This window comes from Lemur catta, chromosome 1 (genome assembly GCF_020740605.2).
Source record: "Lemur catta isolate mLemCat1 chromosome 1, mLemCat1.pri, whole genome shotgun sequence".
Taxonomy (NCBI): Eukaryota; Metazoa; Chordata; class Mammalia; order Primates; family Lemuridae; genus Lemur; species Lemur catta.
In genome coordinates this window covers 109,170,775-109,274,361 of record NC_059128.1, presented here as the reverse complement: position 1 = coordinate 109,274,361, position 103,587 = coordinate 109,170,775, and the positions used below count along the sequence as shown (strand labels likewise).

Below are 103,587 nucleotides of genomic sequence, written 5' to 3'. Positions count from 1 at the left end.
CTGACTGCCAGCTGAGTTGTATTTAACTCAGGCTAGTTCTGAGCCCCGGGTCTGGTGATGCAGAACCCTGCAGTTTTCTTACTTGTTGATGTTCTTATTGTTACAATTTAATTCTAAAAACGTGGCTTGCATTGCATATAACTCACACACAGAAAGCAGTAAAAAACAACAAATTAGAAAGGATTGTTTTGTTTAAATAAAACACCGTGGCCCCAGGCGGGAAATTTTTTTTTTCTAGTGTGGCCATCAATGTGTTAAATTAAATCTGCTGTGGTTTTGTCTTTTGACCGTGGAGCGGGATGGGAAGCAGCAACTTTAGGTGGTGTATGAGGCTCTTATAGCCACTATAACAAATGACCAAAAACTCAGTGTCTTAAAACAACATACATTTATTACAGCTTTAAAGGTCAGAAGTCAAAAATGGGTGGGCAGGGCTGGCTGGCTCCTCCTGCAGGCTCTAAAGGGAGACTGTTTCCTTGATTTTTTTTTTTTTTTTTTTTGAGACAGAGTCTGGCTCTGTTGCCCAGGATAGAGTGCCGTGGCATCAGCCTAGCTCACAGCAACCTCAAACTCCTGGGTTCAAGCCATCCTCCTGCCTCAGCCTCCCGAGTAGCTGAGACTACAGGCATGCGCCACCATGCCCGGCTAATTTTTTCTATGTATTTTTAGTTGTCCAGCTAATTTCTTTCTATTTTTTAGTAGAGATGGGGGTCTCACTCTTGCTCAGGCTGGTCTTAAACTCCCGACCTCAAGCAATCCTCCTTCCTCAGGCTCCCAGAGTGCTAGGATTAAAGGCATGAACCACCGCACCCAGCCAACAATGAGTATTTTCTAATTAAAATTCCAAGCTTCTTTTCTTAAATAAAAAATATCTCACATCCACAGTTTAAAGGGAGAGCACATCCCCATTTCACAGATTTGGAAACTGAGGCTCAAAGGGGCAAAGTCAGTTGCCTGATGTTGCCCAGCAGCTTGGCAGCAGCAAAGCCACGACTCGGACCCCAGCCAGGTGGGTCCCGTCCATCCTCAAATGCCTGGCAGCAGGTGTGGGGGGTGTCAAGGACCCAGCCCCTCCTTAGGGACACTGGAAATCCCCACTAGTTGCGCGGCATCACGAGAGTGGTCGCAGGGAGGCTCCAGTCGCTCGACTCCCCGTAGTCAGTGAGGTCCTCCGCAGCCACCTGCACGCAGTACCTGGCCCGCGGCCGCACAGCCCTGAGGGTGAAGGACGTGGCTTCAATGGGCCCCACCTGAAGGCACAGAGAGAGTTGGGTCACTAGATCGAGTCGTTTGGGACGCGCCACTGTGCGCAGAACCACACAGGCGCGCCCTCAGTCCTCCCTGCCCCGGGCTCTGCCGCAGGCCTCTGGTCACAACCACCCACCCCAAACAGCACGCCAGGCCCTTCCGGGTCCCAGCTCTCCGGATTTCAGTGCTTGGCCCCAAAGCCACCTCTTTCAGGAGTCCTTCCTACACCCCACCAGCCCCTGTGTGTGTCTCACCCGTCTACAGGACGCCGCCATCCTTCCCAACAATGCTGCTCCTCCAGGGGCCCAAACCAGGACCTCTGGGATGGGATTTGATGCCTGTCTTCCCCCTGGCCCCACTGTATTAATCATGGAGGGTTTTTTTTTGGTTTTTTGTGTTTTTTTTTTTTTTTTTTGAGACAGTGTCTCACTCTGACCCTCTCTCTCCACGTTATAAGGCTGGAATGCAGTGGCCTCATCACAGCTCACTGCAACCTCCAATTTCCGGGCTCAAGCGATCCTCCTGCCTCAGCCTCCTGAAGAGCTGGCAGATACCCAGGAGCGGAATTGTTGGGCCGCCTTTATGTCACGCACCGGGAATCCCAAGCCCCGCGCGAGATCCCCGCACACCGCCAGCCTTTGCATGAGCCATTCGCTCCGCCGGGGACCCCCCTCCCCGGCTGCCCCACCCTCACCTGACGGAAGCGGGCGGCCCCGTGCCGCTTGTAGCGGATCCGGTATTTGAGCGAGAAGATCTCCGGGAAGGGCCAGGACCGGGGAGGCTCCCACTGCACCTGCAGCTGCTGCCCGGGGAGGGGGTTCAGGCGCACGCCTTCCGGAGGGTCAGGCTTGACTGACGGACAAGCAGGAGACAGGGTCAGGGGATGGCAGGTGCATTCATTCATTCATTCATTCACCCAGCAGATACTTATTCATGGTCTGCTGCACGCCAGGTGCGGTCCCAGACAGAGAGGACACAGCAGTGTCGTAGACTGATCCGCTCCCGTCCTCGTGGAATTCACGATCCCTCAGAAAGAAGGCAGGAAACATTTGACCCATGACAAATCCATGGGTCATCCCAGAGGAGGGAAGAAAGCGAAAGAGTGTGAGGGTGGGAGTGGTTTGCAATGTTCTTTTGAGACATAATTCACGACTCATAAAACTCACCATTTTAAAGTTGCACATTCACGAAGTTGTGCAACCATCATGACTGAGTAATTCCAGAACATTCCATCACCTCAAAAATTAACCCCATCCCCATCAGCAGTCACTCCCCAGTCCCTGGCACCCACAAATTCACTTTCGGTCTCCGTGGATCTGCCTGTTCTGGACATTTCATATAAACGGGGTCTCACACTGTGTGTCCTTCTGTGTCTCTCACTGAGCACGACGTCCTCAAGGTCCCTCTACGCTGTAGCCTGTGTCAGAGCCTCGTCCCTTTTCATGGCTGTGTAATATTCCACGTGTGGAAGGACCACGTTATGTTTATCCACTCACCAGTGGATGGACACTTGGGTTTTTCCCACCTTTTGGCTGTTGTAAATAGCTGCTATGGACCTGGGTGCACAACCTTTGTGTGGATGTGCGTTTTCATTTCTCCTGTGCATACACCCACAAGTGCCATCGCTGAGTTATATGGCAACTCCATGCTCAACTCGTTGAGGGATTGCCAGACTGTTTTACTAACCACCAGTAATGTATGAGGGTTTGCCATTTTAAACAATGTACTAAGAGAGGCCTTACTGAGGAGGTGACACCTGGGCAGAGACCTAAAGGAGGTGAAGGAAGATGTGGGGACGTCTGCGGGAAGGTGTTCCAGGCAAAGGGAACAGCCTGTGCAAAGGCCCTGGGGCAGGACCGTGCCTGGCATGTTGGAGGCACAGCGAGGAGGCCCGTGTGGCTGGAGCAGAGTGAGGAGGAGGACAGGAGGAGGAGGAGAGGAGGAGGAGGGGAGGGCGGGGAAAGGACGGGGCAGGTCGTGCGGGGCCTGGTGAGCCCCAGGGAGGACTTGGCTTTGACCCTGAGGAAGGTGGGAGTCAAGGAGTGCTGTGGGCAGAGGGAGGGGCCTGACTCAGGGTGCTCACTGGCGCCCTCTGGTGGCCACTTCGGGTAGGACAGACCATGGGAAGTGAGGGCAGGAGGACCAGGGAGGAGGGGATTGGGATGGTTCCACAGAGGCAGAGGAGTGGGAAGAAGGTGTCACATGTTTGACACACTGCAAAGGTGGCACCGCAGGACTGGGTGACAGGTGGGAGGCAGGGGTTGGTGAGGGAGGCAGGGGAACAGCAGGAACCAGGTGGCAGCCCCCCGCTCCCCCCACTCACTGATGTGCTCGGCCACGAAGGGCAGGAAGCTGCTGCTGGCACCCCAGGGGTGGACGGCTGTGACATTGAGCACATAGGGCACCATGGAGAACAGCTGGATGTCCGGGATGGCGCAGTTGGTGGCCTCGGGTGTCGGCTGGAGGCAGGGCCGGCTCTCTCCCTGGGCAGCCACGCCAAGCCTGGACACGGGGTGCACAAGCTGAGGACCGTGGGGAGCACCTCTGGCCCCAGCATCTCCTGTCTCTGGACCCTAAGTGACAGGCGGGCGGGGGGGGGGGGCGGGGCAGCCCTGTAGGGGCGTCCTGCAGCTGGCAGCTGTGCCACTCCAACATCACGGTGCCCTCAATGACCCAGGGTCGGGGGCCACAGACCACAAGGAGAAGCTGGGGTCCTGGATCCTAAAGGTTCTGGGACGCCAACATTCCCACATTAGAAGCCCGACACTCCAGAGCCCTACGGATTCCCACGTAGACCCTGGAACCTGGTATCATCAGATTCTCTTGACGTCTTAGACCCCAAGACATCAGACTTTGCAACATCAAGACTCTAGCTCAGCATCATCCTATAGAATTTTCCAAAAGCTCCTCAACGTGCTGTGTTCAGTGTTGTCCCCTGTAGCAGCTACAAACCACATGTCACTTCTGGGAAACTGGGCAGTCCACTGAGTGTGACTTTTTGATTTATCTGATATAAATGTATACATGACTAGCTGGGAGGCCAAGGCAGGCGGATGGTTTGAGCTCAGGAGTTTGAGACCAGCCTCAGCAAGGGTGAGACCCCATCTCTACTAAAAAAATAGAAAGAAATTAGCTGGACAATTAAAATATATATATATATATATATAATTAGCCAGGCATGGTGGCACATGCCTATAGTCCAAGCTACTCAGGAGGCTGAGGCAGGAGGATTGCTCGAGCCCAGGAGTTTGAGGTTGCTGTGAGCTAGGCTAACGCCACGGCACTCTAGCCCAGGCAACAGAGTGAGACTCTGTCTCCAAAATAAAAAACTAAATGACTAAATGTATACATGAAAGGAAAAGTTTTCTGGGATCAGAAAATGTGGGAAAAAGTTGTTTGGAACAACTTGAGGGTGTGATTCTACTCATCCAACCGCAACTTTAAATCTAAACCCATATTAAATGTAAATCTAAACTCAGCTCAAATATTCCTGACAAAAACCAAGTATCTGAATGGAAATATGCTGTATATATAAAATACACACAGAATGTCAAAGACGGTACCAAGAAAAGAATGTAAAATGATCTCATTCATTTTTAAAAATGACCATGAGTTGAAACAATAATACTTTGGGTGTGCATATTACCTGGTATGAAATTAATTTATATTATAATTAACATGTAACATATAATTTATCATTTATTTATTTTTAGAGATGGGGGTCTTGCTATGTTGCCCAGGCTGATCTGGAACTCTTAGGCTCCAGCAATCCTTCCCACTCTGGCCTCCTAAGTAACTGAGATTTCAGGTTACATAAAGTTATTCATTTAAATATATTAATTAATTATAAAGCCATAAACATGAATTTAAATTACATTAAATCATCTTAAGTGACACTTAGAATATTTAGATATGATTTAAATAAAACATTAAAATTAATCTCACCCATGTCTTTGTGTCCCTTTCACATGGCTACTGGAAATCTTTAAACCACACGTGTGGCCTGCAGTATGTGTGTGACGTGCAATATGTCATGTTAGGAGGTATATTTCTATTGGACAGGCTGTTCTAGAATCTCAAAGCTTTGGGGTTCGGGTTTTTGGGGCCAGAGTTCTGGACTTTCCAGGAAGCCCAGGGTCCCCACGGTCCCTTCCCCACTCTCTGACCTGTAGGTGGCAATGAAGGGCACGGGCCTGGTGGTGTTGGGAGCTGGCTGCAGGGTCCAGGAGCAGTCCACCGCTAGCGGGTATCGGGAGGCTCGACACTGCACCCTGGGCAGAGTGGGAGTGGCTGGGGGCCACCGGAGGAAGAGAGATAGGAGTGTGAGCTTCCGATTCATGCCCAGATCATTACCCTACCCCAGATCGGCCCTTGCCACATCCCCAGCTGGCACCAGGCACACAGCGGGCACCTGGGGAAGGGATGAATTAACACATGATCCAAAGGCATCAGCTTCATCTCTCACATCCAGACAATGCACCAAGCTGGGAACTATCAGCCCATTTTCCAGGTGGGGAAACTGAGGTTTAAGGAGCCACAGAGGGGAAGCTGGGTAGGAAGGAGAGGGTTACCGCATCCCCTCTTTGTAACAATTTTGTCATGAAGCACATGGACGTGTTCTCCATTCCAAAATGAATGAACGAACTGGGCACAAACTCTGATCTGTATCTACACAGGGCTGTAGATAGCTCCAGGCTGTGGCTGCCGCTTCCTGGCTCTTGCCTCGGGGAGGCGTTCTTCCTCCCTGTGCCTTGGTTTCCCTATCTGTACAACGGGAGGGCAACCCCGTTCCCCCCAGTGGGCACACAGGAAATGTGTGATTCCCACCCCAGCCGAAAATGATCCAAGGCAGAAGGTCAAATTCCTGTCCCCTAATCCCATCCCTCTGTCTGGGTGCCCCAACCCCCCTGGGGGTCCCACATACCTTCCCTTCCACGGCAGGGCGGGCACCTGGCCCAGAGGGCGAGGGCCAGGAGAAGCCCCAGGGTCATGGCTGTGGCCGGCTGGGCTTCCAGGAGCTGGGGTGGGGACAGCACTTGGAGACTGAGGCAGGAGGCAGGGACTTGGGGCCCGCCCAGGGGGAAGCCCAGCCTGGGATCCAGGCCCCCCCTTCCCCTCGGGTCTGACTCACTGGCCGGGTTCCTGGGACCTGAGAGATGAGCAAGGCGGCAGCCCCCGGCCCCCTGTCCCGGCCACCTCGGCGTGGAAGGTCGCGGAAGGTCTCGGGTGGGGGCGGGGAGAGGAGGCTGGGAAAGGGAGAAGTGGGGACCTCTGGCCTTTCCCAGCACGCGGGGCTGGTCGGCAGCCCTTCCTTCCTTCCGGCTGCAGCCGTGGGGGAAACCCCAGAACCCCGGGGAGCGCAACAGGGACACAGGACAAGACGGAGGCTGAGACGGGAAATGAGAGACAAAGACAGAGAGAGAGAGACAGGGACCCAGCGACACGGAGCCGCAGACTGAGGAGAGACTCGCTGACCACTGAGATGGGCACAGACCGACCCCTCCGTCCCTTGCCACAGATGCAGGGACGCAGCTGCCACCGGGGGTAACCGGGACTTCAGGGACCCGCTAGCTCCTACTGGGCACAGCGCCTGCCCTGACACCCAAGGAAACCCCCCGGGGATTCCTGGCCACATTCCTGTGTCCCCTCCAGGAACTGGAAAGCGCCCAGAAGCCTGTGGGGATTTCGGGGGGACTTGCCGGGGGGCGGGGGATGCTGGGGGCAGGGGGCTCCCACCAGGGCTAGGTTTGGGGTTCGGAGGTGAATTCCCAGTTCAGGCACAAGCTCAGATCTTGTCGTTCTTTTAACATTTGGATATTTTGTTCATTGTGGACATTATTTTGCACCCGTTTTGCCTTTGTTTAAAATACAGCGTTCAGATGGGATTTATCCTCATGACTGGGTCTGTGGCTGGGGCCGTGGGGGGGTGAGTGCTCCCTGCTCCAGGCCACCCCCTCCCGTCCTCGCAGCAGGAGCCCAGCAATCAGGCGATGACGCACCTGTCCTGTGCACGGTATGCTTTTATTCCTGGGGTGGCGTCTGGTGACCGGGTGTTGGTGGGGGGGACAGAGGGACTCACAGGGACTCACAGGTTCTCCAGTCGTTGGGGAGGGACAGGCAGGCCCTGGGGCTCAGCGTGCAAGGACTGGGTGGGGCAGTCGGGAAGGGACCCAGGCTGGTTTCCCAGTGCACAAGCCGGGCACCCCGCGGGGCCAGGGACGCTGGTCCGAGAGGGGCCTGCAGGGGGCTGGGGCTCCGCGTGGGGGTAGCCAGGGTGGCCGCCGGCCCCCTCAGCGGCCCTGAGCCTGGAGCCGCTGCATCTGCACGATCTGGCTGAGGATGCGCTGCACGTCTTCATCCATCTGGCCCTGGGGCCCGGCAGCAGAGAGAGACCCTGGTGCACCTGCCCCGGGTTCCCCCGTCGGCCCCACCCCACTCCCACGGACCAGGGCAGCCACCAGACAGGTTCCAGTAGGACCAGCAGGGGAAACTGAGGTCCCCAGAGCAGTCGTGGCACGCCCAAAGCCAGGCGGGCACCGGGAGACAGACCTGGGAGTCGATGACTCACCTGAATGGCGTAGAGGAGGTGGCTCCTATACAAAGCCACCACGGCACTGTGGTCCCTGGCAGACTCCTGGGGGGATGGGGGAAGGGCACTTAGAAAAGCAAGACCCGCCCCCATCAAAACTCACCAAAATGCCCCCTTTGAACCCAAGCCTATTTTTTTTTTTTTTTTGAGATAGGGTCTCGCTCTGTCACCCAGGCTGGAGTGCAGTGGCATCATCATAGCTCACTGCAGCCTCCAACTCCTGGGCTCAAGTGATCCTCCTGCCTCCACCTCCCGAGTAGCTGGGACTACAGTTGTGTGCCAATGCACCTGCATAATTTTTCTACTTTTTGTAGAAATGGGGTCTCACTACATTGCCCAGGCTGGTGTCAAACTCTTGGCCTCTTGAGGATCCTCCCACCTCGGCCTCCCAAAGTGCTAGGATTACAGGCGTGAGCCACTGCGCCCGGCCTGGGGCCTGCATTTTGATGCACCAAGATGACAGCCAATTGCTAAAATATAGGAGTATTTTCCGGCCATGGCTTGAATGTATACCCACACACACATCCTGCCTGCCCCAGTGCCTCTCCTGGGCTCCCCGCCCTGTGCTGTGCTGGTTGGCAAAGATTTTGACACCCCTACCGTGATGCTGCCTGTCCCCTGCCCCAACCTCACCTCCAGTTGCTGCTGCAAGGCCTTCACCTGGTCCCGCAGGGCCTCCACCTCGGGGGTGGCCAGGGCAGCTCTCTGCTCCTTCAGAGCCTCCTTAAGACTGAAGACTTCTTTGGAGAGTTCTGTGATCTGGGGGTGGGGACACAGTCAGCGACCAGCATGGGCCCAGCGCTGGGGCCTGGGGACCTCCCCAGGGCAGCCCCAAACTCCGGCCCGAGGGCCACGTCCGGCCCACCCCCTCTTCTCCCACGGCCCCCTAGCTAAGGATGGCTTCCACATTTTTAAAGGGTTGCAGAGAGGGCAGGGGAAATGTCAAAAGAAGAATTGGATTTTGTGGTGCATGAAAATTATATCCAATTCACATTTCTGTGTTTATAAATAAAGTTTTATTGGTACACGGCCATGTCTATTCATTCACACGCTGTCTCGTGGCTGCTTTCATGCCACCCTGGCAGAGTGGGGTAGTCGCCCCAGAGACCAGCTGCCCCGTGGAGTAGAAAATATCAACTCTCTGGCCCTTTGCAGAAAATGACCCTGCCACATCCTCTCTTGGGGTCTCCCACCTGTCAGTGGAGGCTGACCGGACAGCTGGACTAGAAGCCACCTGGCCAGCTGGGCTCAGGTTGACACCCTGGGTTTGAGTCCCTCCTTTACTCCTCTCTCAAAGGTGACTGTGGGAGGATGATCTAACTCCTCTGAGCCTCAGTCTCCCCATCAGTAAAATGGGGAGAATCACAATTCTTGCTTCAGTGGGTTGCTGGCATCCTGCACTGAGATTGAGTTTAGACTGTGTGGCAAACAGTAGGCACTTAATAAATGCTGGATCTTATTATTACTATAGATCAGAGGTTCTCAACCACCAGGGGCCATTCACCCCCCCCCCCCCCGCCAGGGGATACTGGCTGACGTCTGGGGACATCTGTGGTTGTCACACTGGGGGTGGTCCTGGCATGGGGTGGGTGGAGGCAGGGACGCTACTCAGCACCTGCAGGCACAGGACGGCCCCGCCCCAAGGAGTGATCTGGCCCCAATGTTCACAGTGCAGAGGGGAGGCAGCACACTATACATAAACCCTAATCCTAATGGCAATTTTGCCTTCGTTTTACAAAGCAGGAATCTGAGGCTCAGAGAGGTGGAGCAACTTGTCCAAAGTCACACAGTGAGTTGGGGCTGGGCGATTCTTTATGCTGAAGTGCCTGGGGCTCTGGGGGTCACGTCTCCTGTTCAGCGACATGCTGTGTGACTTTAAGCCACTCACTTCACCTCTTGGAGCCTCAGTTTGCTCATCTGGGAAATGGAGATAAAAATGTTTTCTGGCTTTTAGAGTTAGGGGGAGATTAAAAGCGATAATGTATGAAAAATACTCGACCCAACGACTGGAGGCTGCAGGTATCATCATCGTCATCGTCATCATCATCATTATTTAAGAACAGAACTTGGGCACGTGGGTTTGAACCCTGGCTGAACTATTGCAAGGCTGTGTGACCTTGGGAAAATAGCTTCACTTCTCTGTGCCTAAGTTTCCTCAAATGGGGATAATAAAAGCACCTGTCTTATGGGAACTGGATGTGAGGGTTAAATGCCGTAAGCCCGTGTTAAACGTCCATGTGTCTGACTCGACAGAAGCCACAGCTAAGTCTCCTTCCTACTCTATGCCTCAGTCTCCCATCTGGAAAATGGGCTGATTTTTCCAAGACCTTTTCAGCGGGGACATTCTTAGAATCCCTCAAACCTCCGCTGAGCAGGGGCCCCCCGACTGGGCATGGGAGAAGGGGAGCCCACCTTCTTGTCCTTCTCCTTGGCCTTGTCCAGGGCCTCCTGGGCACGGCTCTGGGCCTGGCGTGCTCGCTCGGCCTCGGCACGTAGTCCGCGTAGCTGCTGCTCTGCCGTGGCCAGCTGGGCTTCTGCTGCATGGCGCTCGCTCTTCATGAACAACGCCTCCCGCTGCACCTGCAGGCCAAGCCCATGTGTGGCTCTCAGACATTTGGAACCCAGGGTTCTTCTGATCCCGTGACTTTGGCCTAAGGACATTCCAGCCCACGTTGATCCCCTTGGTCCTGTAAACATTCTGACCCTGCCATGCACTTCTGGCCTACTAGCTGTGTAGCCTTAGACAAGTGACTCAACCTCTCTGTGTCTCTGTTCCTTTATATGCCAAACAAGAACAACAGCCCCACCTCACAAGGATAAAATGATCAAATACAGAGCATATCCTTAGAACACTGCCTGGCACAGGTAAGCGTTCTATTTGAGTTGGCGCTATGATTACTATACTGGTGTACCTCATTTCGTTGCACTTTGCAGATACTGCACTTGGTACAAATTGAAGGTTTGTGGCAACCCCGCATCAGGCAAGTCTATCACCGTCATTTTTCCAACACCGTGTGCTCACTCTGTCGGCATTTTTTAGCAATAGGCTTTTTTTTTCTTTTCTTTTCTTTTTTATCTTTCTTTCTTTCTTTTTTTTTTTTTTTTTTTGAGACAGAGTCTCACTCTGTTCCCCAGGCTACAGTGCCGTGGCGTCAGCCTAGCTCACAGCAGCCTCAAACTCCTGGGCTCAAGCGATCCTACTGCCTCAGCCTCCCAAGCAGCTGGGACTACAGGCATGCGCCACCATGGCCAGCTAATTTTTTCTATATATTTTTAGTTATCTGGCTAATTTCTTTCTATTTTTTAGTAGAGATGGGGTCTCGCTCTTGGTCAGGCTGGTCTCAAACTCCTCACCTTGAGTGATCCTCCCACCTCGGCCTCCCAGAGTGCTAGGATTAGAGGCATGAGCCACCACACCCGGCCACAATAAGGCATTTTTAAATTAGGCTATATACTTTTTTTAGACATAATGCTATGCATACTTAAGAGATCATGGTATAGTGTAAACATAATTTTCATATGAACTGAAAACCAAAAAGTTCATGTGACTCACTTTATTGTGATATATGCGTTATCGTAGTGGTCTAGAACTGAGCCTGCAATATCCCTGGGGTGTGTTTGTAATGACTTAGTATTATCAGCAATGTTCTCTTCTCTGCCAGTAGAGTGAAGGTTTGTAGATCTCATACAACACAAAATAAAAAGTTGATGACTACATTTTCACAAAAATACCAATATTGGAGGAAAGTTTATTTGTGACATTTGATAGTTGTGGGGGATTGGCCTTGAAATGATAGCTCCAGGGAAAACAGGGAAGAACCAGATCTTCCAGTTAGAAAGGACTGGCTACATAGTAGCAATTTTTTAAAAAAATTCAGATATATAAAATTTACCCTACAAAGAAGTTATCACAGTTAGGGAAAAAACATGAAGATGGGAATGATTTAGTGGAACTGTGAACTCTAGAAGTAGACTGAGGACTTAAAGGGCTTAAAAGAGTGTGTCTTGGCTGGGCGCAGTGGCTCATGCCTGTAATCCTAACATTCTGGGAGGCTGAGGCAGGAGGATCGCTTGAGCTCAGGAGTCTGACACCAGCCTGAGCAAGAGCGAGACCCCATCTCTACCAAAATAGAAAAATTAGCCGGGTATGGTGGCGCATGCCTGTAGTCCCAGCTACTCGGGAGGCTGAGACAGAAGGATTGCTTGAGCCCAGGAGTTGGTGGCTGCAGTGAGCTACGGTAATGACACCACTGCAATCCAGCCTTGGTGACAGAGACCCTGTCTCAAAAAAAAAAAAAAAAAAAAGATCATGTCCTTGGAAACACAATAATTCTGCTACCATTTACCAATCACTTGTACCAGTACCTGTCCTAAGTAGTTTATAGAAATAAACCCATTTAAACCTTACACAAGGAGTAGGAACTATTATCATCTCCCTTGTACAGATGAGGAAACAGTGGCACAGAAAGGAAAATTCTTTCCTCACAACAATGAATGAACGTAGCTTATTATTCCCATATTTGTTAAACAGCTGCCAGTTTGCTTGTTTTTTAAGAAAAGAGATGGAGTCAAAAGGTCCACCATCAGAGACAAAAAAAAAATTCTCTGGATTAAAAAAAAAACAAAATAAAACCCAAAACATCAGAGTCCACTGGGTTGAAAATAATGAGATTTAAAAAATCCCTGCTCATAACACCTTTCAGAATGGTCAAAGGGTCAAACATGATCACAAGAGCACTTTTATGACAAGGTTAAACCACTCAGCTAGAAAAAAACAAAACCAAAAACCTGCAGGGTCAAAATGACCCCAAGAGAAAATGAACATTAGGTGAAAGTATCAGGGCAAAACAAAACGAAACAAAAAACCAATTCACTGCTTACAAAACAGTTGTGATCACTGACCCCTACCTCACACCATAGACATAAATTACAGAGGAATCGTAGACATCATTGTGAAACTAAAGCAATAAAGATGCTAGAAGAAAACCTAGGAGAACATCTTCACAAGCTTGAGATAGACAAAGGTTTTTATAAACAGATCCCAAAAAGAAGTTGGCCATTTAAAAAAATGATAGTGTCAAAATGGCCAAAGAGCGTTAAAAAAGCAGAAACAAGTTGAAACACCCAGGTCAAGACAGCTGTGGGGTCAAATGTCCACGTGGAAACACTGGCAGAGTCAAACATCTGTTCCACGCAAACCGTTGGGGTCAAAACATCCCACAGCGGCAGGGTCAAAACAGGCCACCACGTGGCCACTGGGTGAGCCGTGGGCGGGCTGGGCATGCTCACCTGGAAGACCTCGGCGCTGGTCCTCTCGTGCCGCCGTCCCAGCTCTTCCAGCTGCCCCTCCAGCCGGGCCACATCAGCCTGCAGTGCGCCCACTGTACGCTCGTGCTCCGAGAGGGCCACGCTGCCCGCGCGCTCGCGCTCCAGCTCCGCCCGCAGCCGCGCGGCCTCCTTGCCTGTGGCCACCACCTCCTGCTCCAGACTGGCCGCCCGGCCCCGCAGCTCTAGGGCCTCCTCCTGCAGCCGGTGGTGCTCGGAAGCCGGCACCGCAGACTGGCGTAGGGCCTCGGAAGCCTCCCGCAGCTCTGCCAGCCCCCGCCGGGCCTCCTCGCAGGCTGCGGCCAGCTCAGCCACCCGGGCCTCCGCCGCGTCCCGTGCGCGGCCCAGCTCGGCGGCGGCGGCCCGCTGCTGCTCCCCCGCGGCTGTGGCCGTCGCCAGCTGTTCCCGCAGCGCCTCCAGCTCCCGGCGCTGCTCCAGCCGCACCTCCTCCCGCTGGGCCAGCTCTGCCCGCAGGCCCCGGGCCTCCTCCTCGGCCAGCAGCCGGCCAGCCCGGGCCTCGTCCAGCCAGGCTGTGGCCGCCTCCAGCTCCCGCAGGCGGGAGTCCCGGGCTCGGAGGTCCTCCCGGGCCTGCTCCAGGGCCGCCCGCAGCTGGGCCGTGTCGCTGCCGCCGCCACCGCCGCCTCCACTGATCCTGCTGCCCTCAGCCTCACGCACCCGCTCCCGCAGCCGGCCCGCCTCGGCCTCCGCAGCCTCGCACTTCCCACGGGCTGCCTCCAGCTCCATGGCTGCCTCTCGCTCCCGCTGCCGGAGGGCCTCCTCTAAGCCTCGAATCCTGGTCTCCAGCTCCGCTTGCAGCTTTTCCGAGGCCTCGGCAGCACCAGGGTGCAAGATAGGGCCAGTGGGGACTCCCGGGGCTGTGGCCTCTAACCCCGCGGCCCCCACATCTGTGGCGTCTACTCCCATGGCCTCCGCATCTGTGGCCTCAGAGCCTGTGGCCTCCATGTTTGTGGTCTCTGTGCCTGTGAGCTCTGTCTCCCCAGGACCCACGCCATTGGTCTGCATTTCTGATTTTCCTGCTTTTGTATTCATGGCCTCCACTCCTGTGGCATCTGAACCAGTGGCCTCAGCTCCCGTGGTCTTAGTTTCAGTGTTTTCTTTCCCTCCCACAGCCTTCATTTTGATGCCCTCAGCCCCCATGGATTTGGTTTCTGTGGCCTCGGTTCCCGTGGATGCAGCTTCCAAAGTCCTGGCTTCTGTAGTTTCGACTCCCGCGGCCTCCTCATCTGTGGTCTCGGTTCCATTAAGTTCGGTTTCTGGAGTGGCAGTGCCATTGAGCTCCGTGTCTGTTGGCCCATTTTCAGTGGGCTTGGTTCCTGCACCCTCGCCCTCCCCACAAGCTGCCTCCTCTTCCCCAGAGACCTCCCGTGTCTGCAGCTGCCTCAGTGCACGCAGGGCATCAGTGTGCTGCCTGCGCAGCTGGTCAAACTCAGCCCGGAGAGAGTCGTAGAGGGCCAGAGGGATGACCTCGGCGGGCCCAGCCACCTCCATCTGCGTCTCGTCCTTCTCAAACTCCTCCAGGATCTGGGCAGGGGAGCCAGGCAGGCAGGGGTTGAAGTGGCCACAGGGGCACAGGGCAGCCTCACCACCTTCCCTGCCCACCCCAACCCTGGGGAACAAGCCCTCAGCTCCTTGGATCTGTCGCCGGCCTCATTTTCCCCACCTGGACCTTTTCCATCAGTTCCCGGTTCTGCCTGGTGAGTGCAGCCACCTGCTCTTGCAGTGAGGCCAAGCGCTCCTGGGCTGACGGGCTTAGCCGCCTGGACAGCAGTGCCTCGGCCCCTGGAGAGGGGCGCAGAGTCAGGACCCAGGGTCCCAGCCACAGGGGACAGGAGCTGGGGGTCTGGAGTTGTGGGTCAGGTCCCCCAGGGCAGGCTCGGGCAGGTGAGTGCAAACCTCCCTCCCGGCTTCAAATCCTCCCACACCTGTAGGTCAAAGCTCTGTCTCCCAGGGCCCCGGGGACAAGGTGTATGGAGGTGCAGGGGGCATGGACAGGGCTGGCAGCTCACCTGGGAAGTCGGGCAGCTCGCCCTCCTCATCTTGCAGGGTGGACACGTCGTAGCTGGTATTCTCCCGCTCGTTCTGGGGGTGGGAGCACAGCCGGCTTGGGGTCCTGCCCCCCTACCCTGTGTGTCCCCCGCTCAAGACTCCAGAGTGGACTAGGCTGTTCCCAAGTATGAGTAGCTGTGTTTGGCCCACACATATTTACTAAGTGCCTATATGTCCCTTGCCCATTTTTTAACCGGGTTATTTGGTTTTTTGGCTACACTGATTTATATGACTTACTCACATACTTTGGATATTAACCCCGTATCAGACATAGGGTGTTCCTGCATCCCCCAGCTTCCTGGGACATGGGCAGTGGACACTTCCGTCCTGGCTGGGGGAGCCCGGGGCAGGTGTGGTCACGTGCTTGTGCGTGTGCCTGTCTGCATGAGTGGGCATCCACGCTATCCCTTCTGCACCCAAACAGCTTGCCGTAGGTGTGTTTGTGATTACATGTGTGGGTGTAGTTTTGTGGGTGTGCGTGCTGTGAGTGTTCTTGTGACTGTGTGATTACATGCTTGTGTTTTATTTTATTATTATTATTATTATTATTTTTGTTTTGAGACAGAGTCTCACTCTCTGTTGCCCAGGCTACAGCGCCATGGCATCAGCCTAGCTCACAGCAACCTCAAACTCCTGGACTCAAGGGATCCTCCTGCCTCAGCCTCCCGGGTAGCTGGGACTACAGGCATGAGCCACCATGCCTGGCTCATTTTTTCTATATATATTTTTAGCTGTCCAAATCATTTCTTTCTATTTTTAGTAGAGACGGGGGTCTCGCTCTTGCTCAGGCTGGTCTCGAACTCCTGAGCTCAAACAATCCGCCCACCTCGGCTCCCCAGAGTGCTAGGATTACAGGACTGAGCCACCGCGCCCAGCCTTATTTTATTATTATTTTGAGACAGTGTCTCACTTTGTCACCTAGGCTGGAGTGCAGTGGCATCATCATAGCTCACAGCAACCTCAAACTCCTGGGCTCAAGTGATCCTCCTGCCTCAGCCTCCCGAGTAGCTGGGATTACAGGTACCACCACCATGCCCAGCTGGTTTTTCTATTTTTAGCAGAGACAGGGTCTCACTCTTGCTCAGGCTGGTCTTGAACTCCTGACTTCCAGTGATCCTCCCGCCTCGGCCTCTCAGAGTGCTAGGATCACAGGCATGAGAGTGTCCATGGTAGTCTGAATGTGTCTGTGCATATGTGTGTGCACGAGTATGGTTGTCCATATCTATATGTGCTTCTGTATTTGTGTGTTTTGGGATCTATCTGTGGTGTGTGCATGCATGTGTGGTGTGTCGTCTGTGGAGTGACTGAATGAGGAAGCCTTGTCCGATGTGTGTGTACACACGAGTGTATGATGCACGCATGAGCGTGAGAGGGTGTATTCACGGGTGGCTTCTTGTGTGTCCATAAACTGTGCGTTTGTGGGTGCGCTTGCTGGTGTCCATGCAAGATTGTGTGTCTATGAGCATGCATGTACACATGTGTTTGGAGAAGTGTCCCATATGTGCACATGTGTGTTTGTGGGTGTGCGTCTGTGTGTGACTGTGGGTTTGTGCGTGCGCGTGTGTACGAGGCCATGTGTGCTCTGGTGTGGCTGTCATGCCACCTCGGCCCTGCTCCCCACCTCCAGCAGTGACAGGCGGCTCTGCAGACTCTCCACCTCGCGCCCCAAACTCTCTTTCTCCTCTTGCTTCTCCGCGAGCAGCTGCTGCAGCTCCTGCACCTGGGGGCAGGTGGTGGCAGCTCAGCCAGCTCCCAGGGGACACCCTGGGCCCTGGAGGCTGGCCCCGCCCCTGCTTCCCGCCTACCTGCCTCTCCAGGCTGTGCAGGGAGCTGGCTTCTGCCTCTGGTGGCTGACAGGGACAGAGGGGACAAGGGGTTGGACCTGGGCGAGGGCCCCCAGCCCTACCACCTGCTTCGCAGCGTCTATTCCACCCCAGATATCCCTCCTGCCCACCCACGCATGCCACATGCATTCATTGAGCACCACTGTGTGCCAGACACCATTCTGCCTGCCCACTCATTACTAAGTATTGAGTGCCTACTGTGTGCCAGCCATTGCTCTGACTGTTCACTCAGTATTTATCAAGCACCTACTGTGTGTGAGACACCATTCTGCCTGCTCACTCATTGCTATTTATTGAGCACCACTGTGTGCCAGACACAATTCTGCCTGCTCACTCCTTACTGAGTACTTATTGAGCGCCTGCTTTATGCCAGACACCATTCTATCCACTCATTCACTCAACAGGTCTTTGCAGAATGTTGACTTTGTGGCAGACCCTGTTTTAGGCCACTCATTCATTCATCCATCCATCCATTCATTCACTCATTCATTTGACTATTCCTTTATTCAGTAAATATTTACCAGGCATCTACTGGGGGCCAGACACCCACCACCATGTCTGTCCTCGAGGCTCACAGTCAAATGGGGGGACATGAATTGTTGGGGGCAGAGTGAGGAAGAGGAGGGAGGGAGGAGGGGTGGTAGGAGAGGAAGGGGGAGCCCTCCCCACTCCCAGGCTGGGCCCCAGGCCTGTCTCTGCTGCCTCCAAACCTCCTGCTTTCTCCGTTCCTTGTGCTGTTCCAGGCCCCGGATCTTCTGCAGGAGGCGGCCCCTCTCCTGCCGCAGCCTCACGATCTCTTCGTAGGCATCTCGGTCATCCTGTCCCCCGCCCCGCCCACCACCTTTAGCAGAGGCCCAGGGCTGCCCTCTGGGGGGCTCTCCTCCCCCACCCCCCAAGGCTGGGGCATCTCTCACTGGCACAGGGATGCTGGCAGGGGGCTGGGGCGCCTTCCGCTTCTTGGGAGCCCCTCGCTTTTCATGGCTGGACACAGAGTTCTAGCGGGGATGAGGAGTAGGGACAGAGTGAAGGGGGCCTGTGGGAGCCACGCCAGCTCCCCATCCACCCAAATAAGCAGGCCGGCCCCCCTGACTTCCGGTGAGGCCTGAGCGATTCCCTGCCGCCCTCTGGTCCTTCATGCCTGAGAGTCCAGGCCGTTTGCTTTTCTCTGCCCCTCGTGCTGCACTTCCCACAGCTAGACAAGATCATCTACAAGTTTGCTGTTTCCTTCCCTGTGGCGCTGAGATGCTATCAAACTGGGAGAGGGCAAGAGACCAGACCTGCCCCTTCCCTGAGGACCCCAGCCCGTGATTTGGCCCCATCACTCGCCGCCCCAGTTTCTCACCCACTCTGGGAGTTACGCTGTGCATGCTGCCGCCACTTAGTGACAGCGTACCCTGAATATCATTCTCTTCAAACAGAGTTTCCCAGGTGTAACTCTGGGACAGGGTACCTCTTTCTTCTCTCCTCCCAGAGCTCAGGGCAAGGGGGAAGTAGGTGCGTGCAGGGAGGGGAGGACTCACCCACCACACAGGGACCTGTACCTGAGATGATGCTTCGCCAGAGTCATCCTCTGGGAGGGCAGGGGACAGAGGGAAGCAGAGTCAGGCACTCTATCCCCAGCCCTGGGAAGGGCATTAATGCACCCAGGGGATGGGCAGGGGGCTCCCGTTCCTCAAGAAACAGGACTTTCAAAGGAGAAACCCACCACTTTGGCAGAACGCTGCAAGGAGGGGCCTTGAAACTCTCCGAGGGAGAGAACCAAGGCACCTCCATGGTGGGGCAGGCGGGGGTGCCAATTCTTAGGAAAGGCAAAGATCTAAGAATAAGGTTGGCCCAGAAAAGCAGGGCGGACCCCCCAACTGCTCTAGCTGCCCTGGCCCTCCTTGAAACTGTCCTGCGTTTCAGGAGCCCTGGAACCTCCTAGAATGCAGCAAATGGGGGGACCTTGAAACTATTCATGCTAAGGAAAGAAAGGGGTGACAAGAAACTGCCTAGAAGGAGATGCGGGGGGCGCACAGTGCTTGAAATGGCTTCCAGGCGGGGCTTGCGTACCGCTGGGTGGGGAGGGGCGCTGGGTCGCCTCCTGCAGGAGGTGAAGGATGAGTTTGTCCCCTGCCAGGGCGCCGTAGTGAGCCGCGTCCTGTCCTAGTGCGTCAGTGATGCCTGGCTGGGCCCCACCCTGGAGCAGCACCTCCACAGTTTCGGGGCTGGCCCCCTCACAGGCCAGCATCAGGGCCGTCCTGCCAGGGGAGGGGCTACTGAGGAGGTGAGAACATCCCCCCAAACCCCCACATCCTCCCCAACACCCACGCCAGGCTGGGGAGAGAAAGACAACTAGATGCCCCCACTCAGAGAGGTTAAGAGACTTGCCCAAGGTCACACAGCACACAGTGGACTAGCTGAGAGGGGAGACGCATACCTGCCTTGCAGGTCCTGGTCATTCACGGCAGCCCCCTGCTGCAGGAGGAGGCGGCACAGATCTGTGTGACACATCTGAGCTGCTATAATGAGGGGCGTTGCACCTGACTGGTAGGGAGGCGGAGGGATGAGATGGCATGAGAAGCTGACCCCCAGGGAGATAGGGAAGCCTAGACGATCACCCTTGAGCTGTGCCCCAACCTTTCTCACGCTTTACAAAGGTTGCTTGGAATGCTGCCACTTGGTGGCAGCGTACCTCAAGTGTAGTATCTTTCCCAAAAGTATCCCAGAAGCTCACCCGATCGCGGGGGTTCAGATGTGCCTTGAAGGAGCAGAGCATCTCTGAGCAGGACAGACAGCCACCAGCCGCTGGAAGGGAGAAAAGGAGGAAGAGCAGGGATAAGGATGGTCCATTGTGGTTCCCTCCTAAAGTGGAAGTTTTCACTAATTCTCATGTATTTCCTCTTTTTTTGATTCAACTGGCATTTATAGCGCACCTACTGTGTGTAAGAGTGGATGCAAGGAGGCTCACCAAGAGGCTGCTCAGCTGAGACAAGAGCACAGCCCCTGGAATCCCCAGGTTTGAATCCCAGCATGTTAAGGTACAGTCTGATTAAGTACAAGGATCCATTTTTCAGTCAACAAACTCTATCTTAATACCTGCTGTGTGCCTGAGGGATTATGGGGTTTTGTTTGCCGCTGTATCTACTGCACTTAGAACAGCACCTGATACATAGTAGGTGCTCAACAAGTGTTCATGGAATACAAAAACCAACGAGCTTCCGTAGTGTGACCAGAGGCATCGCTGCCACTAGGTGGCAGTGTACCCCAACTGCAGGGGATTTTTTTTTTTTTTTTTTTTTTTTGAGACAGAGTCTCACTCTGTTGCGTGGCGTCAGCCTAGCCCACAGCAACCTCAAACTCCTGGGCTCGAGCGATCCTCCTGCCTCAGCCTCCCGAGTAGCTGGGACTACAGGCATGCGCCACCATGCCCGGCTAATTTTTTCTATATGTATTTTTAGTTGGCCAGATAATTTCTTTCTATTTTTAGTAGAGACGGGGGTCTCGCTCAGGCTGGTCTCGAACTCCTGACCTCGAGCGATCCACCCGCCTCGGCCTCCCAGAGGGCTAGGATTACAGGCGTGAGCCACCGCGCCCGGCCTAGGGGATTTTTACTCAGTGCCGAAAACCCCAAAGCAAACCCAATTTTTATAGTGTTTCCAAAAGAACTGCTGTTTCTGGAGGGGGAAGGAGTGCGGGTTGGATGGTTACGAAGGTGCTGGCTGCCTGGACCTTTGCCCTTCCTGACAGCCCCTCGGAGTTCCTCAAACGGAATGAGCCTCCGGGCACCTGCCCTCGTGCCCGGAAAGGCATGGAGTTCAAATAGGCTGTGGTTTGGGGTCCTGGATCCCCTACAACTTACTGCTGTGGGCAAGTGACAGAGCCTCAGGTAGCCTCATCTGTCCAATGGGCTGACAGTCTGAGGCTCAAAGGATGTCTGGGATTCACGAGGCGCCCCCGTGCCTGCCACACAGTAGGTCAGGCAGGAAGGCTCATAGCAGGTCTGCAGGGTCCTGGGTGGAATAGTCCCCAGGCCCGGCACCCTCTGGACCACAGTGGGCAGGGAAGGGCTGCACCCACCTACCTGCATGGTGCAGGGCGGTCCACCCACTGCTGTCCACGACGTCCACCACGCAGGAGGCCTGGGGAGGGGGCAAGGCATTTGAGGCAGAGCCATCCCTCCTCCTAGCCTGATTTCTCTAGGACCCCCTCCCCTCCCCCTGCACTCTGCCTCCTCTTCCCCCTGCCCACCTGCCCGCCCTGTGGAGCCCACCTCCTCACAGACCCCCAAGTGACTCTCTTTGCTTTCATGAGAGTTGGTGAGAAAGAGGGAGTAGCTGGGAGCTTGAGGAGTAGCTGGGAGCTCTGAGAGTGGCCGTGGCTAGGAAAGTTCCTATGGTTTGGGGAAAAAAGGCAGCTCAGGAAATATCCGGTATTGGGAGTATACCTTAGGTGGGAGAAGTTTCTGGAATGCTCAGAGAGTATCTGGTGATCCAGGGAGTAACTGGGGCTCTGGAGTAAGAGGGGCCAAGGACTATTTGGATTTGCGGAGCATCTGGGGGTTCAGGGAATTACTGGAACTCAGGAGTAGTAGGGGCCAATGGAGTATCTGGGGTTCAGGGAGTATCTGAGGGAAGAAAGGAAATGACCTGCAGCAGTTGCTTCAAGCACTGTGGGTGCCCATACTTGGCAGCTAGGTGGAGAGCGTTGTAACCTGAAAGGGAGAGGAGATTTACTAGAGCCCCAGACACTCAAGGAGCTCCCAGCTGCTCCCCAAGCAATGTTAACTATTGGTAATGAGTTTCCCTGTGTCTAGCAAGTCCCCAAACCCCCAGTACGTCTCAAAGTCATGCTACTTCCTGTGGCCAGAGACTCTCCAAGACAATCCCATCCCAGCAGCACTCCATACCCACCTAGTCCTCAAGCCCTATTACTTCAGGTACTCCTCCTGTCCTCAGCTACTCTATATAGTCAATTGCCCCAAAACTCTGCCCTCACGATCCACAGTGGTTCTATATATCCCTGCTAATCCATATCGCTTGTGCTTCCGTGTGCCATTCATGTCCCTGTTTGAAACTCTACGAATCCCCAGCCACTCTGTATATCCGGCCTGCTACGCCCACTGCCCCGAAGCTTCCAAGAAGGCTGTGCCCCATGCCTAGTTGCCTCCCGAGCCTCCACTGCTCACCCTGGCCAAGCATTTTATCTCAGTTATTCCCACAGGTCCCCGGTGAAGTCATACATCCAGATTCTCCTTTTGCCCCAGCTACTCCTAGAGCTCCAGCTACTCCCATGAACCCAGCTTCTCCCCCAAACTCTGAGTACTTCCCTACTTCAGTCCCTTCCTTGCTTTCGGATACTCCCACAGCCCAGATGCACCTCAAGTCCCAGCTCATCCCAGGATACCAGCTATCTCCCAAGCCCCGGGCTCCTCCTCTGCCTTGGTCACTTTCTCAGAAACCTTCCCAAGCCCAGCTACTTCCCTGTTCCAGCTACTTCCTCTAACTCAACTACCAGTTGGGTTCTAGTTACTCCCCATCCACAAGTTGTCAACCCACCTTGTTTGGTCCCAGCCACAGTCTCTGTCCTTGGGTAGCCACAGTCTGACATGCCCCAGGGGGCAGTGGAGAGGTGAAAGGAACCCCTTTTTTTCAGCAGGGAACACTGAGGCCTTGAAGCAGGGCCTGGCTGGACCTCCAGTCTGGGCACCTGGTCTGAGTTCCTCCTCCCCCCCCCGACCCCCCAGGGACCCGGCTGGCAGTACCTGCCCCATCAGTGCTCATGACATTGGCGCCCTGCGAAAGCATCACCTCCAGACAGCTGCCCGCTCCCCTCATGGCTGCCAGGTGGAACCTGCAGGTCAGAGGTCAGGGGTCAGCTGCAGGGTGGCCTCCCCTCAGCCATGCCACCCCCAGGGCATGGGCACTCACGCGGACTTGCCCTCGGGGTCCAGCTTCGTGGGCACCAGCCCCTTGCGAGAGATGAGGGCGGCCACCCGGGCTGCGTCGCTGTTCTCCACAGCCTGCAGCAGCCTCTCATCACTTTTGCCCCAGTCTTGGCTCTGTGGGGCACATCCAGGGGCGCATGGGCAGGGTCGGCCGCTGCCCCCTCCCCGCTGCCCGTGGCAGGGCCTCTGGTCTGTCACCGCCCGCCCCTGGGCACTTGCCTGGCGCCTGCCTCTGGCTGCCGGCTTCGGAAGCGGGCAGGGGCCGCAGGGTGGGCAGGAGCCGAGGTCAGTGGGGCTGAGTCGCAGCTGCAGGGGGAGGCTGTCCTGGGTGGGGAGCCTTGGATAGGGTCCCCAAGCCTGTGCCCCCCAGCATCTGCCCCCAGGCCCATCACCCCAGGTGTCCCCCAAAACCCATTGCCAGGATCATCCCATTAAACCATCCCCTGAGCAGCCCCCAGCAACTATTTCCAAAACGTTGTCCCCATTCCAAGACCCCAACTCCATCCTGAGTGAAAAGCCCCCTTTGCAAACTCACCCCAAAACTGATCCTTTTCCAAATTGCCCTCCACATTCTCCCCATCTGAACCCCTAAAAGGTCCCTCTCAATGTCGCTCAGAACCATCCTTCACCATTTGTCTTTCCACAGCTGCCCCTGAACTGCCACAACTGTCCCCCCAAATCCCAAGGCCTGTCCCCCACAACTATAGCCTGAAATGCCTTCCAAAATGTCTCCACTAAATGTCTCCCTGAAGTGACCCCAAAACCCTCCAATGGTCCCCAAAACTGTTCTCCAAGTGACATTGTCTCTTCCCAGAAATGGCACCCCAAAATAGTCTCCGACTGGTGCCCCAAAAATGACCCCACGTCTGCAAAACGTTTTTCTAAAACTGTCTCCCCAAATGCCCTCTAAATTCTCCTAAATGTCCCCATCTATCTCAAAACTCTTTCTCCGAAGGTCTCATCCATCCCCCCCCCCAAAGCTGTCCCCAACCTCAGTCCCCCTCCCCCGCCCATCAGTCTGGAGTTTGGCGGGGGGCGAGCGCTGTGCGGCCGGGGGAGGGGACGGGAGAGGAGGGACCGCGCCCCGCGCCCCGCGCTCCCCCCGGGCCCTACCGCGAAGGAGGTGGCCGCGCACAGGCACAGCTGCTTCATGGCGGCGGCCGGGCTCCCGGGACTGGCCGGAGGGGCCGGGGGAGCGCGGGAGGGGCCGCGGGAGGGGCCGGGCGCCCCGGAGCTCCGCCCCCCACCCGCCCGGGCGCCGCCCCTCCCCCGCGCGCCCCACCCGAGCCCGCGCACCCCTCCCCCACGGGGTGGGGGGAGCGCCGGGGAGCGGGGCTGGCTCTGGGGGAGGGGCCGCACCCTGGCCCCACCTGACCTCGTCGACACCCCGCAGGCGGCCGGGCGCTCCTCCTGGGGACCTGGCGTCCATCGCCGCCTCCTGGAAGCAGGCCGGGGCGCGCAGGTGTCTCCTGGCTTGGCACCCCAACATTCAGCGCCGCTCCCCGCGGCCAGGCCACCCCGGCTGTCGTTCACGCACCCTTGCCCTCATTCACACATTCATTCGTTCACCCATTCATTGGCCCATCCATTCGTTCGTTCACCCATTCATTCGCCTTTCCTTCAAGACTCATTCATTCTTCACTTATTCATTCGTTCACTCATTCATTTGCCCATCCATTCGTTCGCCCATCCATTCATTTGCTCATTCAGTTGTTCACCCATTCATTCATCCAGTCACTCATTCATCCATTCACTCGCTCATTCATTCACACGTTCATTCGTTCATCTGTTCATTCATTCACTCATTCATTCTTTTGCTTGTGCGCAGGGGGCAGGGGTGGCTCCGCGAGCACACAGACCTGCACCTGAACCCAGCGGCCGCCCCCGCCTTTCCTACCTACATGCCTGGGCCCAGACACTTACCTGCTCTGCACAGCACTTTGCTCCCCTGAAAACTGGGCTTCATGATAAACAGTTCCTACCGCGGGGGCTATGGGGGGTCGCAGAGAGACACTATTTGCTCACAGGCAGGGCGCAGCGGAACCGTGACCGCTTCATCAAGGAAAGACCCGGCTGGGCCCGGAGGCTCTGACGTGCCCTGTGTTCGCTGGCGCCCGTCCCCTGCTCAGTTTGTCTTTGTCCCTGCAGGGTCCCCAGTGCCTGGAACAGCATGTGGCGCACAGCAGATGCTTGACAAACGTGCAATAAGATGAGCATTTTGGAGTGAGGCTCCTTCATGCACTAAACATTGATTGAGCACCTACTGGATGCCAGGCCTGGAGGCGCAGCAAGGGGCACAGCCAAGGTCCCCCGCGGCCTGTGCCATTTGCGCACGTGGTTGGCACTTTAGCAGGAGCCCTGGGCCCTGGAGACGGGGATGCCAGGTGATAGGTGGGTGGGAGCGGGCGGAATCTGAGAAGGGGGCAAGCCAGGTAGCAAGAGGTGTGGGGGTGGGCAGGACTCGGGGGTGACATGTGGGGGGGTGGGGAGACAGACTCGGAGTGACAGATCTTGGGAGGACCTGTTCGCCTCCAACTTGGGGGCTGGGGGACGAGCCCCTTGAATGGGGGGATACTCAGTTGAGTTCAAACCCCACTGGGTGTCGAGGGGCCTGGTGGGAGTCCAAGGCAGATGCCCAGTTGGTGGCTGGACTGTGGGCTGATGGCCCAGGGAAGAGGCCAGGGCTGGTGTGGCCCGTCCACTGTGTCAACGTGCTGCAGGTTCACAAAGCAGAGAGGGGAGGCAGGTGGGGAGAGGTTGGGATTATAGACAGAGAAAGACTCTAGAAGAAGCGAGGTCTTCCAGAACCTGAATTTAACAGCAACGTCCCAGCAGATGGGCGGCAGGCAGCAGGGGGAGTTGAATCCATTTTGGTTATTTCATACCTGCTGTGTGACCCTGGATCAGTCACTTCCCCTCTCTGGGCCTCCATCTCTCAACCCCTAAATGGGACAGATTACAGAACAAGCACCACAGACCCGGGTTCCTCCACTGAGGCACTGTTGACATTTGAGGTCAGGTCGCCCTCTGGGGTGGGGACATCCTGGGCATTGCAGGGTGCTGAGCAGCATCCCTGCCTCCACCCACCCTGTGCCAGGAGCACCCCTGAGTTGTGACAACCAAAAATGTCCCAGATGTTCCCAAGTGTCCTCCCCACTGACACTGCTGGCTTAGAGCTGGGCGTGGTCAGTGATCACTCTTAGACACCTTTTCGCAGGAGGCTGGAGGCTGGGGTCTGAGGCAGGCAAACGGAGAGCTTGGTGTTCAGGGGTCCTTTCTCCTCCCACCTTTGGGGTGGGGGGTGGGTCCTCTTGGCTTGTCCAGAGAAGGGACTTACATGGATCTCCCGGCTGAGGATTTCCCACTGTCCTCTCAACCTGTCCTCCCAGGTGTTTTACAAGATCAGACCAAATGCCCTCTGGGCCCATGACGGTGCACCAAGGGCACTGCCATCCCCCCGGCCCCAGGGGCTTGGGCCAAGTCTTGGCATGACCCTGACCCACCCCCACCCCACACCCAGTCCCCCAGTGGAGCCCACCGGCTGCAAACTGTGTCCCAGTCTCTGCCTTCTTGCCCCTTCCAGGGCCACCGCCTTGGTCCATCCCCATCACTGTGACTCCACCCCTGGGACACATCCTCCCTGGCCTCCAGTCTCTGTCCTTGTCCCCTCTCCTCCCTCCTCCAACAGCTTCCTATAAAGCCCGCATTAGATCTCTGCTCTCTCCTGCTCAAAAGCCTCCGGAGACCTCACTCAGCATAAACTGCAAACCGCTCACCGCTGCCGAGATCCTGCCTGGTTTTGTACAGAGAATGGTTTTTACAGGTGGTCGTGGTTGGGGGAACAATCAATCAAAAGGAGAAAGATTCTTCCTGACATGTGAAAATGATCTGAAATTCACATCTAAGGGTCCATAAAGAAAGTTTTATTGGGACAGACCCCTGCTTATTTATCTATACGTAGCCAATGGCTGTTGTGGGGCTGCAGTGACAGAGCTGAGGCTGGTCTGGCCCTTTATAGGAAAAAGTTTGCCCACACCTGCTCCAAACTGTCCCCCTCTGCCGGCTGCCCGAGCTCAACTCCTTCTCCGAACACCCCTTAATAAGGCTTCCTTTTACCCTCACTGCTCGTGTCACCACTTGACTAAGATACTATGTATCTTTTGACAAATATTCTGTTTACTCCTGGTATCTCCCCTAGAATTTCACCTCCCCAGGGGCAGGCATTTCTGTCTACCTTGGTCACTGCCGTATCCCACGCAGGACAGGCTATAGATTTTGCAGGGCCCAGTGCAAAGTGAAAATAGGAGGCCCCTTGTTAAAAGAAATTATTAAGAATTCCAAGATTTGGGCCGGGCGCGGTGGCTCACGCCTGTAATCTTAGCACTCTGGGAGGCTGAGGCGCGTGGATCGCTCAAGGTCAGGAGTTCGAGCCCAGCCTGAGCAAGAGCGAGACACCCCATCTCTACTAAAAATAGAAAGAAATTAGCTGGCCAACTAAAAATATACATACAAAAAATTAACTGGGCATGGTGGCGCATGCCTGTAGTCCCAGCTACTCGGGAGGCTGAGGCAGGAGGATCGCTTGAGCCCAGGAGTTTGAGGTTGCTGTGAGCTAGGCTGATGCCACGGCACTCACTCTAGCCCGGGCAACAGAGCGAGACTCTGTCTCAAAAAAAAAAAAAAAAAAGAATTCCAAGATTTGGGTGTGCGAGGTGGCTCATGCCTGTGATCCCAGCACTCTGGGAGGCTGAGGCGGGAGGATCGCTTGAGCTCAGGAGTTGGCAGTTGCTGTGAGCGAGGCTGACACCACGGCACTCCAGCCTGGGCAACAGAGTGAGACTCTGTCTCAAAAAAAAAAAGGATTCCAAGATTTGGAGAGCAGAGAGTTATATCAAGGGTGGGACCCTTGTAAGTGTGGGTTCATGAACCTGACCTTGATCTTGCTACAGCAGGGCCTGGCACACAGTAGGTGCTCAATAAATGTGTTGAACAAATTAAAGAAGTAGAGACTTGAAAATAAAAATGAGAGAGAGAGAGAGAGACTGACATTCTAGCAAGTATTGAGGTGTTGGAATCTATGAATCTCTACCAACCCCAATCTTCCCATTTTCAGGATTTTCCTGACCCTGAAATAAGGCCAGAGGTCGGGGGGCATCTGGGGAGCAGGTGCAAGGCTCCCAATAGCTCCTATGCTAATGGATGGAACACCGAGCCCCAGAGATGGCCCAAGAGGACTTGGAGCAAGCAGCGCCACTAAACAGCCTGTGTTAGAGACAAAGGAAGGAGCAGGGAGCAGCGCCCTGGCTGGGGAAACGACCGGAGCAGAGGCGTGGTGGCTGCCTAGCAGGGAGGGAAGGAAAGGTCCGCAGGAGACGCAGAGGCAGGGCCCCCGCAGTCACGGTGTTTGCTATCTTCCCCTGAGGTTGCTGAACAAAAGCTGAACTTGACTCCCAGCTGCCTGCCTGGAAATCCGAGAAGGGCAGGTGGAGGGGGGACGGCCAGGTGCCCAGGGAGGGGAGGGAGGAGGACAATCTCCCTGCCCCCCAACACACACAGGCCTCCCATCTGCTGCGACATCTCCAGCCCAGCCTGGCCGGACCCCAGCTCCCCAGCCCTCAGAGACCCTCACACCTGTGTTGAGGTTCAACACCTGCCCCGCCCCGCTCTGAACTTGACTTTGCGCCCTCCCCACCACACCCCCACTTCGCCATAGCAAACATTTCAAAACACACCCGTGTCCCAAAGGAGGTGTCCTTTTAAGCTGCACACACTTTTTGAAAGATCTGATTGAAATAGGTTTGCTTTTGAGATTACACAATTACACGGTGTGGTTTACCACCGGCTACCACCTCGCAAGGATTCTTGGGGAGCGATGTGAGTAACGTTGACCCTTGGACAACATGGGTTTGAGCTGCGTGGGTCCCACTTGGATTTTCTTCTGTTTCCACCATGCCTCAGACAGCAAGAGCCACCCTCCTCTTCCTCCTCCTCCTCCTCCTCTTCCTCCCCCTCCTCCTCAACTTCAACTTCATGAACAGTAAATCTATTTCCTCTTCCTCGTTCTTTTCTTAATAACATTTTTTTTCTCCAACTCACTGTATTGTAAGAGTTCAGTAGATGCACACACAACACGCAAATCCGTGTTCACCAACTGTTTATGTTGGCAGTGAGGCTCCTGGTCATGGGGAGGCTGTTAGTAGTTTAGTTTTGGGGGGGGGCGGTCAGAAGTTTTGGCTGTGCGGAGGGTCCGTGCTCCTAACCCCTGCATTGCTCAAGGGTCAACTGTAATTGAGGGGTGAAAAATTTTAGGAACACTCCACAGTGAATGAAGCTGACCTAATGCCACATTTTATAGATCAATGAACCATTTCTCCCTCCCTCTCTGTCTTCAGTCAATGTCCTCCCCTCTCACCCCCTGGCTGAGTAACATAGTGTCCATAGTAACACAGCCCTGGGGGGAGACAGTTGTATCACTTTCTAGCTGTGTGACCTTCAGCAAGTGTCTTAACCTCTCTGGGGTTCTTTTCCTCATCTGTAAAATGGGGATAATAAAAGCTCCTACCTCATAGCATTGTTGTGAGTTTTAAACAGCTAACAACAGCAAAGCACATCGTAAGCTCTTTATAGTGTCCAAAAATAAATAAATAAAAATAAACTAAATAAAAAGGAGTTCAATGGTGTTAAATTAAAACATTTTTAGCCAGGTGCAGTGGCTCAAGCCTGTAATCCCAGCACTTTGGGAGGCCAAGGCAGGAGGATCGCTTGAGGCCAGGAATTTCAGACCAACCTGGGCAACATAGGGAGACCCCATCTTTACAAAACATACAAAACTTGGCAGGGCGTGGTGTGCGCCTGTAGTCCCAGCTACTCAGGAGGCTGAGGCAGAAGGATTGTTTGACCCCAGGAGCTGGAGGCTGCAGTGAGTTATGATGACACCACTGCACTCCAGCCTGGGTGACAGAGTGAAACCCTGTCTTTAAAAATATTTCTTTAATTTAAATAAAATTAAAATACATAATAAAATAAATGGGAACATTAAAATTAATACATAACTGAAAATAAATAAAATAGTAAAATAAACTAAATCAGGTAAACTAAGAAAAGCCACAAAGATGTCATGACATACCCAGAGTCCCCCAGGACATCGGGGACAGAGGAAGGATTCGAACCCAGAGCCACCTGACTTTAAATCTGGGCTTGTCACACTGGTGCCTCTTTTTGGCTTTCTGACCTCTGCCCCTGCCAAAAGATTCTGCTCGTTGTGCTCACAAACCAACCAGTCCAGTCTAGCCTCTGAACCACTGCCCACACTCATCATCATCCCAGTCCTTGTGTGCCTTTGCTTGTCCTTCCAGCCTCTGCCCCAGCTTGCCTCCTCCAGGCAGATGCCCTGATTGCTCTGGAGCAGGCAGGATGGGGAGGCCACATCACATGTCGGAAGGACCAAAGGCTCTGAAGTGAGGCGTGGGTGGGCATGAATCTCTTCTTCACCCCTTTTTGCCTTGTGATCCAGAGAGGTGAGTTAACCTCTTGGGGCCTCAGTTTCCTCGTGGTTGTCAGTGAGAAGTCAAATCAAATAAAGGATGCCAGGGAATCCAGCTCGATGGACCTCAGGGCCTTTGCACTGGCTGTTCCACCCACCTAGGATGCAATTCCTGCAAATATACACACCACACCCTCCTTCTTCCGATCATTGCTCCAATGTCACCTTCCCTGACCATGCTCTTTAGAACTGCAACCCTCTCCCCTGCCCTAGACGCGCCGATTCCCTTCCCTGCCGCATTTCTTTGTCTCCATGGCACAAAGTAAACATTTTCACTCATTGATCTTGTTTAGTGTCTATCTCCCCCACGCGGCTGTCAGCCCCACCAGGCCAGGGATTTTTGTCTGCCCTGTTCCTCTGAACCTAGAGCCGCACCCGACATACTAAATATTTGCTGAGTGCACACTCAAAAGAAGGAGACCAGGGTCCCCAAGACAGTGGGTCCTTGGAAAAGCAAGCGGTCACTGTGGCTGGGGACAGCCGAGATCCACTGGAGAGGTGGTGTTGGGGCAGATCCCGAGGGGGGAGGGTTTCATGGGCAGCCATGCAGGGGGAGGGTGGCGCAGGGGGAGGGAACTGGCGGGGCAGAGGCGTGGTGGCCGGAAAGCTGGCTCAGGACAGCAGGGGGCAGCAGAGAGGCCGGGAAGAGAGGTGTGTGGAGCCTAAAAGGCGTAGACAGCAACCTGGGGGTGGTGAGCAGAGAGGGCCGTGGTCACATCAAAGATGAATTCAATGACAGGCAGGAGACGACAGTCCAAAGGCCAAGGCCTGGGAGACAGGAGCATCGGCGGGTATCCAGCACCTTGGTGGACTCAGACTCACCTCTGTCTTCTTAAATCGTGCCCGGAGGGTCTTCATGGCCAGCGTCCCCTGTCTCTCCTCGTCCCAGGCCACCTGGGGATGGGCAGGGGTTGTGAGGGTAAGGAACACCAGTCCTGGTGGGTGGAAGGGTCCACTGCTTCCCCTTCTCGAAAGGACTTGGCTCCTACAGCAGGACACAGACCCGCTCCATTTCCTAACTGCTGTGTGTCCTTTAGCAGGTTCCTTGTCCTCTCTGAGTCTCACTACTTCATATACAAAGAGGGAGATAAGTCGTTTTTGTTTTTTTTTTTTGAGACAAGCTCTCACTCTGTCGCCCAGGCTGGAGTACAGTGGTGTGTTCACAGCTCACTGCAGCCTCTGACCCCTGGGCTCAAGTGATGCTCCTGCCTCAGCCTCCCAAGTACCTGGGACTGCAGATGCCACCTCATCCAGCTCATTTAAAAAAATTTTTTTAGAGATGGGGGTCTTGGTATGTTGCCCAGGCTGGTCTCAAAACTCCTGACCTCAAGCAATCCTCCTGCCTTGGCCTCCCAAAGTGCTGGGGCTACAGGCATGAGCCACCGCACCCTGAGATAAGCCTTTCTTGGCCAAGTCACAGTCAGTTTTCAGGAAGATCCCTAGCATAGAGCCTGGAAAACAGTAGGTGGTCAATAAATGCACTTCACTGGTATTTCCTGTTACCCAAACAGATCAAGCTTTTTCTGGTCTCTAAGCTTTTATCTGTGTAGTTACTTCTGCCTAGAATGCTTTTATTTTTACCCCCTCTCTGCTGAACTCCTATTCATCCTTCACGGCCCAGTTATAAAATCCCTTGCTCTGATCAGTTTTGCTTCTCGCTCCCAAGCAGAGCTCTAACTCCTCAAATTGGGTTCCCCTCACCCTGGCTAGGTCTTTTCCTCTGCTTCAGCCCAAGCTCCACAGGATGGAGGGATCTGGGCTGGTTCTGTCTTCCTCAACAGTCAGGGCCTCCTCTGCACAGAGCTGTGTTTGCAGGAGAGTCAGAGGGAACATCCTTGCAGCTCAGCCCCCTCGTGGCAGCCTGGCCTCTGTGTGAGTGCCAGCAACTCACCCAAGGCGGGTGGAGATCTGGGGTGACAAGGCTGTGTGCATGTGTGTGTAGGAAGATCTCAAGGGGGTGTTTTCTGAGGCATGTGACTGGGGGTGCCTATGTCTAAAAGGAATCTCTGTGACCGAGTGTCCTTATTTATTTCCTACCAGAAAGTGGGGGTGAGATGGCCTGTCATCTGTCCACCTTCCCGTGAATTTTCCCAGCCACCTTTCCAACCATCTGCCCCCCATGCACTCACTGGGGTGCAATCCTCCCACTGTACACCCACCCACTGGCCACCACCCCCCAACTCTCCCACCCAATTCACCTTCTCACGGTTCACTGCCCTTCAATCATGCTCCACCCATCACACACACACACACACCTATCCCCCTACCCATCTACCCAACCACCTACCATTGGTCCATCCATCCACCCACGCACCCACCTACCCATCCACCCACCCATCCACCCAACCACCTACCATTCATCCATCCATCCACCCATCCACCCATCCATCCACCCATCCACCCAACCACCCATCATCCATCCATCCATCCATGCATCCAACCATCCACCCCCCCACAAACCAACCCCCCATCCATCTTTCCACCCACCCACCCACTCACCCATCCACCCACCTACCTGTTCATCCACCCTTCCACTCCCCCATCCATCCATCCCTCTGTCCATAATCCATACATCCATCCACTTGTTCATATATCCATCTATCCACCCACCTATCTAACCACCCCTTTATCCATCCACCCATCCACCCACCCACTCACCATCCATTCGCCATCTATCCAGCCACCCAGCCACCCACTCTTCCATCCACTCTTCTATTCATTCATTCACTTCTCCACCAGTCAATATTCTCATTCACTCACCACCCACTCCACCCTTTTTCTTCTACCCCTGACCAATGGACTCAATCACACCCAAAGCAGGGTGTAACGAGACACCCAAGAGGAGCCCACAGGTTGCCTGGGGAGGCAGGGACCCATGGGCTTGGGGGAGGGGAAATGCTGGGTAAACTTATGGAGCTGTTTCCTGGAAGACGTGAAGGTGAGTGCTAAGGGTCTGACGCGGGGCCGGATGTTGAGCACCAGCAGCAGGAAGGAGAGCATGTAGTCTAGGCCGGGCAATGGCAGGCAAGGGGAAGAACGTGAACGTGTGTGTGTGTGTGTGTGTGTGTGTGTGTGTCTCGGGGTGCCTGTGTATCTCCTCAGTGTGGCTGGGACCCAGCACCTGCCTCTCCGTTCTCCCACACACAAGGGCTTAGGGGCCTGAGGCCCTAAGGGGACCCTCCATCCTGCCTCCCCATCTCCTTCCCCTTACCTCCTGCAGCTGCACCGCCCGAGCACCAGGCCACCTTGTCCAGCGCCGACTCCAGTTACCCTCTCCCAGCTGGGCTGCTAGCTCACAAGGCAGCTCCCAGCCTCTGCTCTGACACCCGATCAGCTCTGAGCGGGTAGCCGCCCCAGGGGGCCGGGGATGAGCCTGAGGGAGGAGACAGGCTGGCAGCTGGGCTGCCTGTTGGCCAACGGGCTCTGGCGGGAAGACAGGCTCTTCCCTGTCATCTCTGGACAGATTTCAGCTTCTGGAAGGAGCCATACTCTTTCTTCCTCCCCTCCCAGCCATTGCATTTGCTGTTACCTCAACCAGGAACGTTCTTTCTGTAACTCATGTCACCCCCAACCAGCTCATTCCCTCCATTCATTCCTGCTCACTCTTCAGATCTTTGCTGCAACGCGCGCTCCTCCAGGAAGCCTTCCCAGATGCTCCCAGCCTGGGTAGGATGTCTCCTCTGAGTTCCCTCATTGCCCTGTGCCCTCTGCATCCACCACTGCACCCCAATGGCACTATGTCACCATTGCCTGGTCACATGTTTGTGTCCACCGCCAGCCACATGGGTAGGGATTGTGCCACCTTTGTTCCCCAGCGTGACACCAGTACACAGTAGGTGCTCAACACATGTTTCTTAAAGGAGCCCTCAAGGCCACCAGCCCCAAAGACCTTGAGCAGGACCTGTTCGGCTGAATCCCCATCACCGGCCTGCATTATGTTCAGATAACTTAGAGCGGCATTCAAGGCCCTCACTTGGACTGGCGTCCTGGGTCCCTACTCTCTGGCACTGTCCTAATGGAGTTTACTAATCTGTAAAAAGGGACCAAGGGGGCACTGATCGCTTGTGTCCCTCATTTTAGGGGCGACTGGAGAACTCTCCGTGGGCGGCCGCCCCAACTTCCCGCCTAGGTCACCGGGCAGCCACCGGCCGGCCCCAGCCAGTGTACAAGAGAGCGGGCTTCTCCCTGCCAGTAGTTAAGATGGCGCCAACAGCGTCAGCGTGGGGCGCATGCGCCTTGGCACGGGAGGCTGGGCGCGCAGGACGGGACCGCGGCTCCTCCTTCCTCCCCTTCCCGCCCCGTTTCCGGCGGAAGCGGCCTCAACAAGGGAAACTTTATTGTTCCCTTTGGGGTTGCGAGGATGTCGGTGAATTATGCGGCGGGGCTGTCGCCGTATGCGGACAAGGGCAAGTGCGGCCTCCCGGAGGTAAGCGCGGCCGGGGGTCCCGGGGGTCACGCCCCCCACAGGGACGGACGGCAGCGGGGCATTGTGAAAATAGCAGGAGGCACTGAAGCTAGACAATGGGAGGGACTTCTCAGTGAGGAGGGGGCGGGAAGTGACGCCCCCTGCGCGCCCCGGGGAGGCGAATGCGCCCAGCTCTGGGGCCGCTGGGCTGGGACGGAGGGAGGAGCCCGGGTCGGGGAGCAACTGGAGGGCCCAGAGCGAGAAGGGGGTTGTAGATCCAGGAGGAAGGAATGGCAAGGCTGAGGCTGGGAGGGGAATAAACACACTTGGAGAAGAAATCAGGCCAGGGAGGTTTCCAGACCCCGGCCAGGATGGGACTCAAATGCCAGGCTGGGGGGTTGGCACTTTGTCCTGAGAGCTGGGGAGGGGCCTGGACCCTGTGCCAGAAGGATCCCTGCAGCCAGTCGGAGCGGGAGGGAGGGATAGGCTGTCCCCTCCATGTGCTGTGGGACTCTGGGGGAGTCAGTTCCCTTCTGGGTCTCCATCTGCCTTTCTGCAAACTCGAGGCAAAGAGCGCCCCAGCCCATGAAGCCTGGTCTCTGCCTTCTGAGCCATGCTTTTAATATGCCCTGATGGCCGGGCGCGGTGGCTCACGCCTGCAGTCCCAGCACTTGGGGAGGCCAAGGTAGGAGGATTGCTGGAGCCCGGAAGTTGGAGGCTGTGGTTAGCAGTGATGACACCACTGCACTCCAGCCTGGGGGCAGAGCAAGAGCCTGTCTCTGGAAAGAAAAAAAAAAAAGAGGTCTCATTGGTGTGCATCCTTCCGGAAGCCCCAGTCTCCACTGCTGCTCTTATAACTTTAGTCCACAATTACTGAGCACCTACTGTGGGCCAGGCACTTTCTAGGTCCTGGGATACAGCAGGAAGCAAGTCAGACAAAAACAGCTCCTCATTGTAATGCAGGAGACAGATGAGGGGCCACACTGAAACCAGGTGGGGTTGGGGTGGCAGGTGGGGGCATCACTAAGGTAACATTTGAGTTCAAACCTAAAGGAGGTGGGGGCAGGAGTCATGTGGGAAGAGTATGCCAGGCAGAGGGAACAGCCTGTGCAAAGGCCCTGGGGCAGGACCACACCTGGTATGTTGGAGGCTCAGGGAGGACTTGAGGCTTTGACCCCGAGGGAGGTGGGAGCCATGGAGGGCTATAGGCAGGGGAGGGACATGAGGACAAGCTGCCTTTTCTAATCCATTCTCCTCCCTGGGGCAAAGTGAGGACAGCTCAGTCTGTGGCTCGTGCCTGGCATTGCCACTTGGTGAACATGTTTTGACCCCTCCCTTGTGCTCTCTCACCCCACAGATCTTTGATCCCCCAGAGGAGCTGGCTCGGAAGGTGCAGGAGCTAGCGAGGCTGATCTGGGAGTCCTCCAACGTGGTGTTCCACACAGGCGCTGGCATCAGCACCGCCTCGGGCATCCCTGACTTCAGGTCTGGGAGCAGGGCGGGAGGTCGAGGCAGGGCCCACCATGCTGCCAGGGCTTCCCTGCCAGCAACAGACACCGGGTGCCTGAACCCAACCTGCCGGTTGTGTCCTGGGTATTGGGGAGGGGAAAGACTCCTATACCGAGCATTCCTCTCATCCTATTGGCCAGAGTTTGGTCACCTGATCAGACCTAGCTGCAAGGGATGCTGGAAAATGTAGTCTTGAATCTAGGCTGGCTGTGCGTGGCTATATGTTGGGGTTCAGTTACCATATCCTCTATTTTTCTTTTTTCTCTCTTTCTCTGTCCCCAATTCTCTCTCCGTCTGTTTTTCTGTTCCTCTCTCCTGTCCCTCCCAACTCTCCCTCTTCCCACGTTGCTCCCTACCTGCTGCCTTCAGGGGCCCCCACGGAGTGTGGACCATGGAGGAGCGGGGCCTGGCCCCCAAGTTCGACACCACATTCGAGAGCGCGCGGCCCACGCAGACCCACATGGCCCTGGTGCAGCTGGAGCGCGTGGGCCTCCTCCGCTTCCTCGTCAGCCAGAACGTGGACGGGCTGCACGTGCGCTCTGGCTTCCCCAGGTGACACCCGCGCCCGTCTTGTCCCCACGCAGACCCCACTCCAGCCCGGCACTGCCTTGGGTGGCCCAGGAAAACACTTGCAGCTCTGTGGGGCTCCACAAACCCGAGCTGTCACCTGTTGCCACCTCATACACACATCTTGAGATTTGGGGTCCCCTTTTCTTGCCCCTGGGAGACTCCAGCCCTGAGCTCTCTGAATCTTTCTTGGCCCAGTGTGTGGAGCTTCCTGAGCCCCACGGCCCAGGGCTGTCCCTGCTGGGTCAGAGGCAGAATCTTCCTCCAGGTGGGGCCAAGGGAACACGGAGGGTGGAGGGGAGGGCTGTCAGGGTATAGAGTTTGCAGTTTGTTAGGTTTCTGATGTTCGCCTTTACTCATTTCACACTGAACATGGACTCCTCCGTGTCCTGGGACAGACAGATTTCCTAATCTTACGGATGACCCTCCCCTGCCCCACTTGGCCTGGTCTCACCCTGGGGTGACCGGTTGGAGCCAGGTCAGTTGTTCATATGAGAAGCCAGACACTCCGGAGGTGAGGGACAAGGAAGGGATTATTTTTTCTGCTTATAAAGGGGAACGAGACCGCTGTCCCCTTCTCTTGAAATGAGCCTGAGTCCTAGCTCCAACCGTTTGGTGTAGGAATGCAATTTCTCCTGGGGCCAGGTGGCTCTTGCCACCTGCTACTGTGGCCAAGTTCTGGGGTTTCCGCTATTTCAACATGTCAGTACCTGAGAAACGATCTTTCTCTCTCTATCTCTCGCTCTCAGATCCAAGACGGGTCAGAGCCATTAACTAGACCAGTGGCTGCAGATCTAACTGCTCATGGCCATCGGGGCATTGGCTCCACGCCTCCAGCCCCGACTGTGTGCAGACAGGAGCAAAATGGGTTGCATTTATTTAGTTATGCATTGAGCACCTACTGCATGGCTCACTGTTCTGGGAGTGGGACAGACTGACCCAGACAGATCCCTTCCCTGCCCCCCTGGGCTGGGTGCTCTAGTTGGGGGAAAACAGACAGAAAACAAATTAAATAAGCGAATTCAATTCTGCGTTAAAAATGTAGCAGGGGAACATGGGGGCAGGAAGGGAGTTGCAGCTTTTAACAGGGAGGTCAGAGAGGGCTTGTGTGCGGAGGTGACATTTAAGTACAGAGAAGGTGACCAGGCAGCCATGGGAAAGAGCCTGCCAGGCCTGATCATTTGATCCCTCAAAATATCCCACGAGTTGGGGACATTGTTGTCCCACTTCACAGATGGGGACTGTGCGGCACAGAGGGGTTAGGTGGCCTGCCTGGGGCCACACAGCTGGGAGGCAACAGAGCTGGGATCAGATCTGACGTTCCTCTGCCTCCGTGCTTGGCGGCCACTTGGGGCCTCAGTTTCTTCCTCTGCAAACTGGGAATTAGAATTCCTCACCTGTGGAGGAGCGGGGCAGGCATTTTGTGAAAGGAATGAATGGGCTGCCCATCTGTGAAAGTGGAGTCAGCCCCGGGGGTTCATGATTCCTCGGGCTCAGAGAGGTTGGGCCACCTGCCCCGGGATGCACAGTGTGTGGATGGTGTAACCAGGAGCTGGAAAGAGGGAGTCGGTGGGTCTTGTGGCTGAGAGGTCAGGGAAGGCTTCCTGGAGGAGGAGGGCTCAGCACTGGGCCCACCCCAAGCCTCTTCTTCCTCCTCCTCCTGCAGGGACAAGCTGGCAGAGCTCCACGGCAACATGTTTGTAGAGGAATGTGTCAAGTGTAAGACGTGAGTGCCACCCGGGCTGGGGCGGGTGCTTGGCCACGCTGTCCCCAGGCAGTCCCCAGGGTGGGCTCTGCACAAGGGCCCTGGGAGTCCACTGTGATGACGCAGAGGGTGTGTGGAGGCCAGGTGTGGCCCTCCTGGCAGGTGTGTTAGTGCCCTGGGACTGCCACACAAACTGCCACAAATGAGTAGCTTAAAACAATAGAAGTTTATTACCTCTCAGTTCTGGAGGCCAAAAGTTCAAAATCCAGGTGTCCGCAGGGCCATTCGCCCTGTGAAACCCACAGGGGAGGATTTTTCCTGCCTCTTCCTAGCTGCTGCTGGTGGCTTCAGCCTTTGTCCCCATCCTCACACGGAGACCACGTCTCTCGGTGTCCGAGTCTCCTCCTCTGCTCATGGCACACCCATCACTCCATAAGGGCCCCCTGCCCCAGTAGGACCTCGCCTGAACTAATGACACCTGCACCAACCCAATGTACAGTGACGGTCACATTGTGAATCCCTGGTAGTTACGACCTCAACCCCCCCATTAAGATTATTTTGAGGCCGGTACCATTCTTGTAAGTTTTCCATAGGTTTGAAATTTTTCAAAATAAATGTGGAGAGAAAAATTTTAAAAGAGGGAGGCCCACCTGTAGCCGGGTCTCAGAGACGCCCCTGCAGGGGAGGAGCCACGCCCCCTGGCAGGTGTTCACACCTGGGGGCGCTCATAGAAGCCGGGAGACGCCCACCTGCTCTGGGGAAGGTTTAGCCAGGTTTATTTGTGGGTTGAATTATGTCAAAAATTATGATTTTTTAAAAATAGAGACAGGGTCTTGTTCTGTCACCCAGGCTGGAGTGCAGTGGTGTCATCACAGCTCACTGCAGCCTCTAATTCCTGGGCTCAAGCCATCCTCCTGCCTCAGCCTCCCGAGTAGCTGGGACAACAGGTGCCACCATGCCTGGCTAACTTTTCTATTTTTAGTAGAGATGGGGTTTTGCTATGTTGCCCAGGCTGGTCTCAAACTCCTGGCCTCAGCAATCCTCTCACTTCAGTCTCCCAGAGTGCTGGGATTACAGGCAGGCATGAGCCACTGCGCCTACGGGGTCCCATGTCTTGAGCTCCCTCGTCCAGGGTCGTGTCCTGCGTCTCTTTCTTTCCTGTGCTGTGACTCTGTGCAGCGTGTGGGCAGGCTGTCCTGTGGAAGGCCCCTCGCCCTGGGTTTGTCACATGTTTCCTCGCGCTTGGATTCCAGTCCTGTGCCCTCAGCCGTACCTCCCTGGGAGAATATCTTGCCAAAAAAAACCACAAGGGCCACCCAGGTGGGCTGATCCAGCCCTGTCCCCCATTTCTTCCCCCGACACAGGCAGTACGTCCGGGACACAGTCGTGGGCAGCATGGGCCTCAAGGCCACGGGTCGGCTCTGCTCCGTGGCCAAGGCCAGGGGCCTGCGGGCCTGCAGGTGAGCTACCCCTCCCCGCACCCTGGGCCCCGGGGGAGCTGGTGGGTCTGCTGCGACACCCCCCCACCTTCCTCCTCGCAGGGGCGAGCTGCGAGACACCATCCTGGACTGGGAGGACGCGCTGCCCGACCGCGACCTGGCTCTTGCCGACGAGGCCAGCAGGTCTGACCCCCGTGGGGCGGGCAGGGGCAGCGGCTCAGGGGCGAGCTCAGGGAGGGCTTCCTGGGAGAGATGGGCCCAGCTGGGGCTTGCACACACATCGCCCTCACCTCACGGCCTCAGGTGGGTGGTGCACGAGGTCCCCTTTACAGGTGAGGAAGGAAGTTGAGGCTTTAGCCAAGCGACCCCTCCATCCCGCGCTCCCACCTGGGATTGCCAAGCTATGAGGCCCTGGGTCCATAACTCCACCAACAGAGGTGGGGTCCGGGCGGGGAGGGGTCCAGCCTTGAGCGCCCAGGTGAGCTGGCCCCGGGGCGGGCTCCAGGTGTCGGCAGGACCAGGGCTGGGAGGGGTCAGGCTAAGCCCACGCTCCCTGGCCCCAGGAACGCCGACCTGTCCATCACCCTGGGCACCTCCCTGCAAATCCGGCCCAGCGGGAACCTGCCGCTCGCCACCAAGCGCCGGGGAGGCCGGCTGGTCATCGTCAACCTTCAGCCCACCAAGCACGTACGTGCCCGAGCCCACCCCTGTCCAGGGCCCCCACGTGCCCTCTGCCCCTGCCTGACCCGTCCCCCGCCCCACAGGACCGCCACGCCGACCTGCGCATCCACGGCTACGTCGATGACGTCATGACCCAGCTCATGGAGCACCTGGGGCTGGAGATCCCCGCCTGGGACGGGCCCCGCGTGCTGGACAGGGCGCTGCCACCCCTGCCCCGCCCGCCCGCCCCCAAGCTCGAGCCCAAGGAGGAGCCCCCCGCCCGGCTCAATGGCTCAGTCCCCGCCGACCCCAAGCAGGAGCCGCCAGCGGAGCCCTGCGACCAGCACAACGGCTCCCAGCCCGCCAGCCCCAAGCGGGAGCGGCCGGACAGCCCTGCCCCGTGTAGGACCCCCAAAAGGGTCAGGGCCGAGGCGGCTCCCAGCTGACCAGGGTGCTCGGGGCGGGCGGGGCTTTTTGTACAAACTGTGGGTTCTGTTTTCCATACGGGCTCACTTTGTTACTTGTGTCTGTCCCCCGGGGACCTCAGGGCATGAGAGCCAGGCTCCAGACTCAGGGCAGACTCGCCCTCTGCTGCGGCTCCGTTGGCTGTGGGGGCCTCTGGTGGGGGCCTGGGGAAGTGCCGCACCCCAGAGCCCGCCACGCCCAGCCTCTGACTCAGGGTGTTCCCTGGAGGCTGGCCGCACCCTCCCTGGTCTCCAGCCTAAAGAGGAAGGAGCCCCTCTGCCCCTCACACACCCCCACTCCGTCCTAAGCCACCTTCACGTCACGGGCCCCCCTGGGAGGGGTGCCACACCTCCACATGGGACACACAGGAGAGACTGGCACTGCCTTTGGGCTGGAAGGAGGCAGAAGTGGATCCACCCGGCCTCCAGAAAAGTCTCCAATGCAATAAAAGCAGAACTTCCTTCTTGCATCTGAATGTGTGTAAATCCCGACTTGTGCCGGGCCCTGGTGCCCAGAGGCGGGAGTGCGTGGGCCCCTCGCCCTGGAACGTCTGCCTGTGCTTCTGTTGCAATACTGCCCCGCCAGCCTGGGGTCACCGCGCAGGGAGGCCCAGAGGGATCGGGCCAGTTTTCTGATGTTGGTGACAATACCAGCGGCTGGCATTTCTTTTTTGTTTTGCTTTGCTTAGCAATCCTTATCCCAGCGCAGGAGGCCGGCGTTTGCACTCAGCCGGTAGTTATATACTGACTTGCATGGCTCTTGTTGTTTAACATTTGTCTCTACGCTGTGAGCCCCTGAAGGAGAGAGGCCGTGTGTCTGGGGCTCAGTTGCAGCCCGGGCACCTGCGCCGCATAGCGCAGCCTTCGTCCCTCCCCAGCTGCGACCTTGGGCCGTCACTGCGCTTCCAGTGCTGGGGCTGTGCTAGCAGGGCGTCCCCGGGCTCCCGGCGCCCTGCTGCTCTCCAAGGTGCTGAAGCGGCGCCTGGCGTCTCCCCGGCCGCTGCTCCCCACGCCTCAATCCCCCATCCCAGGCTGGCCCGGCCCTTCCTTCTGGGGGGCGTGAGGGCCCCAGACTCCACTCCAGCCCCTGCCCAGCTCCGCTTCCGCACCACAGCAGTGTTCTGTCAAAATACTTTATTAAGGATCGGGCAGTCCCAGCGAAGGCGCCCACTGCGGCCGGCCGTGGTGGCTCCGGGGCCAGGCTCCCTGCAGCCTCCGCCGCTTCCTCCTCCCTAAGTGCGACGGAGGCAGGGAGGGGACCCGGCTGGGGGAGTCACTGGGGCACCTGTTGTGTCTGTGCATGTGCGTGTGTGTCCCCGTGTCTGTGTCAGTCTGTTTCCTTCTGTGCCTGGCTCTGTGAAAAGCCCAACCCCTGCCCTGTGTCTCCGGTGGCCTCAGGCAGTCCCTGGGTGTGTGGCTGTGAGTCCGCGCCTCCCCCCCTGGCCTCTGCGCCGAGGTCACCACCTCACCCCCTCTCCCCGGGCCTGTCACTGTCCACTGAAGCACCCCGGAAGCAGCCTTGGGCAGAGGGGCCTGGGAGCACGTTCCCGGTGGGGCTCAGAGCTCGTCCCCCGCCGCCTCCAGCCCCGAGAGTCCTGGGCTGAGGACAGACTCACGCGCCACCCAGTCCAGCAGGGTGGCCCGGCCCAGCTCCTCCGTGGAGTTGCCCAGGACCAGGGTCGAGTTGTCCAGCTCCCGTGTCGAATTGCTCCGCGCCAGCGTGTCCCGGATGCCCCAGTCCACCCCGGGGCTGCCTGGAGACTCTCCGTGGGGCGTGCCAGCCTCGGGCTGGGGTCCTGGGGCCTCGGAGCCTGGCACGGCGTCGGGGGCCACGCGGGAGGCAGCGTCGTTGTGCAAAGTTCTGGAAAAGACTGATGAGGGGGGCCCAGGAGGGACGGGGTGAGGGTGGGGTCCTGCCCTCCTTTCCGCAGCACCCAGCCTCAGGGGACAGGGGCGCAGGGCTCTCTCCCCACTCCCAGGGCACTTGGGGAGCCAAGGGGACTTGTGCCCCAGTGCACACAACAGGGGTTCCGAGGGGGGCTCCCTACCTCGCATGGGTGCAAAGTCCCCGGGGCTCTCGGCTTTGTTGGTGGCGAAAGGGCTGATGGAGGGGAGGATGATGAGGGCAAAAGACAGCAACAGGACCTGGCAGAGATGAGGGGTCACCCTAGGTCACCCCTTCCGGCCCCCTCCCCTGTGAGCACCTCCCTCTCACAGGCGGGGAAACTGAGGCCCCGGTGGCAGATCATGCTTGCTCTGGGGCATGAGGCCATGCTTGTGCCCTCACCCACCTCCCCACGAGCCTCTCTACCACAGCCCAGGACCCCCGTCCACCCTGCGGCCAGGCCTCACTGCTATGCAGGTGCCCGTCTGGACAGACTTGCTGGTAGACTGGACCACAATGGCCTGGAGTTTCTTCAGCTGCTCCAAGAGGGACCTTAGAGGGACAAGCAGGCTTGGGTGAGACTGCAGGGCCTTGGTTCTGCTTCCTGCCCACTTCCAGGGGCTCCCAGCCCCTCTGAAACTGAAGTCTGAATTCCATCTATCCTGCTGGCGAAGCCCTGCTGTTTGTTTGTTTGTTTGTTTGTTTTTTGAGACAGGGTCTCGCTCTGTTGCCCAGGCTGGAGTATAGTGGCGTCACCATAGCTCATTATAACTATGAGCTCCTGGGCTCAGGTGATCCACCTCAGCCTCCCAAGCAGCTGGGACTGCAGGCATCATGCCCAGGTATTTTAAAAATTATTTCTAGAGACAGGGTCTCACTATGTTGCCCAGGCTGGTCTCAAACTCCTGGCCTCAAGCAATCCTCCCACCTCAGCCTCCCAAAACACTGGGATTACAGGCATGAGCCACTGCACCCGGCCCCCTGCTGCTCTTGGAAGCCCCAGATTCTCCCTCTTCAGTTCCACAAACCCCCATCAGACCCATAAAGGCCCACAAGACCCTGCATGAACTGCCCCATCCCCTTCCTGGCCTGGTACATGGTAGATGCAAAATAAATATTGACTGAATGGATGCAGGTGCAGAATCAGGTGCAGTTCTCCAGGTGCTTGTAGCCTCTGGCAATTGCAGAAGCCATTTCCTCCACCAGAAGCACTTTCTCCTACCGAACTCTTATACATCCTTCAAGGCCCCAAGTCCAAATCTCCTCCTCTGTGCAGCCTGCCTCCTTTGTAGGCAGAGCCCTTATTCCCTGCTCCTTCCTGCATGGGCTCTCTGCCCTTCGTCTCCATCTCCTGCAAGGGACTCTGGGCCTGCTCCCCCCATCCTCTGTCCTGGCTGGACCCGGACTCACAGATTTTGCTTCTCAAGGTGCAAGACTTTCCTCTGCAACTCTTGATTATGGGCAGTGCAGGCTGACATCCTGTGGGGACAATGGCATAGTGATATTGAGAACATGCCTGTCACCATCTGGCTCAACTGACCTCTCCCTGGGTGGCCCCACTTTACACAGGGGGAACCTACAGTCAGAGAGGGGAAGTCACCCATCCAAGTCACTTGGCCAGCCCACAGCAGGGCTGCGGTTTGAACCCACATGTGCCTGGTTCCTGGGTCCCATCTCTGTGTTAGCGTGGGGGGCTTCATCCAAGGCAGCATCCCCAGGACGGGGAGCAGAAGGCCAAACTCAGGCAGTGATGTTTCCAGAAGAAACCTTTGCTGTTTTTTTGTTTTTTTTTTTTTTTGGAGACAGAGTCTTGTTCTTTTGCCCTGGCTAGAATGCCGTGGCATCAGCCTTTCTCACAGCAACCTCAAACTCCTGGGCTTAAGCAATCCTTCTGCCTCAGCCTCCCGAGTAGCTGGGACTACAGGCATGCGCCACCATGCCTGGATAATTTTTCCTATATATGTTTAGTTGTCCAGATAATTTCTTTTTATTTTTTAGTACAGACAGGGTCCTGCTCTTGCTCAGGCTGGTCTCAAACTCCTGACCTCAAGCGATCCTCCCGCCTTGGCCTCCCAGAGTGCTAGGATTACAGGCATGAGCCACCACGCCCGGCCCCAGAAGAAACCTTTGGACCAATCCTCATCTTGAGGCCTGATACTCTTGCACCTGCTATAGACTTTTTTTGTCACAGGAAGCACATAGGATTACATGCTTTTTTCTCTAAGAAGATGAGTAAGGATGTAGGGTCTCTTTCCAGAAGATAGGCCAGGCATGTAGCAACCACAAGAGAGAATAAATTCCCCTCACTGAAAAGCCCTCCTCTCAAAAACGCATGGGATAATGAAAAATTTATAATATAAATTGGGAAGACCTAAGGGCCAAAAGATAATGATGATAGTACACATCAAAATGCGTGGGGTGAAGCTAAAGCAGTGCTGAGAGGAAAATGCATAGCCTTGATGCACCTTAATGAGCTGAGCATACACATTTAAAAATTATCAAAATAACAACAGAATAAGCCCCTCTCAATAAAACATATATGAGAGATGCAATAAAGATAACAGTAGAATTGAATACTGAAAAACAAAACCACAATTGGGTGGGGGGAAAATCAGAAACTCATTCTTTGATGTGAATAATAGGCAAATATTTGGCAAGACTGATCAAGAAAATAAAAGAGAAACAGAAAATAAACAACACAAAGAATTAAAAAGGGCATCACTGCAGATATTGAAGAGATTAAAAATAATAGGAGAGAACTATGAACAATTTTATGTCAATAAATTTGAAGTGGATAACTTCCCAGAAAAATATGACATCCTGAACTGACTTGAGAAGAAATAGAAACCGCAAGTAGACCTGTAACATTCAATAAAATCATTCCAGGATTCAAAAGTGTTGGTTTGCTTTTTATGTTTCTATTAAAGGACAAAGAGCCTGTGTCTCCTCGGTGTCTTAAATGAGTTAAAGAGGTGATTGGGTGAGATTTGGGTTTTTAAGTTGAAAAAGTTCTGCCAAGAATAAGCGCCCCTCCTTCCTGCTCCTCCTACCCAAGGGAGATGTGGCAGCTCTGAGAACCAGTATTGTGCAGACAAGGAAGTGCCTCTTTACAGACAGGAGCCAGAATCGGATGAGTCACACATCATCCTTTCTTGGCACTGCATATTCCAGGGGGGTGAAGGGACCCCCACACCCTTGTGGGCCATCTCAAACCATCTTTCCATCCCTGAACTCAGTATGAAAAAGAGTCTCTCCCAGAAAGAGAAATCAACTCTATAATTTGCCAGACCTAAAAAGTGTGACCTTAGCCACACTGCTCTGTCTCTCTGGGCCCCAGTTTCCCCCCCAAGTGTAAAGTCCAGCCTTACCGAGTCTCCAAACCATCGATATATTCCTTCTTCTTTTTCCTGCTTTCTTGGGCTGACTGTTTATTTCGTATCTTCCGGCGGATCTTTTTCAGCATTCGCTCCTCATACTGCCGGGCCAAATGGGGAGGAGGCCGAATCAGTGTGGACTGTCCCTACTCTTATCCTGACCCCATAACTTCACCCCATTCTCTTCCTATGAGAGCCACCCCCGACCCGGAAAGACTTCTAATGACTTGAAGACCAGCTTCCCACTCCCCAAACTCTTTTTTTTTTTTTTTGTTAATGGATTACTTTTTTGAACCATCCTCTCCCTAAACTCCTAAGGCTCCTGGGTTCCCACGGGTCTTCCCAGTTCCCAATCCTATAAAATTGGGAGACTTTGTGCATTGGCTCTGCGCCGCCACCTTGTGGCCATCTCGGGGAACAACACCTTTCCCTGGAGCCAGCAGGTGTTAAGATTAATTAACGTCCTCAAGTGGGAACGGCAAACTCAGGTGATGATATTGAGCGAAACCAGCCAGGTGGGGGTTATGACGAGTCAGAGAGCCCAACAGCTACTCAGCCATCGATGGCTGCACGCGGAGGTGTGGGAACATGGGGACGTTCAAGTTACTGAATTCTTCTGATCAGAAAAATGTTAGCAACCAATTCAAACATGTATAAAATGCAGTGTAGCCAAACCAAAACATGTCTGCAGGACAGGCCTGGGCCTCAGGTCACTGATTTTGTAAACTGTGCCCTCAGAGAGGCAATTGCAATGCACGAGAGGCACATGGGATGGTCCCTGCCCCCAAACTGCTGCTGCCTGGAGTCTACCTTTCCTCCCTGGGTGTTGGGAATTGTCCTCTCTGTGCTGAATTTAGGACGGGGCTTCTGGCTGATTTTTCTGGCTCTGGTGACAGACAGGACCTGGCATTCCAGTGTGGGTGGGTGGGGGTCTAAAGGTGAGTCTCAGGGCAGGTAGCTGCAAGAAACAGGGAGAGATCTGGGGCCAGGAGTCCCCCGACCCACCTTGGTGAGGGGCAGTTGGGTGGGCAGAGTGATGCCCTCTTTGGCCAGAAGCTTCTTCTCGTCCTCTGTCAGCACCAACTCCTGACAGTGCCCTGTCCCAGGTCGCAGCATGTGGGGGGCTGCCAGGTGATGCTGCTGCTATGGAAAAACCAGGGGAATTACATTGGGGGCAGGGGCACTGGCAGCCTCCAGGAAACAAAAGAGGCATCAGATCTGAGAAATGATCAATCCATGCACTGCACAATCTCCATCAGCAACAAGGCTCAAAATAACCCGCACACGGACCTTTGACCTGGCCATTCTACTTCTGGGAATCGATCTCCCAGCTGCCCTCACACATGTGCACAATGACGTGTGGACAGGTTTTTCTTTTCTTCAACCAGCACTCATTCACCCACTATTTCTCGAGCACCTACTCTACTACAGGTACCGTTCTAGGCCCTCAACATTCATCGCAGTGCAATGACTGGGGACAATGGAAATATCCAACAGATAGGGTACAAGTTCCAAGGACGTGCACAGCAATGATATCAAAAATGATGCATTTATAAATGCCAGGTATTATTTCCAAAGCAGTCAGTCTCCTTGCTCGTCCTTCAAGGCCCGCTGGAGTGCTGCCTCCTCCAGGAAGCCTCACTGGACCCACAATGACCCTGTGGGTTGTCTCCTTCCTCTGTACACCTCCAAGAGCAGTGTGTCTCCTCATCTTGACCCTCAGATCCTAGAGGCTGAGCACAGAGCTGGTGCTCACTGCGAGACTCTCAAGTCACCAGGGGCACCCCTGCCTTCCCTAGAGAGGAGTGGAATAAACTTTGGCATCAGAGAAACAGGAGCTCAAACCCTGACTCTGCCACTCACACGCTGTGTGACTTCAGGTTAGCAGCTTAACCTCTCTGGGCTCCAACATTCTCATCTGCAAAATGCAGGCACCAGCTGGGTTGTCAGGTGTGTGAAGCCCTTGGCAGGGCAGAAGGCACTCAGTCAGTGTGCAACAGGCCCAACAGGACCAATAGGCCAGCCCAGAGTCCAAACCTACAGCAGCTGTGTGGCCTATGGCAAACTACTGAGCCTCGCTGTGCCCATCTCCTCATAGGTAACGTTAAGATAGTAAAGGCCCCAGGCTTCAGGGTTGTTATAAATTTAAAGATGATAAATTTAAAGCATTTAGGCCAGGTGCGGTGGCTCATGCCTGTAATCCTAGCACTTTGGGAGGTGGAGGTGGGTGGATCACTCGAGATCAGGAGTTTGAGACCAGCCTGAGCAAGAGCGAGACCCCGTGTCTACTAAAAATACAAAGAAATTATCTGGCCAACTAAAAAATATATATAGAGAGAAAAAATTAGCCGGGCATGGTGGCGCATGCCTGTAGTCCCAGCTACTCGGGAGGCTGAGGCAGGAGGATCACTTAAGCCCAGGAGTTTGAGGTTGCTGTGAGCTGGGCTGACGCCACGGCACTCACTCTAGCCCGGGCAACAGAGCGAGACTCTGTCTCAAAAAAAAAAAAAATTAAAGCATTTAGAGCAATGCCTAGCATATAGTAGGTGTGTAGTAAGTTTTTTTAGCTTTTTATTTTTTAACTACTGATATTATAGTGGAAGATGCCCCAGACAGAAAATAGTAAACTCGGGACTGAATTGTCTGTAACCTTCGGCAAATCCCAGCTCCTTTCTTTGACTCAGTTTTCTAGACTGTGAGGTGGGGATATCAGGGGTCCGTGTGACCAGAGTCATCCCAGCTCCCATGCTCCGGGGGAGGGGTGGGGTGCTCACCAAGTCCCCGCTGCTGCCGGAAAGGAGGAGGTCTTTGACCGTGAGGTTGCAGCGTGGGGGCAAGTCCACCGGCTCGGCCAGCTCCTCAGCATACAGGCTTCCTCCTGGGCTCCATGTTCCTAATCGGGGCAGGTGGGGACAAAGGCAGAGAGAGTGTCAGATGACAGGGTGTGGGCGTACTGAGCTCCCCAGCCTCTACCTGCCTCCTCCAGGAAGTCTGCCACGATTGACCCCAAGGTGCTTAGAACTTTTGGCAGAGCTTGGGCTTCCCATGGCCTGGGGTGGAGGGGACAGCCGTCAACACAGCCTCTGTGTCCCCTCTGCTATAAGACAGAAACCCAGATGCAACAGGGCACTTCTGTCTGTGTCCCACAAGGTACAAGAAGGCACTGGACATTGTCTGGGGACCCACTGCCTATCCAGAAGGGAGCGGCTCTTATCACCCAGTTTATAGGCTAGATTTGCAGCCAGCTGGGTCTTATCTCCCCCAGGGGCCAGGATGAGGTGTGATTCACCTCTGGTCCCCAGCCCCTCCCGGTGCCTGGTACGCAGTAGACAGGCCGCTGGAGAACTTCAGGTCAGATCCTTGGGAGCTGTGTGACCTTGGGTAAGTGACTTCCCCTCTCTGAGCCTAAGTTTTGTCAACTCTGCAAACGAGACCAATAAAAGCTCACTGCAAGGCTCAAGGGACAAAGGACTTCCCAGCGGCCATGTATCTCCGGCCAAGGCTCCGCGTGCCCACCGGGGTGCTGGGTCAGGGCCCTGGCAATAAATCATTATTGCTCTGCCGGGCTGCCTGCTGATAAGGCCTGTTGCCAGCTGCGGGACGACCGCCCTGAGGCCTGGACCCTGTAACCTCATGCACTTTTGTCGAACGTCTGCTAGAGCCAGGCACAGAGGGGCAAAGATGCCCTGCCTTCCTTGATTTACTTAATGTCGCGGGGACTCGGTGGCACTATCTGGGAAATGGGCTCGCGCAGCATCCACCTGCGAGGACGGTTATGCGTCTACGGCAAGCGGAGGACAGCGGCAGAGACACAGCGGAACTCACCCAGGTCTATGGCCACCGAGGACTCCAGCACTTGGATGACTGGCCCTGGGGGCCTGGAGGGGCAGAGGGGGCTGGGACGGTAGTTGGGGCAGGGCCCGGCAGGACGGCAGCCAGCTGGGCTGGTGGAGAGTCCGCTGCGTGGAGGGGTGTCCTGGGGGTCGGAGGGCAGGTCTTCGGAGATGCCGCTGTCACTAGCCGCGGGAGACCAGAGTGGGGAGCTGGGCGCTGAATCTCCCGAGCCCAGGATGGAGCTGAGGAAGTCATCGGGGTCAGGGCCTGGCAACATCTGCTGGGGCGGACAAGGCGGGCTAGGCATTAGGACATCCACTCCGTGCCTTAGATTGCTGTGTGACCCTGGGCAAACCGCCAACCCTCTCTGAGCCTCAGATGTCCTTTCTCCAAGATAGAGCTAATGCTTTCTTTTCTCTGCCTGGGGGGCTCAAACACAACCATGTGACATGGAAACACCCCGCCAGCGAGACATGAGCCGCGAGTTTAAGTTTGGACCCAACTCCCAATTGCTGTGTGACTTTGCACAAGTTACCACCCCTCTCTGGGCCTCCATTTCCCCACCTGTATGAAGCAGCCAATGCCACCTGAGATATAAGTTGCTGAAATCAAGTGCCATGAACCAGAAGCAGCTTCCTGGCGCTGAGCAGAGGTCTGGCCAGGCGCTGGCAAGTGAAGGACCTCGGGAGGGCTTTGGTCGCCCTCGTGGAGCTCCGTGGCCACTGCGTGTGCAGTGGGCTCCTCACCTGGTCCTCGACGCCGCCCCAGTCCTCGCCCAGCTCAACGTGTCGCAGGATGCCGTCCTGCCGGTCGAACAGGAGGTCCAGGAGCTCCAGGCTGTCGGCGGGTCCCGTGGGACAGACGGAGAAAGCCATCTAGGGCGCCAGGGACAGGCGTGAGGGTCGCGCGGCCCCTCTGCTCCCCACCCCGGGCTGCACAGCTCCCCCAGCTCCTTCTAGCTCAAGTTCAGCCGCCAGCTCGGGCCTCCACTTCCAAATCTGAACTGTGGGGCGATACGGAGAGTCCCGGGGCACGAGAACCAATTTCTTTAAAAAGTGCCCGGGAGAGGCCCTGGCTGGAGACGGAGCCAGCCCCTGTCGAGGTCCCGGCCACCGCAGTGGCCCTCCTGGGAGGCAGGGGGGGACCAGGAAGAGGAGAAAACCAAGAGCAGCCCCAGAATGGAGGTGAGATTCTGCTCACTGCTTTTTTCTCTGGCCTCAGTTTCCCCATCTGTGCAAAGGGGGTCCGGGGGCTTCCTTCCAGCTCTGGCGGCTCGGGGAGGGGTTCCTGGCCTAGACCCCTCTCCCCCACGGAGCGGGCGGGGCTCACCTTGCCAGCTGCCGAGTCCCCGCTCATGTCCCGCCCGCGCTGCCCCCGGACACGTCCAGGGACCCCACCACCAGCGCTCCTCGCCGGCTCGCTCCTCTCTGCGGCTCTGTCGCCACCCCCAAAGGATGCTGAAATAGTTCCAGGCAGCTCCCAGCCCACCCCCGGGCATCGATTGGTGGCCAGGACGGACAGACAGGGTTAAGGGCCAGTGACACCGGGGCAGGCGGGGGCGGGGGAGGGAAAACCGTTATCTCGTCTGTGTGTTGTGCTTTTCCAGCCAGTGGGCAAAGGCCAAAGTCTGGGGTACCTGGCTCTGTTGTGACCTCTCCCCTACTTACGGGGACCTTTTCTCCTGAGAGTTCCCACACGTCGGGTTCCAGCCTAACCCGGGGCCCCTGGGTGGGCCACTCCCAGGACAGGACAAAACCAAGACCAGCCCGGGTCTTCGCGGAGGCCAGTTCTGCGGCAGGAACTCATTCCAGCTGGCAACCGCCTGCCCACCCTCCAAGACCAGCTATCAATTCTTTCTCGAATCTTCTATGGTTCCTTTAATCAACAAATATTTACTGAGCCAAACTCACTGGTGCCTCAGGGCCTTTGCACTGGCTGTTCCCGCTGCCTGGAACTCCCCTCCTGTCCCCTCCCCCTCCACCCCATCTCCGTGTTGATGTATTGATGAATAGTCACTATTTGTGACTGAGAGACCCCCTCTGATCTCCCCCAACACAGAGGAGCCCACCCCAGACCTCTTATTACACCATTGTTACCATTGAACCCCAAAATGTTAGAAATTTTCTTGCTTGTTTACTTGTCTGTTGGGGTTTGTTTTTTTCTTGTTTTTTGGTGTTTTTTTTTTTTTTTTTTTTTAGACAGAGTTTTACTCTTGCTCAGGCTGGTCTCGAACTCCTGGCCTCCCAGAGTGCTAGGATTACAGGTGTGAGCCCCCGAGTCCAGCCTTTGTCTGTTGTTTTTCCTCATCCCCCACCTAGCCCCCACCTTAAGGGCCAGGATAGTCTCTCTTGTTCAGTGCTGGGTCCCTGGTGTCTACGAAAGAGCCTTGTGACCGGGCGCGGTGGCTCACGCCTGTAATCCTAGCCCTCTGGGAGGCTGAGATGGGTGGATCACTCGAGGTCAGGAGTTCGAGACCAGCCTGAGCAAGAGCGAGACCCCGTCTCTACTAAAAATAGAAAGAAATGATCTGGACAACTAAAAATATATACAAACAATATTAGCCCAGCATGGTGGCGCATGCCTGTAGTCCCAGCTACTCGGGAGGCTGAGGCAGGAGGATCTCTTGAGCCCAGGAGTTTGAGGTTGCTGTGATCTAGGCTGATGCCATGGAACTCTAGCCTGGGCAACAGAGTTAGACTCTGTCTCAAAAAAAATAAAAAATAAAAAATAAATAAATGCATCAACAAGGAGCAAACAGGCAAATGAGAAAGAGCTACCAAGACACTAATATAACTATGGCAAAAGGTCCCCTGTTAGAAGATGACATTTAAATACAACCTTGAATGATGAGATGGAGGCAGCTGTGGGGAGACAGAAGGAAAGGATGTTTCAGATTGAAGAAACAGCCTGTGCAAAGGCCCTGGGGCAGGACCTTGCCTGGTGTGTTGGAGGCACAGCAAGGAGACCCATGTGGCTGGAGCAGAGTGAGGAAGGGGAGAGAGGGAGGAGTGGAGGGCAGGGAGCGGACAGGGCAGGTGGCACAGGGTCTGGTGACTCACAACTTTAATCCCAGCACCTTGAGAGGCTGAGGCAGGAGGATCACTTGAGGCCAGGAGATTGAGACCAGCCTGGGCAACATAGCAAGACCCCATCTCTACAAAAAGTAATAATAATAATAAATTAGCTGGACAAGGTGGCACACACCTGTAGTCCCAGCTTAGGAGGCTGAGCCAGGAGGATCACTTGAGCCCAGGAGTTTAAGGCTGCAGTGAGCTGTGATTGTGCCACTGCACTCTAGCACGGGCAACAAATTGAGACCCTGTCTTAAAATTTAAAAAAAGAAAAGCCAAAAGAAATTCCCATCTGGTTTCTATTTCTCAATGGACCAGTCATCATATGTTCGTACAACAAAAATTTAATGAGGGGCTACTACGTGCCACGCCCGATATGGTTCTTTTATCAAACAATAACTCACATTACAACAGTTGCCCCTAGGGGACACTGGGGTGATGTCTGGGGACATCTGTGGTTGTCACGACTCAGAGGTGCTCCTGGCATGGGGTGGGTAGAGGCAGGGACAGCGCTCAGCACCTGCAGTGCCCAGGACGCCCCGCCCCAGAGAAGGATCCAGCCCCAATATCCACAGTGCCCAGGTTGGGACCCCGATTGTAGTAACTGTCCCCCTCTAGGTGTGGGTCTAATGATCTCACCCTTGGCCTCTGAATTTTTCTCTTTCCCTTTTAACCAGTCTGTGTTGGATTCTAGGGGGATGTTTGGTTTGGCCTGGCTTTAGTGAACCCAATCATAATATTTACTCAGCACCGGCCGAGGGGCCCTGTTCCAGGCTTGTCAGGGCTGGTGGATTAAGTAGGTGAAGTTTGACTTCTGGAGTTCTCTCTGCCTCCCTCTCCCCCATTTATGACTCTCGGGAGCCGGTGTGCCCCGGAGATAGCTCTCTCCCTCCTCCTCTTACCAAAACCTGCTAGAAGAAGGAATCTGGCATTAGTCATTTGCACCTGAATGTGGATTTAGACCACCTAGTCCCCTTCCAGAGATATTTGGATTTTAAATCTCTTTTGAAAAAATAATCGTGAACTCTAGAAGGCTTTTGTATACCCCAATGAAGAGATTTCGGGCCTCTGTGAACAGGTAGGATAAGAATAAACATTCTCCCCCAGAATACTTTGTGGGAAGGAAAAAAAAAAGAATAAGCATATGAGGGGCAGAATAACTTTTCTGACAACATACTGTTTGATCTACTGAACGTGATGATGCGTTTCAAAGCAACAGTGAGTTGGAATCCAAAGTGAAGTCTCCACAATAGTTTCCATCAATGTGTTCGAAAAGGATGCTGTGGTCAAGGAAGATTGGGGAACGCCGCATTAATAAATAGCTTTGCAGAACTTAGCAGAGCCTTTACAATGCGCTGTAACGTTCTTGGAGGGGACAGAGTTTGTAGTATTTCTCTAATTGTGTAGGTGTGAGTTCTGTTTCTAATTTTTAATTGATGTATTCAGAACTATTTCTGTCATATGAAAATGTATCAAGATACTCACTAGAATAACTAAAATTAAAAAAGACAAGATCAGATGTTCCAAATACCTAAACATACAAACTTCGTATCTATAAAATTGGCACACGCAGGAATGGCTACATGAATCTTTTATTTATTTGTTTATATATTTCTTTTAGAGACGGGGTCTCACTCTGTCACCCAGGTTAGGGTGCAGTGGCATCATCATGGCTCACTGCAGCCTGTAACTCCTGAGTTCAAGCGATCCTCCTGCCTCAGCCTCCCGAGTAGCTGGCACTACAGGTGCAGCCACCAGGGCAGACTTTTGTCACTATTTCAATAGAGGATAGCAAAAGTAAAGCTGCTTGACCCTGAGGCTGGTTCACAACAAGTGACACAGTTTCCCCTGGTCCAGTGAAACATTTGCTCTTGAAGCCTTCTGCTGCTGTGTCCACAGTCCGATTGCTCAGATGCCGCCATCTTGTGAGGAAGCCCTGACCACCCTGTGCAGAGAGATCCTATGAGGAGGCTCTGAGAGCACGGGAAGACAGAGAGGGCCCAGCCAGATCGTTCCCCAATTCCTGGCTCTCAGAAGCCCTGAACAATAATAACAAAATGAGTGTTGGCTTTTTTTTTTTTTTTAAGAGACAGGGTCTCACTCTGTCACCCAGGCTGGAGTGCAATGGCCCAATCAGAGCTCACTGCAGCCTCCAACTCCTGGGCTCAAGCAATCCTCCTGCCTCAGCCTCCCAAGTGGCTGGGACTACAGGTGTGCGCCACCACACCTGGCTAATTTTTTTATTTTTTGTAAAGATGGGGTCTCACTATGTTGCCCAAGCTGGTCTTGAACTCCTGGGCTCAAGGGATCCTCCCACCTTGGTTTCCCAAAGTGCTGGGATTACAGGTGTGAGCCACCATGCTGGTTGAGTGTTGGCTTTTAAGCTAGTAAATTTGAGGTAATTTATTTAGAAAAAGAAAGAGGAGAAAGAGGAGGAGGAGGAGGAGGAAAAGAAGGAGGAGGTGGTGGAGGAGGGGAGGGAAGTGATCTCTAATATATATTGTTAAGTATAAAGGACAAATGTTTGAGAACAAACTTGCCAGACCATATTGCAGCCTGAGACAAAAGGAAAAATGTGTGCCCTACAGACACATAACAAAATATGCCCCCATATTTTGAACCAACTGGCAAAAGTTAATGAACGCTTGACAAACATGTCCATGTCTAAGCCGTGCATTGCCCAATCTGTTTGCACACCACCGTCAACCCTCATCAACTCAGCCTGCAAAGGATCCAACACTGAGTGTGCCCGGGGACTGCAGGCTTCCCCATTGCACAATATTTCAGTGGCATCCAACACACAGCAGCCTATCTTTAAAAAATAAATATATATTTTTTGGCATTTTGTTTAATTCTGCCTTCGGATCTCTCTCTTCCCCACAAAGTTCACATGTGAATATGGATCGCAGTGATTAGCATTTGACATTAGGCTTAGGTGGCTGGCCCTGCGTGTCCCGCCTTTCTATAGCTAAGCCGGACCCCCTTGGAGGCACGACTTTTAATCCCCCTCCCCCTGGCACCGCTCAGAGTGTGGGGGGAATTCAAGAATGCTCGGCCAGTACTGGGTTTGCTGAAATCTTTCTATCCCACTCACACATCTCAGTCAGTCCCTCTCTCATACCCGTGGGCTGTCGAGTCCTCATAACTGAATCACCGCTACTCTCATCTCATCATGCTTGGAATTGGTTTGCACCAAGCCTCAGGGTAATTTTTTTCATTAATATATAACATGCATTAAAAACCCTACAAATCTGAAGCATACAGCTTGGGGAATTTTCACACGTTTATAGATCTGCGTACGCTTCTCTCAGATCACGACGTAGAATGTTCCAGCCCTCCAGAAACCCCTTCCCGGTCGTGACTCACTCCCTGGGTAAACATTGTTCTGCCTTCTCTGCCAGTTTTTGCTTTGTTCGCATCTCCCCTGAGTATCTGCCACTCTTTCATACTTGTTTTCATCTTTCAGCGGGCTTTGCATGTGTTTAGTAGAATCTGGCAGCAAAGCTCGACAGCTCTGCCTTTAAAATGTATTCCTTGCTCACCCCCGCCCAGCCACCACCACCATCCTGGCCCAAAGCCATCATCACTCGGGGAATCTCCCTTCCCTCACTCCACATTGGCACCCTCTACACACTGGGCGTGGCCCTGCCCCAGGGCCTTTGCACGTGCTGTCCTTTTTCTAGAATACCCCTCTCTAGATCTCCCCATGGCTGGCTCCTTGCTCCGTTAGATCTCTGCTCAAATTCACCTCCTCCAGGAAGCCCTCCCTGACCACCTTTCAAATTGCAACCCCCTTCTCAGTCACTACGCCACTTCTCATTTTATGTTTCTTCATAGAAGATCATCATCATCTGACACACCACGTATTTGATGTGTTTATTGAAGCATGCATTCATTCAACAAACATTTATGGAGTGTCTACCGTGTGTCAGACCAAAGGACGTGAATATTCACTAATTATTTTATTAAACAAAATGTCTTGCACTCCTCCCATGCAGCCACATTATCGCAGGTGCTCCACTGGCCAGAGAGAGGAAGAAGTGTGGGGTGGGGAGTTAGAACGTCCCCAGCCAGGCTCCATCCACAACACAGAGACATTCATTACGATGAGACCTACTGTGCCTGGTGTTCCCCCTGCCCACAACCACACCCAGTAAACAGTAATCACCAATTAATACTGATTGATGAAACAGCCAAATATGTATAAATACAATTGTAGGGTTTAGTGCAGGCATTGACTGACACACTACAGCCTTCAGGCCAATACTGGCCCGCCTCTTGTTTTTACAAATAAAGCTTTATTGGCACACAGCCACACCCACTTGTGTGGGCATTGTCTCTGGCTGCTTTCATGCTACAATAGCACAGTTGAGTCATTCTGACAGAGACCACATGGCCAGCAGAGCCAAAAATATTTACTATCTTTACAGAAAAATTTTGTTGACTTCTGGTTGAATGGATTAGACACACTCTGTCCTACATGGGCGTCCTCCTCCTCAGCCTGCTCAACATGAAGATGACGAGGATGAAGACCTTTAGGATGGCCCACTTCCACCTAACCAACAGTAAATATATTTTCTGTTCCTTATGATTTTTTTAGTAGCATTTTCTTTTCTCTAGCCTACTTTATTGTATAAATACAGTAGATAATACATGTAACATACAAAATACATGCTCGTCGACTATTATTAGTAAGTCTTCTGGTCAACCGGAGGCTATTAGTAGTTAAGGGTTGGGGGAGTCAAAAGTTATATGTTGATGTTCAACTGCTTGGGGGTCGCTGCCCCCCAAGCCCCAACGTTGTTCAAGGATCAACTATAGTTTGGACTTAGGAATCCAATCATTTGGATTAACAAAATATGTTATTAAAATGAAGCTTAATTTTACTTCGAATTTTTAAAATATAGCTGCTAGAAAATTTTAAAGTATACCTGATATTTCTTTTCTTTTTCTTTTTTTTTTTTTTTGTGAGGCAGAGTTTTGCTCTGTCGCCCAGGCTGGAGTGCAGTGGCGTCATCATAGCTCACTGCAGCCTCCAACTCCTGGGCTCAACCGATCCTCCTGCCTCAGCCTCCCAAGCAGCTGGGACTACACGCGCCACCATGCCCGGCTAATTTTTTCTATTTTTAGTAGAGACGGGGTCTCGCTCTTGCTCAGGCTGGTCTCAAACTCCTGACCTCAAGCGATCCTCCTGCCTCGGCTTCCCAGAGTGCTGGGATCACAGGCGTGAGCCACCACGCCTGGCCGTATACCTGCTATTTCTCTCGGGCAGAGCTAGGTTAGAACAGGGCCTGTGTTTGAATCCCAGCTCTGCTGCTTGTAGCTGTGTGACTGCGGCCAAATGACTTTGCTTCTCTCTGCCTCAGTTTCCTTATCTGTAAAATGAGGAATAATGGACCCATTTCACTGAGTTGTTGGGAGGACTCACATGTAAAGTGCTCAACATGGATTTCCACACACCCAGGACTCAAAACCTGGCCATCTTGAGGTGGCTCTATTTTGACTGGTCTGTGTGTCTGTGAGAAATCTGTCTCCTTCCAGTCCCGTGATGCTCAGAGGACACCCGCCTGTCACTTTCGGGTCACCTCAGCCCATTGGCCTCGCCACAAGTCTGATCATAACGACAGTCCCCGTTCTGCACATGAGGGCAGTGGGGCTGATAAGGGGATGTGACTCATGTGGCCTCTGCATGAGTCAGTGCTAGACAAGACAACACCCAGGTCCCCATGTTGTCTCCCCTGTTCCTGTGTCTTCTTGCCCGAGGGTTCCTGCTGCGGTTCCCTTTTGGATCAGTTCTGGGGGGGGGGGGTCTGCAGCCCGCCCCTCCCCCTCCCCTTCCTCCTCCTCCTCTTCCTCTTCCAAGCCCCTCCCTTGGGACAAGGCCAACCAGTGAGTAAACCCCTTGTGATCTGGGCGTGGCAGGGGCAGGCCAGGGGCTGGGAGGCCACAGCGGGACTCTGACCGCCTGGGCAATGCCAGCTGATTAGGACCTAACCCTCCAGCCCGTCCAACTCGCTCGTCTGACACCCTGGGCTGTTCCAGGACGTTCCGGCCTCTGCTCCCGGGGGTGGGTGAAGACAGAACATTTGAGCCGGGACCTCCAAACACCACAAGGTGGGAGAGTTTCAGGGACTCACTCTGGCCTTCCTAAAGAATGGAGGGCATGTTGCCTGAGAGGCCATTCATTCCTTCCTGCTGTGTGCCGGGTGTCAGGGACACACAACAGGGGAGGTCCCTGACACATCCTTCCCCATCCCAGCGGAGTTGATGTCCCAAGGGTGGAGAAAGATGCACAACAAAGTCCTTCACATATAAGCACGTAAAAAAGTGAAATGTATAGAAAAATGTAGCAGGAGAAGAGAACGGGCAGTGTGGGGTGGCTGGTAACTTGACATAAGGTGGCCGGTGGGGCAGACGCTTCACGACAAAGCCCCGGGGCGCTGAGGGAGGGGGTCAGGTGCCATGTGGGGAACACTGTTTAGAGCAGAGGGAACAGCCAGTGCAAAGGCCCTGAGGATGGAGGAACAGCACGAGGAGGCCCAGAGGTGAGGACAGGGAGGTGACCAAGGCCATGACCCAGGGAGAGAAGGCTGGGATTGCAGGGCAGCCCCCAAAGTGTCAGTGCTGTGATGGCTCTAGAAGTTTCTGCATGGGATGGTTGGGACAGAGCTGGGAGGCCTGGTGTGTCTGGGAGACCGTGTGCTCCAAGCCTGGTGCTTGAGGCTCTTCCTTGGCCGACCATAGGACGGTGGTCCCCAGCTTGGGGGAAGGGACTGCCTCCATGTCAACGCCCCAGGACGCTCATATCCTCGTCCACCCTCCTCTGCCCCGGGCCAGCCACCACCTCAGCCCAGAGATTGCTTTATGGCCTGTGGGTCCAAGGATCACAGCGGACACTTGCACCAGGAAAAGGAGGCAGAGGGGCCCCCACTGTGCACGGATGTGGTCATCTTCCATCCTTCCTGTTGTCAGAGGAGGAAACGAGGTGGGTGTCTCCTGCAACTCCACCCCAGGGGGTGGGGGAGGCCGGCACCCCCAGGGCCCCGGGTACCCAATTTTACTACATCAAGGTGTCAGCAGGGTTTGTTCCTTCTGAGGCCTCTCTCCTTGGCTTGTAGACAGCCGTCTTCTCCCACATCACTGTCCCTCTGTGTGTGTCTGTGTACAAATGTCCCCTTTCATAAGGAGATCAGTCACATTGGATCAGGGAACATCCTCATGCCCTCATGTTAACTTGATTACCTCCATAAAGATTCTACCTCCAAAAAAGGTCACATTCTGTTGTCTCAGGGAGTAGGACTTCAACATATGAATTGAATTATTTTTAAATTTTTGTTGTAGAGATGGGGTCTCACTATGTTGCCCAGGTTGGTCTCGAACTTCTGGCCTCAAATGATCCTCCCACCTCAGCCTCCCAAAGTGCTGGGATTACAGGTGTGAGCCACCGTGCCCAGCCAGAAACCAATACGTCTTGATTCTTCTCACTGCAAATGTGGCCATGCATAGAATTTCCTTTCTGCAGCAGTCAGAACACCTTAGAGCTCCTAAGGCCACCAAAATGTAGTATCTACAGGTTAGAGGATGCTTGAGACATCACTGAGGCCAGTGTGCAAAAAATTCAGCAGAATTTCATAACATTTATTTTTACAGTAGCCGCCTATTTGGGGTGTCCATTAATTGTTTCAATGTACCATCATGTCATAAGTTTCTTTCTAAATAATTTATTAGGCCGGGCACAGTGCTTTATGCCTGTAATCCCAGCAATTTGGGAGGCCCAGGCGGGAGGATCCCTTGAACCCAGAAGTTCAAGACTAGCCTGAGCAAATATAATGAGACTCTGTCTCTACAAAAAAATTTAAAAATTAGCCAGGTGTGGTGGCATGTGCCTGTAGTCCCAGCTACTCAGAAGGCTGAGATGGCAGGTCACTTGACCCCAGGATTTTGAGGCTAGAATGAGCTGTGATTGTGCCACTGCACTTCAGCCTGGGTGACAGAGTGAGACCTTGTTTTAAAAAAAAAAAAAAAGAAAGAAAGAAAGAAGGAAGGAAGGAAGGAGAGAGAGAAAGAAAGAAAGAGAAAAAGAAATTTATTCAAATAAAAAAGTGAACTACACAACAATGCTGAAGATAGTACTAAACTTTTTCTCTTCAACAATTTTATCTTAAAAGGAAACATTATAACACTAAGGTAAATTTAAAAAAAAAATAGTATCCACTACCTAAAACAGATGCAAGGGAAAATAAACAATGTTATTAAATTCTAAGCAGCTACTGTTGCCCGTGGGAGGTTCTGGCTTAGGAGCCTTTTAAAAAGAGAGATTAGCAAATAAGTGTGAAACACCCAGCAGAACCCAGTTGAGTGCTTCCTGATATAATCTGAAAGCTTAAAAGAGAATTGAAAATTTCTTTCATTCTTTTTTTGAGACAGGGTCTCGCTCTATCACCCAGGCTGGAGTGCAGTGGTGTCATCACAGCTCACTGCAGCCTCCAACTCTTGGGCTCAAGTGATCCTCCTGCCTCGGCCTCCCGAGTAGCTCACTACAGGCACATGTCAGCACACCTGGCTAATTTTTCTATTTTTAGTAAAGATGGGGGCTCGCTCTTGCTCACGCTGGTCTCGAACTCCCAGCCTTAAGCAATCCTCCTGCCTCGGCCTCCCAGAGTGCTGGGATTACAGGTGTGAGTCACAATGCCCAGCCTATCTGCTTTTTTATTAACACTCTTTATTGGTCTAAACCAGGGGTCAGCAAAGCTTTTCTGTAATGGGCCACATAGTAAACATTTTCAGCTTTGCAAGCTGTATGGTCATTGATCAACTCTGCTGTTGTAGCAGGAAAAGCCATGGACAATCTGAAAATGATTGCACATGGCCATGTACTAATAAAACTTTATTGACACACACTGAAATTTGAATTGTATATACTTTGCCTATGTCATGAAGTATTATTCTGCTTTTGATTTTTTTTTCCAGATCAGTTTTTTTTGTTTGTTTTGTTTTTTTAGACAGAGTCTCGCTCTGTTGCCCAGGCTAGAGTGAGTGCCATGGCGTCAGCCTAGCTCACAGCAACCTCACACTCCTGGGCTTAAGCGATCCTACTGCCTCAGCCTCCCGAGTAGCTGGGACTACAGGCATGCGCCACCATGCCCGGCTAATTTTTTCTATATATATTATTAGCTGTCCACATAATTTCTTTCTATTTTTAGTAGAGACAGGGTCTTGCTCTTGCTTAGGCTGGTCTCGAACTTGTGAGCTCAAACAATCCGCCTGCCTCGGCCTCCCAGAGTGCTAGGATTACAGGCATGAGCCACCGTGCCCGGCCGAGATCAGTTTTTTAAAAAAAACATTCTTAGCTCCTACAAAAATACACATTGGGCTAGATTTGGCCCATGAGTCATAGTTTGCTGACTCCTAGTTTAAATAATTCCTGTGGTTACTGTTGACTTTTAATCATTAGAAGCTTCAAATTAGAACATATTTATTATTTATCCTTTAATAAACAATGTGTTCTACATGAAAGGTAATTTGGAGAACTTCAAGTCATACAGTTGCCCCCTACACAGACTTGGGCACCCACATTGATTTCAAGAGTTGATTCTTTTTTTTTTTCTTTTTTCTTTCCTTATTTTTTTATTTCAGAATATTATGGAGAAGAGTTGATTCATAATGCTTCCAAGTCTTCTAAGCTAACTTTGGGCACAGGTCATGTTACCAAACCCTGGGGTGTTACACAGTCTTGTATTTATTTATTTATTTATTTATTTATTTATTTATTTATTTATTTATTTTTTGAGACAGAGTCTCACTTTGTTGCCCAGGCTAGAGTGCCATGGCGTCAGCCTAGCTCACAGAAACCTCAAAATCCTGGGCTCAAGGGATCCTACCGCCTCAGCCTCCCGAGTAGCTGGGACTACAGGCATGCGCCACCATGCCCGGCTAATTTTTTCCATATAGTTTTAGCTGTCCAGATCATTTCTTTCTATTTTTAGTAGAGACAGGGTCTTGCTCTTACTCAGGCTGGTCCCAAACTCCTGACCTCGAGCCATCCTCCTAACTCGGCCTCCCAGAGTGCTCACAATCTTGTATTGAAGCAGTAAATTTAAAAATAAATAAATAAATAAACAGTAGATTCAAAATAAAAAACAATAGCCCGGTGATTGTAACTGCAAAGCAACAGCTTTTGCTACTTCACTTCCTCTATTCTGTCTGACCAACTAGAGGTTCTGTTTGTGTTTAAAATTTTAAACACCATGTGAGCCGTGTTTAAAATTTTAAACACCATGTGAGCCGCAAATTATACTTTTGTTTGCTCAGCTCAAATTTTAATTCATACACTGAATATTTTTACAGAATTTGAGCCATATCTTTAAGATGGAAATTTCCTCTTCTTTTAATTTTTTTTTTTTTTGAGATAGGACTGTAATGCAGTGGCATGATTACAGCTCACTGTAACCTCAACTCTTGGGCTCAAGCGATCCTCCTGCCTCAGCCTCCTGAGTAGCTGGGACTACAGGTGTGTGCCACCACAATCAGCTAATTTTTCTATTTTTTGTAGAGATGGGGGTCTCACTATGTTGCCCAGGCTGGTCTCAAACTCCTGACCTCAAGTGAGCCTCTTGCCTGGGCCTCCCAAAGTGCTAGGATTATAGGCATTAGCCACCATGCTTGGCCTCAAATCTTATTTGATTATTTACTTGCTATTAAACTGTCATGGTATTATTAATATTTATTACTGTAACAGACCAGTATGTAAAAGATAAGTTTTTATTTAAAAAAAAATCATTAGTAGAATAGGCCGGGCGTGGTGGCTCACGCCTGTAATCCTAGCACTCTGGGAGGCCGAGATGGGTAGATTGTTTGAGCTCAGGAGTTCGAGACCAGCCTGAGCAAGAGCGAGACCCCATCTCTACTAAAAATAGAAAGAAATTACATGGACAACTAAAAATATACATAGAAAAATTAGCCGGGCATGGTGCCACATGCCTGTAGTCCCAGCTACTCAGGAGTTTGAGGTTGCTGTGAGTGAGGCTGACACCATGGCACTCTAGCCCCGGCAACAGAGCAAGACTCTGTCTCAAAAAAAAAAAAAAAAATCATTAGTAGAATAAAAGCTATTCACTCATTACTTTTTTCCCTGTGCTGAATTGTAATATTTCTTGTATTTATGTCAGTGGTATGATTATACACATGATGTTCAATAAAAGAAAAAAAAATTCACTCTCTTTAATTCTTTTCTTGGCATTACTTTTTTTTTTCTTTTTTTTTTTGAGAGTCAAAGTCTCATTCTGTCACCCAGGCTGGAGTGCAGAGGTGTCATCACAGCTCAGAGCAGCCTCAAACTCTTAGGCTCAAGCGATCCTCCTGCCTCAGCCTCCTGAACAGCTGGGACTACAGAAGCCACCACCACATCCAGCTAATTTTTCTATTTTTGGTAGAGATGGGGTCTTATGCCACTGCATCTGGCACTGCCATTACTATTATTTATTGTATTTCATAATCATTACTGAAAAGTTTTGTCATATAGAAGAGGGGGTATTAAAACAAGATCCACTCTGGGTGTTAAATATACTACATAAGCCCCTGCATTGAAACATTTATTAATAGTACCTGCTACCTAGTAAACCTCAAACAAAAGTTTATTGTCACCACCATGAGCTGGGTCTTCTGAGACCCCATTGATACTCTGTTGACAAACCATAACCCCAGGGGCTGTCTGTTTTTGTATAGCCTTTGAGCTAAGAATGATTTTAAAGGCTTAAAAAAATCAGAAAAATTATTTCATGATTTTCATTCACAGGCAAATTATATGAAATTCACATATAAATAAAGTTTTATTGGCACACAGCCACGCTCAGTTGCCTACATGTTGGCTATAACTCGTTACAAAGTTCAAGGGATGAACTGAGAAATTGCAGCAGAGACTGTTTAAACTCTGTATTTATTACAGGGCTCTTGCCCTAATTGGTCAACCCCTCTCCTCGAAGCCTTCAACTCTGGAAGGGTACAAGCAGCCTCTCCAAGTTCAAGGACAGAAACCACCTCCAGGCCAACGCACCCTTCCCCTGCAGGCCAGGCCCCATGCGCCCTCTAGAGGGCCCTAAAACAACTGCATCCCCAACCTCCTTCCAGGCCTCTGCCTGGGTCTTTCTGTGGGAAGTGGAAGGTTATTATTTTTCTCTTTGCCTCCTCTCTTGCCCTCCTTCTGCCCTCCTGCCCCCTGACAAGTTCGCCAGGGGCTTCCCCCTCCTGGGGCCATACCCCTCACCACGCTTTGCCCACTTGAACAGCTCTCAAGGATTCAAATCTTTTGACACTTAACTAGCATCAAAGATATCAGCAAATTTGAACAGCTTTGTGACTTTTCAAAGTCCTTTTGTAAATATATAGCATGCCATTCTTTGTTTTCCCAAAGGATTTTTCTTTTTTTATCTAATATTTTTTATTTTAATTAATTAATTTATTTTTAGAGACAGGGTCTCACTCTATCGCCCAGGCTGGAGTGCCGTGGCATCATCATAGCTCACTGCAGCCTCCAACTCCTGGGCTCAAGCGATCCTCCTGCCTCAGACTCCCGAGTAGCTGAGACTACAGGCACGTGCCACCAACCCCAGCTAATTTTTCTATTTTTAGTATAGATGGGGGAATAAAAAGAAACAAAAGAAAACAAAAAACTAGCTGCAGTAGTATGCTGGAGCCTGCTCATTCTGGCTGGTGGGAACAGATGACGCATATGTCCTTCTAACTCTGATTTCAGTAACATCACATGGGGAACTTGAAATTGGCGGAGGTGGGAATATTTACACCGTGGGAATTGGCATGCTATGAACTCGTGTTTCCCTCCTCTGGAGAGCCAGTTGTTACACATTAACCAGCCACCCCCACATGCAGCTTCTGTCACCTAATTTGATTCTACTCTTGGTCCCATCAACCCCTCTTCCTTCTCCATCGAATCTTAGAAGGGTTTCTGGAAGGTTCTCTTTCTTTCTCTTTCTTTCTTTCTTTCTTTCTTTCTTTCTTTCTTTCTTTCTTTCTTTCTTTCTCTCTCTCTCTCTCTCTCTCTCTCTCTCTCTCTCTCTCTTCTTTCTTTCTTTCTTTCTTTCTTTCTTTCTTTCTTTCTTTCTTTCTTTCTTTCTTTCTTTCTTTCTTTCTTTCTTTCTTCCTATTTTTTTTAATAATGTAGCCTCTGTGCACCAAGCTGGGATCAAGTCCCAACTCCAGCACTTGCTAATTTCTCAATGCCTGGCCTGGCCTCTGTTTCTTTGTCAATAAAACAGAAACAATATACCCTGTGTGGATCAAGTGAGGACGTGAGGAACCACTGTGTTTTGGATGTGCAAAGAGCACCAATGACACAGCATCCAGAAACGAGGACAGTTCTCCTGGGAGAAGGCATCACACCAGCATTGCTAGAGCTTGTCAGGAAATGAATCGCTCCCCTTTAAAGTCTTCATTCACTCATTCATCATTTATTCATTCATTCATTCCTCCATCAATTTGTTATTGAACACCTAACATAATAAGCCTATATTACTTACTTCCCAGACACTAGAATCGTGTTTAGGTCTTTTTTCCAGAAAGGAAAAAAAAAGCACTGATTATTTATAAATTCAGCTCCGCGTCTCCAAGATATCAGATGTGAGATATGAGATTCAAAATGAAATCACTCAGTTGCTACAGCAGATGCAACGAGTCCTCCCAGAGGTTCCCATGGCTGGGAGTCTGAGGTCCTTGTCACAGTTAATTGCCGAAGGCTGACAAATGGTTTGTGCATCTGACTGCCTTTGTGATGTCCCCACATGGGGGTCTCACAAGCATCTCAGACTCAACACAGCTGACCCTGGGCTCCTGACCTCCCCTGAAAACGCCCCTCCTGCTGTCACTCCCGTTTTACTAAATGGAAGTGTCATTCTTCCATGCGCTCAGGTCAAAACCTCAGACTGCCCACGACTTTACTCTCACATCTCCACATCCCTCCATCAGCAAGGACTGATGCTGACTCCACCTTCAAAATCCACCCCACCTCCACCTGGTGCAGCCACACCGTCGCCCACCTGGTCCAGCACAGTCCCCTCGGCCCTGGCTCCCCACCTCCTGCACTTGCCCCTCACAGTCTGTCCTCCCCACAGCATCCACCAGGGGGCAACTGTGAGCACCTGAGTCAGGGCTGCTCCCTCTTTTGCCCATAGCCCTCCCCGGCTCCCACCTCCCTCAGGGTCAAAGCCTAAGTCTTCCCTGAGGCCCACCAGGCCCTGCACCGCCTGCCTCATCCCCTCCCTGCCCTCGCCTCCTCCCTCTCTCCCCCTCCTCACTCTGCTCCAGCCATACAGGACTCTTCACTGTGCCTCCAACACATCAGGCGCCATCCTGCCCCAGGGCCTTTGCACGGGCTGTGCCCTTCATCTCAAAACCTTTCCCCAGATATCCATGGCGAACATCTACCTTTCCCTGATGTTGCCTTCTCCGGGAGACCTTCTCTCCCATCTTCCTTAAAACCGCAGCCTTTACTCCTTCCCTCCATACGTCGCCTCTACCCTGCTTTCTTTCCTGATGTCTGAAATACTGTTTATCTTGCATGCGGCCCATTTCTCCCTCACCACACCATGAGCTCCGTGAGGGCAGGGATTTTGAATAATCCAATGCTTGGTGTGTAGTCGGGGTTCAATAATGACCGTGAAATAAATGAACCTTGGGGGAAGTGATTTGCAGGAACTTGAAGATGAACAACATAGGCACGTTTTAAGCCCTGAGTACATCCTGGTGTGAAGGACGATCACACTCTATATCTGGGGTGGAAAACTGGGGCCCACGGCCCATGGCCTGTTTTCCTACCCCCTGTGAGTTACAAATGGATTTTACAGGGGGTGGGGAAAAATAAAAATAAACAAAAAAAGAAAAGAAAAATGGATTTTAGATTTTTTGTAGTGGTTAGGGAAATAACTATTTATTTTTAGAGACAGGGTCTCGCTCTGTTGCCCAGGCTGGAGTGCAGTGGCATCCTCACAGCTCACTGCAGCCTCCAACTCCTGGGTTCAAGCAATCCTCCTGCCTCAGCCTTCACACCCAGCTAATTGTTTTCTATTTTTAGTAGAGATGCTGCCTCCTCTTTCTCAGGCTGGTCTCGAATTCCTGGCCTCAAGCGATCCTCCTGCCTCAGCCTCCCAGAGTGCAGGGATTACAGGCATGAGCCACTGCACCTGGTCTACTAGTTGGTCCTTTGTAGGAAAAGTTTGCTGACCTCAACTATAGTGCTGAAGGAAAAAAGCATTTTGCAAAGGAAAAGGGAAAAGTGAGGCCTACAGGGTTGCAATGAGTTTTTCAAGGCCCCACGTTTCTAAGGGACTTCGCATTTAGCAAATTATCCAGACTGGACATCCAATGCCACGCAGGAAGTGCAGCGACCACATTTACAAATAAACATCTCCCTAAGTCACATGCTCCCTGGGGGGATCAACCTTCAGAGAGAGGGATCTGCACACACCCATTTGATCTTGCTCAGCCAGGGAGATTTTTAATTGCCCCTGTTAAAAAAAAAAAGTTATTGCTCTTTCTGGAAACCTTGAGTTCGGAACTTTGATCAGAGTGATTTCGACATGTCATTGAAACATCGTTTTCACTTCATCCCTTCTCTAGGCACCCATTGGCCCAGTAAGAAGTCGGTAGCAAGAGACAAGGGTCATCTTTAGAGACAGGAAGCAGATTAATGTCACCAGGGCTTGCGGGGTGGGGTGGGATGGGGTTTCTTTCTGGGGTGATGAAAATGCTCTGAAATTAGCTGGTGGTGTTAATAGTTGCACAACACAGTGACTATACTAACATCCACTTTAAAGGGCCAGATTGTTATGTTAGGTGTGTTACAGCTCAATTAAAAAAATAAATGTAAAAAGACAACACCCATGTGTTTAAGTTACGATTAAATAATAGTCCTACTAAACAAATAAAAGACACCGGCGCCCATATGTTTATCACAGCACTATTCACAATATCAAAGATACAGGCCGGGCGCGGTGGCTCACGCCTGTAATCCTAGAACTCTGGGAGGCCGAGGCGGGTGGATCGCTCGAGGTCAGGAGTTCGAGACCAGCCTGAGCAAGAGCGAGACCCCGTCTCTACTAAAAAATAGAAAGAAATTATCAGGCCAAGTAAAAATATATATAGAAAAAATTAGCCAGGCATGGTGGCGCATGCCTGTAGTCCCAGGTACTCGGGAGGCTGAGGCAGTAGGATCGCTTAAGGCCAGGAGTTTGAGGTTGCTGTGAGCTAGGCTGACACCACGGCACTCACTCTAGTCCAGGCAACAGAGCAAGACTCTGTCTCAAAACAAAAAAAAATATATCGAAGATACAGAATCAACCTACGTGTCCATCAGTGGATGAGTGGACGAGGAAAATTTGGTCTCTGTATACTGTGGAATACTATTTAGCCATAAAAAAGAAGGAAATCATGCCTTTTGCTGCAGCATGGATGAAAATGGAGGCTATTATCTTAAGTGAAAGAACTCAGAAATGGAAAGTGATATATTGCATGCTGTCACTTACAAGTAGCAACCAAATAACATGTCCACATGGACATAGAGTGTGGAAAAATAGACATCAGAGACTCGGTAGGGTGGAGATGGGGGGGTGATTAATAAAAGAATCGATTTATAGGTACAATGTATACTATTCAGGCAGTGGATACAATCTACCAAAAGCCCAGACTTCACTACTACACAGTGTATCCATGTAACAAAATTGCACTCATACTCCTTACCTGTATACAAATCTATCATCTTGTTTTGGTAAACTTAAAACAATTTATACAATTAAAAAAGAAAGTATGAAAGACCAGGAAGGGAAAAAAATAAATTTCACCTGTTATCCTGCCCTCCCCCCATCAAGCCCTTTTGTTTTTTCCCACATTCTCTCATAGTTCTCCTTCGTCTGCGTGGATCCTTTTTTGCAGAGCTGTAAAATGAGTATCCTGAGCATGCTTTGGGTCTCTCCCTACCCTAAACCCATCCTTCTTTCTGATGAGTTGAAATCTGGACTAATGTCCGTGCATGGAAGGAGTGCAAGACATTCTTGTTGAATGACATAATTAGTAAACGGCCATATGCCCTAGGATATGTCTCTCTGCCTGGCACAAAGTAGATATTCAATAAATTTTTGTTGAATGAATACAAAAACGTTGGCAAAGGACTATCTCAACTCCCCAATGAATAAAGGCAGTGGTGTGCTGGTCAGCTTTAACAACCAGCTCTTTCAGGAGGGGAACCATGTGTGTGCATGTGTGATACATGCTGCTGAAGCTCAGTGGCTCATGCCTGTAGTCCCAGCAACTTGGGAGGCTGAGGCAGGAGGATCCCTTGAGCCCAAGAGTTGGAGGCTGCAGTGAGCTGTGATCGCACCACTGTGCTCCAGCCTGAGCAACAAAGTGAGACCCTGTCTCTAAAATAAATAAATGTTACTGATATAAAGAATTATAAATTATAGTTTACAATTAATGAAAGATACAATACTCTATTGTCAATTCCATACAGCCATTTGATTCTCACAAAAGGGTTTTTCTGATTTTTGCAAAACTCTTGTACCCATAGTCAACCTACGGTTGCAAATAACTGAACAGGTGTAGTTCTGACATAAATGTTGGTGCTATTTTCATTTATGTTAATAAGATGAAATGAAGACATACGTTGGAATTTCATATGGCCATCAACAATGTAAATGACTTCTTCTTTGATGAATCCGATAGTTTTTCAATACTGGAAAAATATTACCTCATTTTTGTGTGTGTGCTATTCACATTCTAACATCTACAATCACAACACACTTTAAAATTTAATCGGCATTATTAACTTTTCTCCATCACTTTTTTTTTTTTTTTTGAGACAGAGTCTTGCTCTGCCACCTGGGCTTCAGTACTGTGGTGTCAGCTTAGCTCACAGCAACCTCAAACTCCTGGGCTCAAGGGATCCTCCTGCCTCAGCCTCCCGAGTAGCTGGGACTACAGGCACATACCATAATTTTTCTATTTTTAGTAGAGACGGGGTCTCGCTCTTGCTCATGCTGATCTTGAACTCCTGACCTCAAGCAATCCTCTTGCCTCGGCCTCCCAGAGTGCTAGGATTACAAGTGTGAGCCACATCACCCAGCCAACTTCCAAATTTTGGCCATTGAGAATATTATTGCATTAACATGTGTCTCCTGTTCGCTCATGGGAAGAGTTTCCCTAGGTTACATGCCTAGGAATAGCATTGCTAGGTCATAGGGTATGAAACATAGGGTTAAATTGCTTTCCAAATCGGTGGGTTCAGTCGTTCTTTCAGTTAATCCCTTGCCCAGGTGAGAGAGATAAAAGTTCATGGTGCACTTCTAGATTGGAACAATGTCCCTGTGTGATATTAAGACCAGCTTGTGCCAAAACAAGATAAATGTCACCTTGGATTGAATCTATCAAGAAAGCCATTAGAAATTTATTTCCTGGAGGAGCAATTTAGGAGACACCCAACTCCCTGGAACCAGGGAACAGATGTACTAAGAAAAATGTTATTGGAACCAATGATAAGTGGCAAGATATGTCACCGAGAGAGGTTATGGGACAAAATGCACTTGGTAGTGGAGATACAGAATGGGTGGAGGGTGTGAGTCCACACTGTGATCTCAACAGTAAAAGCTCGTGTTTTATAATAAGTGCTGAGAATCGGGTGCTTAGAGGGCAAGCTGTCTCCCTGAGGACAAGAACACCCATTTCACATGCCCTTCAAGTAGCATATATGGGACTGAGTATGGTGGCTCACACCTGTAATCCCAGCACTCTGGGAGGCTGAGGTGCTAGGATCACTTGAGGTCAGGAGTTTGAGACCAGCCTGAGCAAGAGCAAGACCCTGTCTGTACTAAAAATAGAAAAATTAGCCCAGTGTGGTGGTGGCAGCGCCTGTAGTCCCAGCTACTCGGGAGGCTGAGGCAGGAGGATCACTTGAGCCCAGGAGCTGGAGGCTGTAGTGAGCTATGATGAGGCCACTGCACTCCAGCCTGGGTGACAGAGTGAGACCCTGTCAACAAGTGGGAGATCAGAAAGACTTTCTGGAAAAGAGTGCTGAGTCTCCAAGTAGGAATTGCAGAGTGCTGAAAATTCTGGCCATGACAGGAGATTCAGTCTCTTTGTCCTCCTCAAGGAGAATTCATTTACTGTTTTACATCAAGGGCAATCCGCAAAATGTAACACATCCCATGGAATACGATCAAGCAGGATGTACAAGCTGGTAACTGTTATGTGCAACAACACAGATGCATCTCAAAAACATTGTGCTGAGCAAAAGGACCTGAACACAAAAGGTTGCACACTGTACAATTCCATTGATTTATTTTTTTATCTGTCTTTTTTTTTTTTGTTCTTTCTAATAGAGACAGGGTCTCCATGTTACCCAGGCTGGTCTTGAACTCCTGGCTTCAAATGACCTTGCCGCCTCAGAGCCTCCCAAAGAGGTGGGATAACAGGCATGAGCCACTGCACCCGGCCTGTGCAATTCCGTTTATATGAAGCTCTCGAACAGGCAAAACCTAATCTATGTGGATAGAACTCAGAATCTAGGGGGTTTCTGGATGTAGTGGTGTGTTGCAGCCAACTTGCACCGATTCATAAACATCTATTGTCACCAATTTCATGCTTGCTGGGAAATAGGTCATGGTAGGAATATACAACACAGAAATGGGCAAATGTTACAGATTAATCTCACAATCTCTCTCTGTCTCATCTCTCCTTGTCTCCTTTTTTTCCTTATTTTTACAGCTCATCGTTAAACATTTACCACCACACCACAGCTGGTTGAAGCAGGGGGGAGGATTAACCGAAAAGGTGGTGAACAAATTGTGTGTAGTTTGGGGAATGATGACATGGGCGTATACAATTGTAAATGCCAAGGAATTGAACAGTCAAGAACGGTGCATTCATTATAGGCAAGTTATAGCTCCATAAAAGGACATTATATATAGCCTAAAACAGAATAAAGCGAGGGAAAGATCACTGGGCAGAACAGCAGGGAGGTGGGGGTGGCCAGAACTGTGCAAGGACCATGGCATTATTTGGGGGCACAAGAGCATTCATCTGACCTTTGGGTGGGAGTTGCGGCAGGTAGATTGTGCAAATCCAGTAGCAGCCTTGTCTAGAAGCAGTTTTTTTCCCCAGCTCCCTGATGCTTGATTCAGGATAGGAGCTGCTTTAATCAGGGAAGAGATATAGTTACATTTTTGCCTTTTTAAGAGCATAGTCACACTTTGCAATTGTTTCTTTTTGAAACATTGTTTCTGGTGCCCAGCACACAGAGCACTGCAAACTATTAAAAGAATAAGGAAGGGGCAGCCAGAAGGAGGGTGGGCAGGACTGAGCCAGGGACATCAGGGGACCTGCCCCGACCCTGGAGGAAGGTATTGACTCAGTCATTTCCTTTCCTCTTTCTCCCATGTGATTCCCAAAGGTGCTCCCACCGTGATATGTACAAGGATGCTCAAGATATGACAAAAAGAAAAGCAATGTGGTCAGTTTTTCAGGAAGTCAACTTTTTTCCCACTTAGACAACTGCCCTTTATCCCGTGTCACATATTAATACTTCCTTTTCCTTCTTTCCTTGCTTCCTTCCTTCCTTCCTTCCTTCCTTCCCTCCCTCTCTCCCTCCCTCTCTTTTTCTTCTTTTTTGTGTTAGAATGACCTTTCTCGTAAAAGAGTACAGCTGTTATAGCAAACAGTAAGGCAGATCCTCAAAAAATAAAACATCAAATTACCATATAATCCAGCAATTCCACTTCTGGGCATGTACCCAAAAGAATTGAAAGCAGGGACTCACAGATATTTTCACACCCATGTTCGCAGCAGCATGAATCACAACGGCCACAAGGTGGAAACCACCCAATGTCCACTGGCAGATGGATGGATAAGCAGGTTCCGTCTATACACACAATAGAATATTATCCAGCCTTATAAAGGTAGGAGGCTCCGACACCTGCTCCAAAAAGGATGAACCTTTAGGACTTGATGCTCAGTGAAATAAACCCGTCACAAAAGGACAAATCCCGTGTGGCTCCACTCACAGGAGGTCCCTAGAGTCGTCAGATCTACAGAGACAGGAAGTAGGGTGGTGGGTGCCAGGGACTGGGCAGGGGGTGGGGAGTGAGTGTTTCATGGGGACAGAACTTCAGTTTGGGAAAATGAGAACGTTCTGGAGATGGAGGGTGGTGATGGTTGCACAGCAATGTGAATGCGCTTAACGCCACCGAGCTGTGCACTTAAAATGGTTAAAACGGTAAATTTTATGTGATGTGTAGTTTACAATAGAAATGTTTTGACATATAGTACATAACACATATATACAATTTTTTTCAATTAAAAATAAATAATTTTTAAAACATGTGTTTGGCCGGGCGCGGTGGCTCACGCCTGTAATCCTAGCACTCTGGGAGGCCGAGGCGGGTGGATCGCTAGAGGTCAGGAGTTCGAGACCAGTCTGAGCAAGAGCGAGACCCATCTCTACTAAAATAATAGAAAGAAACTAGCTGGACAACTAAAAATATACAGAAAAAATTAGCCGGGCATGGTGGCGCATGCCTGTAGTCCCAGCTACTCAGGAGGCTGAGGCAGGAGGATCGCTTAAGCCCAGGAGTTTGATGTTGCTGTGAGCTGGGCTGACGCCACGGCACTCACTCTAGCCCAGGCAACAGAGCGAGACTCTGTCTCAAAAAAAAAAAAAAAAGTGTTAAAGTGACCCTTCCCTTGTGAAAGAATGGGAGCAATTGATACTTTAAGGTGGTAGGATCCTATATTCAAAAAAAAAAAAAAAAAAAGGTGGTGGGGGTAGGGGGGCATCCACACTTGGCAAAAAGAGTAAATGGAATCTGCTGTGTGTTCCCAACGTTTTGGGATTTCACTGTCTCCCTCAGCCCCAGCCTGGGACACTACAGCCTCGGAGGGGAGGCTAGCCTCTCTCCCTGCCCACCTGTCACCTGCTCCTCTCCACTGAGCCCACGCCCCGCCCCCATACGCATGCGCACGCGCAAGAAGGCGAGTCCGCAAGCTTCGGGCCCCGCCCCGAGTGGGGCTCCGCCCCTTTCCCCAACGGGAAGTGGCTTTGGGCTGGCGCGCACGCGCCGCGGCTGAGGGGCGGGGCCTGTGGCGGCTCCCTCGCTCGCTCTCGCGAGAGGCCGGCGCGCAATCTCGCGGCTGCTCCCTCCCCTCTCTTGGCCTCCCGGGCTCCTGCTGCAGCGTCAGCTTTGCTCGGGCCTCGGCGGCGGTGGCGGCGGTGGCGGCGGCGGCGGCGGCGGCGGCTCCTCGGCCTCAGCCCCGGCGTCCCTCGGCGCCCCTCGGTCCCGGCCTGCAGCGCCGCCCGCCCTTGGCCGCCCCGGCACCGGCCTAGGCCGCGGCCGCAGCCCCGGGCTCGCGTCGGCGCCGCCCGCTCCCGGCCCGCCCCCTATGGGCCCCGGCTAGAGGCGCTGCCGCCGCCGCCGCCGCCGGCCCGCGGAGCCCCGATGCTGGCCCGGAGGAAGCCGGTGCTGCCGGCGCTCACCATCAACCCCGCCATCGCCGAGGGCCCGTCCCCCACCAGCGAGGGCGCCTCGGAGTGAGTGCCAGGGTCGGCGGGGGTCGGCCGGGTGTGGACGGGGGAGGGTCCGCGAGTGGAGCGGTCGGGTCGAGGGGCGGTCCCTGCGGGGAGAAGACGGGGTGTGGGGTCCCCAGGAGAGAAATCAGGATGATGGGGTTCCCTAAGAGGAGAGGACAGAATCGGGGGTCCTTGAGTAGTGAGATCGGGCAGAGGGAATGTCTTTGCTGGGAGAAGACAGGGTGTGGGGTCCCAAGTAGCAAAATCAGGGTGCTGGGGGGGTCCCTAGGAGGAAAGGACAGAGTGAGGGGTCCCTGAATAATGAAATTGGGCCAGGGGAAGGCCCCTACAGGAACAGACAGGATGTGGGGACCTTGAATAGCAAAATCAGGGTGATTGGGGGGGTCTCTGAGTAATGATATCAGGGCTCGGGAGTCTCTTTGGGGAAAAAAGATGGGGTTTGGGGGTCCCTAAGTAGTGAGATGAGATCTAGGAGAGGTCCTTGCAGAGAGAAGATGATTGTAGGGTTAGGGGTTAGGATTAGGGCCCTAGAGTCGTGAGATTGGGGGGAGTCCCTGAGAGGAGAGGATGGCTGGGGGGGATGCTGTAGGGGGCAGGACTGGTGAGGGGCATCCTGAGTAGTGAGGTTTGAAGGAGGCATCTGGGGAGAGGAGGTGGTAAGGGGAGCTCCTGGGTGGTCAGGACAGTTTGAGGGGTCTTCTGGCGGAGACGGTCCCTGTGGGGCTAGGGTAGGGTCAAGTCAGCCCCTGAGTAGTAAGGTGGAGTGGGGTGAGGCCCAGGGGCCAAGATGGGGTAGGGCACCCTAGGGGAGAGGGGTTGGGGGGTCCTTACAGGAGCAAGATAATGGGCAGGGAGGCCTGAGAGGCAAGCACTGGCATCCCTGAGGGGTTGGGTGGGGGATCTCTGGGGGCAGTGGGGGAAGGGAGCCTCAGAGACACAAGGAGAAGCTCCCACTGCCCGCTGGTGGTGGAGGTGGGGTGTGGGGAGTGCCCTGAAGCCGGGGAGCTGGGTAAGGAGGCTGGGAAGCAGGATAAAGGGGGATTGGGAGAGGCCGGTGTATAGAGGGGCCTGCTGGGACCCCTGAAAGCCGATGAGCAGATTCTAGAAGCAAATGGACCAGAAAAGCTCCCAAAGGCGGGGCTGGCTGAGTGTGGAAGGTTTGAGGAGACGGAGGGCAGCAGGAGGAGGACTTGGGGGGGGCTCCCGAGAAACCAGGGGAAGGGGTCAAAGGGGCATCCTAGGGTAGTAGGGTGACACCGTGGCAGAGCTGTGTCGTGCAGGAACAAGGGAGGTGACTCTGAGTGTTGGGGGCGCACACCTGTGTGGTCAGGCTCTGGTGACACCTGCGTTTCTATTGCCTGGAGTGGCACACACGCTCATGGTGTGACCCTGTGAGAACCAGGTGTGCTGGGCTTATGACATGTATCTTGGGCTCACCTGCTCAGGGGCTTGGCCTTGTGTGACCTGGATGAAGAAGTTGAAGAAGAGACTTTGTTGTTGTTTTTAGAGACAGGGTCTTGCTCTGTCACCCAGGCTGGAGTGCAGTGTCGTCATCACAGCTCACTGCAGCCTGGAACTCTTGGGCTCAGACGATCCTCCTGCCTTGCCTCCTGAGTAGCTGAGACTACAGGTGCTACCACTCGCCGCTTTATTTTTTTTGAGACAGAGTCTTGCTCTGTTGCCCAGGCTAGAGTGCCGTGGCGTCAGCCTAGCTCACAGCAACATCAAACTCCTGGGCTCAAGCAATCCTCCTGCCTCAGCCTTCCGAGTAGCTGGGACCACAGGCATGCGCCACCATGACCGGCTAATTTTTTCTGTATATATTTTTAGTTGTCCAGATAATTTCTTTCTAATTTTAGTAGAGATGGGGTCTCGCTCTTAGTCAGGCAAGGCTTGTCTCAAACTCCTGACCTTGAGTGATCCTCCCACCTCGGCCTCCCAGAGTGCTAGGATTATGGGCGTGAGCCACCGCGCCCGGCTGCGGCTGATTTTTTTAAACATTTTTTTGTAGAGATGGGGCTTTTGCTATGTTACCCAGCTGGTCTTGAACTCCTGGCCTAAGGAATCCTCCCGCCTTGGCCTCCCAAAGTGTCAGGATTACAGGTGTGAGCCACCATGCCTGGCAGAAGGAGACTTAATGCATATGTGTGCGAGTTAATATTGTCATAGCCAAATGTGGGAACGCGTGCCTTATTCTTATGAGACAGCCCTTTCTTCACATTCCTGTCTTTTATGTGGTGTCTGATTTCCGTCCATTGATAATTCCTCCAGTGGAGGAAGCCAGCTATAGGGATTCCAGGGTTGGTTCTTTTTTTTTTTTAATATAACCACAATTGAATTGCTGCTAAATTTAAGATGAATTAATCAGCTGGCTCCAGAATGCATTTTCAATGTCTCGGGCGGTACTCAGCCCTTGCAAGCCTGGCCTCAGAAGCCACCTCCCCAACCCTGCACTGAGCAGCCTTCTCTCCTACCTCTTGGCGCCTCAACGTCACTTCTTCCTCTGGGTCCTCGTTCAGCAGGTGTTCAGTGAGCACCTACTAGGCCCACAGTGGGGGACTCTAAGATGAGCGAGGTCATGAGCATTGCCGCTTGCTTGTGTTGTGTCAAGACCTTGGGCAAGTTACTTAAACCCTGTAAGTCTGTCCCCTCCTGCCTGGGCCGGGTCTACCTGAGACTTGCCTCCCAGGGCGGTGGTGAGAATGAGATGAGATGGTGTTTGTACAGCCCGGGATGTGGAACCTGCCCCTGCCTCTAGCCCTGTGCAGTTCCAGCTCTGGCAACATCGCCTAGCATCAGGTCACCCCAATTCTGGCCTCTGTGACCCTTGGCTCACATGTCTGTAAGTTCTAGGCTAGCAGTGGTTGAACTTCAGGACTGGAAGTTTTCTGGTGGGATGTCGTGCAGTCTGTGGCCTTAGCACCTTCTAGAATCAGTGGCTGAGGCCCACCGGAGGCAGCCCATTCTCCCCGAGAGACTTTTAGAGCCACACTGTCTGGTCCCATAGCCCCCACACAGCCAGCACTTCAAACGTGGCTTCTCCAAATTCACAAGAACTCTGAGGACAATATGCACGTTATAGACTTCAAAGGCATGCAAAAAACATGAACTGTTAATTTTTATATTAATTGTACATGGAAAATGATAATATTTTTAATGGGTGAAATCAGTTGTGCTATTAAGTTAATTTCACCTGTTTTCTTTGTTAACACGGACACTAGAAAGGTTTACGCTGACACATGGCTTACGTCCTATGTCTGTGGACAGCACTGGGGCAGTCCTTGTGTCCGTTGAGCTGAAGTATCTGCCTCTTACCCAGAGCTGCTTTTCCTCCAGGACCTGGTTCAAAGTCAAGGCATTTGTGGAAACAGTTTACTGTCAAAATTGCCTTTGAAAATTCGGTGAATCACTCAATAAATTGCAGAGTACCTGGTCAGGGTTTTTTTTGTTTTTGTTTTTTTCTTTCTTGAAACAGGTTCTTGCTCTCTTGCCTGGGCTGGAGTGCAGTGGTTTCATCATAGCTCACTGCAGCCTCCAACTCCTGGGCTCAGAGTGATCAGCCTCCTGAGTAGCTGGGAGTACAGGCACAAACCACCACACCTGGCTAACTTTTTATTTTTATTTATTTATTTATTTTGAGACAGAGTCTCACTCTGTTGCCTAGGCTAGAGCGCCGTGGTGTCAGTCAGCTCACAGCAACCTCAAACTCCTGGGTTCAAGCGATCATCCTGCCTCAGCCTCCCGAGTAGCTGGGACTACAGGCATGTGCCACCATGCCTGGCTAATTTTTTCTATATGTATTTTTAGTTGTCCAGCTAATTTCTTTCTATTTTTAGTAGAGACTGGGTCTCGCTCTTGCTCAGGCTGGTCTTGAACTCCTGAGCTCAAACAATCCTCCCACCTCGGCCTCCCAGAGTGCTAGGATTACAGGTGTGAGCCACCGCGTCTGGCCATTTTTTTTTTTTTTTTTAAGAGATGGGGTCTTGCTATGTTGCTTGGGCTGATCTTGAACTCCTGGGCTCAAGCAATCCTTCCATCTCAGCCTCCCAAAGTGCTGGGATTACAGGTGTGAGCAGCTGTACCCGGCCCACGGTTGGTTTTTTAATAGCCAAGTTCAGGCATTGTGTACCCGTATAAATAATGTTTGCAGTAGTGTGCAGGATATAATAAAAAAGAGTGCTCTGGTTGTGTGGAATGCCCTGGAATTGGTTGCACTGTTTAAATTCTGCACCTCCCCTTCTCTCCCTCCAGTGTCAGCGTTTAATTCACGTAAATTAAATGCACGTTTGATGCAGCTTCTGTGCTGCAACTTCTCCCACCTGTTGGTTCCGGCCACTTAGAGCACGTGCTCCTCCATCTTTGGCAAAGACAGGCATCCTACCTTGAGCTTCACTTGCCCGGTCTCCCGGGTTCCCTCATGGCCTCCCGATGTGGCTAGAGTTCTTGTGTTGGGAAGGAGGCCTCCTGGGTCCTCCGAGCTGCGGCTGGCCCTTAAGATCCGGAGATCTTCCAGCCTTTGTGAGCTGGGATCAAGGTGGTCTCCTCAGTTCCTGGTTCTGGTCAGTGGTATGTCTGGAGGCAGGGGACAGAGGCACATGTCTCGCTTTCCTGTGGCACCATCAGCCCCTGGAGTGCAGGATCCCATCTACCTCCACTCTGTGTCCTGCCAGGGCTGGGGGCACCTCGCCACGTGGCGGAGTCACCTCTCGGTAGCTCATACGCTCTCTTCTTATCCTCACCCTCGGGGTTCCCGCAGAGCGAACCTGGCAGACCTGCAGAAGAAGCTCGAGGAGCTAGAACTGGATGAGCAGCAAAAGAAGCGTCTGGAAGCCTTCCTTACCCAGAAGGCCAAGGTCGGGGAGCTCAAGGACGATGACTTCGAGCGTATCTCGGAGCTGGGCGCGGGCAATGGTGGAGTGGTCACCAAGGTGCAGCACAGGCCATCGGGCCTCATCATGGCCAGAAAGGTAAGCGGTAGGGGGGCGGGCGGCCTGTCCCCGTCCTCTGCAGTGCATGCGTGATGAGGACAGGTGCCCCCAGACACAGCAGAGAGCTTGGAAGGGTGGCTGGGCCCCTGCTCACTGACGGGCTCCTGGGCCCAGGAAGAGCCCAGCTCTGGGCGGGATGTACAGTGCCACCCGACCACACTGGCCGCGCAGCGCTCCCTTCAGTGGTGGCCTCTGCCTTTGAGGACTTTAAAATGCACATTCGCAGAAACATCTGGGACTATTTAAGGCTGGCTGGAAAAAGGTTGCACACAGAGTTTTCAGGAATATTAGTCTGTTGTTCAGGGTTCTGCAGAGAAACAGAACCAATACGATGTGTGTGTGTGTCTGTCTGTCTATACAGTCATGCCCCATAACATCGTTTCCATCCATGACGGACCGAACATATGGTGGTCCCATAGATGATAGTACTGTGTTTTTGCTGTGCCTTTTCTATGTTTTTAAGTTCGTAGGTGCACAAACACTTAGCGCTGTGCTGCAGCTGCTGGCAGTATTGAGCCTGGGAACGTGCTGCGCAGGTTGGCAGCCAAGGGGCTAGTGTGTAGCAGGCCGTCCCGTTGGTTTATGCGAGTTCACACTGTGATGTTCGCACAGTGATGGAACTGCAAAAGGACAGGTTTCTCAGGACACGTCTCCATTGTTGATCGAGAATGACTATAAGTAGAGCGAGAGATTTATTTGAAGGAACTGGCTTGTGTGATTATGGCGCTGCAGGTCTGAAATCCGTAGGGCAGGCTGGAGTCCCAGGGAAGAGTCCCAGAGCCATCTAGAGGCAGAATTCCCTCTTCTGGGGGTGGGGGGCGGAACCTCAGATTTTCTCTTAGCCTTTGACTGATTGGGTGAGGCCCACCCACATTGCAGAGGGTCACCTGCTTTACTCAGAGTCTACTGATTAATTGATTTAAAGAGACAGGGTCTCACTCTGTCACCCAGGCTGGAGTGCAGTGGTCAGTGTCATAGCTTACTGCAGCAGCCTCCAACTCCTGGGTTCAAGCCATCCTTCTGCCTCAGCCTCCCAAGCAGCTGGGACCACAGGTGCACAGCTAAAGGGTCTCCTGCTTCAAATGTGAATCACATCTGAACAAAATACTTGCTTGGCACATCTAGACTGGTGTTTGACAACCAGCTGGGCGCCACGGGCTCACCAAGAGGGCACATAAAGGTGACCATCATGCCACCTTTTGGGAATCCAGAGACCTGGTGCCGACAGGCCTGAGCTCACTCGTGCTGAGCTCCTGGGCTGTGACGTGGCCTCTATGCAGTGTGTTTGAGAATAGTCCCCGGGAGAGGCTGGGAGTCGTGATGAGGAGGGGATGATGTCCCCTGAACACGGAAGCAGGGGGCTTGTGTTGCCAGATTGTTCGGCTCCTCGGGTGCCTTCAGATGTAGAAAGCTGCCTCCTCCTGGAAGCCCACACGTCCCCACATGGTGTTCTCAGAGACCCGAACGCCCCTGCCCAGGCGGGTCTGTGCAGGCCCTGCCTTCCCTGGGAACGCAGGCTCGGCCTTTGCCAGGAGTCAGCGCTGCAGCTATTTCTTCTCGCCTCCCTCCCTCCCTCCCAAAATCTGCAGCCTCGGACGTTCTGTTTCTGTCCCCCGACTGCAGGCAGCCGTTTCAGAACCAGAACAGCCATGGAAACCGCAGGCTACCTTCACACGAAGCACGGGGAGGGAAAAGGCAGAGGTGGGGTTCAGGCGGCGGCAGTCACCTTGAGACCAGAGCGCTGGTTCGTGCATGTGTTGGGGACTGGGGGCTCTTGGGACCATCATGGAGCCTCCCGGGTGGTCCCTGACAGTCCGTGTAGTAGCTGTGAGCCCAGTACCTCCCCGGGGCACAGCGCCCCAGCTGACTGGTGCAGGTTCGTGAGCAGCACCGTTGTAGGCTGGGAGGTGAGATTTGGGCATTGCCACCTACAGGGGCGTGGCCGGGTAAGTCCTGTGGTCTGTTTAGCGGTGTTGTCCCGATGTCAGTTCCTGGGGTTGACTCTGTCCTTTGGTCACATAAGATGTCACCTTTGGGGAATCTGGGTAAAGGGTACCCAGGACTCTCGGTACTATTTTTGCAACTTGCTGTGCTTCTATAATTCTTTCAAAATTAGTTTTTTTTGTTGTCTTTTTTTTTAACTTGCCCCAAGAATCGGGATTGGGAGAGGATACGGTGACTGTGAAGTTTGTGTACCTGGCTGCCTCTGACTCCCTGACGGGCTGGGAGCCCTCGGCCAGCCTTGGGTGTCAGGGCTCCTTTAATTCACCCGGAATGCCAGTCCACCCGGGAGGCTGTTTGCCTTTACTGGGTGGAAGGGCACAGATAGGAAAGTTGAAGTGACAACGAGGTCCACTGTGTGGGGTAGGTTCTGAATTCCCCCGGAACAGGGTGTGAATTTCAGGCAGAGTTGGTAAGGACCTGCCAGCGAACACGAATCTCCAAGGACAGCGCCTCCCTGGGGCCTGCACAGACCCCGCTCTGTGGCCAGCAGCCTTGGTTAACTGGGATCACCCCCGACCAGTGTGATGTGGGTCCGAAAAGCAGCGAGGCTGGTTCTACCTCCAGCCTCACCCGACAGCCACGGGGGCAAAGCTGCTGCGTTACTGGGGCCAGGAGAGGTTGGTGAAGAACTTAGCGTGTTTGTTACGCACATGGGGTTCTTTGAATTCCCCATACTCGTGGCAGAGCAATGGTTTCGGCCTTGCATTTGTCTTCCTCTGCACCGCCCTACCTTATTCTAGAATGGTGGTCCCGTGACAGGCCAGGGCCACATTGCGCTGCGAGCTGCTGTCTCTCGATTGGTCAGAGCCTCGTCATGTGCCAGACAAGGTGGAAACAGACCCTTCGGGGCACCTGCGGGGCCCACGCTGTGAACAGTAGGCAGGTCGGTGGGAGGCACACCCGCAAATTATGGCCTTAAAAGGGGGCACCTCCCGTTCAGCCTGGGTGGGTGTGGCCAGACAGGGTCGCAGGCCCTGGGTGGCCACCTATTCTGATTTCTGACAATTAATTAGGATGTTTAGAGACGCTGCAGGGCACACATATCTGCTGACCAAAGCCAGTTTATAAGCCGTCGGCTTGTGACCTGCGACTTAGGATGCTACCGAGATCATTATAGACCCAGCCCTGTGGGGTGGCAGCACTCTCCTTCCCTCCCGTGTCCTGCCACTGCCCAGTAAAGCCCTTTCTCCTCCTCTCCTCGTTCGTGTCCCCAGCCGCATTCCTGCCTCGAGTTCTTCATTCCTCAGGGGAAACCACCTCCGACTCCCAGCGGCCTGGCCTTTGCTCTGAACGCCCACCGGTGTCCCTACATCATTAACTGTTAAGGCCCGCACGGCCCGGGCAGTGGTGTTGTGGAAAGAGCGTGGGCTTTGGCATCCGTGAGGCCAGCCCCAGTCCTGACTTACCAGCCACGTGCTAGTGGGAACATCTCTGAACCTGAACTTGCTCAGTCAGCGATGGGGGCAGTCACACCCGTCCCCCAGGGTGGTTGTCAGGCCAACTGCAGATGCACAGGTGCTCAGAGAAGCTCCCTCCCACCCTCTGTCCCTCTTCCTTCCTCTCTCTCTCTACGTCCTCAGCGATGGCTTCCCGTCAGCTGGGAAAGCTTGCTTAACTGGCCCCAAATGTTACAGAGCCATTAAAAGTGAGATCAGGGCTGGGCGTAGTGGCTCACGCCTGTAATCCCAGCCCTCTGGGAGGCCGAGGCAAGAGGATCGCTTGAGGCTGGGAGTTAGAGACCAGCCTGGGCAACATAGTGAGACCCCATCTGTACAAAAAACAGAAGAATTAGTTGGATGCCATGGCACACGCCTGTAGTCCCAGCTCCTCGGGAAGCTAAGACAAGAGGATCGTTTGAGCCTAGGAGTTGAGGCTGCAGTGAGCTATGATGACCACACTGCACTCCAGCCTGGGCAACAGTGTGAGACCCTGTCTCAGAAAAATAAAAACCCAAAAAACACATAAAAAAAAAAAGTCCGTGCTTCAGTATCAGGCCCTTCAGAAACATGGTCATTGCCTCAGAGATGAGCTCCCGCTGCAGAAGAGAGCATGCTGGGGTTCTGGGGTGGTCATCCGTCCTGCTGAGACCCCCACGGTGGGAGTGAGTGTCGCAGGGGCCCCAGAGACCCCAACTGGGCAGGCGGTTGGGGCAGAAGTGAGAACCAGAGGGGCGGTCAGAGCGGAGGGCTGCGGTCAGGGTGGGCAGGAGGCGTTGCCTGGGGAAAGGCAGAGGGAGCTGGGCACGGGCCTCTGGAACCCACCATGGTTCCCAAGGTTGCAGGCCCTGCTAGCAGGGGGGCTTTCCCCTCACATGCCCTGTGAGTGCGGCACCCTCCTTCACACCTTCCTGCCCGCCAACAGGTATCCCTTTGTCCCTGCGCCTGCAGGGCCCTCCCCTGCCTCGTCCTTGTGGCGACTCCAGCCCTTCCTTGGAGGCCCCAATGTCACCTTATATCTCCGCTGTTCCCTGGGCGCCCAGATCGATTCCCCTTGATGGCACTTCTGTCACATTGATGTGGTCGTACCTGTTTCTCTTCCCTCCTGACCGCGTGCGTCCTCCAAGCAAAGACCATCTCAGTCCTCGGTTTTCCTCAGCCACTGGCCCAGCCCATAAGCGACTCTGCCCAAGGGTTTGTTGGATCCATGACGTTCCTTTCCAGGCACCACCACCTGGCTCTGCCCCCTGACAGATGCGTGGACGTTGCGTCTTTTCTTGTCTTATTGGCATGGCAGCAGTGAAAGCCTCGGGTTAGCCGGCACCCTCTCCCGGAGCCTCAGCCTCCTCCTTGTGGCCCATGAGTTCAGGGCTGCTCAAGGCGGTTTGTTGGTGTCTTCTCTGCTTCTCTCAAGAGGGTCATGTGGCCTCCTCACGCCGGTTGAAATGTTGGGATAGATCGATGACGATTTCCTCTGTGGACTTGGACTTGGGTGGAAGGGGAGCCAAAATCCCCGGGCATGACCTCAGGCTCTTCCTTGCTCACTGGGCTCAGTGTGGGGCCCCAGGCTAGGGCCGGGGGAGGGGGCTCCAGGTAGCCCCACCTTGGCTGAGAGAAGGGCAGAGGTGGTGTCGTTGCCCCCTCCAAAGGAGCGTCCCCAATCTGGGCCCTGGGAAGGCCGATGCTCTGTGGAAGTTTGAGGTGGGAGCGGGGCATCCTCACAACACGTTTCCTGCTGTAACCCAGTGGACATGTCTGCTCAGTTGGCTTTTTTTAAACAGATTTATTCCGATGTAATTGACATACCATACAATGAATCCTTTTTTAAAGTGTGTGAGGCAGACACCTCGGAGTGGGACCCCCCAGATGGCTCAGCTGGTCTTGAGCACTGCTGTGGACGCCTCCAAGGCAAAAGGCCAAAACACTCCCTTTCCCCACACCAACCCCGACCCCCGTCTTCTGGCACCCTAAGTGTCCTGGTCTTGGCGTCTGTCCCCTGCAGCTGATCCACCTGGAGATCAAGCCAGCCATCCGGAACCAGATCATCCGCGAGCTGCAGGTCCTGCACGAGTGCAACTCGCCCTACATCGTGGGCTTCTACGGCGCCTTCTACAGCGACGGCGAGATCAGCATCTGCATGGAGCACATGGTGAGTGCGGGTGCCTGCGACCTGGAGGGCAAGTCCCCAGGCCTCATGTGGAGCTCACGTGGAACAGAGGGGTGTGGGGAAGAGTCTCCCCACCTGGATCCTCAAAGCCCTTGTCCCCCAAAGCCACAACACACCAGTTTCCAGGGGTTCCTTCTGGGGCCACTTGACACCCATACAAGCATCTGTGTCTATAGATGCATTTGGGGATTTTATATTTGTTTATTTGTTTAGAGGTGGGGCTCTCACTATGTTACCCAGGCTGGTCTTGAACTCCTGGGTTCAAGTGATCCTCTCGCCTCAGCTTCCCGAGCAGCTGGGACTACAGGTGCACACCACCATGCCTAGCTAATTTTTTAATTTTCTGAAGAGATGGGGTCTTGCTGTGTTGCCCTGGTGGGTCTTAAGTGATCCTCCCACCTCAGCCTCCCGCAGTGCTAGGATTACAGGCGTGAGCTGCCGCACCTGGTCAGATGCCTGTTTTTTTTGTTTTTTTTGTTTTTTTGAGACACAGTCTCACGTTGTCGCCCAGGCTAGAGTGAGTGCCATGGCATCAGCCTAGCTCACAGCAACCTCAAACTCCTGAGCTTAAGCGATCCTCCTGCCTCAGCCTCCCGAGTAGCTGGGACTACAGGCATGTGCCACCATGCCCAGCTAATTTTTTCTATATAGATTTTTAGCTGTCCAAATCATTTCTTTCTATTTTTGGTGGAGACAGGGTCTCACTCTTGCTCAGGCTGGTCTCGAACTCCTGACCTCGAGCGATCCGCTCGCCTCGGCCTCCCAGAGTGCTAGGATTACAGGCGTGAGCCACCGCGCCCGGCCAGATGCCTGTTTTTTTAAACATTCACATGCTGGGCCCAACTTTGCTTCTTCACTCAATACATCAGAATCATTCCCTGACTGTGCGGGGGGAGCTGTCTTCGTCCTGCCACCCGCTGTGTAGTGTTCCCACGTGAGCGTGGACCAGCATGGGAACTCATTAAACACTCCCTTGCTGGGGACACTTCGGTTGTGTCCAGCCCCTGCCCCATCTTGAGTAACGGTGCATTGGGTGTCCTTGCCCAGGAGCAAGTGCACCTGTGGGGTGGAACCCTGCAGTGGCATTGGTGGCTTCAAGGATACGTGTGACTAAAACTGGATCGGTTTCCACATCACCCTGCACAGAAGACGGGCCAACCTGAGCTTTCTCCAGGGCAGCCTGTGCCTGGCCCGGCTCAACCCACGCATCACAGTGTCTAGGGTGGAGCACAGACACCGCCACGTGGATTCCAATGTGCCCCCTTGTTAGGACACTCTGGTTTTGAAGCCCAGAAGTGGGTGGGATGGAGTGTAATGAAAGCAGAAGTGGTCAGAGCCCAAGGCCTGCTGCCAAACCAAGCCCGCCAGGTATCAGACCACCCGCTGCAGGCCTCCCCTTGCAAAACCAGGGTGCGACAAGGCCTCAGGCACGTTGGCCTCGGTTCCGCCCTAGAGATGCTCCGTCCTCTTTGGCAGTTTTGTAAGAAAGACAGGAAACGAATTTCAGCGAGGGCCCCCTTTCAGCCACGTGATGTGACGCCTGGCCCCTTTCTCACCTGGGAGGGAGTGTCGCATCTGCCCCACCTCGCAGAGTCATGGTGCGGGTGAGAATCAAAGGGCGACATGAGGATGAGGAAGCGCTTTGTGGTCTGAGGTGGCCCCTCTCTGTCCCCTCTGTGCTGTGGTGCCCTTCCCCTCCCCCATCCCCTCTGCTCAGGAGCTCAGCCGACTCCCCTAATAACATTGTGGGGTGAGCTCTTAGGCCTCTTCTCTCCCACTGGGGAAAGGGGGAGCCTTTTGTTCTTGGGGACTTTGAGACAGTGATTCCCAGAGCCAGCACCCACCCTGGTGAGCTCCGACCACACTGCATACAGGAGGGAGACAGGAGCCATCCTGGCTGCGTTTGTCAGGCTAATTCTTTAGAACTCTTGAGTTCAATTTTTTGCCTTGCTTTTTTTTTTTAATTTTTTTTTTAGAGATGGGGTCTCACTATGTTGCCCAGGCTGGTCTAGAACTCCCAGCCTCAAGGCTGGTCTCAAACTCCTGACCTCAAGTGATCCTCCTGCTTCAGCCTCCCAAAGTGCTGGGATTGCAGACGTGAGCCACCACGCCTGGCTCCACTTTACTTTTATAACAAACTGGGGACAGTGGGCTGTGTAGACAGCGCACAAATAAAAAGGCGTGTTCAGCTGTGGCCCACACACCCACGATTTCTACTGATAGGGTCTGTGATTTAAAAATAAATGTGGGTGATAAAAGGCATATATTACAGACCCACAGCGAGTGTCACACCAAGTAGGGGGAAGCTGAAAGCCTGTTGCCTAAGATCTGGCAGGAGACAGGGTGCCCACTGTCACTACTGTTACTCAGGATAGCGCTGGGAGTCTTGGCTTGAGTGACTGGATAAGAGAAAGAAAGAAAGGGCCTCCAAGTTGGAAAGGAAGAAGTGAAATTATCCTTGTTTGCAGATGCAATGAAGACATCTGCACCCCATGTTTATTGCAGCACTATCCACAGTAGCCAAGATTCAGAATCTCCCTCAGTGTCCACCAGTGGCTGAATGGGCTCAGAGGTTGTGGTGCATGCACACGTGAAATATTATATAGCCACAAAAAGAATGGAACCTGCTATTGCAGCACCACGGGTGGAACTGGAGGACATTGTGTGAAGTGAAATACGCCAGGCTCAGAAAGACAAATCTCATGTGGTCTCACTCACGTGTGGGAGCTAAATATTAAAAACAGTGGAGCTCATGGAGACGGAGAGTAGGATGACGATCACCAGAGGCTGGGAAGGGCAGCCACCGAGAGAGGGGCTAGAGTGGGGGTGGGGAGTGGGTGCACAGATACGGTTAGTTAAAATGAACAGTGTTTGATAGCACAGCAACGTGGCTGTAATCAGCAGTAAGTCAGGGTATACTGTAAAATCACTAGAAGAGTGGAATTGGAGTGTTCCTAAGACAAAGAAACGTCACCCCAGTGTGACTAATTCACACTCTGTGCCTGTATCAAGATGTCACACGTACCCTGTGAACATATAAAACTATTATGTGCCCATGATAGTTAAAAATAATTTTAAAAAGTGAAGATAAAGCAAGCAACTACAAAAATAAATAATAAAAATTTTAAGAAGTTTTAAAAATTTGGGCTGGACACAGTGGCTCACGCCTCTAATCCTAGCACATTGGGAGGCCAAGGCAGGATGGCTTGAGGCCAGAAGTTCAAGACCAGCCGGGCAACGTAGTGAGACCCTGTTTTTACACAAAATAGAAAAATTAGCCAGGTGTGGTGTCAGGCGCCTGTAGTTCCAGGTAGCTACCCGGGAGGCTGAGGTGGGAGGATGACTTGAACCCAGGATTTGGAGGCTGCAGTGAGCTGTGATGACACCATGGCACTTCAGCCTGGAGACAGAGTGAGATTCTGTCTCAAAGGAAAAAAAAAAAGATCTGGAAGAATATAAGTGACACTTGAGGGGAGGAACCAATCGGGGGGTCAGAGAGTTATTTATGTACATTTGAATTCTTTATAAGAAAAATGCATTCATGCACTACCTGTTTGATAAAAGTACAATTTCAAGAGCATGTAAAACACACACCACACACACCATAAATGCACATGGTTGTGCACAAAGAGTGTAATTTGGGGTCACCAAGGCCTCCTTGCAGTGTCTCCTGTACCACATCCTGTCTCTGTGACTCAGGCAGGTTCCTTACCCGGCCACACTTGGTCTTCTCAGCCGTAGATCGGGGGCTCCCAGCCAGGGGCCGTTCTGCCCCCCAGGAAGCTCCTGGCGCTGTCTAGAGGCATTTTGGTTGTCACGACTGGGGTGTGACCCTAAATGTCGTCATTCGGCAACCGTTTATTGCCATTCTAAGAATGCAAGTAGCTGTGGTAGGAAGCAGGGATTATAGTTAAAAAAAAATTTTTTTTAAGTTCTTATAAGGTTGATTGATAAAAATGAGAAAAGTAGAATAATTCTCATCTCATTCTGCTCACAAGCGGGGCTGGGCAGCGCCCTGGCCAGACCAGGCTGGTCGGAACACCTGGTGCCGTTGGTTCCTCCCGGCCTTTCCGAGCCATGGCCACACCCACCCTCTGTCCCAGCACGTCTGTCCCTCCAGCTGCTCGATACAGTCTCGCTGGCACTCTGGAGGCCTCAGAGTGTGTTGGGTTTTCTAGAACTCCCCATGGACTTTCCCACTGAGTGTGGCCAGGCAGAAGCGGCCAGAGAGGGGGCACCCGGACCTCCCTGAGTCTTGCTGCCAAGTGACGCCGAAGCTGTCGCAGGGCAGGAGTCCTGGAGCAGCATGGTGGGGAGGTTCCGGCCCCTGGCGTCACCTCCCCAGCCTCGGGTTCTGCTTTCCTCCCCGTCAAAGAACTCGGCCCTCTCACCCCCTGGTTCTGGGCGTGGCCCACGGGCGTGTCTGGGAGCCTTGACCTCTGCACAGCCCCATGACTCCCGGGTTCTGGTCTCCAGGTTGGTTGCCCAGGAGGCTTGGGCAGGGCTTCTGCTTCCTGGTTCACTGAGGGCATCCAGGGCCACACCCAGGTGTCAAGGGGGTGCCACCATCCTTCACGGGACACACGGCACAGGGGGTAGGAGATGGCAAAATAGCAGGGCCAGGGGCCGAGGTACTGCCACTTACTGCGCTGGCCGCACTGGCTGTCACTCCTGCAGGGCACACGCCCTCAGGCACCCCATCAGTTCTGCCCTGAGTTTCCTCACGGGGGGCCAGGGACGGGCAGGTGCCCAGAAGGGAAGTTAGCAAGGAGGCCAGGAAGCCCCGAAAGGGGACCTGGACCTGCCTCGCATCTGCCGCCCAGTGGCTGTGTCCTCACAGTCCCCCGCCCCTCGAGTGCTGGGCATGGACCCCGGGAAGCACCACAGGACGGAGCCTGGCGGGCACATGAGGCACCAGCCCCAGGGCTGTCTGTGCCCCCAGCAGGGTTTTGGCCACAACTGGCGCAGAGCCCCTGCCCCAGCGACGTCGGGAAGGCCAGGCCACAAGACTGGTTCTGGAAAGGGGACACACTGGCACCTGGGCCTAGTTCCCTTCCTGCCACAGGGGCCTGAGGCCTTGAGAGCTGCAGGTTGCGTTCCACTCTGCGCTGGCCCCAGCCTCGCCAGGAGCCGGAGACGCTTTATTGTGCTATCTGGGGAAGGGCAGCTGTCCCTTCCTGACCAGCCACTTCTTTTCCTTGTGACCCCAGGACGGGGGCTCCCTGGACCAGGTGTTGAAAGCAGCCAAGCGGATTCCCGAGGAGATCCTGGGGAAGGTCAGCATCGCGGTAAGTCCTGCCCTCCAAGGGACATCCCTGCTGGGGCCTCAGGTCCCCCCAGGACTCTGCCTGCCCATGCCGTGCCCCTCCCCATCGACGCAGGGGGGCACCGACGGTCCTGCACACTCCGGGCACCAGCAGGTCGCACTGGGCGCTCACTGAAAGGGCATCTGGGTGGGATGGGGGACGCTGAGATCTTTGGGGGCCGAGGGCCAGGGTGGGGTATGAGCCCGAGCACGTGGGATGGAGGTCCCTGCTGGGGCCTGGTGCTTGGCACAGTGGCAACCCAGAAGTGAAAGCTGCTGTCAGTGTGGTCGCCATTGCTCGTTTCATTTCTAGGAATCTGCCCTCCTGGGGGTAGCTCGGTGAAACAGCCCTGGAACCCTTAACCTTTCAGTCCAGGGCCCTTAGCACGGGCCTGGGACCCAAGTGCTGAGCAAATGGTGCCTGTCAGCTGAATGCGCTGACCCCGGCCACCCAGCGCACACCAGAGCCTCCCTGGCGGGGCCCTGGGCCGCCGTCCCATCTTCTGTCTCAGCTCTGTCCCCCATGAACCAGGCCCGCAGTGGTGTCCTCCTCTGCGGGGGGTGGTCGTGTGGGAATCACTGGGTTGAGGTTTACTTGGGGACGCGTCACTGTGACCTGCCCTGGTGGGTCCTGTGCTCAGGTCAGGAGAAAAGCCCCTCATGCCACTGTCCTGCTGACCCGCATCCCACGGCCCCCACAGGTGCTCCGGGGCCTGGCATACCTCCGGGAGAAGCACCAGATCATGCACCGAGGTAAGTGCGGCCTAGGCCCTCTCTGGGGCGAGGGGACGGTGGCCGGGCGGGGGCGGGCAGCGAGCCCCCTCCTCCCTGGCCTGTCTCCGCAGACGTGAAGCCCTCCAACATCCTGGTTAACTCCAGGGGCGAGATCAAACTGTGCGACTTCGGGGTGAGCGGGCAGCTCATCGACTCCATGGCCAACTCCTTCGTGGGCACGCGATCCTACATGTCTGTGAGTTTCCAGGCCTGGGCCCCCGTCCGCGCCCCTCCGGTCAGCCCTGCCTCGCTCTCCAGAGGGCTCAGGAAGCTGGCACTTCCCCACCGGTCTGCTCTCTGTTCTGCTGCGTTCCCCTTTCGCTCAGAATTCAGATTCCATCCCCTCATCGCTTAGGATTCTGTCTGCGGCAGTGCCTACCTGGGCCATTCCTTAACTTCCCGACAGAGGTGGGACTCCCGGGTATTTTAGGCCACGACTGGGGGGCCGGGAACCTGCCAAGTTGGTCACAGGAGCAGGTCCTAAGGAGTGTGTGTGTCTTAGGGACGCAGCTGTCCCCACACTACGGGCTCCCCGGGGCTGCAATCAGTGCCAGCGCCCGCCTCGGCCAAGATCTCTCCAGCAAGCGCGGCAGGGAGGCGCGAGGGGTGGGTGAGCGCGGAGTGGAACTGCTCTGACCATGGCTGCGCCCGTCAGCCCAGAAGGAGGGGGGGCCGGAACCGGGAACGGGGCAAGCCCATCCCCCGCTGCCCTAGGTCTCACCTGCAGTCCCCACCCCTGGCATCTTCCCTGTCTCTCTCGACAGCCGGAGCGGTTGCAGGGCACACACTATTCGGTGCAGTCCGACATCTGGAGCATGGGCCTGTCCCTGGTGGAGCTGTCCATCGGAAGGTACCCCATCCCCCCACCTGACGCCAAGGAGCTGGAGGCCATATTTGGCCGGCCCATGGTCGATGGGGCGGAAGGAGAGCCCCACAGCATCTCGCCTCGGCCAAGACCCCCTGGGCGCCCCATCAGTGGTATGGTCTGAGTCTGCAACTTCCGGTCTGGACGGGCGGTGACCTCCGAAGGGACTGCTTTGCCCAGGGACAGCAGCTGCCTCCCCTCTGGCCCTTGTCAGCACCACCTGTCCCCCTGGGATGGTGCTGGCTGCAGCCAGGAGTCCTCAGATGGTCCTGGGGTTTCTGGGGACAGAGCTGGCAGCAGCGAACGCCCCAGACCTGGTACGTCCAGGGCAGCTGCACCTGTTGCTGCCAGCTGCAGGGCTCTAGAAGCCTGGCCGTTCGGCCAAGCATTCTGTTGGTTGGTTTTTCCAACATTTTATCCTGAAAATGCTCAGAAACTTACAGCAATGTGGAAAGAATTACACAGTGACACCCTTGTCCCCACCGCCTAGATCCCGCAATGTGTGCACTGCGGTAATTGGCTAAGCCTTCCAGGGAGCCCTGACATTGAGGAGAATTTGACTGAATTTCCTTAGGTGGCTGGTTGGATTCGGCCCCAGCACACAGAAGGCACCGTCTGGGAGGGAGCGGAAGGCCCCGGGCCCCAGGGGACAGCTGGGCTCCCAGAGAACAATCCAGTGCTTAGAGCAGGTGCCCATGAGCCCGGAGCTCCCCGCCGCTGGAGATGTTCCAGCCGGGCGGTCCCATCACTCTGGGGACAGCGCGAGGGAAAGAGCCGGCTTGGGGGGCAGACGTATGACACAGCTCTTGGGCACCTGTGATTTCTTTTAAAGTCGGGCGACAGGAAGAGGGTTGAGTTAAAGTCCAAAGGACCATGTAGTGGACTGTGGTTGGTTGGTTGGTTTCATAGCAACTTTACTGAGATATAATTCACGTGCCCTGCAATTCACTCATTTAAGGGAAATGATTTGGTGGGTTTTGGTTGCTGTGCAACCGTGACCTCTATCTAATTCCAGAACATTCTCACCACCCCAAAAGGAAGCCCCATCCCTATAAGCAGTCCCTCCCCAGACCCTGGCACCCACAAATTCACGTCTCTGTGGATCTGCCTGTTCTGGACATTTCATATAAATGGAGCCACACACTGTGTCCTTCTGTGTCTGGCGTCTCTCACTGAGCACGACGTCCTCAAGGTCCCGCCACGCTGTGGCCTGTGTCACAGCCTCGTCCCTTGTCATGGCTGAGTGATACTCCAGTATGTGGAGGGACCATGTTGTGTTGATCCACTCGCCAGTGGACGGACACATGGGTTGTCAGGTGGCGATTTTAGCAGTGATTTCACACCCAGTTCCTTCCCTGCAACCAGACTACTTGGGTGACTTGAGCTCACCCGAGGGAGAGTCTCCCAGGTCTTTGTCCTCGGCCTGTTTCCGGCCCCTCCCAGGCCCAGGTCCCAGGTGGCCCTGAGGCCCCTTCCCCGCCCGCAGCCCAGCCAGCCTGCCCCTTTCCTTCGGGACAGGGCAGAAGGCGAGAGTTGAGCTGCCAACCCCGGCCTCGGCAACTGGGTCTCAGACACGGGGCAGCCATCCCACCAGGTTCCCGTCCTGAGCGGCACCCAGGACTGCCACCGTCACTGCCAGCAGCTCCGTGCAAGGTCACGCTGCTGTCCTTCCCTGGGGTGGGCGCCATCTTCCCCCTGCCCTGCCGGAGCACAGGGAGTGATGACTTTTGGCACAGCCTGCGAGCCAAATGTGTGACTTCTCAAAACTCTATGTGCTCCTTCTGGCTTTTTTCTTCTTTTTAAACTCCAAAGGCTCAGACGGGAAGTTACTCGCAGGGCAGTGAGCTCAGGATGTCCCAGGCCTGGTGCACCTGCCTCTGGCCCGGCTGTCGCTGGGAGGAGGGCACACGGCTGCGCTCAGCACGGCAGACACTGCCCTCCGAGAGGCGCAAGGCCACCCGCCATCTCACCCTGTTTCTGTCCTCCCGGCAGGGCACGGCATGGACAGCCGGCCAGCCATGGCCATCTTCGAGCTCCTGGACTACATTGTGAATGAGGTTTGTACCTGCCACGCTGCACATCGCCACACTGGCCTGATCCAGCCATTCCCACGGGAACATGTTACTGGAAAGAAGAGAATCGCACAGTTTGTGGATTTGGGCGAGGAGGGGGCAAGGGGAGGTAGATGTAGAACACTCCAGCAGGACGGTGTCAGGTGTTGACCCGCATCTCCTGCCCCCCACACACACACCGCTCAGGCCCACCCCTCCCCTGGGCCCCTCCCTGGGCCTTCTGTGGGCTTCTGTGTGTCTTTGGTGGCCCTTTGGAGCCAGGGCGCAGCAACAGGGCAGGGCCTGGGGTGGGGTGTCGCGGTGAGCAGCTCCAAGCAGGCTCCCTGACACGACAGAAAAGGGCGGGGTGGCTCTGGGGACACAGCTCTGCCTGCACCTGGCAGCGACGCCCAGGCTCAGAGTGCACGTCCTCCCACCCCCGGGGAGGGGCCGGCCTGCACCTCGCAGCCACCTCCACGGCCGCCCCCACCCCAGGGCGTGTGCGCTGGGCCCGGCTCCCGGGAACCAGCTGCCACCTGCTACGGCACAGCCCAGACCGTGGCTTTTCTGAGACAGCCAGGGTCGCTCTCAGGGACAGGTGACACAGGGTAGTCCTGTCCATAGAATGAGAGCAAGCCCTGCCCGCCCTCCCTCCACCCGGACTGGGTCCCTACACAGGAGCTCCTGGGAGGAAGCGGCTCTGGAAGGGCACAGGGGGTAGGATGGCCAGGGCTAGGAGAGGTCCGCACAGCGTCCCCAAGGACACATGGGGCTGCCCCCACCATCTATGTCTTCTCTCCCACAGCCTCCTCCCAAGCTGCCCAACGGCGTGTTCACCCCGGACTTCCAGGAGTTTGTAAATAAATGGTGAGGCGCTGGGCTCAGCAGGGTGGGGCGGGTGCCTGATCCCGGGCCATGACCCAGATGTGCCGTTGCTTCCGGATCCCGGGCAGGCCTGCCTGGCAGGAACCCGGCCCAGTGGCAGGATTTTGTGGGACACCTGATCCCCTTTCCTGGGCTGTACGCGGGGCACACCAAGTTAGGCTCCCAGCTGCAGTGGTGCTTCTGTGGGCAGAAGTGCCGCAGGCCCTTTGCACAACCCTCCGGTAGGCCGTGTGTACGTTTGCGTCTGTGTGAGGGTCTTCTCTGTGTCTGAAGGACCCTCATTCAGCCCTGAGGTGGCTTGGGCCGCTGCCTTTAGATGGTTCTGCTTTTTTGAAGGAAAAAGTTCCACTTTGACATTCGCACTCCCAAGCTCGGGGGTTTTTATTAGAAATTGAGCTGCGGTTGCTGCCGACCTTCTGCCCAGCTGGGCAGGCGGGGGATTCCCACCTGCTTCCCTGTCCCACTGTTTTTGCCTCCAGACCCTCGTCCCGGCGTGCCCAGCACCAAGGGCAGAGCTGGGGTCCCTTGTCCCAGCAGGGGCAGGACGAGTTCTGAGCCCCTGGGCCAGGCCCCTAGCAGGCTGGGCACTGGGACAGGGCCGACACAGGCTACCTGGGGCACAGGTCAAAACGCAGGTCCCCCCAGAGCCACCGATTGACCGCCCTGTCTTATGTCCTTCCTTCCCTGTACCGCCCCGGGAACTACAGCCTGATCAAGAACCCGGCAGAACGTGCCGACCTGAAGATCCTCATGGTGAGTGAGGCTGGTGGCTCACGGGGCTCCCCTAAGGACCCTCTGGGTCTCCCTCATCCATTAGCAGGAGCCACCCAGGCACGGCCGGGTCCCCCCAGATCCTGGGCCACGCAGGGTGTTTGCTTGGGGTTGGCTATGAGCTGCAGGCTACCCACCTCAGGCCACGGGAGTGGCTGCAGGTGGCTCATAGCTCCTGGGTACCTTTCCCTGTGTCCCCAGGGACAGTGGGTGACCTTCCCTGTTTGCACACCCTGGGCAGGCAAGTGCCCCTCTCGGGCCTGGGGTACTCCGGCACCCCCAGTGTGCTCCCTTCCCCGCCAGCTCCTCCTCGCAGACTTGGGGGGTGCTCTCCGGGCAGCCACGTGCTCTCGTCCCGGCCAGACTGGCCCCTCAGCAGGTCGGGGTGTCTGCCCCCGGGGGGTTGGTCCCAGCGTCCCTTCTTTAAATTCGCACCCCTCAAGCCAGGAACAGTGGCTCACACCTGTGATCTCAGCACTCTGGGAGGCCAAGGCAGGAGGATGGCTTTAGGTTAGGAGTTTGAGACCAGCCTGAGCAAGAGCGAGACCCCGTCTGAGATACTGTCCCTCCCAGAAGGCCGCTGTCCCATGTGCCTCTGAGAAAGCAGATGCCAGCACAGCTGGGAGGCTCATTCTGTCTCAGGTGTTCAACGTCATGAAACGAGCATCTTAGGGTTGCCAGAACGTGGCATTTTTTAAGTGTACCATGCCCTTCCATGGGTTCCCACACGGCTCCCCGAAGCCAGCAGGCCCCGCAGGATGGAACCCCTTCCTTCCCGTCCCTCCCTACTCCCTCTTCCTCGTGGCCTGCCCTTCCCCACCCCAGGGACTTTGCACAACATCCCCCCAACCCCTGGCAGCAGCTGCCTGCCTGCAGGCCTCCACCTGGGCGCCTAGGCCAGCCCATCCCATCTGACCCCACGCCCATTAGCCGCGCTGACACTGTGTCCCCCACTGGTTGCTGTCGGCTGCTGTCTGAATAGAAAGTCCAGACCTGAGCCCTGTGTGGGAGGGGTCTGCGTCCCTTGGTTTTCTAGAAAGCCTGAGCTCATTCCCATCTGGTCAGTGAGCACTGACGCGGGGGTCGCCGTGCGTCGTGTGTGCGCAGAGAAGGGCACTCGCCATGCAACAGCTCACTCTGTAGCCAGCTTCCTAAACGTCACCCGTTACTCTGGGGTAACCGTGTAACCTGGGGACCTAACGAGATGTTGGCTTTGTCCCCAAACCTGTGCCGACATGAGCCACATTCCAGGGGCCCCAGAGCCCCCCGTGCCAGGTGGCTGCGGTGCTGGTCGGTGTGCAGAGAGCCTCGCCCCAGAGCCAGCATCCTTACCCGGGGCCATTCCAACCTCAGGGGACACTGGGCGATGTTTGGGGACATCTGTGGTTGTCACAACTGGGGGAGCTCCTGGTATGGGGTGGGTGGAGGCAGGGACGTTGCTCAGCACCTGCAGGCCCAGGACGGCCCTGCCCCCTCAGTGTTCCCGGCCCAGTGTCCACAGTGCCAGGGGAGGGGGGGGGGATCCCAGGGCTGCATGAGCCCCCCCACCCCCCCCCCGAGGCCTGACCCTTGCCTCTGGGAGCCCAGGCTGCGGGGACGGTGTTGTCCCCACTCCCTGGGTGGAGGGGGCCGTCCTGAGACCCCTCCTGGGCTCTGACATGCCACCACCCTCTCCGGGTGTCCCTCTCCTGCCTCGAGTGTGTCCTCCCGGGGCCGGGGGTCCTTTCTGTCTCCTGTGTGGTCAGCAGGGGCTGGTGGGGCCACACTCACAGCCCCCTTGCCTTCCAGAGCCACGCCTTCATCAAGCGCTCCGAGGTGGAAGAAGTGGATTTTGCCGGCTGGTTGTGTAAAACCCTGCGGCTGAACCAGCCCAGCACACCCACGCGCACCGCCATGTGACGGCAGCCCGGGCTCCCACGTCCCACTGGTGACCTGTCCATCGTCCCGTCCGCGCCCTTCCAGCCAAGGACAGACCGGCCCCTCCTGTCCCCCAAGCCCCCTCTGTGGAGAGCGCCTGGCCGGGCACACGCGGGGACGTGGCTTCCTCCTCTTGCCTGGTGGGGCTGGGGCACCTCTGGCCCCTGGGCACTGGTGACCCTGCTCATGTTGTCTCAGAACCTGCTTCCTTAGGTTTAAAAGAACAAAACAGGGAAGAAAACGCAATGTGTGCCTATTGAACCTCTTTGTTCCATTTGTTTTGGGGTGTCAGGGGGCTCCGCCACAGCCGAGTAGAGGAGCTTCCTGGGGGCGGCCCTGGGGCAGGAGGACGAGGGGAAAGCTGCCCTCGCCCCTTTTGTCACAGGAGTGAACCCCCAGATGCTGGCGGTTTTCACGAGACGGGAGTGCCACCTCGTGTCCCCGGGTGGGTGTCCCCCTCATCTCTGCTCCTTTGGAAGAGCAGAGCAAGGCCTCACGTCGAGATGGAGCCCACTCCCCTGACTGTCCCCAGGCACACCCTCCTTCCTGTCCCTGGGCTCCAGAGAACAGAAGCTTCCAGCTCCCTGCCCCGGCTGCCACACAGAGGAAGCGCTGGGTTTCCAAGCCATCTGTGCGGTTGAAAACCGGACAGATCCGGTAGATAAGGCCTGGTTGCCCCTGTGTGTGCAGCAAGGGGGTGGGTGGTTCTGTCACCTCTGCTCGCCTAGCAAATCAGAAGCGGGCACCAGACCACGTCACCCTTTTGGGCCCTTGAACCGTTTGGCCACAGTGGGTTGCAGATGAAACTGGGTGAGGTTGTGTCCTGGTGCCCCGTGTCTTTGGGTTCCCAGCAGGCTCTGGACTGTGGTTCCCCAGGGCCCATTCTGCCTTCAGGGCCGCGTCCTGGAATCCTGCCTCTGGGCTGGACGCGGCAGGATGCTGGGCAGCCTCTAGGGTCCCTCTGAGCTCTCAGGCTATGAACCTCCCCTCCAATACTTCCTGAAGACTGCACACGAGCTGATACTTATCTGTGGGGTTGCTGGCCTGTGTTTCTGGAGAAGGCTGAACAGAAGGCAGGGGCTGTGGTCCTTGAGAACCACCGGATTGTCCTTTTCTTCTCAAGGGGACCCTTCTAGTCTCAAGTGTTGCTTTTTTTGCCTGCAGACACCAGGGAGGAGAGGAGTTGGTGTCTCCTGCAATCAGCTTTTCAGGTTTCTGTCCCTTCGTGGTTTTCTGCCAAAGCCTCACAGGATTTAAAAAAAAAAAAAAAAAAAGTTGACTAGAAGTTTTGAAGGTGCCGCCCTGGGGGTAACCAATCCCCCAGGAGCACCCTCGGAGTGGGGAGGGGGAAACGTGTTACCGGACTCCAGTGCCTGGATCCAAGGGGCCTCATGCTGCTGGTCACAGCGGTGTCTCTGGGCCAGTCTTGGAAGCCTGGCGTTTGCAAGGAGTAAAGGACATAGGGGCCCTTGGGGAGGAGGAACAACCCAGGACAGGTGGCCGGAGGCTCTGTGGGTGGTGAGGGGTCGCTGAGGGCCCTCATCCTACAGCCAGGCTTGGGGTCCCTCAGGGACCAGGGAGCTGTCACAAGCACAGCAGTTTAGCCAAAGGTGGCCCCCTCCTGGGGACACCCCTCCCGCCCCAGCCGGGAGCCCCTATGCAGTCCCGGTGACAGGCTTCTCTGGTACATGCAGCCCTCAGTTAGTCTGGAGGCCGTAGCAGAGCCCAGAGGAGCCACGAAGTCACCTGGCTCCATGCAAGTGTCCCGGGCTGCTGCACCCTCCTGTCAGCCAGCAGTGTGTCAGGCAGGGTTTGTTTGAACACCTGACTTACGAAGCTTGGGGTCACAGGTGACCGCCTGCTTCATCCTGTGGAATTCTCCCCAGGTGGGACCCGACCAAGCTCCGGGGCGGCTGCATTTCCTCCTCTGACTGTCACAAACATTCCGGGTGAGGCCAGTAAAAAACATATTAACCCTGGGAGGCCGAGGCTGGAGGGTCAATGGAGGCCAGGAGTTGGAGACCAGACTGGGCAACATAGCAAGACCCCATCTCTATAAAAATTAAAATTAGCTGGACTTGGTGACACACACCTATAGTCCCAGCTACTCAGGAGGCTGAGTGAGGCAGGAGGATCACTTGAATCCAGGAGTTGGAGGCTGCAGTGAGCTATGATGACACTTCTGCACTCCAGACTGGGTGACAGAGTGAGACCCTGTCTTTAAAAAATAAAATAATAATAAAATAAAATAGGTCCACAGAGCCAGGGGCCGCCCAGAAGATGAGATTCCAGGTGGGTCTCTGTGCCGTCCTGCCCCATCCTGTCCCCAGCCCCTACAACCGTGGACCCAGCATGTGACATCGCATGTCAGACATGACTTAAATTTCCCAGTAGCCACGTTTAAAATAGGAGAGGGGAACAGGTGAAGTTGATTTGATCGCATATTTAACCCAATATGGCCAAAATTTTAACCATTTCACCTTGGAATCAATATGAAAGATTCTTAGTGTGATATTTTACTTTTTTTTTTTTGCACAAAGTCATTGAAATCTTTGGCCACGTGGCCTGTGGCTGTCATATCAGCCAGCACAGATCACAGATCTAAGTCATTTCTGTGGGCTGTCCCCTCCTAGATGTCATTCATTGAGGACAGTTCTGTCCCCCCACCCAAGGGATGCTTGGCAGACATCTGTGGTCGTCAAACCTGGGGGGGGAGCTCCTGGCATGGGGTGGGTGGGGACCAGGGACACTGCTCAGCACCCTGCCAGTGCCCAGGATGGCCCTACCCCAGAGAACGATGGCCGATGGCCGGGGGAGCCCATCTCAGGAACAACCGCAGAACCTTCTGGAAGGTGGGCAGTCTGAAGCTGTACGCAGGCAGCCGTGCCGGGGGCGGAGGTGTGTGACCGGCAGGAAGCCTCGGGTCCTGGAGGCGGAACTCAGCCTCCCTCTGGGGCCTCGGGCTCCAGCCGGGTGAAGGCCAGTTCAGAGGAAGCTGCGACAGACCCGCCAGACCCGCAGGGTTTCCCAGAAGGCGGGGGGAGGGGGGGGTCGGGCATGGAATGGGGGTGAGGAAGAGGAAGGACCCGGCTCAAAGCGAAACCAGCAGGCGGCCTGGGGCCTCGCCCCTCCCTCCTTCCCCGGGGCCTGGAGGCCGCACCTGGAGCAACAGGCCAGGTGGGTTGAGGGCGGCAGCGGCACAGGAGCTACCTGTTCTGCGTCCCTGTGACAGCGGCGGGGCAGACTGGCGGCAGGCTGCCCGGCAGACGGAGGGAGAGGCCGGGCCCCCTGGCAGCTGAACCTGGAGCCAGGTCTCGGGTTTCTGCCCAGGCTTCCCGGGGGAGGAAGGGCAGGCGGCCGGGGAGGCCCCTCCAGAGTCAGCACAGGTGAGGGAGGTTCCCGGCCACCTCGGCCTCTGCTCTCCGCCCGCTGGTGACTCAGCGCCTGGGCCTGCCGTCTGAACATCAGGCCGCAGCCCCTAAGGATGGCATCGCAGCTGCCCCTGGCCCTGTGACCTTGCAAAAGGTCGAGCTGCCCCCAGGTGCCTTCAGCTTCCCTGTCTGCAGAAGGAGCCATCACAGATTATGCCCTGTCTCCCAGGAAGGAGCAAATCCTCTCTGCAGATGTCAGAGGAGCCCCAGTTGCTTCTCCCTTTTGCACCCCAGGACGTGGGCGGAACAGGTTTTCCTATCCCGTCCTACGGAGCCCCGGAGAGGTGACGTGGGGTCTCCCCGGAGACACAGATCTGCAGGGAAGACGCAGATGGCCTTGCCTTCTCCCCTAACTCCCCAACAGGGCGCTGCCTTGTGGCCCACAAACATTTGGGGCTCCTCTGCAGTGCCCCGCAGGGAACCCTAAAAAGATAAGGTACCTGCCTGCAGCCGCATCAAGGGTTCGGGCAAAGCCAGCCAGACCCCGAGGACGCCTGGAAGGAGGCTAACTGGAGCCCAGGCCGGGGCAACCGTGGGAGCAAAGGCTTGGCGGTGGCTCCGCAGGACGCGTGCCCTTGGCATGGGCTGGGGGCAGCAAGATTCTAAATCCATAATTCCCACCCGGCAGAGCGGCGGCCTCCTGTGCCTGGTGTCAGCACTTTCGTTTCTAGGGGTGGGGTAGGGAACAAGGGGGCTCAGGCATTGGCCCTGAACCTGGCAGAACAGAAGCATGTCAGCTTTTCAACCCTCGGTGGCCTTTGACGGAGGAATATGTAATGGCCCCGCGGGAAACCAAGTCAGTTGGTTGCGACACGAAGGGCCTTGAATGTCTGGTTAAGAAATAGGATGCAGGCCGGGTGCGGTGGCTCATGCCTGTAGTCCCAGCACTCTGGGAGGCTGAGGTGGGAGGATCACTTGAGGCCAGGAGTTCGGGACCAGCCTGGGCAACATAGTGA

The 103,587-nt window shown here is 54.2% G+C and overlaps 5 protein-coding genes and 1 long non-coding RNA gene across 11 annotated transcripts; 2 read left to right on the top strand and 4 right to left on the bottom strand.

Moving 5' to 3' along the window:
* Positions 1–800: 800 nt before the first annotated feature.
* EBI3 (Epstein-Barr virus induced 3) lies at positions 801–6,821 on the bottom strand. Its single transcript, XM_045544971.1, has 6 exons — positions 6,380–6,821; positions 6,173–6,266; positions 5,415–5,538; positions 3,572–3,750; positions 1,943–2,100; positions 801–1,250 (listed from the first exon to the last, which is right to left on the bottom strand). Exons 2-6 carry the CDS (start codon positions 6,237–6,239, stop codon positions 1,098–1,100), a joined length of 681 nt encoding a protein of 226 aa, XP_045400927.1. The 5' UTR covers positions 6,240–6,266; positions 6,380–6,821; the 3' UTR covers positions 801–1,097.
* A 187-nt stretch (positions 6,822–7,008) lies between these two features.
* ANKRD24 (ankyrin repeat domain 24) lies at positions 7,009–24,181 on the bottom strand. Of its 4 annotated transcripts, XM_045544958.1 has the most exons (21): positions 24,113–24,157; positions 23,219–23,305; positions 22,983–23,113; positions 22,817–22,905; positions 21,702–21,766; positions 21,137–21,194; positions 19,790–19,860; positions 19,493–19,599; positions 19,126–19,313; positions 18,615–18,643; positions 17,988–18,068; positions 17,784–17,891; positions 17,035–17,079; positions 16,851–16,949; positions 15,190–15,262; positions 14,844–14,962; positions 13,127–14,704; positions 10,250–10,417; positions 8,471–8,596; positions 7,817–7,882; positions 7,009–7,616 (listed from the first exon to the last, which is right to left on the bottom strand). In XM_045544958.1, the coding sequence occupies exons 1-21, from the start codon at positions 24,149–24,151 to the stop codon at positions 7,539–7,541; spliced, it is 3,405 nt and encodes a 1,134-aa protein (XP_045400914.1). In that variant the 5' UTR covers positions 24,152–24,157; the 3' UTR covers positions 7,009–7,538. The 4 variants fall into 4 exon arrangements, with proteins under 4 accessions (XP_045400914.1, XP_045400904.1, XP_045400884.1 ...); XM_045544948.1 differs by lacking the exon at positions 23,219–23,305 and having other exon boundaries at positions 24,113–24,181; XM_045544928.1 differs by lacking the exon at positions 23,219–23,305 and having other exon boundaries at positions 19,126–19,328; positions 24,113–24,165.
* A 10,662-nt stretch (positions 24,182–34,843) lies between these two features.
* Positions 34,844–41,761, top strand: SIRT6 (sirtuin 6). Of its 2 annotated transcripts, XM_045544907.1 has the most exons (8): positions 34,844–34,968; positions 36,305–36,432; positions 36,826–37,008; positions 38,690–38,749; positions 40,093–40,188; positions 40,270–40,350; positions 40,731–40,854; positions 40,932–41,761. In XM_045544907.1, exons 1-8 carry the CDS (start codon positions 34,903–34,905, stop codon positions 41,271–41,273), a joined length of 1,080 nt encoding a protein of 359 aa, XP_045400863.1. In that variant the 5' UTR covers positions 34,844–34,902; the 3' UTR covers positions 41,274–41,761. The 2 variants fall into 2 exon arrangements, with proteins under 2 accessions (XP_045400863.1, XP_045400871.1); XM_045544915.1 differs by lacking the exon at positions 36,305–36,432 and having other exon boundaries at positions 34,879–34,968; positions 40,932–41,439.
* Positions 41,762–42,413: 652 nt separating this feature from the next.
* On the bottom strand, positions 42,414–51,818 carry CREB3L3 (cAMP responsive element binding protein 3 like 3). Of its 2 annotated transcripts, none has more exons than XM_045544887.1 (10): positions 51,714–51,818; positions 51,131–51,259; positions 50,376–50,664; positions 49,325–49,443; positions 47,556–47,693; positions 46,545–46,651; positions 44,587–44,655; positions 43,644–43,728; positions 43,340–43,436; positions 42,414–43,162 (listed from the first exon to the last, which is right to left on the bottom strand). In XM_045544887.1, exons 1-10 carry the CDS (start codon positions 51,738–51,740, stop codon positions 42,849–42,851), a joined length of 1,374 nt encoding a protein of 457 aa, XP_045400843.1. In that variant the 5' UTR covers positions 51,741–51,818; the 3' UTR covers positions 42,414–42,848. The 2 variants fall into 2 exon arrangements, with proteins under 2 accessions (XP_045400843.1, XP_045400850.1); XM_045544894.1 differs by having other exon boundaries at positions 50,376–50,661.
* A 23,909-nt stretch (positions 51,819–75,727) lies between these two features.
* Positions 75,728–99,446, top strand: MAP2K2 (mitogen-activated protein kinase kinase 2). The gene is made up of 11 exons (XM_045544877.1): positions 75,728–76,037; positions 80,794–81,004; positions 86,468–86,614; positions 91,843–91,920; positions 92,639–92,690; positions 92,783–92,907; positions 93,476–93,689; positions 95,569–95,633; positions 96,433–96,494; positions 97,220–97,265; positions 99,072–99,446. The coding sequence occupies exons 1-11, from the start codon at positions 75,946–75,948 to the stop codon at positions 99,180–99,182; spliced, it is 1,203 nt and encodes a 400-aa protein (XP_045400833.1). The 5' UTR covers positions 75,728–75,945; the 3' UTR covers positions 99,183–99,446.
* A 1,933-nt stretch (positions 99,447–101,379) lies between these two features.
* LOC123633874 lies at positions 101,380–102,619 on the bottom strand. The gene is made up of 3 exons (XR_006733822.1): positions 102,411–102,619; positions 101,987–102,163; positions 101,380–101,418 (listed from the first exon to the last, which is right to left on the bottom strand). It is a non-coding gene; the product is annotated as an uncharacterized LOC123633874 (long non-coding RNA).
* Between the last annotated feature and the right edge of the window lie 968 nt (positions 102,620–103,587).

Coding starts and splice junctions, on each gene's coding strand:
- EBI3 (XM_045544971.1), bottom strand. CDS start 6,239: ATGACCCTGGGGCTTCTCCTGGCCCTCGCCCTCTGGGCCAGGTGCCCG. Junction 2,101..3,571: donor CTTCGTGGCCGAGCACATCA/GTGAGTGGGGGG, acceptor CTTGTCCGTCAG/TCAAGCCTGACCCTCCGGAA. Junction 1,251..1,942: donor GGGCCGCCCGCTTCCGTCAG/GTGAGGGTGGGG, acceptor CTGTGCCTTCAG/GTGGGGCCCATTGAAGCCAC.
- ANKRD24 (XM_045544958.1), bottom strand. CDS start 24,151: ATGAAGCAGCTGTGCCTGTGCGCGGCCACCTCCTTCGCG. Junction 23,306..24,112: donor GCGCGGCCACCTCCTTCGCG/GTAGGGCCCGGG, acceptor CTCCCCCTGCAG/CTGCGACTCAGCCCCACTGA. Junction 19,861..21,136: donor GACCGCCCTGCACCATGCAG/GTAGGTGGGTGC, acceptor TCTCCCTTCCAG/CGGCTGGTGGCTGTCTGTCC.
- SIRT6 (XM_045544907.1), top strand. CDS start 34,903: ATGTCGGTGAATTATGCGGCGGGGCTGTCGCCGTATGCGGACAAGGGC. Junction 38,750..40,092: donor GAATGTGTCAAGTGTAAGAC/GTGAGTGCCACC, acceptor CCCCCGACACAG/GCAGTACGTCCGGGACACAG. Junction 40,855..40,931: donor ACCTTCAGCCCACCAAGCAC/GTACGTGCCCGA, acceptor CCCGCCCCACAG/GACCGCCACGCCGACCTGCG.
- CREB3L3 (XM_045544887.1), bottom strand. CDS start 51,740: ATGAGCGGGGACTCGGCAGCTGGCAAG. Junction 46,652..47,555: donor CCCAACTGCCCCTCACCAAG/GTGGGTCGGGGG, acceptor TTGGCCCGGCAG/TATGAGGAGCGAATGCTGAA. Junction 43,729..44,586: donor CACCTTGAGAAGCAAAATCT/GTGAGTCCGGGT, acceptor TGTCCCTCTAAG/GTCCCTCTTGGAGCAGCTGA.
- MAP2K2 (XM_045544877.1), top strand. CDS start 75,946: ATGCTGGCCCGGAGGAAGCCGGTGCTGCCGGCGCTCACCATCAACCCC. Junction 92,908..93,475: donor GCACGCGATCCTACATGTCT/GTGAGTTTCCAG, acceptor CTCTCTCGACAG/CCGGAGCGGTTGCAGGGCAC. Junction 93,690..95,568: donor CCCTGGGCGCCCCATCAGTG/GTATGGTCTGAG, acceptor TCCTCCCGGCAG/GGCACGGCATGGACAGCCGG.